This window comes from Mizuhopecten yessoensis, unplaced genomic scaffold (genome assembly GCF_002113885.1).
Source record: "Mizuhopecten yessoensis strain PY_sf001 unplaced genomic scaffold, ASM211388v2 scaffold9969, whole genome shotgun sequence".
NCBI classification, from domain to species: Eukaryota; Metazoa; Mollusca; class Bivalvia; order Pectinida; family Pectinidae; genus Mizuhopecten; species Mizuhopecten yessoensis.
The window spans coordinates 371,734-515,912 of NW_018408313.1; the positions used below are offsets into that span (position 1 = coordinate 371,734).

Consider the following 144,179-nt stretch of genomic DNA (forward strand, 5'->3'; position numbering starts at 1 on the left):
CAAATTCTTACATTGACATGTCAGTATGTAAATCAATCTGTGCTTATTATTTGTATAGATTTGTGAAGAGTTTTGTGTAAATGCATACGACACATGTGAAATGTTTGATTTGATTTCGGATCTAAATAGATGCCTTCACACGGATGGAACGAACGTTTCAGTAATAAATGGGGGTAAGAACAAGGAATGTTTATTTTTTTTAACTTTTTAATTCATCAACAAATACATTTCATCTGTCGTTTCTGTTCTGTTGCCTGCTAACCTTATCAGCGGGATTTGGCTAAGAGGCGAGCTTGACGCCATATTATTTTGGTTTGAAACGGGGCGTGGCTTAAGTGCGATGGGAAGAGCTTGTTCACACGATTGATCATGATTCTATCGCAGATTAGAACATGGTCCGTATCCAATCAAGTCACGCGTTGCAAACGAATCGTGTTAAACTATAGAATAAGGAAATATCTTTATTCTTCATTTCATAATTTAAAGTCAAAATAACAATGGCGCTATGGTTAATTTCGGGGAAACAAACGGGCCATTTCATACGTTACGTTTAACCATATATATTTGGTTCAAAATTGCAAGAAAGTTAAAGCACTAAAATAAAAGGTTGGATTTAACGAAAATACTTTATTTAAAAGTAAACAACTCCTATAGGATGTACCGTTATTTTATTATAGAAAAGGGTATTGCTCAGTTGTGCCCTAAAATGCATTCGGGTTAGGACTAGTTGCCTGAAGTGAACTTCTACCAACCAAAGTAGTAAGAAAAAATCAAGTTGTGCTTAGCATAGTATAGATACTCTACAAATATCCTGATCTTTTATGTAGGTCATCTTAGGCAAACGTAGTAAGTTCTCATTCGTGTCATTTAAGAACAGCTGTACTGATAAGAGTGTAGTTTAAGAAACAAATATAGTGTAATAAAAACCGACATATTATGAGCTAATGACAACATGATAAAAAACCCACCAAAAACATACATTAGATATATGTATGTAAACATAACACAACATAACTTTAATAAATACTGTGTGGCTGTTGCAGAAAAGCGTTTATAAGAGAGACAAACTTGGGACAAGAACATGATATATACAAGTACAAAAAACGGCAAAATATGGTATTAATGTGATTATATACATGAACCATTTTAATTACAAGCAATTATACAATAAGAGTCAAAATTGACAAAACACACAGCCCCAAGAATAAAGTCTACAACGAAACAAAAGGGGAAACCATATGGAACGAGGCTACTCCAAGACAAAGCGCAACACACCATGCTTCTCTATAAAACGGAAAGTTAACAAAAGGAACAGAGGAGGAACCGAGGCTTCTTTGAAACATCAGCATGAACCAAAGCTACCTCGACTCCAAAACGAAAGGCAAGAAGGCAACGGGAACCGACGAGACACCGAGAAAAAAGGAAAACACCGTGATCCTCTTTAGTTTATATGAACCTCTGGAGTCACATGTAAACCGGAACATATCCGGCAATGTCGACCTATAGATCGACCGGTGTGCCACACTGTAAACACGATACCTTATCATAGAATGGATAAGCTTACCATATATATAGAAACTAAGTCAGTGTTGTTAGAGATCTAGGCCGCAATACACATAGTCAACGGTCGAGGTCAGCTTTGTAAAGAAGGTAGGGTCATTTCGGTAAAACATTTTATTTTATTTGATTTTAGCGTTTCTTGTGAATATCTAGAAATACGTCCCAAAAATGAATATGGCATGTGGTTATAAAAACTTTAATGTTGTAGGTATCATAAAAAGTTCAAGTTAGTGCACATGTGGGGCATTATCGGCCTCATCAAAAATAATTTCAGTTATAAACAGCATGTTGATTAATTTGGGACTACGTCTCCTGGTGGATATTTTCCCTTGCGCATGCGTAGATGCCCTACCATATCATGCAATAAAATTGCCTTGTTATACAGAATACCAAACTATGATGTTTTTGGTCTGTTAGCATGCAGAAGTAAAGCCTCCGCACGTGGCAATCAAAATGTCCTTTCTACGAACGAACATGTATAACAATGTTTGGTGCATGGGGAGGCTTTCAAAAATTGAAGAGGGTTAAATTAATTTCCTTCAAGTTGCCAATTTTCAACGTAAATATCACAAATCAGACGATATTCACGCGTTTTACTATGAAAAATGCATGTGTATGCCTCTCTTCTTATGCCATATCTCCTATATCAGTTTCCGGATGAATTAGACATTTCTTATTTGCTTCATTTATTCCAGATTACGAATATAACAAATAATATAAATTCCTGATGAGGCAAGAAATGACCCAAACGCCCCTAGTTCTTTCGAAGTGAAGATTAATATAACACATAAAGGTTGTTTTATTTACTACTTCACTCTTTCAATTCATATTCATTCAGGTACATATTATATATCCGTATATTTGAATTTGCATTGCATATCCAATTTAAGAACCAACCAAATTGAATCTTATCAACATTAATTTGCACGCTAATACTGCCTTGTGAATAGGGTATTATACAAACTGCCAAAATGTAACGCTTGGTAGTCTGCTTATAAAAAACTCTTTGCGAATTTTTAAACAATCACTCAAAAGACTAGGTTGTCAGACTGCAGTTACGTTCATATAATTGTATTGAAAACACATTAAAATATTTTTAAAAGTCAGTTTAATAAATGACCGATACAATTCAAATAATTATATCAGATTACCTTAATAAACAGGTTATAGATAGAAACTCGTTATCGAGTTGTGATATGCTACGTATCTCCTGTATATGGCTGTTACAGTTCTTCTTTCAGAAGAAAACAATTCTATCAAAAATGAAGAGTAAGCAAAGTATGGTGCATATCCATTTGACAGATAAAACGCAAATATTGAGGTTTTAATCAAAGCAAACGAAGACACATCATTAACTTCGAAATCTTCTTAACATTAAAGACAAGTTAGTGTCACTAGCAATATAACTAGAAATGATATATTGTTATACACGCCTCTTAATAGGAACAGTGGAATATCTATCAAATAAGCACCTTTTAACAAAATAAATACTGGTTGTAAATATGACATCTTCTATCAGGTCTTTTTTTTAAATCTAAAAGTGTGTTTGATATAAATTAGTGTGATCTGGGAATAATATTTTATTGCATTAATAGAAATATTACTATGTTGTTTGATTTGTTTCTATAAGGAGATCGCATTCCCACGTAGCGATACCACAGCCTGAAATGACATTAGGTAAGTCTACTCGTATTTTCTCTGAAAAGGCTTTAGGTATGATATTATGAATTTGACCTTTCTAAAGTCTGTTAATTTCTTCATATGTTTAGCATTTTTGATTTTGAAAAATCTATGGTATATTCATTTTAGCAAATATATTTTATTTTATCTCCGGTTTCGACGCCGATCTTTAAAGTTGTTGCCAAACAGTGTCGAACAATACGCCTAATTTTATATATTTTATATAATTTTAATAATGAAGTATATTAAGCCATCTATATGTGTTGCTTTAATTATTGTTACTGTGTCAGGAAATTGATCTTCACTTTATTCGTGAGGTGGTAGTCTGAAAGTGCTGGTATGGGGTATATCACACATTTTCTGTAACAATTTCAGCTGTAGAAACATAGTGGCAATAATCAATAAGAAATTATCGACATGCGTTTTTTTACATAATGCTATTTTTTCCCTTTCTTGAAAGGAGCGTGTTTCTACTTTTTCCTTATTGCAACATGTGCGAGTGATTCTACCAACCATGGTAAGTGTTTGTAATATTTTATCAATACACATATATCCATTGTTTCATGATGTCGGCTCACTTCTATTGTTATCTCCAAATTATATTTTTAATGACTCGGAGGTAAGATTGTCTCTTTGATCCTTTGCTTTTGACGTTCTTGTATTTTTGTTTTCTTTTTTTTGAATTTTGTTTCTATTTATTAATCAATTTCATACAAAACTATCTTATTTTATCATAGATGTTCATGCAAAGTCATCACAGAATGGTTTGGGGAATGTTCACTACGAACACGCGCAGACCCTGACTGGGAACAACGGTCTCTCTTCAGCGTTTATAAGTAGGTCCCAGAACACATGTCACAAACAAGTGTTCAAGGATCCCCAGTGTTATACAGTGACGAGTCACCAAAGTGTCATTGTGATGCAGTGTGGGACAGGGACATATTTCAATAACCAGTCATGTAGCTGTGACCTACGCGTAGACTCACTACCGTACGACCTGGCACCAGGTAGGTTAAACTATGCAAATAAAAAGATTAATGAAATGAATGTATGTATGTATGTATGTATGTATGTAAAGCGAATACCAACTCTCATAACTTAAGATTAACATGATACGTACACCATGGTGTCAAAGAGTTAAACAGAGATAAATGGAAAACGCCTCTATAAAGCATGTATCGTATCAATCGTAAGGAAATTCTGTCGGTATGACGTTAACAACCGTGTTTTATTAATTTCAGTGAACTGCCACAGACTTCACTCCCAGCATCTCACTTTTCACCAGAACACGTTAGCCTGTAATTCTGCATCCTACACATGTATGTCTATAACTCGGTTGCTAATATTTATGATTTGTTTGTTTTGATATTATATTTAAGAACAACAAAAGTTCTGTGACAAAGAACACATGTAAACACATATTACACTAACTATTAAGCTCTACAACTCCCCTTCTGTTACGACAGTGGGTTAGGATAAGTTCGATTACCACTTTTTTGGCTCCTAGCATCCAATATGAGTCCTAAAAGGTCGAAACTGTATCTTGCAGCGAATTCGTTTTAGAAATACTGTATAACATGTTTGTGTGTTTAACGTTTATCTTACCATATTTAACACATCCACATTTAATATTTATCATAGAAAGTATTTAGGATGGACAATATTTAGGATGTACAATATTTAGGGTGTACAATATTTAGGATGTGCAATATTTAGGATGTACAATATTTAGAGGATGTACAATATTTAGGATGTACAATATTTAGGATGTACAATATTTAGAGGATGTACAATATTTAGGATATACAATATTTAGGATGTACAATATTTAGAGGATGTACAATATTTAGGATATACAATATTTAGGATGTACAATATTTAGAGGATGTACAATATTTAGGATATACAGTATTTAGGATGTATAATATTTAGGATTTACAATATTTAGGATTTACAATATTTAGGATGTACAATGTTTAGGATGTACAATTTTTAGGATGAACAATGTTTAGGATGTACAATATTTAGGATGTACAATATTTAGAACGTTTATATTTGCTTGATATTAACAGTTTATTTTCAGATACAATATCATATACTGATATTGCATATGACTTAAGTACGTTGCATTAGTCCTTTACATTATGTTATATTTAAATCTTATTTACAATGACAGACCTTTATCTTTACAGTACCTCACTTTAAGCAGACAATAGACACTTTTCAAACATAGTTATGTGGGATAACTTCCTATAGATAATCTATATCATTTTAACCAATCTGTCTTGTTGAATTGTATTAATATTACATGCGAAAAATCCTTGGAATGCGAATTAAAAACGTGATTTTTTAAATATTGAATTTACAGTTTTGGAAAGTTTAAAAACACAAAACCATTGCTACACGTCCGACGCCAGTAAGTAGATTAATATTTTTTTCGACTTAAGAGACATGCCTGTATTCAAAGTTTACCTAGCGTATTTTGTTGCACTTTTAAGATTTTCCGGTTTCTAATAGACTAATGTCTTTGACTTAAAATTTGTGTTCATGGATATATAATCATTGTTAAATTTACTACAAATATATACCATTCATTTATCAGTGATATAAGTGAAAGTAACATTTGAGAAGAAAATGTGTTCCTAACATTTATTTCCATGAAATTAAATATCTACAACGAAAAAAAAGGTCAGACGACCTCTTTGTTTACATATTTTTCAGCTTTAATCGTGTTTTCTGCACCGGATTTAAAATGTATTGGACACTATTGATATTTAAAGTCACCAATTGGATAATGATTTAAGACTCGATGACTTTGTTTTAGAGGCTTGCTTATTGTAGCTTGAAAATAAAAAGATATTAGCTGGGCAAAATTACAATAAATCTAATAATTGAAGATATATCTTCGTTCTGTCAGAAGTAACAAAAAACTTTTCGTTTTGAAATTACTTTCCTTGCCATGTTTTGTCTTCAGTATGGAGTCACCTGGAAGACATAAAGATCCATACTTCTATTGATTGTGTAAAGAAGATTGTAGCAGAGTTGGACAGTATGTCGACTTCTTGTTTTGCTTATTTGTATAAATACTTGTTAAACTAGATATATAAAGAAAACTTCAAATAAGTATGGTATTTTTATTGAATAAAGATTTGATTTAAACGTGTTGTCCTATTTAGAACTGTGTTCTTTTTTAAACGTTAAGTGTTGCTATTTCAATAAGGCGTTTGATTACGATAAATTTTATACAAATATTGATAAGAAATGTTAATGTGAAGTAATGATATTTTGTCATATCCTCTTAATAAGTGTTATTTTTACTATAACCACATTATTGTAGTCATGTCGTCAGGTCAGTGTTATTACAGTTTAACCTTGAAATACAATGTACTGCGCCTACGCTGCACGATAACCTATTGTTAACATAGTTTGTGTGGACCGGTGCGTTCCTCTGACAATTTTACTCATTGATATATTTCCAGTTATGCATCATTTCACACTTCCGGAATTGAACGATCGTTGTTATAACCTGTTTTGTTTTCTTTCTGTAATTTGTTTTGTCTTCCTCTAGTTTTTGTAACGCGAGCAACTGATTATCAAACTACAATTTTGGTGATTATATTATCATTTACAGGATATTACACATCCTGGAATCACAACAACGGACAAACCGCGTGTACGTGCAATGGCGTAAAGAAGTATATCAGCTGGCCCACAGGTAAATAAACATGGTAGTTTGTTCAGTCCTTTTTGCGTACAAGATGAATGCATCATATTAACAGAGCAACGCGTCAATGAAAAGAATAGAAAACTGATAGCATATGCACAAGGGAACAAGACAATATTGTAAGGCGTGGTTTAGGAGTCACTTTCATTCAAAAGTCATTTAGAGTAGATAAGCTGAATGTTTTATGAAACTATTAAAAGAATAGTTAGTGTTTAATATTACAACGTTTTTACGATGTTTTGTTTCAGAAGATACATCACAGTGTTACTATCATGACACAAATTTCAACCGTGAGTATAGATATTATACAAAATATGTAACCTGTTTATCTGCAAAAATATTCCCATGGAAGATGTGAAATCATGAGTTCAGTCAGAAAACAAATCACCTTGATTATATTTGTGCATATGTTTTGTTTATGAACTCCGATGATTAAGAGGCATTCAGATTGGACGTAAATGTACTCATGACAAAAGATGGCGACTTATTATGTTAACAGTATCAAGGACATTAGCACCTGGTGTAAAGGTGATTTTTTAGAAGCATTCAACAAATTTCATGCATTAATACATATTTAAAGAACGTGTATATTTAACGTTAATTACTAAAATCACGTTAATGTTAGCCGTGTGTCTATGTAAGAAACAATATACAACAGAATAAACGCTATTTTTTATTTTATTTTATCACAAACAGTAATTGAAAACTTATTTTGCGAGCTGCGGTAAACATATGTTTCCTTTGTCAAGCAAATATACTACAAATAGGGAGTCCCCGAGCTCTGTCATCTATTCTGAGTGTTCAGGAGGATCATTATCTTATGTTGACATCACAAGAAAAAGAAATTGTTATACATAACAACGTATGCAAATAGCGGTATATGTAAGTCATTATTGAGAAAACAGTAAAAGAATAGGATTGGAACATTTAAACGTATAATGTGAAGCTGTATAAGGGATTTCTTTTCATTGATTTATATCATCGGGGGCTTGTAACAAACCGAAATGGGGAAATTATTACGAATATATGAAAGAAGCATAAGTTAATCGATCTTTTTCGTTCCAACACAAATCAAAACTCTCATAAACACCTCGACCGCTAACAATGCTGTTAATTACCAACAGTCTGGTGATTTCGTCTCGTGAACTGGAATGTTTGTTATATTACACACACAGGATAAGGTTAGAATGCTTTCTTTTGGCGTAATGTGTCGTGTTATTACCTATATGGGTTAAACAATAAGATTTTTTTTATCAAATACTCTGACTTGTTTTTATTATAAATGCAATGAATCGTCTGTGCAAGGTGTTCCCCTCGTATATTGCTATACGATGACAAATATGAACAAAGTCTCTTTTTTATCCTTTTGACTTCAACATTTTTTTTTTACTGAAATAAAATGAAAAGATGTTGATATATGGTCATCGGAAAATGAATTTAAGTTTTGATAATTCCTTGCAGATATGTACCGGACCGTGTTTGGAAGTAGGGACACACACAATACGAATACTTACGGACGAAGTTGTGCAAGCCAAAATACAAGTAAGTTCATTCCGAATAGAAAATGCATTCATGGATTGTACCTCAAGTATATTAAGCCTATAATGCACTAGTAAACACAACTAGGGATCGTCGTATCTCTCGGTAACTGTTTCCCAGTATGACGGCAGCTTTCAGAATTGAATGAGGTACGTTACCTTCATAAAAATGAAACAGAAAAAACAAATTACAGGGCCCGTATTCGTGAAACCAGTCTCAATCAAACTGCGTTGTCAAGCCAAATTTCTTGTTTCTTGTAAATCAATAAAAAATCACTTTTTCTCTAAGATTTTTGAAAAACAATCAGAGAGACTAAAAGCCGAATACCATTTTTAATATGTACACTTGATCATTTGGCAGTGGCACAATATTTAACCTAGTTACAAGAAAGTTGGTTTGATCACGGAATATCCATGCTTGAGCATTAGAACAGTTTCAAGAATACGGGTCGAGAGTTTTGAGTGTAGATACATACACCAGTTCTAGACCTTAATTTGAACCCGAGAGCTCAGAATACCTCTCGCTATCTGAGCTGCCTGGTCAACAGAAGAATATTAGCCCAGATTCGTTATTGTTAAAGCCGAAATAAAACCAGTGAGCGGTTACAGTATGTAACAAATCAGTGTGTTTTCAGCTTTGATACATTGATCCTTAAGTGTAACATGAGTAAGGTTAACAGGAGGAGGATGGGCAATCATTTTGAATTTGATTCGCTTCAATGAAATAATTTGTCAAGTAGATAAAATGTGTTATCCATTTAAGTAAATACGGTAACTTCGTGTATGGTTTTGTAAACAGTTGTATTAAACTTGGTGGTTCTGTTACTACATTTAAGAGAGACCTGGTTGTTGATTGTTTATGGTTATTATAACTGAAAAATATGTATGAAATAATAGTTAAAACTTACCACTAGACCATTAACAAAAACGTCGGAACAGTTCCGCCCATAAGTTTTGTGAATTTGAATTTGAAAGTAACTAGTGGCATAACAAGAGAAATATGACACATACTATTGAGTTACAGTGTACCACTACGTAAAATATTCACTTGATGTAGTCGGTGAATAGCAAAGTAGTATTGTAGTATCTTAATCAGATGGACACGCCCCTATAGCGGCAAAGTGTTATAAATATCTTTTGAAATACTATTATTATACCGCAACCTGATACATACACCAAAGACATGTGTATCTTCAAACGAAAAATCTGAAAACATGAAACCAGTCCAAACCGAGTCATGTTTTAATTTAAGTCCGTAAATAGCTCTCCAGAATGCGAACATATGGTTACTTTTCATATTCAAGTTCATTGAAACGTCAAATATTACTTATAAAAGAAAAGCAAGCGAATAACGTAGTGTCAACAGACAATAATTGAAATTCAAAATCGGTAAAATAAGGCAAAATATGAACAAAGGAAAAATATACCTGGAGAAAACGTACAAGGAGTATAGGACCAGGGCCTGTATTAAAAAAACGTTCTTATACTCAAGCATGGATTCTGTGCTCAAACCAACTTTCTTGTAACTCGCTTAAATCATGTCAAATGTATATAAACAATAAACAATTACATAACTGTAGCATACTTGGTATATATGAGCATTGCAGATTCACAATGCATTTGCTTCGAAAAAGAAGCGATTTCGTATCAATAATAAAAAAATATCAGTGCGGCTATTTAGCATAATGTCAAGATGTTAACCGTCAACTGTGTACTAAGATAGTGTGCTGTTTTTGTGTTAATTGTTTTCCTTAGATAAAGCTGTTTCATATCCACCTTTTGCACATTGCGATTTTGTTTCTTTATGTTATAATAATTTGATTGTTGAGAGATAATGTTTTCCATCTTTCAGTGTGGGCCTATGTTGATGCAGTCTCAAATGCGCACACATCAAATACTTGCCTGGAAATGTTGTTAAGAATTATGACTCGTACGTATATATTCCCGATATATTACTGTCAGGTATTTTGAAGTTAAAAAAGTTTACTCTAACACCTCATTTCTTAAAATTATGCCTTCAGAATAAACACATGAATAGTAAGAACACAAAGACAGTGTAGAATGCATTCGTGTGATTTCGAATAAGGATTTTATACGACAATGTTATTGTAAAAATCACGCTTTGATCACGGTAGGCTTGCATTTGACAGGTATTTTATTGAACAGACATCTTAGGCATAAGTTTATGTTAATCGAAATAAAATTGAAATAACAACATACACATATACATATGTCTGTTTAAATGATATTTTCCAAAATGTTATATAGTGTTTCCGATTTACCTGAATAAGATGCATCCTGTTTTTTTGTTTTCATTTTTTACAGACGCATTCCAACATGTTGGTACTAGTGGGAGCTGCTCGTGCTCTGTAAACGGTATGGTACAGTAGGTGACGTCATACACTAACAAAGATTTGTTTTGTTGGTTGCGTACAAGATACTAACTTGTTCATGAAGTTCAATTCTTTATGTAAACATTGCCAGAACCAGATAATTACCGAAATCTACTGAATTGTTGTTTCGTTTGTTTCATGAAGCTGTCTGTCATTCGCACTTTATTGAGAGCCCTAGTTGGTTTTATAAATTATTGGCAATACATGAGTTAACAAAATTTTGTTTTGAGTTTATATGTTCTTTGATATACAAGAACAACCACGAAACGAATGATCTCTTTGTGTAGGTTCTTCTGATACATTTTATATATATTTATCATTATGATAAGGAAATATTATAGGTTTTCCATACCTATTTGATGATGCTGTAATAAAACTATACATAATATATAAATTTAATGTAAAGCTCACGTGACGACCACGCACATGCCAGCCCTTCATGCAAACAACGACTACTGCAGGCGCTATTCGTCCTACACAGGTATGAATCTGTTCTCCAACGGATATATCGTTCTCTCACATAATAATTACAATGTGACTATGAAACGCTATTTAAAATCGTTCAGCAAAAGGGTTGTTTTACATGTTACGCTTTGTTGTCCTAGAATTACGCTTACATTTAAATGTTTAATAATTATTTATAGTTCGAATGACTATCAGATTGAACAATATATTACGTACCCGTATTCATTCGACTGAAATTCATACAGCTTTTTGTGTTTGTTGAATTTAGCAATTAAAATAATATGAATACAGATGGTAAAATTTTCAAAACAATATTTCACTGATTTTTAATGTCATTTTTATAACATTTGTATTTTTTCTTTTAGACATACACAATCTTATTGGACATGATCAATGTCTGGTAGACCACACAGGTAATGTTTTCTGTTAGTTTTTTCTCTCATTTTTTTTCTTTTTCCTATTGTTGTAAACACTCTCCTGTCAGATTTAAACTTAGAGTTTAAGAGATATACAGATACCAAAAATTATAATAGAATCGCTCGTCCAAATACTTGTGGAAGTTGCTTCGCTGTCGTTGTATATATTACATGTTTTTAAATTGTCCCACAACATGTTTTATGGATAATGCCAGGGTTTGGGCTCTGATTTCAGTCTTCTTACAATAATTGTCCTCATGAAAAAGGGCTCTCATACACTTATTCATCATTCATTCATTCATTCATTTATTCATTCATTCATTCATTCATTTATTTTTATTCATTTTCATTCACTCATCCATTCATTTTTTATTCATCCATCCTTTTTCATTAATAAATTCATAATTTCAATTATTCATTGATTTGCATCCTTGATTCATTCTGATAATCATTTCACTTTCACAATTGTAGGGGAGCTACTATGTGACGTAGCCCCTGTCACAAAGTACGCGTCCCCAAATGAGTTTTTGCTGTTACAGCGTTTGTACGACTGAGCCAGTTGATATCCGCGGGTACAACAACAGCGAAGTGTGCCGATCGCCTTATTTCTGATATGTACGGTATGTATTAACAAACAGTCTTTTCCTTGCGATTCAAAGCTTTATAACGATATAACACATGCAACAATACAGAATTTGTAGTAGTACCACATGAATCTTGGATAGAGTGTTTTTATTCTCGTTTTTGTGAAAAAGAAATCCTTGTTTCCTGATTTCTTCATCTGCTATATGCCTTCGTTACAAACATACACAATATTTATATAAGATACGCAAGGATATATCTCTAACAATTCTAAAACCTTCTTTGGAATTAACTTAATTTAATATTGCCATATAGAATCTTTCTTAATAATACGTAATGTACTTCCGGTCATGAACAATTTATTCAGCCCCATAACTCGTGACAAGATCAATAGTTTGTGTCAAGCTGCATCAGCTGTGTACCAGTATACACTGTATAAGTTATGTCTCTATCTGGCAGTTGTGTAAACCCCCTTAGATATGTCTAGCTCTCTCAGTTGTGTCAAACGCAAGCAATTATGTGGAACTAGGCCGTTGTCACTTACTCTAGTAGTTGTGTCTAACACTAGAAATTAAGGATGCTACTAGCATAGTGTCTAAGCTAATTCGTTGTGCCTGTTTCTAGCATTTTGCCTATCTTGATCAGTTGTGTCAAACTCTAGCATTCCCAGTCATGTCTAACGATATACGTTGTGTCTGCCTCTAGCATTTCGCCTAACTTGATCAGTTGTGTCTATCTCAAGCATTCCCAGGTCATGTCTAACGATAGACGTTGTGTCTGCCTCTAGCATTTCGCTTAACTTGATCAGGTGTGTCTTTTTCTAGCATTCCCAGTCATGTCTTACGATAGACGTTGTGTCTGTCTCTAGCATTTCGCCTTACTTGAACATTTGTGTCTATCTGTTTTAGCATTATTCCTAACGCTACACGCGTTGTTTTAAATCCAGTAGTGTTTTGCTAACTCTAGTAGTTGTGTTAAGCTTCATCAGTTTAATCCAGCTTTGTAAATTTGTACCATACCCATTAGTTGTGTCGTGCAGAAATGTAAATCTATGCTAGTAGTATCTGAGAACGGTCAGTTGTGGCCACCCCTATGAGGTGTTTACAAATCTGTCAGTTGTGTCTTTTTCTTTCACTTAGAACTTTACACACCAAGTTGTGAAAAATGATGTATCACAAAGAAAAGTAAATGATTAAAATAGGTAAAGAAATAAAAGAATAAAGATGTGCTGGTTGTTTCAAGGTCGGATATTTCATTCAAAGTACAAATGTACTAAGCTTATGAAGAGAATTAAACATTCTTAGGCCCTCGGGCTGATATTGGAGTCTCAGGTTGATACTTGGTGTGATATGGAAAAGGTTATGTTTTATTCTGTTTATAACACAATTACAAATAAAATACAGATATATATACTATCTTATGACAATATTTATTTTGAAGCATTGACAAACGAAAAATTTCATAAGAGTTCCGAATGATGTTGGTGGCGGAAGATCGGACAAATTAGAAGTGTTCCAAAAGGAGTGTAATACGGGTTTTGCGAGCTGATACGGAGAGGGCTGGTACGGGTTTTGGGGTTTGATACGTAGAGAGTTGATATAAGTTACAACAGTTGTGTCGTTTCGCGTATACAAACAACCCATATTTATTAGTAAGTATGTAATAAATGTTATTTCAGTTCAATATAACTGCATAAAAATAGAAGTAATCACACGTCTTTTCTTATATCACATATAGCTGTATATGGAAGAATGACAGACACACCAACGAACTGTTCGTGTTCCGGTACAGACCATTCGTCAAGTAAGTTCAACTTTAGAAGTGTTGAGAAGTTCGATATATTTAGTATTTTAAAACCGCATATTATACATATATACGTATATTTGTTTTTGACACATGCGTTAGGTAACGCAAGTGTCTAGGGGATCGCGCATACTACGAAATTTCCTTAACATGGAACTGCACTATCAATACATGCGCCAGCTATGACTATATGTCTTTCTGTCCTGATATGGCAGCTGATATCTCCTTATATGGATATCATTCGTTCACATTTCATTCATATGCAAATGTTTTTGGCAGCGACCCCTTGCATTTTCATTCAAAACGTAGTGACGTCATTTTGTGGTTCGCCAACTTTATAGGCAGATAAAGTATGTATTTTGTGAGTATATAATTAATAAAAAATATTCTGATTAATTTTCTGACTATGCTGTGCTTGCTGAAACTGTGCTTCCCACACTTTTCCCCGAAGCCGATGGATTCCTCTGACCTACTTACTGTAGTGTTCCTACCTAACTACAGTACACAGTTTCCGTCACAATATTTGGGTCACTAACGTTTTGCTTTATATATGTTACCACTGCAAATAAGCCTGGAATTATACCACTGACCACGTGAATATGACTATTCTTTCCGGCAGAATTAAGAAAACTCTCTCCAACGTGCTCTGTCCATTTCAGTATATAGTCACAGTATAAATCGACATGACCAATACATCAACACTAAAGAACTGTAAAGCTAACCATGCTTTGATAACTTTAGATACTCGTCAAACGTGACCGAAGGTCACCGCCGCGGTTTACCTGTATTTCTGCAAAACCTTATCTCTATTAGAAGAACATTGGACTAATCTGATCAGCCAGATTTCAATGAGGTCGGTCTATTTGTAGGGTCAAGCCATATTTGTGAGTTAGCACAAAGCTTTATCTCCCTCAGATGTAATATTAGACTCACGCAATCAGTCAGATTTTAGATGATTTTGTGCCGCTTTGGTAACACAAGTAAAATTAAAAGAAAAAATAGCAGAGACGTACATATTGTAATATATACGTCTTTGGTAATACCACGGAATTAGATCTAAGTCCATGGTAATACACATAATATTTGATAATAACCATGAATTGTTTACAGACAATGAACGGCAAAAGACGGAGTGCGATGTTTACTCTATCAAACATGAACATAACAAGATATTTTATCAGTACTAATGAAACATGATACGGTGTGTTCAGGAGAGGGATGAAAGACATGTTTGTTACAAACTTGTTACACATTTATTCAATTTAATAACGCAGTGTTTCTATATTTACTGTTTAATGTTGTAGAAATACATCTTTGCTATATTATAGGAGTTTTTTGTACTAGAGTGGAACCTTCTTATTATGATGTAGCTTATTATAATTCTTTTCCCCATGTACCGATTTTATCCCATAACTAAGCAAAACAAATCGTTTATTTTGATATGGTCAAAGGTTGGACCCCGTTATAACAATATGTTTTTCTGCCTTGAATGGATTTTATAAGGTAAAAACTCAGGTAAGTTGTCCGTGTTTGACACCAGGAGATTTGAACAATAGGTCGGGCTAACTGTACATCGTCCGTGGTGATCAACTGTCCACTCCAGGTAAAATTTTCACACCTCGCTCCCCCCCCCCCCCCCCCCCCCCCCCCCCCCTGTTAACCGACATTTTCTGACACAAATTTTGATAAGAAAACGAGCATGCCTTCCATTAATACTAACGGTTGCCTTGACACGTCCTGTGAGGAGAACATGCCGATTCAATGAAAATATTACTCCAGAAGGAAGACGTGTGTTTTTAATCCTTTAAGTAATGGTTTCTCTATTGCATTACAAGGTGATTTCACCGTGTTTACGTTGTAAAGTGTCAAAATCGAAATAGATCCAAAGTAAACGCTATTGTCGTAAACAACTGACGACTACTGCTTTATTTACAAGTTTCGTTGAAAATAATATTTGATTATTGTTAGAAAAGGAATATGTTGTGTTTTTAGTTGTTATTGTTTTTATGCAATTTGATTTAACCGCATGACCTGCGAGGCATGTGGTTGTCACGTAATCGTAATCTACATAGCGCGGCAAAATATTGTGATGCTTATGGGTCAAAATGTAACGCAACTTTTCGGTGCGAAATAGGTATATCATGACTATTTTTATCACTTCTTTCATCTTATTGACTTTTACATTACGATATCGTTAGCTAGGATAAGTATAACGATACATGTAGTTCTTAAAGTTCTTCCTCGAAGTTATTTGAAAGTGATAGTAGAATGTATATACTGATTATTACGACGACAGAATAAAATATTTTTCAACAAGCTGATATTAATGACAACTAACAAATGATTTCAATTATTACTTCATCAATTTGTATTAATAATTTATCAGGTTTCCACATTGATCTATGTCTGATGATTATAGGGCATCTCACTTCCGGTTCAGACAACCTACAAAAGATCGAAAACAGCTTAATACTTTTTTGTAATATATCGTTTATTATATTATTTTTCTCTGGCATATAAAATATCATAATAAGCTGATTCCGCCGTGCTGTTATTATTTATTTCTGACGGAATTCCGGGCTCCTGTGGTGCAATGCAGGACATTGCACTTGCCATATACATTTCAAATGTTGCATGTGGTCAGGTAATGATATGTTTTTAACAGAGGAAATTTGCTGGGCAAAATATATAGAATTGTCGGGGGCTTGACATCCCTGAGCACTTATCCCTTCGATGGCCGATTGGCACTCACTTTACAGTACTATGCCGATTGCATCATCGAGTAACTTTACGTGTGGGCTGAATGCTTTTGTAAAGAGTGTGTTGCAAGGTACGTACTCTGAATCAGTGAATAACGTTAATTTTTGTTCCGACATAGACAGTGTGCAATATAAATGAAACTCCAGAATGATATTATGTACCACCTCCAAGCTTGTATAAAGCCAATATATGGTCCACGTCTCTGACGCACTGTCACCTTAATGTTGAAGTCAATATATCATGTTTTGGGTTCATTGCGTGCGTAGCAAGCTTATCATATTTTAATGTGTACTGATCCTGTAACTGTTTGTGTATTACACTGCCCGCGCAATATCTGTCCCTTATCCTCTAACATTTTTATAAAATCGGTGTTGAACTGTTGACACTTTCCCAGCATTAATTAAATTGGTCAGCGAACCATGATAGAGACGTTCGTACCTGTAAGGTCAGTGGTCCGTAGTGGTAACAGGGTGCAAATGTTAAATTTCAAGTTTTTAATCCGAGAATCTTTTTCTTGCATGATGGATAAACTGGTGGATTTTTTTCTGGTTGGAATTGAAATACATGTTGATAAATTAAAAAAAAAAAAAGTAATATATTCATGATTCATTCCACTCTGGCATTTTACTTTAAAGAATACAAGTTTGGAAAGTACAAGGTGGCTAACCAAGACAGGTATCTAACTTAATTTTGTGCGACACTATATGGTTCAGATTACATGTGCAGCAAAATAAACTGGAATGGTAACACCTGTAGGAAAAAATCTGGATCCGCCCCTGGTTAGTTCTAAATAAAATAAAATAAAACCGTTGGACATGGAAAAAGCATGACTAATAAAAATGTCTGTTAAATATTATAAAAAATAATAGGCTTTGTAACAATAAAAACAACCAAAACATTAAATGATGTATTCTTTCTTGTATTTCAGGCAGCACAGGAAGATTTTGTAGATGTGAATAAATCCAAAGGTAGCAGAGTACATTAGAAATGGCTTGACCCTAAACATAAATGGTGATAAACATGGATAGCGTATTTATCCTGCACAATACACCCACATATATACATATTTTCATAAACTTCATTTTGAATACGCGTTTTTTAGCAGAATGATTTTTTTTCAAAAAGTGATTTCCCCAGATTCGGGACTTATAAAAGTAGTATTTTCTTTCTTAAAACATGTCTTAAATTAAATATCAATTACTCGGTCAGAGATACTCACGTTTTAGCATAGGTCGTCAAACTAGATTTTTCACAATATTTACACATGTGCTGAGTACAAAAATAGACTACATGAAAAGCTAGCTTTTGCGGTGTAGACACAGATTCGTAAATGGCCAACAATGTAGTCTTAGGCCAATTTCGATTTTATTTTTAAATGTGGAGCCCACATAGTCCGATTCATCATGTATATGCCAAATTTAGAGCTGATTATATTTTTTAACCTTTGATACATGTAATATTACAGGGTTATTCATTGTACAAAAATATCATCCGTGACCATCGTACGCTACTGTACACGTCTACCAAAGAGGCTGCAATTAGCAAAAACAACTGGATTGGAACTGAAGATATTAATATCTGCAATAAAGATTTAACACGTGAACATTAAACGGACTGCATGATTGCCAGACATCGTATACATGCTGTGCAGATGTGCCCCAATATGGATTCAAAAGTGTCCAGCAAAGCCATTTTATCACATAATGTTTTTTTAGATACACTGGGAATACTTGGTATCTAATCAAAAACTCAAAAGATTTCTTGATGGAGAACTCCCCTCTAGTTGAGGCCATAGCTCCCTCACATATACTCCCCACTTAGTCACGTTTTTAATTGGTTGGTGCATTTTGCAACAGTTCATGGGGCCCGCTTTCTGGGTATTGAACCTCGTATTAGTATGTCCTGGAATCAGAACTTTACCATTAACATAATCATACGAAGAGGTGTATACTGACATATGACCTATGGCAAAATCCTAGCTTAGACATTTGTGACACACGTGCACTGCTGATGGTCTGTAGGAAATATATGTTGCACTTTCTACCAATAGTCACTAAGGAGATATTGCAACAGTCATATACTTATTCATTCGGAAGTTAACTCTTTATTTATGGGAGAAGCAGAGTCCAAAGCTTCTTGAAGCAGTACTTGTTGTTGTTCCTCGGAGGGAAAATACATTTCAGACTATTGCCAACACAGACATTAGATAAGACTAAATATTAGTTCACATTATTTTAGGAAATTTAAATGGTGTTTATCCTGCATCTCAACTGACTGTTTTGTGTTCGTTTTTCCTAAAATGTTATATACTCGTATATAACGATGGAAATATTGCAACATCAAGCAAGCATTTTTCTGGAATATTTTCAGTACTTTGATTCATTCTGTAAACATAATCAGTTCTTCAGTATTTTCATTAATTTAATGACAAGCTACGTAAGATATATTTAATTCATGGCTATAAAGATAAGTTAATATTCGTTGTACGTATTATTGACTAATGGTTTATCATACTTCCAGGTTTCTCCACACTAGCCCGATGTACACATATCCCTATATATAAAGGTAACCGCTTTCACAACATTTGACATCATCTACTTTAACTATAATAAATATATATCGACCAAACACATTGTCATAAAACATAACTTCATAACGCTAACATATACATAATTTTTAAAGTCAAATATTTAATTCGGATACTATTGATGTAAAATGGAGAATTTAATTCATCGGTGTTTCGTCTACGTTGACTATTTAATTTGTTCAAAAAGCTTAATAACATTCTGAAATAAGCATAATCTTATATTTTATATAACCAAGAAGTACACATGTAATACACATATCAAATTAAAAGCCTTTTTCACAGTATTTCGCATTTTCTACATAACAGTGTTCAATTCTAGATCATAAATGACGGTAATGTCTTCTCTTTTGTTTTCACCAAATCCTGTAATCAGAAGCTTATCAGGTTAAAGTTTAAAAACTCTATTATTTTTGCCTGCCCACAGCTTGTACGGCGTTATCTTATTTTATTTCCAAGAAATTGCTGCAGCCTATGGTGGCACCTCACAAGCATCTTGTCACTCTCATCACAAAAGTAAGTTAATTCTTTTATTGCATATTTTGTATGATGAATTCCACACATTTTATGATACTTTAAGAAATATTTTTCATATTACATTTGCTTACTCCTTTTATCAAGAATGACTTTTTTCGGTTTCAAATATTCATAGTTTATATTTTTTATACCCCACAGATAATATTTAACTTTTAACTAAGCTTCAACAAGCAAAAGCAAATGGAACAAAACAGAAACGTGAACCGAAAGAACTTTCGGGCACATTTCACTAAATAACAATAAATATCATCCTTTTTTTTTTTTTTTTTTTTTGAAGTATTACATTTATATAACGAATAGCACATGCGTTTCACATAACACGCTTATGGTGAATCAGATGAGTGTTTCGATTATAACATTTAAGGTAATGAGCAGGCTTTAATGTCTCTACGGTGTAGATACTCGCTCTAGTACTCGCTCTATTGTTATTCGCACAAACACAGTATCATTGGTCAACGATGCAGTCAGTGTTCATTCTGCCTCCTTTTTATCCCAAGGGTTTGTTGTTTCTAAATATTTATTCCAAACATATTATATATTGTTTTATATGTCCTGATGAAGGAGCCGGTCGTTCCGAAAAAATACAACCTTATAGTTTCTACACTGCAAGAATTACTTCCTTGCCCCATATACCAATTTTAAGTTATTCTTATCCTACAAACGTTTGTGAGGATAAAGGGTTATATGCTATACCGCTAATATCATTTCTCTGACTCATATGTTGTAAGTAAGTTAAAGCTGTGTTGTAATTGCTATAAACATATGTTGTTTTTACCATAAACATGCAGTTATATTCGAATCGTATGATGATATTATTGTTAATACGATATACCTATGTTGTATTCAAGATATATTTATGTGGTTAATACAATATACCTATGTTGTTTTTAAGATATATCTATGTGGTAAATACGATATAGCAATTTTGTAATTGGGACATGGCTATGCTATAGGTGCTATAAATCCGATCGAGTAAGTTTTGGTAAATATAATATAGTCATGTTTTAATGACGATTAAGCTTTGTTGTAATATCGCTTTTACGACATACTACATCTGATTGCCCTAAAATGACGTTATAAATCCAATATACAATGTAGCTATGTTGTATATGCAATATACTTATGTTATTGACGTGAAGGTAAAGAATTTTCACCAAATAATTTTATGATGCTAAATCGTTTGTACGACACACAAAATATAAAAATATATAAATGACATTATCCGGTTTCTTCTGTAGACAAAGGTATTTCAAAAAAGCTTTTCTCAAAATCTTCTCTTCTCTTATCGATTTCGGTGATGAAGGAGTTAATATTTCATTTATAACCAATACTGACTATATATTATTTATATATTCTGTTCTTTTTATATTTTAACATGCATATGGTACAATTAACACTGTTCATGTAGAGATGAATGTATATTTATGTTACTGTTTTATGGCTAGTTAAAATACACTTATAGCGAGGATAAATTACACCTGGTATACAATGTAGTAGTGTATTGCAAAATACATAAGATTAAAACATAAGTTGTGAAATGAATGAAACTATTTTTTGGCAGTATGGAGTTCGCTCAATAGCCTCATGAATACAGATGTATCGTGTCTTTATGATGTCGTCCGGAAAATTGCAAGTAAGTAAAGTGATGCAGTTTTATTTATAAATGGAATATATTCAATAAATAACTGAATGACAAATCATTTCAAATACAGTCACAGTAGTGGAATACGCAACATCATGTCATTTGTTATTTCAATGATGTATAAAACAGCATTTCTATTACATGTAATAATTATAATGAATATGGCCCAGAATCAGAGATGAAGAGGCGCTATGGTAAATACTGTGTCCGATCCCCATCCACACTTTGTTTCTTATAATCAAAAATCACATATTTTCTGAAATGTGACTTGGTGATACACTGTTATACGTAGATGCGCAATAGGCGTAACAAGTTTGAAGGACAAGGTAACTGCTACATGTACATAAAAAGACTATGGGGGTACGGTCCTTATCTAGCAATCGAAACGTTTTATTTATTCTGACATGGTAATAAGTTGCGATATTTAGACATGCAATAGGGGTTTAAATCTTTGTTAGGTCAATGTCGCTGTTAATAACATTAGAACGGTAAGGCAAGTGTCGGGTTCCTTGCTGACCTGTCTGTGCCAATTTAAGATAATTTACAGTTGTTTAGGGCCGGATATAGTTTAAATCAATTGATTTCATAATACTTAAAATGCAATAATATGATTAAACTTCACAAACAGATACCTGTGATTGTCAGCATTGACAATCTAGAAAAATTAGTTTGTTTTTTGTTTATCATAACATCAGCTCCCGTTTGCTGAAACTCTAATGTACTTAATTACTAGTAAATGGTAATTTTCAAAAGCTTTTTTTTTTAGAATTAACCAATAAATCAGTAAATGTATTTGAGTTAGTCAATGTAGAGTATTCTGGATCAATATGCATGTAGATTTTATTATTAAATGATGTTCTGTTTTAGAATAAACTATATAACATACGTTATCTCGTCGTTAAGCTTACCAGGCATTCAACGATTCGTCCACGTGTAGAGACACAGTATTAGAAGGAATATTATCACAAAGTTTATGTTTCATTCAAATCATTGTACCAAAAAACTGCTGTTACTCTACATGCAAGCGGCAGTGATGTTTTTTCTTTACATGTATGTATACTATTGGAGTGTAACGCTACTTGAACCAACGCATTGCTTCTGGTCTTATTGACCGAATCATTTGTACATAGCAGAAAAGACCAATATCATGTCGGTTAATTTAACATACAAGTATCTGATAATTATATCACTTACATTTTGTCTCCATCTGGGCAGCAAGCAGCAGTCGTAATGGATGTTCATGCCATGCAGGTAAGATATATTAGAAACATATAACATTAAGTATAATGAATGTGAAATAAAAAATAAGCATCGATTAAAGAACCGAGGAACATTTAAGATAATATTTCCTTTGAATGATTTATGAAATGAGTGCGCAGTCATCAAATGGTTGCAGTAGTATTCATACACTGTAAAACCCCGGGGGCAGTTTTATACTTTTCAATGACACTACTTATAGAAATGATATAGCATTGCAACGCTAAATGCAACACTAAATGAAAATACAAAAATGTATTGAGTTTCATAAAAAAAAACAATTTTAAATGGCTTGATGTGATTTCATGTCTTTTATTTTTGACATAATCAAAGATGTCAATTATATATATCCGATATTGATAATCATATGCGTATAAGTTTATACACGCTTTTGATTGAATGAACTGCTGATAGAAAATGTGATAGAATTCATATTAGAATATTGTAACAAATGCATAGAAATTTCATATGTATACGTAAACATTAGTTTTGTCGTTTTTTCTTCAGAACATGCTACAACTATCACGGCGGCACCCGTCACTCAGTCACACTCCAGCCAATGTCACGAGTACTCAGGACACCAGGGTAAGTGGTACCCTGCTCCAAACCTGTATCAAAGTCTATAAATATTCACTAACAATGTAAATTAGGAAAGCGCCTATTTTTCTTTCTTTCTCAAGGATGACATGAATAGCACAAACCTTATGATTACTCATGTAGTCATGTTTATGGTTGTATAACTCAGAAGTGGTATTATAGATAACAAAATGAAGTTCAGGTCTTAGTAAGTTCTGATTAGTACGTAGATATAGCAAAAGAGAATATCTGCGATACCGTTCAACTAAAATAGATATAACGAATTCCTTTATTTTGCATCCAAACAATTGTATGTCTTATTCAAAATAGTATTTTCTTAAATAGTTTATGTGTCTTTGAAAAGGTGTTATTTTACAATCTAAGGTACAAGTTTCTGGCTAATTAACTAAAGATTACTTTTTTTTCGTTTAACAGAATTGATGAAAATCATATCAGCAGACAAGTGTGTTAGTTACACGAAAGGTTAGTGCATATTAATTCAAAAGTTGTAATCATTAATGTTATTATACATCACATTGATAGTGATGCATTGTATATGTTTAGAAGTGAATGTATAGTATACAATGGGCATGTATCCTTAAAGATTAGCTTCAGCAAATACATGGAGGATTGGTCTAGTTTGGTTTAGAATTGTTTAACGTTATATCAAGAACTATGGTCATTTAAGGACGGCCTCACCTGTGTGCAAGATGCATGCGTATAGTGTATGCGTGTGTATTTTGGGAGGCTGCGATATGTTCGTGTCTGTCTCCATGTGATAGCGCAGAACTGATGCCGAAACTACCCTTTTTACAGACTCTGGTATGTTGGCCAGGGGACAGAACCCAAAGCCTTCCTCACATGGGCAAACACTCAACTAAATGCCAAAAATAAGGCATTTTCAAGGGAGACATTAGGAAGATGAAAATTGTTTAGAAAGAAGAGAAAAGATAAGATCCCAAAAATCATTACGATCATGTAATGGGGCGGCAGGTACAACAATTCTTACGCCCTATCAGCAGGGACTCGCATGGAGGAGCACACACCAAAATAGGAGATAACTGCCGCTCATATCACTGATATCAGTAGGTTATATTATTAAAGGAGATAATTAAAACCCATGTAGCATACTTTAATTGTGTAAGCTAACATATTTCCTTAAGGTGTAAAACTTTAGTACATGTCGCATGCAACAGGAAAATATTAACATACGAAGTTAATGTTACAACTACTATACATAACAAGATTATGATGTGTTAGGACACGTATTTCGAGAAGAAATACAACTCTTAATCAATATCACGTACATGTACATCATGTGAAAGATAGCACACAATGCAGCTATTCACTTCACTTACTTTGTTCTTGGTTTCGTTTAGTTCAATTAAATGACCCCAAAGCAAGATACGGGTTACGTTCATAAAGTCATAAATACAACCACTTTCATCTAGTGTTGATATTATAACAGATACAATTACATAATTATTTGAATTTAATTAAACTTACTTTAGATAAAAAAGGTTGCTGACTTTATTTTTTTTTCTTTAGTTTGTTGACTGTTGATTATGTTTAGTGATGCCTCACTGACATTATATGATTATCGATACACACACAACATATCTTAGGAGTTTAATATTTCGATTAAATGTTTATGGGGACCGATTAATAATAAAAATTACCGTTCACATGGTTACAAATTATTGATCTGAACATTGTGCCGTAATTTATCATGATAATTATAATGAATAATTCTTGGTGCACAGATCTTTGTTCTTTAGATGTATACACCTCCGCCACTGGTCTCAATCATGCATTCGGGGAAATAATTGGCCAGTTGTAACCTTTGCAGGTCGTAAGAGGCGGCTTTCATAATTAAAACGGGCCCCCTATGGCAAGCCAAGTTAACATTTATTCAAGGAGCAATGTCGATCCTGTATTTCCAAAAAAAATATAAGATATCTTATATAGCATATGAGATATCTTATATACGATATAAGATATCTCATATACTACATAAGATATCTCATATAGTATATAAGATATCCCATATATTATATAAGATATCCCATATATTATATAAGATATCTCATATAGTATATGATATATCTTATATAGTATATGAGATATCTTATATAGAAAATCAAATGAGATATCTTATATGCGATATAAGATATCTTATATAGTATATAAGATATCTTATATCATATATAAGATATCTCATTTAATTTTCTATATGAGATATCTTATATCGTATATAGGATATCTTATATCGTATATAAGATATCTCATATGCTATATAAGATATCTTATATGATATATAAGATATCTTATATCGTATATAAGATATCTCATTTCATTTTCTATATGAGATATCTTATATAATATATAAGATATCTCATATAGCTATTTAAGATATCTTATATTATTAAAGTCTCGTTACTAAATAAGATATCTGAAGTCTCCCCGTCCGGAATATCTCGAGGATCTACGTAGGGACAGTAGGCTTGTTGTAACAACACGTGTTCCTGTCGCCGCCATTATGTCTGAGCCCACTTCAAGAGTGCGGGAAATGGCAGCCTCTGCTTTGGCCGCTATAAGAGAGACAAGGCGAGCTAGGCCTAGGGAAAATACAGCATCCGTACCATCACTCTCCGCCATTGCGCCCAATGCAATCCTGAATGTGCTCCGAATGATTCTCGAGGGAGAAATTAGTTTCTGGTTTTTCTGGTTTTTAATGCCACGAACTCTCATTCTATATCAGTATCTTATATAGTAACGAGATTTCAATTATATAAGATATCTTATATAGCTAATTGAGATATCTTATATATTATATGAGATATCTTATATAGAAAATCAAATGAGATATCTTATATGCGATATAAGATATCTTATATAGTATATATGATATCTTATATACTTATATAAGATATCTCATTTAATTTCTATATGAGATATCTCATATAGGATATAAGATGTCTTACATATTATATAAGATATCTCATATAGTATTTAAGATATCTTATATCGTATATAAGATATCTTATATAATAAATAACAGCTTCGAGGTCTGATGAGCGTAGCCGCTGTACAACCGTTGTTTAACATATTTTTGTTTCAATTTATATCTACTGTCAGTTTTAAGATAATCAATGCTTGTTAAACATGCTAGTAATATAAAATACATGATTAAAAATTTGCATAGTGGTAAATTAATGTTGTTTTTATGACGGTGTTCTGCATTTTTACGTGAAAAAAAGAAATTTTCTCTTAATTTCAAATAATAAAAGTGGATCTAATAGAATGTAAATATAGGGTTTGAAATGCATCTTTTTAACATTTGTGTGGGTATGCAACACAGTTCCGTTCAAACATATTCCATGATGCGCGCATCTTGGAGAATAGATGCATTTCAAACCTTAAATATTAACATGTGCTCTGCATCCCCCCATTGCAATGACTTGGGAAGGCAAATGTTGTTATAAGCTAAAGCAACATTTGCTATTGTAACGTCATCAGTCTCTATTGTAAAGTCAATTGTTGTCAATACTTAATTTGCTGTTCAAAAATAGTTCGAAATAACTTAATGAAGCATTACTACTAAATACTATCAAAATGTCAATATAAGTAATGAATATTTTAGCAAATATTTGTTATGGTCCTATAACAACATTTGCTAAAACATTCATAGCGGAAATAAAATCACTGTCTATAAACTATAACAACTAAAGATAATCATCATTTGTTACCACTTTTATAAACCAACGAAATCTTAATACAAGTATCGATTTGCACAAATAATATTTTCGGTTGGATTCGTCATTTCGTATTCGACCTGATTTCTTTTGTTGTTAGAACAAAACAAAAAATTGCTCAGCTAGTTATTGACAAATTCATTCATTTCCTGATATTCCTTACAAAGAAGTTCCTCCATGTCTCTGACAATGAAATATCAATAACAACATTAGGACACAAACTATTTGTATGTTTCAAGAGAAATCGAGACGGTCCGATTTGATGTCTGCCCTTTTATTTTACAGTATGGGGTCCATTGCAAGTTCTTGGATCCCAAAGGCACGACTGCCTCGTGCAAGCTATAAACCATTTAGCAGGTAAGCAGACATTGTTATCTTACTACTGAGAATATTTCATTCTGCCAGTCTTATAGAATAAAACATTATATTGATATAAAATGATGGACGCATTACACTCTTCTTACAATTCCCTTTTAAGGAGATGTGATATATTGATTTGGCTTTTTGTTGCTATCAAAACGTTCTCAAACCATCTCAAGGTAGAATGTAATTTTGAAAACTAATTAGAAATATTGAATTGCTCATGTGCATCGTACTAATTTAAACTTAATAATATGTTATGCAGACTGCTGATCTAAAAAAAAAACAAGAAAACATAAAAAGAAGATATGGAAAATAGGAAGGGTTTCTTTGTTTGTCCTTTTTTATTTATAAAAATTTTGTATGTCGTCTCATTGCAGCATCGTACAACCATTTTGACAACAGGACATGCTCTTGTTCCCATAGCGGTAGTGATGATTTGGTATTTCAAAACTTCCATGGAGGTATGTTCATGCTAGTAGTATATGTATAGGCGCAGTCGTAACTGTTTATCAATTAATTAGACGGCGGATTTAAAAAGCACCAACTCATTTATCTGTGCAGGTCGGCATGAACCCGATAGTTTAAACCAAAAGATTTGGCCACAGACTTATAAAAAACGGTTGCTATTCGTTTGATTGAAGAAGTAGATATTTGGGTCCCTTCATTTTCATTTTCACAGCAAATGTTGTCATTGTTATTATTTCCGCGGATCTCGACTGCTACTGGAACATATTCATTAGGGTTAAAATCAACGTTGATAGTAAGGATGCTGTCATAAACAACACTCTGTCAGTAGGAAAAAAATCACGTGGTTTTGGTATGTTTCGGTTGGTTTGCTTATTTTGCCTTTTCTTTCTAACCCGTTTTAGGCTAAAGTAAAACTCTGCAATATATGTATTCTATACTGATTTGGTTTATTTTCTAAACAATATTTAGTAAACAGTGCATCATATGTTTTTGCTGAACCAGGTAATAGGTAGTTGTGAAATACATATATACAGTAGCCACAGTTAAAGACAAAATATAAGAGAAGACATAAATCTATTAATGATATCAACTATTTTTACGGATATTACATTTTCAGTAAGTCGGTTATGAGATATCATTTAATATATCATTATACATTAATGCCTTTATCCACAGGCCATTATTCTGACTGTATGAACCACTTCCATACTACATATAAGGGTAAGTGTGTATCTGTTTACCCTGTTCTTATAGAAATGCTACATAAAATTGCAGACAATGACATCAATGTAGAAATGTGATAGTGAAAAATAACGATGTGTTTTTGTGTGTGTGTTTATTCTATGTAAGTTACATTAGTAGAACAGCCCAATGCATTTCAAATGTATTACGTCGTGAATATTAGAATCTGGTTCATTCAAACTTGTATGTATTTTATGGTGAATACGTTAATATTAAACAGTTTACATAAATATGTATAAAGGATTGTAAGTATAACAAAAATATTCAAATATTTTTCGTAAAATACTACCATAGGTTACACCTACCTATGTAGCATTTCTTATTCACAAATCGTGAATTTTATTATAGAAGTCCCTTTTATATATGTTTTGAGTTCGTAAAGGAACTCTTCGGAGTGCAAATCAAAAGCGATATACATGTACCAAAATAAAAATATAACTACTCTTTTATACAGCTATCATGACCAATGTGCTTGGAACCAACGTGGCATCCCGAGGGAGCCAAGGCTACTGCTGGACACACCAAACTTGTCAGTCACACATAATCACGTTAAACACTGTCCAGTTAATGTAACAAAGTATATTACGCATTTATCCTTTTAAGAAATAATCGACGTATGTGCGTGAATTATGGTGGATCATATAACAAGTGAAAGAAAACAACGATTTTTTTTTTATTATTAACGAAGGTTGCTTGCGGCCAGAGTTGATTACTCTCCATTTTTTCCGACACCTGGGTAATATTTGTCCATCATAATAAACAAGCAGTTGTTGATAATACCTTGTCCATCAAGTAAAATGTTATGAAGGTCATTTCGTGTCTGCCTTTGTGTCCATACGCCTGTGATAAGTGACCTCGATAATCTAAATATGAAATTTTTCCCTTATGTAAATATGTTACATGTAAAAGGCTGTATTTTTTTGCGCGCTTACAATTGTCATGTGATGCCTTCAGTTTACAACAATCTGCGCTTTTTTTTATTATTTCTGAACCAGTGGATAGTTGTCCTTCTTTTTTTAACCTGGATATATTTGGGAAGTTTTGTTTATTCAATTGCTACTTGGTCGTCAGAGTCAACAGAAACATGTGAGAATTGAGCTTAATTTGTTGTACCTCTTTGTTCCTAGTATGGTCACAACTGCGTTTGCTGGCTGGTACAAATACTCGGTCCTATTGCCTCACAGACCTTATCAACCATTTAGCTTGTAAGTCATACTTTTCTACAGACTGCGATGGTGACGTGTTTGGAGTAGTTTTTAAACTCTCTGTTTATTAAATACAGGTTAACCATGGTTCATGCATAAAACTGTAAACACTTGGTACCTTCATTAGAATGTATTGCAAATCTTAAATTCACCAGTAGAAAAAACAATAGTAAAACAGATAAAGGTTTAGTAAAATATGTTATATTTACATACATAAAGGTGGTAAATCGTTTGCAAGTTAAAGGGACATACTTACTTAGTTTATATAACGTATCCAATCACGTCTTAACAGTTAACTATTGAATCTCCTTTTTCTGCATATGACGTCTACAAAATTGATTATATTGTGACGTCATCGATACAAGATTTAAAGGGAATCAACACTTCTCATTTACAATGTAGCTGTTACTATCATTATGAAGAAAGATTTTGTTTTTTTATTTTTGTTGTGGTAACAAATAAATTGTTTCATTGTACTTAATATTGACCATTTCCAAAGAGAAATACGAAACTCCCTTTGGACTACCTCCAATAAGTGTTTTTTGATAAATTCCTTTGAAATTGTTTTAGCAATGATTGTATTTTATATCTAAACACCACAGTAAAAGCATGGCATCGGTGCATTTAGTTTATACGAGGTGTTAAAAACACTTTCCGAAACCGTAATATTTTTTCACTCAAAAATATCTGGAACAACCACACCAGTCAAAACAATTGTGTGTCTCACTTGCTGTGATGAAGTGAAAGTGATTTTAAATAAATACGCAATATCAACGAATACTATTTCTCTGAACTAATACCAGTTATAAGTTGATAACGTTGTTAAATCCTATATCTAATGATTCGAAACTAAGCTGTCATTCAATCTTCTGTCGCTTACTTAAACTAATGATTTGTATTTATCTGACACTTTGTCACTTTGTATTGTGTTATCTTCAGCTTTGTTGATGAAACTGAATTCGTCGTAATATGCATATCTACTGCACTTAATTTACTATATCTTATGTGTTTTAATTTACAAGTTGATCTAGATAGGAATACGTTATGTGCAAACAGTTATAGAAGTATTTACTATATTGTATGTTCTGTTTTGTTTGAAAAGTGTCTACTCAGAGACATACCGACACGTGCTCCTGTCATCCAGTATCTGGTAAGTTCAAACGGCGTAATCGTAACGTATGTCAATTGTGTTGTAACGATATATTTGATGCTTGAATTATTCAGTGTTATTATATTTCCCTCGTCTAGTGCAAGGAACGTTAACCTTCGGGCGCCTATACATTTGTTTTTGTTTTGTAATTCGTTACGTTTTTTGTTGTGAATCCCTTACCCTGTTGCTGTTTTCTTTTGTTAAAAGTTAATTGCCTATAACTAATTGATCTTTTTTGCTGTAGAAAACATACATGTTTAATTACCTGGAGCAGTCGGTTATTTGAACACCGAGGTTTGATAATGCTAAAAGGTAAATCAACTTTGAAAGACGTCGAACCATTTAAGTCAAATGTAGACGGTATCAACAAGTTTATATATATTTTTCTGGAGGTTATAATGTTGTCCTTTACTTTTACACTTTAAATCATTTAAACAAACACAAACAAAAATAAAAAATCTGAAATAAAGGGAATACAATATATCCATGTCGTAATACATATAGCCTATTACAAAACAATAAATCAAAACACAAACAAACGATCTTACAATACCATGAACACTAATGACAACAAAGCGAAGGAAAGTGATGTCACCTCAAGCAAACCAAAAAAGTCGATGTTCATGAAACCGTGCCCGTGCTCAGACTCAGGTAATCTGTTTTCTGTGATCTAACACATTTTTAATGGTCCGGTGAAATAACCATATTTGACGTTGACATTTCACATATTTTCAATGATATGAAAAGCGTTCTCCGTGTGAAAATGTGATGTTCTCCGTTTTTGACCTGGATTTACATGGCAGGTATCAACGATGAAGTAGAAGAAGATTACCTGCCGGAAAACCTGGTCTTATTTTCCTTGTACTATTTCAATGTGTCTGTGATTGTTTCTTTCGATCATATTTGCCCTAGGTTTATCAATTTCGAGAGTGAGTTTGACATTTCGGTAATATATTGCTATTTTTCGTATAATGACTGTATCTAACATTTTTTGAGTTTAGTTACTTCAACACCACATACCCAACATCCCGTTACTGTTCAGCCTACATCACATCCTGCCACTGCAAAGTCCCCAATCACAGGTATGTACATGTATCATAGATACAAGTGTCTTTTCTGTTATATATATATATTAAATGTTTTATAGGTGTAATGCATGTACTCACGTCAATAACTACCGTACAGTGATACAAGTACACATCAATGACATTAAAAGAAAGACTGCGTTTATCATGCACATGCGTATGCGATATATATCCGATCAAACTATCCATATCTAATGGCTTATGATACTTTTTATTCTATCAAATTTTAACATTTAACAATAAAATACAAATAACAAATGTCTTGTTAATATATGTACTTAAAGTTCAGCCATGCCAGAAGTTGGAAACCTTGATAGCCCTGGCCCATAATTCCTACCTCGTAGACAATGCTGTCCCGTGTCCTTCCGGTGGTCATTCAAAGGCCGAGGCGACTGTCGTGGACCTATGTCAAGCACCTGCATCTATTTCATGGCGAAAGGGTTATAATGTACGAAGTCCCATATGTCTATTATTGCAGGATAACATATTTAGATTTTGTTATTTGTTTTGTATGAATACATGTATCTGATCTTTTGCCCTGACTGTGATACGAATAATTTAAAAGTCAATTAACATGTTTGATTTTATCGTTGATAAAATACTTCAGTCACTTTTTGGAATATGATTCATTTGTTTTGCACAAATAATTAATGCTATGTTTGTGTTGAACACTGACAGCAATTGAAAACTTATTTTCGAAAACGTGTGTTTCCTTTGTCAAACAAAAAGTGCAAATGCCCGGTGTCTCTACTTTTAACCACTGAAAACAACTCACTAAGCCACAATGTGCCAATGAATCAGCAAATTCAGTTGTCAGAAAATGTAGAGACAATTCGTTGAATAGCACTCTAATACTACCGGCAGTCAGAGGGACTCGTGATATGTTTACGCGGCGAACAGTTAATGTAAACACTTTGTTCTACAGGTATTGCACCACTGTCATGATATACCACAGTACACAGCTGTAGCATCATTTGCTGGAAATCTCTACCATGGTGATGGCGTATCTGGAATTCTCATCTCGTGCAACACTACGTCACTGAGGGTAAACACTTGTCCTATTAAGTCCTGCTAAGAAAGCCAAAACTATGATATTAATGTGTTAAAACATGATGATTTATGTCTTAATTATTTAAGATAATAGACGGGTAAAAATATACATATTCTATTTGTAAAAAAACCTTTTCTTTGTTTTTGAAAAAAGGTTGTTGTAAGATATAATTGTTTATGAGTTTTTGAGTAATAAAGTAAACTTGGAACATATATAAACTAAATACAAGAACAGTCTAAATCACCGTTCCTGGACAGCACAACGATAGCTCTGCTTTGCCCATAGTTGGATGAAAACACTTTTAATATTATAACTTGGGAATAGTAATATCTTATGGTAAGTAATCAGGTAATGATTTATCCCTCATACTGTATAATATTTAATATTCATTATGTATAAGCAATCGTGGTTTCCGTGGTTGCTATAGAGAATAGGTGCAACAACTGTAATTGATATTATTGGTCCGTGTCGTTAAATTGGGTATCGACGAATTTCGTACAACGAAACTATCTACTTCTTTTGTAAATAGCTTCAAACCATGAAGTACCCACGAACAGTTAGTGGTATGCAGAATTGTTTGATTGGTGTTAGAATTGAAGAATTTTATGAGAGGATTAACATGACCTCTTACTTTAATATTCCAGATAGCGACCGAGCGGTGCGATCATCCCATAGAGGTTGTTACTGTCGTGACTGGGGCACGAGACCAGTATACACATATGGCAGATAACTATTACACGATACATTGGTGAATGTGAGAATAAAAACATAACTAATTGCAAGAATACGTTTGGCGTTTCTCCGTATGTTGTTTTCATGTGAAATGGGCATAACTCAATAGTATTATTGCAAAAACATAATAATAATAATAATAATAAAAAATATAATACTTTTTTTACCCAAACGTTAAGGTTTCATAATAACCCATTAAATAGTACTAACTTTGACCATTTAAATTCTACAATCTTTAAAGTATTATTATAAAAGTATCTAGTGAGACGAATAATGGTTTACATCGAAAACAAGTGTTTAATACTCTAACACATTGTAATAATGGTTTGAAAAATGAGTGGATGCATCACAAATAACTCAATAGAAATGACACACAAAATAAATTACATTACATTGTCCAAGAAAACACGTATAACAGATCTAGGCATCAAAATTGAATTAATATATTTAAACGTGTTGTGTTTATGTCCATTTTGTTCAAAAGTCCTCAAATCCTTTAAAGTTACATTTTACAGGACGGAAAATAGAAATATAAGCGATTATTTGCTCTTATAAAGGTTATTGGATTAATGGAGCCTAAAGTTCCATATGTTTAAGATGCCCTAGTTTGAAAATTGATAAGGAAACCCGTGTGGGGGATTGAATTAACTGATTTTCCCCCTCCCCCTCCCCCTCCCCCCCAGAATGATTGTCATTTAGGAGCATAGTACAAATGATCAATAACTTTTGACTTATTCAATTTTAAAACCTTTTACTGATTAGGTTTATAAATATTGTGTTAAATCCTGCTATCGACTGAATCGATGTTATAAAACATGAACAAATGACCGGTACCAAAGAGTATGTATCATTGCAATTGTAGTCTTATTTCTTTTATATGAGTTATTCCCCTTTCATGTTTTATGTGTGTGTGTGTGTGTGTGTGTGAGGGGGGGGTATTAGTCAGCGTGTGATATTTTGATGGTTTAACACGTGTTATATTACTACCAGGAAACCGGTTAGATAATGGGAGATATATGCATGTGACAATTGTCCTAATTCTAAACATGTTTTTACATACAAATGTATCCCGATTATCAATAAAATATGACTTGCTGTATTTATTTTACCAAGTACAATTTACATATTAATGTGAGGTTTCAAAAAAGGCCAAGGGGGCCTAAGTGTCAGAGGCTACTGTCATTGCAAGCTGTATTGAGAGCACCAAGCTATCTTTACTAACATCAATGAACCCATCATACTCGAATTTCCAGAATTTACGCTCACTTCCGCTATCAGTAGCCCGGCAATATGTCTTGACATTATTGCTGGCATGCAGTGTTTAGTTTGGTTGGTGTCAGGTAAATAAACATGACCATTACCTGTCCTTTGACGGTTACAGAGAAGCTACACCCAACTTTAAAGTGAGTCAATTGTATCATTATACTGCCCTGCGACTCATTCGATATTAATCAAAGGATATATCTAGACTACTTGTATCATCAATAAGGTAGCGCACACTCAATTTTGAACTTATCAGGACATATTCAAAGGAGTACAGAGAGAGCAAGGTTTCGTAAGCACAGGAGTGTTTAAGACGGCCATCCGTCTATTATTACCAAAGCTATCAACGGCATTGCACAAGTGAATGAAGAGTTGTAAGATACTAAGCTGTCAAAACTAAGTTCACAAAAACAATGCATTCATTATTACCCTGTGCTTAAATCTGAATATTTAATGGTAATAATTCACGTTGAAATATAAATAAAAAAAGTAAAATATGGTTAAAATATGGTTGGCCCGATAACACTGAAGAAGGATTCCTATCTTCACATTTTTCGTATTTCAAAAAAAATTAAAACGAGTAAAAAGCATGCAAACTGACATGCTTACTACATAAGACATAAGGCTTGTCATTTATGTACGGATAATTTATATGTTCTTCAGGGTGACATTTTCCCGATTAGTTTTAAAAGAAAATAGACACATAATTGCAACGCCGGAAACCGAGATTACCAGTTTCATGAATTGGTTTTTTCAATACGTTGGTCATTCGTTACCGCAACTATTAATATCCTTCCATTCTACCTGTGCACAAAACAAAAAATATTGTAAGCAAAGAAAGTCACTCTTTAAGATAAAAAACAACATGTGATCTTATCTCGTTTACCTAGTAAACCAAAGAGCCGTTGCCCATGCCGACCACCCGTACAGGCCATCGTTCCAAAAGAATTCGTCGTCGACACCTAAACGGGATGAATTGCCACCGGGCCACAATCGACTGTTGGGGTTGCAATTGGTGCAATCATTGAACCACCATCCTGCGCTGTGGACTGCTGCGCAATTTCCGATAGATTGATCATTGTCCTGGTCATAGGTGCTAAACGGTGCTCCGTTGGAGAGTGTCATGCTGCCATTCATAGAGAGAGTGATAATCTGGTCTAAAGGGACAATGTAAACGGAGGAATACGACATGGCGAATTTGTTAGACTCTTTTTGTACAACAAAGTTCTTGTACACAATATTTCCTACATCGGTATAATCTTGTCCAGCCACCTGAACGACAAGATTATACGATTTACTGTTCGTCAAATAGTACGCATTGTCGATCCCCCACCAAAAGTCTATATCGATTGATTTGTAGATATCGCCGAACCGATCCCTATACGACGTCCAGTTCCTGTTGAAGGATATACCGCTGACGTAATGGCGACTCTGTAGGTAGGTGCGCTTGTCGTACTCCATCCAGCACACCGTAGTGATAGGGGCTGGGGCGAGTGTAGGGTGGATGAGGAACGTGCCAAACTGTGCAACGTAGTATTGATAACCCTCAGTGCAGTCTAAAGGACAAACAAACTCAACGATAAAACACAAATTTTTCCAAATGTGAATTATTATACAAGTCTGTGCGATGTTTTAACCCTTTGCATCGAGCATATCTCAGAAATCTGAACATCTTTTTTTCAAATATCTTTAATCTCAACATGTGTTCATTATGATTTTTAAGAATGGAATGAAGTGTGATTTCATTTTTTCTATTCTTAAATTGCGACTTGCAACGATCCTTGTAACAAGCTTTTTGTCCATAAAAATGGTAAGACTCCGTCTTTGAATTTTTTTTTATGGTTGATGTTTATATTTATTCAGAATACCCGCTGATGGTAATCATCATGACGTAAGGTCATCAGGGAAAGGGAGACAAATAGTGAGTCCCGATTACAACAGTTTTGTGAACTAAACTTATCTTATGAAAAAAATAGAAATAGAATAAAACTTTGGATATATATTACTTTAAAATACCTTCCATAAGTCGTTCGCAGATGGCGCCTATATATCCGTCTACACATTGACAATTGTCGTTCACCAAAACACCTCAATTCAGGCACACTTTTGGCGCGGTGTTGTTCTAAAATACACACGTAAAATATGATGCAATAACTATAGATATACTCTGTAAATAGATACTCATGATATATTAAATATATTTCGTCCATTTATAACGCATTAGTGTTAATTAAACTATTACATCACATTCAGAACTGAATGAGGGAGTTCACTTCAAATTAGAAAATAGGTTACAAATGCTGAAAAATATTGTTTTGGAAGCAAGGGAGAATCATCCCCTTAACCAACGAGATAATATTATCAATAATAATAATTGGAGGTTCTTATATACCGCTTTATCACTACCTAGTTCGTAGGTCGTTTCAAAGAGGTTCACAAATTGTAATCCGTGGTTATAGAGCCTTTGCAACCAGCCAATATCTTTCTTAACTCCCAAGGGAGTATACAGCCGGTGCTGCCATTTCGGCGCTTACAGCTAGTATTCAACAATGTCAGCACTGCCAAACCACGTACTCATTTACAGCTGAGTAGACTTGAACAAGCGGAGTAAAGTATCTTGCTCAAAGATACAACTTAGTGTCGTGCCGTGACTCGAACCCGCAACCCTTCGGTCACGAGGCCGGCGTCCTACAACTAGATTACCGTGCCTGCATTATTAATTGTCTATTACTCGGCTTGAGGAAATCCTCGGCTTAGAAAATCAAGAATATCTCTCCTAAGATTGAGGTTTATCTAGCATGCCCTCAGGGTAATCTATAACTCTATAATACGTTAACTAATAAATCTATATAGATCTAATATTTTAGAGATCCGCATTATCTGCCCACATGGAGTAGCATATAATAATGGCTTAACATTATAACAGCTAACATCTAAAATTTGTTCTTTACATCAATAAATACTTTATTTCAATTTAAAAAAAGATATGTCAGAAAAAAATCTATTTTGATGTACATGTAGTTCTGTTGATTGGTATTGCGACCTCATACCCAAGTTACACAGCCAATCATGTCACATTGCATACAGCTACACAGCAAGAATGTATTACATGTACTCATATATATACAACGAGGTAGGTTTACAAATGCGTTTGGAAGATAAAGAACGTTCTGTAATAGAAAAATAATAGTCTTAAAGCTACCTAAATAGTAGAGTAGTGTTTATCTGTCCAAACCAGGGATCGAAGAAACGACTCCCGAACTGAAAAGGGCTCAGCATTTTCGCGCTACCCAAAGAGAAATTCTCTTAAGATAGAAGCTAGAAGGCTGCTGTGCTACGCAATTAAAAGCTATCATAATTCGGTCAGTCGTACAAGACACGGGATTTATTCATATCAAAATATTTACAATTGCCACTGTTTCTGATTCGATAACCTAAGTGTCAGCAAGTCTGTTTATTTCTCAATAACTAGAACGTGACCCAGTTTACCGCGTATGAATATATGTAAATATTGGCGGACTTCTTTCCGCAAACCTCATGTCATTGTTTACAAACAAACGCTAGCATTAAGACTACCGTACGTTCGAGACACCAAATTATGTCGGGTTCGAGACAAGACAGATCATGTTCATGACTGGTCATAAAAATAAGCTAGTGTCAGAAGCTAAAGTCGCGATTGTTCGTCGATACAAAAACGCTCCACCAGCTCCACTCTCTCATCTACGAGTGTCGGCCGCCATGACAGACACGATGGCTATCGTTCCTAGAAATGTTGGTCAAATTTCTCGTCTCCCAAATGTTACATCAACAGTCACTCGGCCGGCAAACGACTTATTCACATTATACAGTGTACATGTCATCTGTACAAACATCCGGTTTGCTTACATTCAACTTCCACCAGGCTTTTGCTAGTCACTATCGCTCGACGACATAGTAGCACTTTCTATTTCCCGCCTTTGAACGCATCACTTTTAAACGATGGACGTCCGTGGTCATTAGTATTTTCTACTAAGTATTTTGCCCCAGTACCTCAATTTCATACAAATATAAAATTAGTTATACCATTACCTTTTAATACAATTATGAAGATAGTGTATGAAGTAAAATATGGATATTTTATGTGAATAAAAATATTGAAGTGGAGGAACTTTTTTTCATTTGTGGTCACGGATAAAGTGGGCGGGGTTAAGCTTTCTGTCAACGGCTTTTGCAAATGTCTGTTTCGCACGGATTAACATCACGTCAAAATAATTTTGAACGTAGATTACACAAGGTAAATGCTTGTATCCGACTCTTTTAATGGCGTTATTATTAAAAGGAAATGTTGTAAATATAAGGATTAATCTTTTATTTTGTTTAGTTTATGAGATAATAAATCCAATGGAGCAGTCGAAAAATTGTTCGTAAACTCTTCGCGTTTACGCAATTTACCTCGTGCTCCATTGGATTTATTATCTCATAAACAAAACAAAATAAATGGTTAATCCTTAAATGGAACAACGAGAATTAAAAAAAAAAAAAAACGAGAATTTCCAAAAAAAAACCCGTAAGCACGCATTTTTTTAATTGATATCATGTACAACAAAATATCATCATACAGCTGCTGCCTCCTTTTCCGACCCATCGATGACGTAAAAGGTAAAAATCAAAATGTGTCTGAACTATTGATGAAACAGAGATGTTGTTGCATCGAAAAACCCTTGATTTAAGGAATTTCAAAATGATGAGGGTTGTGATTAAATTCAGAGTACGTAATGGGTAAAGTGTGTATATTATAGACCGGACCTCTACTCAAAAGGGACAGCTATAGTTATCAATATTATGGTAAACCTTGGGAACTCTTTGAATCGCTGTGCCGGGAGCTTTTATAATTCTACGGCGATTGTTATAGCGCCCAAGATTCTCTTGTTGCCAATATACAAATAGGGTTTATAAATGGTATGACCTTATGTCATATCTGTTAATTTGAAAGATTGAATGTTTGATGTTTTATATTAAGATAGACATGCTTTTAATGAGTGTAAAGCACGGTGGATGATATGAAAACTATCTGCCATACGAGTGAAATATACATGTTTACAATATTAAACGTAAATTAATAGCAAACTGATTACATATTGAAAAAGGAAAAAAGAAAAAGAGTCTCAAATGTCCTTTAGAAATTATGAAATATTTGATTTGACCTCACAAGTCGACAATTTATTATGTACAAACACATGACATTAATTGAATGTGATTTTAAATAATATGACAAGATGAATGGTTATGCGGCAAGTAAATAAAATAAAAGATAGAAACGCCGAATTGTTGAAGCATAAAGAAGAGAGTAAAAATATGCGGAAACTTTGTGTTTAAAAAAAAAAGACTACATGCCGTCATTATGTTTCCCGTATAACTACCATTTGCTATCTGGTAATATTGTCCGTGCATATTTTATTGTCCATTTGAACATACGGCGTCCAGTTCCCACCAGCTCATTTGACAGGTGCTTGGTACCAGGTAGTTGAACGATACACACAGGTGTTCTCTCTGACATTGCCTTGCACAGGAAATACCATCGTTTGCTTCAATGGTTTTGGAAATCAAATTGTCTCCTAACACAGTTGTAGGGCACTCGTCTCGCATTTTGTATGTTATCGTGCCGGCTATAGTAGCAGAGATAACATTTGTCACTATAAGCATGACCATAAACATCGCTATTACCGATATGTGCTTCAGTAATAAAGTGTTATTAGTAAATGAGTATAGCCGGAATGCGACCTTAGACATATGGCACCACAGCAAATCTGATCAGAAAATCGTTTCTATATCTTTTATAATGATGGAATATTGAATAGATAAAATGTTACACAGCGTTTCAACAGTTCAGAAACAACCGTAGTTTTTTTTTAAACAGGAAATAAATACATTTGCTCTGCATACTTCCATTGCAATGCACTGAAAAAGCAAATGTTGTTATGAGACTATAACAACAGTTGTTATTGTGACGTCATCAATTAAATGACTAAATAAAGCATATATATTAAAATGTAAATATAAGGAATGAATATTTTAGCAAATATTGTTATTGAAGACGAACTTACATAAAGCCCTACCTGGCTTTATTAAGTTTGTGATTAATAGCAATGTGTGTTATTTGACCATAACAACATTTGCTGAAGCATTCATTGCTTAAATAAGTACACACATAAACGTTCAAGAAATAAAATACGAACATTGACTGTAGAATAACTACCAATGTGTATAACTTATTCAACAATACTGTTTCTGTGGTATGATATTCAAACCCGAAACCTATTTCATTTCACATATGTTTAAGTTAAACATAGGTTTGGTTTGTTGATGTTTTGGTTTGGGTTGTTGTTCAAACACAAGAGCAATACTTATCTAACACGAAAGGTAGATACACCAGGGATGTATATGCCCCATTAGGAGGAAGTAAGCTTGAAGCAATATACCGGCTTAACCATTAACACAGGTGTGCATACTGCTATCACTTTACATAGTGGTATATACATTATAACAAAAGCGTACGGGCTATGAAGGTCCTTATTTTATTTGGTATACAACAAGTATACACATATAACTTCTACAACATAAACAGTTCAATATCATACACATGTAATATTATCGTTTATAAAGTCAGGTAGTATCACAAGCCAGGTGCACTGACGTTTCAACGGAAATAAATGCATTTGATTTTATGCAAACAGAGTCTTTATCATCTTCATCACGAGGGAAAAATAATCCGTTACATCAGGTATTTGTTTGCGGGTTTATAATTTTCATAATATTCAGGGGATGATGAATTCGTCAGAAACGAAAAGTGGCTAGTCGTTTTATCAAATATAGAAAAATACGAAAAAAACCCTAAATTTTGCACAGATTTGTATTGCGAGTAAATAACCTGATATACGATATTTGTTATATTTGTAAATAACAGAATATTAACATGTAAACTTACACTTGATCAGAATATCATACACAGCGTTACACAGGAAACATACATAAAGTACATGTTATGTTTCGTGAGGTATATATATATATTTACTTTTATATACTTGTTTTTAATACTTAACTTTGATTGGAGAAGCGACATCGTGCAAACAAGCATGTAATTTTGCTAAAGAACAAATTCTAAGAATAGCAAAAAGTGTAATATATCGTTACTAAAAACAAGTATTTCGAGTTACCACCTGTATTTTCTTTTCAACAATCTCTCGGCGAAATGAGTTGATTTAATGACATACAAGAGAACACCACCACGTTTCATTCTATGATTTGCGGATCCGGTCATTACACTATCTGGCTTCGATGAAAATTTCTCAGACAAGGCCACCAAATCGTGGACTGAGTCCCGACTGACATCATCTGAACCATAAAAGTCGACTGACCTGATCTTAACTCAATAATTGTTATTGAAATTAAAATGAGAGTTTGTAACAGATTAAAAAACACTTACATACAGAAATACATTTAATCAATGAGTATATAACTGGCCATAATATCAAGAGGCATTCTTTGTCTTCAGTCTAAATTTTATATTATTTATAATATTTATGAAATCTTTTCAATGCTCAAGATCATTCTTTTTTTAAGTCCATCTTATCCTCCTTTTACAAAGAAATCGCTTTCATAAACTTCCTCAAGTTTGAAAGACGGTTAGGCGTTTGGAGCGCAATACCATTTCTTTGACGCATAATTTTATTGAATTAATAGACAGTTCGTTCGCCTAGTGTTGTTCTTTACGCAAAGTTAAGCAATTAAAAAAACCGTTCGAAGAACGATCACGAAATTAAATATTAGCAAATTATTTATGATTCGCGAAAAATTTACGACATAAACGAAACATAACATGGTTCATAGTAAACCCTTACAATACGTGTACAGTTACAGCGAAACAGTGTATGCTTTACACCTTATACGAAACAGCGTATGTTTTATACAGCTCACTCCAAACGATACATCGTTCACAGTTATAACGTACCAATGCAGTCTAATTGATTTGTACATAACAGAATAATCGTAAAAATTCAATCTTGTATATATACACAAACACGACTTGGACATTCCTAACATTCATATTCCTCTATAAGTAGCTTACACGTCACCAAAGTAACTAAGCATGTAGAGAGATTCGTTACAAGTATATGTATTAATTTATAATAATAAGCACTTTTATTGTATGAACATAGACCAGATCGACGCTTTAAAGAACACAAGAACGATTAAATATAAAACAGACATAAAATAACATAGGAATCATTGACATATAATTATATCTTAACTCATAATTATAAATATAATATTTGAATATGCTTAGGCTTTCTAATTGACCAATAACATCATGTTTAACTCCATATGTGGAGCCCCAGTCTTTGAGTATTAAAATAATGGATACATTGTAACATTAAATAAGACGGTAATATATACAACATATCAATTGTTACGCCATCTAAAACGTCTTCTTTGTTCGTACACAGTTTCTTCATAAACTGCATTGTCCATAAATAGTTTCTCGATAGTCATTCGCATGTACGTGTCATGTCGTATCGATAATCATCCATATATGTTTGTCCGGAAATAAGGGAGACATATTTAAGCTTTCTCAAAGCTTAATATATATCTTGTTGAAAAACATTGAACAGAATCGTACTTTTTATTTATATTCTTGTGTCAGGGACAACCAATGACCCATTAGCCTCACTTTGATATTGCACTTAAAGGTGTGTGATCACCGGTGTCAAAAGTCCAAGTTCATCGATATTGAAATATATTCGCTAGCGTCATTCAAGGTTACACAAACACACTATGAGTACACTTTCCCTTTCTTTACATCTGTTCCGTGTGTCTATATTTGTATCCTATATTTATCAGGATCCTCGCACCATGGTCTCGTTCTGGTTACCTACGAGGTTATGTGCTTAACAAAACATCCACTGAAATGTTTGGTTTGATCTTTTGTAATCATATCATCATTTGTGTATATGGAATGTCGCCTTGTCCTCAGGAGATGATTTGTATCATTCACCTTTTGATACAGAGAGCATACAACGTGAACGTCTATATATCTGATCAACAAAGATTTGAAATTTAAACTAAATTTAAGTTAAGCTTACATCTTCTTGAACACGTATTGCACGAGAACAATGTGTTATGACTGAGGTAGGATATGATACAAAGACACGGTGTCCTCCACTGTTAATGCCAATGACGTAGTATGTCAAATATCAATGACAGCAGTTTCTAAGTAATATCAACTCCTTAAGAACAGAGATTCCGCAACAAATCGAACGACCAAAAGGCCATGTCGTTCGTTACAACAACGCCATGAGTTTAAAGTTTCTTGGAAACAAAAGATACAAAATCTCGTCATCTGTACAAAATCTCGCCATCTGTTTGATCATTTCACTGATTTCTAATCAGTTTACGTCTGTGTCCTCTTCGGACCTGTAAACACAGAGATCAAATTATTTTTGATAAAACAAAGCTACTCATATATAACCCATACAAATTAAATCTATTGATTTTACATTAGATATGATAAATTGTTAACACAAAAGGGTTAAGGGTACAACTAAAACGGCACGTGACTAGTCTAAATAACTACCCCATTACTAGATATATCTGATCATGCGATATAAAAACACTCTAGACAGATGTCAGAAATAATAAAGGAATTATAGTAACAAAGAGTTAGATTGTATACATCAGTCCGCGAAGCGGTTGATATCATAAATCAAAAATATTGTTTCGGTATATACCATATTACATTTTTTTTTACATCCACATAAAATGAATATCAATGGTAGTTCTGGTATACCATTTCACCACTTTAGTTATTCAGCTTCAGCATGTTAGCCTGAACATTTTTCATTTAACATGCCACTTTCAGAATCTCATGCGGTATTCATATTAATCCTCATTCACGTATTGTTATATTCTACATGTCATTATAATGCTGGTATTCGGACACTGTTTATATAACGCAGAAAACCTGCCTTTCATTTGAGTTACAATGAATCATTGTAGGAAAATGGTATTACGTGTTTCATATTGCAAATGTATATAATACAGAAAAGACATTTCAATGTTGTGTATATATGTATACGTACGCCTTAGTTACCAGAAAACTGCTGATAAATTAATGGTCGGGTTAAGAGAGATCTAATTTATTAATCATTTAGTTGATCTCAATCAAGTGGAGTATTTTATTTATCTTTAGATATATTATGATCCTTACTTTATTGTTATAACCCAATCATCGACAACTGATCATCTGTTAAGCTTCAGTCTATAGCTTAGCCTCCGTGTCACTTTAGGGTGGTTCTGTAGCTGTTGGTATCGTGCTGAGTATAACATGTACGTCCGGGCTGTGCACTGGGGACAACATGCGACACACATAAAAGGTAAGACAATACGCAGACATATCTGAACATACAGTAAAACCTCGCTAGAATGCCATCACGTGATCACAGAAGGTTTGTTTCAGTTGTTAATATAACGATGACAGTGATTTATAAGAGGAATTGGGGGAAACAATGTCCATCGATTCATTTTCGGTACAAAGTACAAACGAAAGGTTAACATGAAGCGAAAGGCGTTTTATCGAGGTATTACTTCACAAATAACTAATCGATCGATCCAATCGACCGATCAACATATCGTTATCATAATCATCGTATACAATTTACAAATATCATGCATTTACTGGAGTCTAACGTTAACATGTAACTAAATTATAAACATATACCATTCTGCAATGGATAAATAAAAAACTATGATGGCGGGAATTTATTAAAGATAAGTATAACATTATAAATACATGTATTTCTCTTATTTTTTTTTTTAAAGTAATAGACACTCTTGCAGTCAAATATATATGCAAGGCAGCCGATTTATCTTTGGCTGCTTTAAACGGGAACCGACCTCATAACGGTAACACATGTAATAACATACACCTTGTAAAATTTGGCATTTTGAAACAAATAACATGCACAACAAAGATATATACACATTTTCTGAGGACACGTTTTGTTATCAAAATTATGTATGATTGATCTTTATTTAATACATATCGCAATATCTCTCTACTGACATTTTTAGTGGTCTCTTAAAGTTCCAGCAATATTATTTGACAATTAACATTATGACCTGCTCCTTTATTGACAACAATAACATTACTACAAATAGAGATGTCAGTAATCTGTCAAATGATGTAGGCTGAGTAGTTGGAAAAATAAATAAAGAACAGATACACCTGCTTTTGAGAAATACTGACTATGATACGTAATTGTCGAGGACAATGTTATCTGGACACAGACGTGGTCGCTAAACCAAACGCAAGGTGAAATCTGGACAGGTACATTCTATTTCATGACGCAAGAATACAAGTGAAATAAAACGCCACATAAATAAACAGAAATAAGAGATTCTTTGTAAGGTAAATATCGTTATTATCGCAAAGTGTAAAGTCTCCTTAACATATGATGCATACTGATACCTTCACAATTAGCACGGTGACCAATAAATATATTTTTACCAATTAGCACGGTGACCAATAAATATATTTTTACCAATTAGCACGGTAACCAATAAATACATTTTTACCTATTAGCACGGTGACCCATTGCATTACTTCTAGAACTGGCACGTATACCAGTAAAGATATTTGTACAATTAGTACAAGAACAATAACTATAAATTAAGCGATTAATTTAATGACACAAACAAACATTATTTTGATTATCAATGTGACAATAGTGATACTTTCACAATAATTGCGGTAGCCTACAAGGATACAAAGATAAACACGGCAAATCATGGTACCTCTTTCCTAATGATCGCGCTGATTATCCTGATACTTTCAATATAAGCATGATGAATTATGGTGTTACTGTTACTAAATATTTCTTCCCTAAAATGATTAATAGAGTAAAACAATGTCTCTACCCTGAAATGATTCACAGAGCACAACAAGGTTTCTACCCCAAGATGATTCAAAGAGTAAAACAATGTTTCTACCCCAAGATGATTCAAAGAGTAAAACAATGTCTTTACCCTGAAATGATTCACAGAGTACAACAATGTTTCTAGCCTAAAATGATTCACAGAGTACAACAATGTTTCTACCCTAATATGATTAACAGAGTACAACAATGTTTCTACCCTAATATGATTAACAGAGTACAACAATGTTTCTACCCTAAAATGATTCACAGAGTACAACAATGTTTCTACCCTAAAATGATTCACAGAGTACAACAATGTTTCTACCCTAAAATGATTAACAGAGTACAACAATGTTTCTACCCTAAAATGATTCACAGAGTAAAACAATGTTTCTACCCTAATATGATTCACAGAGTACAACAATGTTTCTACCCCAAGATGATTCAAAGAGTAAAACAATGTTTCTACCCTAATATGATTAACAGAGTACAACAATGTTTCTACCCTAAAATGATTCACAGAGTAAAACAATGTTTCTACCCTAAAATGACTTACAGAGTAGAACAATGTTTCTTCCCGAAAATGATTTACAGAGTAAAACAATGTTTCTACCCTATCATTTTCTATCCTAAAATGATTCACAGAGTAAAAATACACGAAGGATTGACACGGTAATAGAACTGTAACGACGAGGAAAGCAATACATAGATTTCACAATAGTGAAGAAAAAAACCCCAGTGAGAACAAAATTCCGGTTGACGTGCATGCCATCATTTTTATATGTTATCCAATTCTATTCTATTTCCAACAAAAAGAACAAATATGTGTTTTAACTAAAATTTAAAAATAACGATAATAGAGCCTTAGATGACGAAGTGTTGTCAGACAATCTGTTAAGGAGTGGTTTACCTGACAGACGTGCCCGTTGGTCGTCCGGCGACACCGACACACGCTGGAGCTGGGACATCTCTGGCCCTCGGGACATTTCGGCCAGCACGAGGCTGAAACAAATATACATGTACTTTACATTGAAACAAGCTACTGCAAACCAAATGCAAATTGATTGGCTTTCCGCATCGATCTACTATGAACATAACTCACTGTGGATATAATCGTTGGTAGACACACAAGTTAATGAGAAATTTATAAGATAAAAATAACGATAAATTAGAGAATATTACCTATAACAGGCATTTATAAAAAAGGTTCAACAGCTAGTGTACAAAAGACAGCACTGATTTTCAGACTAAACACTGTATAAATGTTATGAATGATAAAAATATAAGCGGTTTATTTATTCAATTTTCATGAACTTTCGAACAGATATTGGCAATATTAAACGACATTTTGTCAGTCTAAACTCTTTTATTCACAATTGACATTTTTGAAACATTAGAACTTGTCTTTATAATGTAAGATACCATGATACTCATCATAGTATCTAATTATGTATTTCGTCTCAATAAAATACCCCGCTTATCTAAATGGTTCCTTAATAAAAAGGGCTGTAGTGTACCGTACATAATATATTACCATATTGACAGTTTGGTCCGTAATATCCCCTTCTGCATGTACATTTGTCATGTGTCCGGCAGTATCCTCGCCCATTACAGTTTCGTGTGCACTTCACTATATCAACATATGACGGTACAGACATTTTTGCTCTTGTTTTGACATTGAATTATAACTTCCGGTGATTTTAACTTTTTTTCACATTGAATTATTAACTTAAATGATTTTAACTTGTATCGACATTGAATTACTAATCTTAGGTGATTTAGCGTAACAAAATCAAAATGATGTATTGTTAATCGAAGATAGCATAATGTATCATTTCTGACTATAATACTGGGTACCCAGTAGGCCATTATATTCGTTTCGTTAACAATTATTGTAAGGGGTGTTAAAACCTAACGCCTACTAATGTTTGGTTGCTATTCTACTGTATCAAAGGCCATCAGTTTTGTTATTCCAAATATCATTACTGAATAGGACAATGAGCATATAACATTAACATTTTTTTTATAATAATAGATATTTGTATATTACATAAATTTCAAATCAGGAAGGAAGGTAACAGTAACTGTTTATATCTGAATCAAGAATAATGCTATAAGCAAAGGAATGGGAAACTATTAATTTGGTTTACATTGCTTCCCGTAGTATTTTATACATATACATATATTGAAAGATATTCACAGATAAATTAAAATTGAATTTCATTGCACAACAAAACGATAACATGTTCTCAGTGAATTTAGATGATGTTACGATGACTCCGTTTAATTCGTTAAATCTCGATTAATAAATTCTCTTGTTATTCTTAGATAATTCGCTCTGGTAAGGATGATTTATATATATAATTTAAAAGCCGAATCGGATTGATTATCCAAGCAATGACAATGTGCTAACACCATTATGTAACCTATAAGCTTTTGGCAATAGAAATGGTGTCCAAAGCAAATCCAGCTATGTAAAAGCAAGAGTTAAGCATTTGTTTGAATATTTTTTTGTATGGAAACCACTTGTAATTAACGGTCGAAAGAACCCTTTCACGGGCATTGAATACATATATTTAATACCAAACAACATAACATTTTGTTAGGACCATGAATGACACCAAACATTCGGAACATAAAACCGATAATAAGAGCAGTACATACAATATATGCTTACGTAATAATGTATAAAATCAATTGATTTAGCAAGTAATGCCAACTATCATAATACCAATACCTATATCAACAAATTAACTACCTATGTTTATATATCTGTTTCAGCAACAGTACTTATCAAGATAACATAAATGTCTTTAAGTTCTGAAGTAGCATACAATGCGAGATAAAATTAGTTTCAGGAAATAAGATTAACCCTTTAAGTACCTCTGTGACAGAAACGTCCCGTGTAACCATGGATACACGTGCAGTGATTGACGCCCACACAACGGCCCCCGTGCAAGCATACTCGGCGACAGTGCGCTGTGAGGAAAGCTGGTATTGTTAGTGAATGCTGTCACGAAATCATTTGTCTGACATATATCGTTCAATAGAACGTTAATACAACCGTGCGATTACCACGACGCTATTTCAAACGAATACAACAAGTATTGGTACATTTGTTTTCAATTCCTGTCAAATATTAAGTCAGAGATGCATCTGTTATACAGATAATTATTTTTTTAACTACGAACTAAAATAGTGCTTGTATTTAATAGATGGTCATAAAACTTCGTGTCTTTTCTGTCAATTATCTTTGAATATCTATGTTGATGGTATATTTCTTTTAATGTTTAAATTGTTAGGACGATAATGTGATTTTGTACGATTTGTGGAATGCTAGTCGACATAAGCATGCATAACACTGATGAAATGAAGCTGATGATGGCAACTGTTCTGTGAATATTAAATTAATAGTGAAAGGTGAAATGTTAAGCAAGCTTTGTGTGAGCACAGGTTACTCGTATCTTACATGTACTCCTAAAAATGACATTAGACAATATCAAACTAATAAAATAGACGATATTTAATACAAGAAGTTGTGTCGGTACGACATACAATACTTACTAAAGTAACATGTAGTGACTTAAAATGTGTAACAAGACCCGTTAACAGAAGTATTACAGATACAAACAAAACCCCATGCATGCATTTTTTATTCTTACCGAACTGGCATCTACGACCGTGAAACCCGTGGGGACATTTACATCGATTATTTACGGAACAGACCCCACCATTTTGACATTGGAAACGGCATACGGCTGTGGAATAGAATACAAGGTTAACTAATTAGTATATACGCAGGTAACATATTTTCCTATCTCCATATGCTACATAAATATCTACTTGCATAAAACCTAAATATTTATCTTTTTCAAACTGCAAAAATTAAATCGAGGAAAAAAAAAACTTAAACCGCTGTTTTTGCCATTCAGTGGCAGATTATCACGTTCGCATATTTACGGCGCTTCATTTGTTATATTCATTATGATATATACAGTAGTTAAATGGATAAGTGTTTTCTTAGCAATGTAGCAAAAATTGTACTTTACTCTTCTGCACATGACATGAATTACCTTTTGCATATCAAACAAAACCCGTGGCATTTACTGAAGCATCATATGGATGACAATTGTAGAAGAGTAAAAGCAGTTGTCAAGACCGTATCAAACTATATTAATAATATAAAGCAAGGCAGAAAATCTTAAATTGACATTATTTTCTTTCGAAAGAGAGTTTGACTGTTCTAGTGTTATTGCTTTTGTTTTTATTTTCGTAACGTCCGTTATCATCTTTACTGTCCCAATTGATCGTCAAACATCAAACATACAATGCAATACTTATTAATCAACTACTTGATTTAACGTTAATTTTCCGAGTCATGTTGTGCAAATTGTGTTCCCAATAGTTGCAACCACGAAGTTCTACCTTTAGTTCGAACGATAAAAAATCATACCTTTCTCACATCGAGGGCCTCCGTGTCGAGCTCGACATCTGCACACTCCAGGTCTTACACACTTTCCACCATTTTGACACATCGGATTACATTTGGGTTTTGCACATACTTTGCCCTTGTAGTTCGGAGTACATCGGCACTGATTGCCCGGAAGGCATGCACCGCCATTCTGACATGGTGGATTACATACGGCTTCAAACAAAGAAAACACTTCAATTCTACAAATGTTGATTACAACGTGATGACAGAGTGTTTACTACATTCGGGGGCAGACATAAAATAGCAGGGTACAAATGTTTAATATCAAGATTATTCGTGACAGCGTTTCAACACCATCTCAATACACTAGAACTGCTAATATGAAATATGATTATAATCAAAACGCATAAACAAGTATCTCGTAAAAAACGTGAAGTTAAATCAAACGATTGTATGAATAATTATATATGATAATATTTTGACAGACAAGATAAATTATAACTATTTTGTCAGTTTATTTCACAAGAGATCTACTTCCGGGTTGCATATTGATAGTTAATAATCGATATCATTTCTTACGTATTTCACATCGATGACCTTCATAGCCGCCGAGACATCTGCATTTATTGTATCTGACACATTGACCGTTATTTCTACAAGCCGGTTTGCAGTATGCTGTAAATATAGTATACACATATACAATCAGAAACAAACTACCCATAGCACAAATCATTATAAAATGAACATTGCTGATTTGCTTTAGTTTTGTTTAAATTACAAAAGTTTCGTGCAACAAGGGCTAAGAATATGAGGGCATTGTATTAATAATTTTCTTAACAAAATGTGTAAATAATCCGCCTAGTAAGGTATATGTTAAACCTGTATTACATCGAAATTAATTCCGAAATAAAAATCTACAATTTTTAAACAAATTGGATTTTTTTTTCGTGTTTTGAACAAAAAAAGAGCGCACTATGAATGAATGAATGGATGTGAAATGAATGAAGAAGTGGCTCAGTTGACACAGTTGTAATGCGTAACTATGACGATAGCATGCAGTTAGGTCTAAAAGGTTTAATAACTAAATACAGGTTCTTTTAGAATTAGATGAACATTTAAGACATTCGATTTTACAGATATGCATATGCTTTTATAGATTCATTAGTATACCAATCACCTTCACTTATTCAAGTACATGCCATGAGAATTAGGTAAAAATCATGAAGGGGACTCTAGATATGGAACATTAAATAAAAATGGAAAAAGATTACAGGAATATCACCTTTAATGCAAATAGTTATCAATGTATCAATGTTCTGAGATGTGGCCAGATTAAATTTATTGAGGCCGACATGATACCTTTATTCCCTATCGAGGTACGTTCCTATTTTCATGATTCAGGAAGCAATGGTATATGGTTGTTTTGAAATTTGTAACAAATCTGAAATCAGTGACCTTATAAGTGAGTACGTGTCTTTCGTTTGATCAAAAAAAAAATCTTCATAAAAGCATGTCATATCTTGAATGGCACGACGCTAGGCTTATGAAGAAATACAAAACAATCTGACAATATTCTGAAAGATGGCCTGACAATGTAACGCCGATGAATGCTGCGCTGTTGAATAAGCTCACCGGAGCTTGTTGTCGGTTTAGCTTAAAATGCACTGCAAACAAGCTTTTTTTACAGCACGTGTTTTATTTAACGTAATGATATTATATCGTGAACATTAATTTTGATATGAAGAATGTACGTCTTCGGTATATCACCAAAACTATGTGACATTCATACAAAGACCAACCGATCCTTTTATTATGTTAAAAATCATGAGAACTTAATACTGTATAACATAAAATAAACAGCAAGAACATAATGGTGTATTATATGATAATGTAGGATACAACAATAACAATTGCTACCAAAGCAGTAACGTTATTGACCATTACATGAATCATTTACGTCAAACACCATAAGGTGGTACGTAAGTCTCAAACACTGTTCAGGGCATTCAACAATTCAGAATCTTAACGTTCAAGTCTACTATTTATCTATTATTTGCACCTGGTGACATCTACACGTTCAACTCTACTTTTGATCCATTGTTTGTGCCTTGAGTTAATGAATATTTACAAATTCTGCTCCATTTTTATTCTGTTATTTGTACTTGGGGATTAAATTAATACAAACGTTCTACTCTACTTTGTTTAACTATTACTTATACCTGTTTCGCACCTTGGTCCAGTATAGCCCGGTCTACATAGACATTTATTTACACTTTGGCAAAAACCCATATTCTGGCAATGCGGCTTACAAACAGCTGTAAAAAAGTATAATATATACGCAAAATAAAAGTACACAGTGTTTTTGTTAATAGTTAGTTTAAACCGAATGCTGTTATCAATAAAGAAAATTCCATGTTGCAAATGATAATGCTTGAATTAATATTGGTGTGTTCATTGCTTAAGGATGCAGGAGTATATCGATATTAATTTATTTTCAAGAAAGCTGATTCAAAACATTAAAGAGTGATTTTTCACAAGATAGTTACGTTGTGTTTCGTAACATGATACTTGATACAATATATGTGGCGTATTGATATTAAATAATTTTCAGTATATTCTTTCTACAAACAAGGTTTGTTTGTTAGCGTAAGCATGCCGTTGAACCAATGAGATCCCAGTGATCTTGAATGTAGTTAAATCAGTGCAAGCAAGCTGAGAAATATGCCTAACGGTAAAAAAAAAGAATGTTACTCCTTATTACAAGTGTGGTAGAGACCAAAATAACACCATGTAGAGTACAAAAATATCTAATTTAGATAAGCACATTGCTGGCAGGGGAAACCAATATATTTTGGTAGATAAACTGAAGTGTCCGTATCCCTATGTTACTGATTTCGTTATCTATTGTAGAGCGGGTATGGACGCTAGAAATGTATGAAAAAGTACATTTTTAAATCTAATACGCGGACTTTCAATATTACCTAAAAAAATAAGGAAAAAACATTTAAAACTGCATGATGTGATTATTTCAAACTAACAGGCCAAAACAAAATATAAAACTAAATGATAACTTTATTGGAAAGACATTCTTGTTATCAATGTTTTCCCCCAAACATTACTGGCTGTTAATTTTTTTTGCATTCATGTAGCAGTTATAATTGCGTGAACATTTGTATTATGACTGAGAAATATAGAAAATAGTGTGAATTTACTACTTGTGAGGCAAATACATGTATATGACTTACGTCTGTGACATATAAATGAGTATGAATTACGTCTGTGACATATAAATTAGAGTGATTTACGTTTTTGACATATAAATGTATGAGACTTACGTCTGTGACATAAAAATTCGTATAACTTACGTCTATGACTTATAAATGCGTGTAACCTATGTCTGTGACATATAAATGCGTGTAACTTACGTATGTGACATATAAATGTTTGTGATTTACGTCTGTGACATATACATGTGTGTGACTTACGTCTATTATATGTATATGTATGTGAATTACGTCTGTGACATATACATGTGTGTGACTTACGTATGTGACATATAAATGAGTGTTACTTACGTATGTGTCATATAAATGTATGTGACTTACGTCTGTGACATATACATGTGTGTGACTTACGTCTGTGACATATACATGAGTGTTACTTACGTCTGTGACATATAAATTAGAGTGATTTACGTCTTTGACATATACATGTGTGTGACTTACGTCTGTGACATATAAATCCAGTGTAGCCTTCTCGACAGGCACACACTCCAGGGGAGACACATATACGATTCCGGGGGCAGTACTGCTTACAAGCATTTGCTGGCAGGAGAAGGGAAGTAAGGTTGTTATGGCAACAGTTTATATCATATCATATGCAATGGTACCAAGCTAATCCAAAACCACGAAGACTCACGGGAGCAGTTGTTTATTGCATAGGTTGCTTCAAAAATCGTAAACCTGAATTTTCAAAAAAAAAATGCAATTCTTGTTTCAAACAATCAGTTTGAATCTCTTTACAACAAAATTATTTTATTTCCTAAATAGTAATTAAATAAATTATCGCTAACTTAATCGGACTTCGAACATTTGAACCCTGAAGTAATTTTATAACAGACATAAGCTCGAGGTCGTTTTTGTTTTTCTGTTTGAATCATGGCGTGATTATTTACTCCTCGGTACATGTTGTAGTGGCATCAACGTTAAATCTTCATTTAGAACTAAAGTATTATGTTTTGATAAATTTAGCTCATATTTATATACTGTATCTGAAACACAAGTGCTTAAGGATTTACGAGGTACCATGGACACAGAGCACAACACTATAAACCCGAAACCAGCAATAGCTACAGCGGAAAACGGTTTGGAAGAAAAAGTAACCGCACCCAATAAAGGAAAAGAGATACTCGTTGAAAACAAAATGATACATGATATAAATTTAAACAAAAATAAGTCATGTGAAATAAGTTGTCTAGTAATGTATGGGAGTCATACCTGTACATGTTGTACCGTTGCCAAGGTAACCATTTGGACACGCTCCACACCTGTAATACGGATATCGTCTGGTCTCCCGACAGGCCACGAGAGCTGAACACACGTTTCTCTCACACATGTTGGCTCCTATAGTAACAGTAGAAAGAAAAAAGTGGAGTTAAAAGCTGCCGAAATGAATTGACAACAGCGGGACAACACGAGTAGACAGCATTAACGCATACGGGAAATTCAAAGGAAGACGCGTGGCCATCTACTCAGTTCAATTATTTGAAATATACACACAGAAAATATCACACAAATATCACACAATTGAAAAACGTAACCTAATAACAATAGATTATAAACAAAAGGAAAAAATATTATAGCGAAATCGGAGAGGCATTTTAATTTCATCAGTTTCTTCCATTGATACAATTTATCGAATATTATCACCCATGGCACAGTAGTAGCAAAATGTATACCAGTTATGCCATTTGGACCAATGGAAATAATTAATGAAAAATCTAAATGATGCAGTTAAGATCAAGTTGAGCTTACCATCTCCCGCGCTTTTCACCCGACTCAGTTTTGAAAATGTTCATGTTTAATTATGCTAAGAGCCAAATAATTTGGAAGTTATTTTAAAACGTAGGTATGTACTTTGAGCTTTACACCTGCGCCCGTCGCCGAGGTAATTGGTTGGACACTGTCCACATGCGTAGGCATTCTGGGTATTGGCGGGGTCAGACATCGCAAGGTCTGTACATCGTACGCCTGGGAAACATGGGTTGGATTCACATGTCCTGGTACCTTATGGTTAACACAAACAAAATATTATTCCTTGGAAGAAAATACAAATAATTTTAAGTTACCTTGGCAACGTTTAACTACACAGCATTAAGGCTAAATTTTGTTTGACGTACTGTAGTCTGAATGAACAAATACAAAAGACAACAGCAACTAATCACGTATTTTGAAACTGTTGAACAACATTTCGATTAAATCACGTAGGGCATGTAAGCCGTTTTTTTTAATCTTGAATGCAATGTACATGACATCAGTAAACAATAAATGTTTCTTCATTTGTCGCATGCTGCTAAACAAATAGTAAAAGAAATACATTATAAAGTCGCGTCATTTCAATTCAAACGGAGTGACATGTTGCGGTCACCTACACGTGATTCCATTTCCCGTCATGCCCGTTGGACATTGGCCACACCTAAACCCGTCTCCTACGTCAACGCACGTATGTCTATGGTAACAAGGATTACTCCGACAAGCGCTTGCCCGTGATTCACATCGAGCACCTAAACCAAACAGATATGAATTAAGGTAAAGCAAGATATTGTTAAGTCCGTTTTGCTAAACAAACTCGAAAAGAAGGTTCTAAATGTAACAGAATCGTAACAGAAAGGTTTACGAAAACAAAATGCATTTGAATAAAGGAACAAACTGGTACGAAGCAGATAGATAATTTTGGAAAAACTAATTAATGAACCATATATAGTAAATTCATATTGTGAAATACAATTTTCTTTTATATTTTGGGACTTTTTTCATTTTTTTCAATGTATTGGTTCATTATCTGAAACAGCTTTTGTACACTGAATTAAATCAATCAGTGAAGCTTGAATAAAACTTTAGTCCACTTTTTATCTTTTATTTGCGTTCCTCGATATATTTGTGAACGATCTGCCAACTTACCAGTGTAACTAGTGGGACAGTTACATTCGTAGCCATTGGCTGTTCTGTTGTAACTAACGGTACGACTGACACATTCACCGTTGTTCTTACATCCACACTGGTACAATACCACCTAGAGAACAATATATGGATACAGCTGATTACTCATTAATCGCCCTTGAGAGGATGTTATTTCAATATTAACATTAATTATCTATCAGACCTAAATATGCTGAGGCTCAAATGGGCCTCTTAATATCTTCTGAATAAAATTAAGTTGATTTACCTACATGAAGATGATGAATATATAAAGAAGTAATCAGCTAAAGGGGGAAATATATCGGATCACCGCATGAGCAAACACGTAGCTCAAAGTTAAGCTAAAATAAAGATAAATGAACGATAACACATTGAAATCAAAGGAATCTATCATGAACACAATAAAAAATGAGTCATAAGTATGCGCTTATCACAGTGGTCAAAAGAATTGTCGTACTAAAAACAAGTCGTGTACATCATTTACCATTAACACATTCATTTAGTCAAGACTTGACATCAAAAAATAACTAACCCATCTTCGTATCTTTTTTGATCGTTTAGAATGAAAGAACATTAGTGTAGACTTGACATGGTGAATACAGCGTTTGACAGCTTGTGAACTCCACTGTGCTAGTACACAGGGTTCTAACTACTACTTGTGTCGGGACAGTTATTGGGTAAAGTATCAAGTATCCCCTGATTATTTCATTATCTCAGAGATACATGTTTGTACAAAAGGTGAAAATAATATACCGAGGAAGTTTAAACAAGTTTTTACAAAGGTTATATAAATATGTGTTATCATTGACCCAAATACCTGATACTGATCTTTTCTAATCGACGTCTACAGTGTAGTTACAGATATATTCCTGTGTGTCAATGTTATGGATTACGTAACGGAGGTCAACCATATAAACTATATGTAGACGATTTCGTGGTTGAAAACAAACTGTACAAAGTTACATTGCTGTTAAAGGGTAGATAATAGCTATGATAGGTTTTGTCGATCGCTTCCGTGTCAATACAACAAATGCATATTAGCTTTAATAGGGACAAGGTCTACTTGCTTTTTTAAACAACGATATGACATGTTTGCACTAGCTTTCAAATTTCTTATTCACCTGCTTACAAAAGGTTCTTTGATAACCTTTTAAGTCATCTTTCAATGATTAACACAAGCCATGTGCTATTATGAAGACTTACAAGTAGCACTATTGTCCGCTTCCCGTCACATTTATCTGTTATTGACACTCGGAAAACCTCGGAACTTCCATTTCTCCTCAACGACCTCACATTTGATTTCCATTTAAACGTCCCTTGTCGGCTAACGTACGCATCTGATCTATCGACGCTGAAATTCAATGAAGATCCTTCCGGGTCTGAAGCGTTAATACGTGTGAATATGGTGTCACCTTGTATGATAGAGAAAGCGGTCTGTTTTATCCTTACTATTGGGGGACGATTATCTAAAAATAAAAATAGAAAATGTTAATTAATAAACATTCCTATTGTCACTCATGCAAAATTTAAATCGCCCTCTAATATTTGTTTGTTACTTTTATTTTTGAAACGACATTTTTGTTTAAATTAATTCTGCATATACCAGATACAGCTTGATGTTAGAGATGTAATATTCTCGCACCTCAGACAGAGATATCCTACGTCATACCCCATGCTAAATAGTTGTATCTCGTCCGATCTGTCTTGTACCTTTACGTGACATTTCGCGGAATTTTTACACTACGATGCATTCATCCGCGCGTTAACTGCTTGAAATTGACAATTTGCATTATTTGATGTTGTAGATAAAATATAATGAACACTGTGAAATACGGTGTAATCTACGTATGGGCGGACTACTTTTTACGCGGAAGCATTCAAATGTAGATTATGTAGTGAAGTGGTCATTATCATTTGAGACCCATGGCGGGATACTTGTCGTTTTTAGCAAAATTGAATCGTTTTCTTCGAACTAAAAGGTGCAAGAAAAAAATCAATTACCTGTAACTGAGCAAGATCGGGTTATCTCAGTCTCGGGCTACGATTCTGTAACATCCAAACCTTGGCTTACGCCTCGGTTGGGATTTTGTAACAGAATCTTTACCCTCGACCGAGATAACCCGATCTTGCTCAGTTACAGGTAATAGATTTTATTAATATCCACTGTGACGTCAGAAAAAGACAATATGTATGACTGAATGCCATTGTGACGTCACAATGAAGATTATGTACTTAAAGCTAGGTATGATTGCACGACATCGTGACGTCAAGTCCAGGTACTTAAAGCTAGGTATGATTGCACGACATTGTGACATCAAGTTTAGGTATTTTAAGCTAGTTATGACAGCACGACATTGTGACGTCAAGTTTAGGTACTTAAAGCTAGGTATGATTGCACGACAGTGTGACGTCAAGTTTAGGTACTTAAAGCTAAGTATGATTGCACAACATTGTGACGTCAAGTTAAGGTACTTAAAGCTAGGTATGATTGCACGACAGTGTGACGTCAAGTTTAGGTACTTAAAGCTACGTATGATTACACGACGTTGTGACGTCAAGTCTAGGTACTTAAAGCTCGGTATGATTGCACGACATTGTGACGTCAAGTCTAGGTACTTAAAGCTCGGTATGATTGCACGACATTGTGACGTCAAGTCTAGGTACTTAAAGCTAGATATGATTGCACGACATTGTGACGTCAAGTTTAGGTACTTAAAACTAGGTATGATTACACGACATTGTGACGTCAAGTTTAGGTACTTAATGGTAGTATGCTTGCACGACATTGTGACGTGAAGTTTAGGTACTTAAAACTAGGTATGATTGCACGACATTGTGACGTCAAGTTTAAGTACTTAAAGCTAGATATGATTGCACGACATTGTGACGTCAAGTTTAGGTACTTAAAGCTAGGCATGATTGCACGACATTGTGACATCAAGTTTAGGTACTTAAAGCTAGGTATGATTGCACGACATCGTGACATCAAGTTTAGGTACTTACAGCTAGGTATGATTGCACGACATTGTGACATCAAGTTTAGATACTTAAAGCTAGGTATGCTTGCACGACATTGTGACGTCAAGTTTAAGTACTTAAAGCTAGGTATGCTTGCACGACATTGTGACGTCAAGTTTAAGTACTTAAAACTAGGTATGATTGCACGACATTGTGACATCAAGTTTAGATACTTAAAGCTAGGTATGCTTGCACGACGTTGTGACGTCAAATTTAGGTACTTAAAGCTAGGTATGATTACACGACATGGTGACGTCAAGTCTAGGTACTTAACGCTAGATATGATTGCACGACATCGTGACGTCAAGTTTAGGTACTTAAAGCTAGGAATGATTGCACGACATTGTGACGCCATGAAGATTTGGGTCTGAGTTGCAGGGATATCTGAACTAAATCACGCAGCATAAACGTGATAAGTACTTAAAACTAGGTATGATTGCACGACATTGTGACGTGAAGTTTAGTTACTTAAAACTAGGTATGATTGCACGACATTGTGACGTCAAGTTAAGGTACTTAAAACTAGGTATGATTGCACGACATCGTGACGTCAAGTTTAAGTACTTAAAACTAGGTATGATTGCACGACATCGTGAAATCAAGTTTAGGTTCTTAAAGCTAAGTATGATTGCACAACATTGTGACGTCAAGTTTAGGTACTTAAAACTAGGTATGATTGCACGACATCGTGACGTCAAGTTTAGGTACTTAAACTTAATGGTAGTATGCTTGCACGACATTGTGACGTGAAGTTTAGGTACTTAAAGCTAGGTATGCTTGCACGACATTGTGACGTCAAGTTTAGGTACTTTAAGCTAGGTATGATTACACGACATTGTGACGGCAAGTCTAGGTACTTAAAGCTAGGTATGATTGCACGACATTGTTACGTCAAGTTTAGGTACTTAAAGCTAGGTATGATTACACGACATTGTGACGGCAAGTCTAGGTACTTAAAGCTAGGTATGATTGCACGACATTGTTACGTCAAGTTTAGGTACTTAAAGCTAGGTATGATTGCACGACATCGTTACGTCAAGTTTAGGTACTTAAAGCTAGGTATGCTTGCACGACATTGTGACGTCAAGTTTAGGTACTTAATGGTAGTATGCTTGCACGACATTGTGACGGGAAGTTTAGGTACTTAAAACTAGGTATGATTACACGACATTGTGACGTCAAGTCTAGGTACTTAAAGCTAGGTATGATTGCACGACATCGTTACGTCAAGTTTAGGTACTTAAAGCTAGGTATGATCGCACGACATTGTGACGTCAAGTTTAGGTACTTTAAGCTAGGTATGATTACACGACATTGTGACGTCAAGTTTAGGAACTTAAAGCTAGGTATGATTGCAAGACATTGTGACGCCATGAAGATTTGGTTCTGAGTTGCAGCGATATCTGAACTAAATCACGCAGCATAAACGTGATAAGTACTTAAAACTAGGTATGATTGCACGACATCGTGACATCAAGTTGAAGTACTTAAAACTGGGTATGATTGCACGACATTGTGACGTCAAGTCTAGGTACTTAAAGCTAGGTATGATTGCACGACATCGTTACGTCAAGTTTAGGTACTTAAAGCTAGGTATGCTTGCACGACATTGTGACGTCAAGTTTAAGTACTTAAAACTAGGTATGATTGCACGACATTGTGACATCAAGTTTAGATACTTAAAGCTAGGTATGATTACACGACATTGTGACGTCAAGTTTAGGAACTTAAAGCTAGGTATGATTGCAAGACATTGTGACGCCATGAAGATTTGGTTCTGAGTTGCAGCGATATCTGAACTAAATCACGCAGCATAAACGTGATAAGTACTTAAAACTAGGTATGATTGCACGACATCGTGACATCAAGTTTAGGTACTTAAAGCTAGGTATGATCGCACGACATCGTGAAATCAAGTTTAGGTACTTAAAGCTAAGTATGATTGCACAACATTGTGACGTCAAGTTAAGGTACTTAAAACTAGGTATGATTGCACGATATCGTGACATCAAGTTTAAGTACTTAAAACTAGGTATGCTTGCACGACATCGTGAAATCAAGTTTAGGTACTTAAAGCTAAGTATGATTGCACGACATTGTGACGTGAAGTTTAGGTACTTAAAACTAGGTATGATTACACGACATTGTGACGTCAAGTTTAGGAACTTAAAGCTAGGTATGATTGCACGACATCGTTACGTCAAGTTTAGGTACTTAAAGCTAGGTATGCTTGCACGACATTGTGACGTCAAGTTTAGATACTTAAAGCTAGGTATGATTGCACGACATTGTGACGCCATGAAGATTTGGGTCTGAGTTGCAGGGATATCTGAACTAAATCACGCAGCATAAACGTGATAAGTACTTAAAACTAGGTATGATTGCACGACATTGTGACGTCAAGTTTAGGTACTTAAAGCTAGGTATGCTTGCACGACATTGTGATGTCAAGTTTAAGTACTTAAAGCTAGGTATGATTGCACGACATTGTGACGTCAAGTTTAGGTACTTAAAGCTAGGTATGATTGCACGACATTGTGACGCCATGAAGATTTGGTTCTGAGTTGCAGGGATATCTGAACTAAATCACGCAGCATAAACGTGATAGCTTATATTGTAACCATTTACTAGTATGAAGACTTGCCTTCTCGTGGTGACCATGTCCTCATACTCCGTCCGGGTAAACACTTCTGACAATGGTTGTTTGGATTCGTGTAACCTCTGATATAACATGTCCTATTGATATAACACGTGTTGTTCTGTAGATAGATAAAGTCATAATAACAGGTACAATGTAATGCCATTAACAGCAATTCGCAAATATCATACCGTGTTTCAAATTATCTTTCTCATTTAAATATTTTCCACGAACTTTGACTCTTTTTCTTCCCCGATACATCTCTTTAAGATGTTTACTACAAATTTTGACCCCTATTGTACCTTGACCGACCTTTTACCAACTTTAACCTATATGTTTGGTTCGGTTAATGTACCAATACCACGTGACCACTTTTATTTTGAACCTGTGCTTTCACTCTTCGATTATTCATTCCAAAATTTTGTAATTTACACAATCTCTTATAACAAATTGTCTTGGGTTTCATCCTTTATAATACCATAACACTAATATGAAAAAAAGGCAATATAATATATATGTATGTTTTGTTCCAATAAAAGCGTACCAAGAAGCTGCAGCCCGTTTCCGTTGAGCAGGTCTGACAAACACTGTCTACAGAGGATACCATACGGGATAACATGTTCCCGTCGGAGTCAAATACCTACAACAGAAGGCAAGCTTATTAATGTGTGTGATTGGTGTGATCTAAAAGTGCGTGGCACAACCTTGGCACCAACCCAATGGACATACAATGCTGACAAATGATGTGTGATTGGTGTGATCTTAAAGTGCGTTTCTCACCCTTGCCACCAACCCAATGGACATACAATGCTGAAAAATGATGTGTGATTGGTGTGATCAAAAAGTGCGTGGCACACCCTTGACACCAACCCAATGGACATACAATGCTGAAAAATGATGTGTGATTGGAGTGATCTTAAAGTGCGTGGCACACCCTTGACACCAACCCAATGGAAATACAATGCTGACAAATGATGTGTTTTTACGGTTCCCCATCTTCTAACTTTTCATTTGGCTTCATGAACGGTAAAAATATTCCAGAAAATCATTTGTAGTGTTTTGTGATGATTAACGCCGTTTAAACCCAGAACAATTAAGTGCTTTTAAGCATCTGTTACATTATGATTAACAGAACAATAAAGGAATGAGGTTAAGAATATTTATTTAAGAAAAAGATAAATAACTGAAAGAAAATTAATTGTTTATGAACTTTTCTATCTAGCGACTTTACCAAATGTTCTATCTGTAACCCTTAACAATCATAACGTTTAAGCCTAAGCACAGTAGTTATGGTTCAAGTGGCATTGTTCTATTCACAATGGAATGACGGACACTTAATGTCTTCATACAGGTTGTTAGAAATAATAACATGGGCATTTTGATGAAGGACGACGTTCAATCTGGCCATTGGTAATGAAAAGATTAATGGTTCCATTTTAAAAACTTATCGATGCAAAAACATAAATAATGATGTTCAACCTCGCCGAATATTAACCAAGGTTTTTGTTGGAAGGACATATTAATAGTCCAGGGGAAAACCGTTTTCTACTTTATATGGTCTTCTGATATTAGTACAAGAAACATGAATATCGATAATAGTACGACAGCTTTCATCTAACATTATGTTTGTTAAGATATTATAACCTTCATATCTGCTTGACTATCAATCAGAAAATATGTATCACGTGTATTTCGCTCTTAAATAGAGAATTCCGAACGGATTCTATTTGTGAAAAATGTTAAATAGCCCTGGGACAGCGGAGGTTACACAAGACACAGAGAGGAGGTTACACAAGACACAGAGAAGAGGTTACACAAGACACAGAGAGGAGGTTACACAAGACACATAGAGGAGGTTACACAAGGCACAGAGAGGAGATTACACAAGACACAGAGAGGAGGTTACACAGGACACAGAGAGGAGGTTACACAAGACACAGAGATGGGGTTAGACAAGACACAGAGAGGGGATTACACAAGACACAGAGAGGAGGTTACACAAGACACAGAGAGGAGGTTACACAGGACACAGAGGAGAGGAGGTTACACAAGACACAGAGAGGAGGTTACCCAAGACACAGAGGAGAGGAGGTAACACAAGACAGAGAGAAGAGGTTACACAAGACACACAGAGAGGAGGTTACACAAGAGGCAGGGAGGCGGCTACACAAGACACAGAGAGGAGGTGACACAAGACACAGAGAGGAGGTGACACAAGACACAGAGAGGAGGCTACACAAGACACAGAGAGGAGATTAGACAAGACACAGGGAGGAGGTTACACAAGACAGAGGAGAGGAGGTTACACAAGCCACAGAGAGGAGGTTATACAAAACACAGAGAGGAGGTTACACAGGACACAGAGAGGAGGTTACACAAGGCACAGAGAGGAGGTTACACAAGACACAGAGAGGAGGTTACACAAGACACAGAGAAGGAGTTTACACAAGACACAGAGAGAAGGAGGTTACACAAGACACAGAGAGAAGGAGGTTACACAAGACACAGAGAGAAGGAGGTTACACAAGACACAGAGAGGAGGTTACACAAGGCACAGAGAGGAGGTTACACAAGACACATAGAGGAGGTTACACAAGACACAGAGAGGAGGTTACACAAGACACAGAGAGGAGGTTACACAAGACAGAGAGAAGAGGTTACACAAGACACAGAGAGGAGGTTGGACAAGACACAGAGAGAAGGTTACGCAAGGCACAAAGAGGAGGTTATACAAGACACAGAGAGGAGGTTACACAAGACAGAGGAGAGGAGGTTACACAAGACACAGAGAGGAAATTACACAAGACACAGAAAGGAGATTACACAAAACACAGAGAGGAGGTTACACAAGACACAGAGAGGAGGTTACACAAGACAAAGAGAGGAAATTACACAAGACACAGAGAGCAATGCCCGTCATGTTACCATTTGTTAAAGTCACCGTCGTTGTAATGGTATTTGCTGAACATTTTTTTCGAATCTTCATTATCAACTTACTTGCAAAATTCAAATGAGACAATATTAACGAAATGTGAACATACACCATTAATATCTGAGTTGATCTACTGTCCAAGCATATACCGTTCCGCCTTTGAATCAGGACGAAACCCATGTGTATTATAAGCAGATACTACCTTAATAGAATACAGCACAATGAGGGGATATAGGGTAAACACTGAATAATACCGTATTGTATGACTTTGCTTTATAAGTACATTTGTAAGGCCTAAATGCTGCTAACTTATCTTGAAAACACACAGTGAAAACAAATATTGACCATGAGGTTTGTTTGAAAGACAAATACATGTCAAGGGATAAACCATTAGCTACATTGTACCCTCTGTGGTCTTCCGATATAAGTACAAGAAACATTCATATCGATTATTTACTTGTTTTTGTTGGGTCAGATATTATAACTTTCAAAACTGTTTCTTTTTTATTCTAATATACCACCATTTTATTCTAATATATTTTGACATCCTGTTTACTTACATGATCATTGTGAAGCCCTGCCCTATGAACACGTGCAGACATAAAATCGATCCGAAGCTGAGAGACTTTGTTGACTATCAATCAGATAATATGTACTAAATATTTCACACTTAAATAGTTGATCCTGAGCAACTTCCAATCAACAAAACATAAGCAAAATATACAAAACTGAGTGTTCCTTTTATTAAAACGCCAGGGAAATTACCATAGAGACAACGTTCACTTGTTTTCATTGGCGTTGTTTTAGTAGTATGAGTGTTATATTATTATTTTGTCGTCACTAGGGGGATATCACTTGTTACGCAGCAAAAAAAGATTCGTAACGGGACAAAATACTCTATTTTTGCACCAGATATAGGTTACTGAAAAGATCACTTCTGTTGAGGACAACTGTACAAAAGAAGCAGAAAGACAATAACGAGGTCATACCAAGAAGGACAAAACTAAGCAAAATAGGAAAAAATGGAAATATGTATGTGGAGACCTTTGAAAAAATAAAAGAATGAGACCATGTGTTTCAGAAGGGCGAGCGCCTTTGCTTTACCGATTACACCTGCCATGAAAAACTAGGTCAACATCAAGTAACGTGGTGTCCCTACATCGAGCTCAGGTAGCACACTAATAAGTATAAGGTTCCGGTGGTAAAAATCTGATAAGCTCAAAGAGTCAATAAAGTTAAATTTCAAAATGCCACTTTTTGAAAAATGAAATCAAGTTGATAAATATTTATTTTATTTTATTTACTTAGGTATATCATATTTTGATCCCTATACATGAAAAATGTCAGATATTGTTTCTATTTCAATGTTTTTTAAAAAATTGCATTTAGAAATTTCGTGTTAGCTAGACGCTATGTTACGCTTTGATAAGTGGACCAAGGACTAGGTTACACTGTTACGTTTGTTTGACTAGTTCCTTTTTAGTTCTCAGAAAAAGACTAAGAACATTTACACTAAAACAGCCCACATTGGCCGTATTTTGCAGCAGTTCCTTTTATTATCACAAAAAACGCCAACCCTGCAGCACCGGTTATATATGTATCCTTGTCGTGTTTAAGGTTTCACAGGAGATTGTGCATGGTATAAAAGATATAAGGCACATGTTGAAAAGTAGACCCCGATAACATAACGCAGCTGGCCTGGTCTTGCGACATATCATGACTTAAATCCACATAGGCCTGGTATTCTGACATAAGCTCACACAGGGTAGTTTGTTTCGCGACATACACTTGTATGAGTCTAACGTACTGTTCGACATACTTACATAGGCCTGATATGTTGTGAAGTCTGTCCTCCGCGACTGCTGGGGAAGTAAGCAGTCCACTGCCTCTATGTTTATATACCTCATGATTGCCCGTTCCATGTTACTACTGGGCACCCACACACCGTTCTTAAACTGTAAACAAAATTACGTTTGAACAACCTGTATTCGTGACAACATTACTATGTTATGAAACTCAATCTTTCTCCAAACTAATCTTAAGGCTTAAAAGTAAAACTGTAATAACTAAGAAAATATAACACGACTTTGTTTTCGGCTTTTGCAAGACACAGGTTATTAACCAATAATCGCTTCATCTATTTGCAGAATTTTACTTCACGGAAATGTTGTTGCCATGAATATCCTCAGACCTGTATCTTTCGGACGGCACAGCCTCCACTGAAGTTTTTCAGAGGTCGCCTCAGGTACATACGGACGCTGCCACATCCGTCTGTTCGTCTGTCGCATGATGTGAACGGTATCCGGATGACCGGGCGTGGTGTTGTGGCAAGTGTTGTTGTTGTCAGCTCGGTAGTAGTTATAGAAGGTGTAGAAGTTGGAGTTGATGTGGATGTTTTAGTGGTAGCGGTAGATGTTGGAGTAGTTGTTGTGGTTGGAGTGGAGGTTGTAGTTGTTCTTGGAGAAGTCGTTGTGGTGGTTGGAATTGGAGTTGTTGGAATGGTAGTTGTTGTAGTCAGAGTGGTAGTTGTTGTAGTTGTTGGGGTGGTAGTTGTAGTTGTTGGGGTGGTAGTTGTTGTGGTTGGAGTGGTAGTTGTTGGCGTTGTAGTTGGAGTGGTAATTGTTGTTGTTGTTGGAGTTGTAGTTGAAGGTGTTGTAGTTGTGGTCGGAGTGGTAGTTGTAGTTGTAGGTGTTGTAGTTGTGGTTGTAGGTGTTGTAGTTGTGGTTGTAGGTGTTGTAGTTGTGGTTGGAGTGGTAGTTGTAGTTGTGGTTAGAGTGGTAGTTGTAGTTGTTGGAGTGGTAGTTGTAGTTGTTGGTGTGGTAGTTGTAGTTGTTGGAGTGGTAGTTGTTGGAATGGTAGTTGTAGTTGTTGGAGTGGTAGTTGTAGTTGTCGGAGTGGTAGTTGTAGTTGTCGGAGTGGTAGTTGTTGTAGTCGGAGTGGTAGTTGTTGGAGTGGTAGTTGTTGTAGTTTGAGTGGTCGTTGTGGTTGGAGTGGTAGTTGTAGGTGTTGTTGTTGTGGTTGGAGTGGTAGTTGTAGTTGTTGGAGTGGTAGTTGTTGTGGTTGGAGTGGTAGTTGTTGTAGTTGGAGTGGGAGTTGTTGGTATGGCAGTTGTCGTAGTTGGAGTTGTAGTTGTCGTGGTTGGTATGGTAGTTGTTGTAGTTGGAGTGGTAGTTGTTGTGGTTGGAGGGGTAGTTGTTGTAGTTGGAGTGGTAGTTATCGGTGTGGTAGTTGTTGGGATGGTAGTTGTTGTAGTTGGAGTGGTAGTTGTTGGTATGGCAGTTGTCGTAGTTGGAGTTGTAGTTGTTGTGGTTGGTATGGTAGTTGTTGTAGTTGGAGTGGTAGTTGTAGTAGTCGTTGATACTGAAATAAACACTGGAATTAAAGAAGCTATTCCATTGTGGATAGGAATAACAATTTTCCTTTATGTTTATTATAGAACTGCAGAATATACCAGTGATAACATACAGTATTCCCGATCCATGTGGATCCAAGTAGAATCAGGTGATTTTTTAACAAAACAGGAAAAAATTGAGATGCTTAATTTTACACACCTTTCAAAGGTTTCGTTCTGTTTGGCCTTAATATGAACAAAACATAACGAAACAAATAAATATTTGTATTGTTTGATAAATAATTAGAAATAAATTTTCAAATGCAGTGAACCGAATTCAGTATAAACCCGTAAGTAATTAACGATTACCTGACGTTTGAAGACACTCCACTCCTTGGTAGCCATAATAACATATACATCCGCCATCACTACAGAAACCGTTTTTGTAACAATTACCCGGACAACGTGTCACATTGATAAAACTATCACGTGACATGTTCGTTTCCATATCAACCGGTTTTGAGACCAGAGTAGATTCACATATACTTTCTGTAAGTCTTAAGATATTTGGCTTCCAGGAGGATTCCTGTTGACCCATTGCCATTGATATGCACAGTTCTATAATAAACTGCATTTTTTCGTTGATGAAATCTGTACATGCTTCTGCTATATTCGATGCAAATACGAATTCGCCACATCTTTCACTTGCGCTTTCTTCGTTTATTATTTCTGTGGTCTCACTAATATCAGTGACATCTTTGTCACCAGCAAATCTGTAATCTGGTGGTTCAATAATTTTATTCCACAAATCATATGTAACATCCTTGAATCTTATAAACGGATGTGACGTCAAAAATGGTTTAACTTCCGGACATGGATTACCCACGGTTGCCAAGGAACAGTCACACATATTATCAAATTGGTTGTTTTCAGCTGGCATCGGGGATCGGTCGAAATAACTTCGTCCAGGAGCAAATCTAGATAAATAAAAGGAAATTGACATGTATGTGGCCTATTGTTGTCCTTCAATACATATTCTAGGCATGAAATCTACATCATCACAGACCCCGTCATTTTTAGAGGGCTTACAAAATCGTCGTTTCATGTCAACAATTATAGTTTTCCTCCAACTAATGCAGCATAAATAGTGAATATAGTTCGAAAATAAAAAATGAAAACAAAATCACAAACTCCGAATATAAAATATACCTCCATGAATTGGTACCAGATGGGGGCGCTGGCAGTCTGTTTACTTCCGGCCCGGTTGATGATAAGTCAACCGATGTGATTGGTCCACATAGTCCTTCCACTTTTCCCGTATAGTAACCGGAAACGTGAACGGCGACGCCCATTTGTCCGGAATGTATGTCCACTCGCAGGCGAGCCTCTGAACTCAGTAAAATCTAGATAAAAAATACGTATAGAGTAACGATAAAATACCTTAGAGTTCAACAAGCCCCTAAAATGATATAGTCACCTCATCTTTTAACACCCTGGCAAGACTTATTTGAAAATGCCAATTAACCATCGAAAATCGTATATGCAGTTTGGATATATTGAACTTGTATTTAAATCATTTAAATGAAATGTAGCAAAAAAGGCTTAATAAAAAAAACGGTAGTTCATCGGCATTATGATATGTCATTCTCTCTTGAGAGCCAACTAACTGCATGCAACGTAATAGCATGTTATCTGAACTTTATTTGTATAAACATCGTAGCTAGGTAATGGAGTGCTTAGTTTCTCTTTTACAAGATGTTGAAAACCACGCCGAAGTTGGCGTTAACGTTGTAGCTACAATTTATTATAGCACGGTTTACATGAATAAACTTTTCTTTGCTTGTCTTTTTGCATTGGCTTAACGCATTTTTAAATATGTGTTACATTCACTTAATATATCAAGTGATTCTTCGCATAACGTACGTGAATAAGTCGATTGTTTCTTCCCTCCAAAACCTTCATATTGGAAACGATGGGCCCACTGCCGCCATAGGACAGTAACCGGAAGTCTACTTCATCATCGTCATTATCATTTCCGGTATTTTGCCGACACATGTCAATGACGACAACATTGTCTCTATATCTCGCTACCAGGCCGCATATACACAGACCGCTCTCACCAAAACAATGTCGAACTCTCGTATGTATCTGGGGGAAAAACAAGAGAGAATACAGAAGTGTTACAAAACTATAATTCGAAAACAAAATGTATAAAACAAGGGCAAAATAGAAACAAGGGAATATGTACATGGCGAGTCTTGAATAAAGTACAGGGGAAATTAGACAAGTGGTTCCCGAAGGGTAAGCGTCTTCTGCTTCTACGTCAATGCCACGTCCTCACATCGAGAATTAAGATGTCATCGAAGATTCCTGCATGATCAATATTTATTTATCTACTGTCCTCCTATTAATACAACTCGGTTGTCAACTTTATAACGACAGACGTTTTAGTTCAAAGATAATGAATTTTTATTCGTTTCTTATAAGAAAGAAGTTACACGAAACTTAATGCGTTGTAATTTAGTCGCCAAGCAATTTCAACCAATCAGAGGTTAGAATAACAAGTACCGCGTCAAACTTTCCCGTATAAAACGTCATCATTTTTGTGTTATATTCTTAAAACTGAAATAACTGATGTAATGATAGGTTGTTTAAATGAAAGGACGTTAGTGCAAAGAGCTACCACTGGCAGCAAACCCAAGGAAAACATGTCTAAAGCGGTAATTAACTTTTTTATTTTCTTTGTCGTAGTGTCAATATTAATTAATACAGTGTATGATAAATAAAACATGTTGCTTATATTAAATCTACACATCCATGTTATGGAATGCTTACTGAAAACTTAATATGATATAATATATATAATGATTATCGTTCTGATTAAGTGTCATCCTGACACCTGTCAGTAGAAATGCTTGTTATATGTCAATCAATGTTATTTTCCATTGATACTAAACTTAGTCTAAACAAATCTTTGTTTTATATTAAAAAAATGGACACCTGTTACATTGTGTATAACAACTTATATCATACTTACCTCTATATTCTTGTCAAAACTTTGAAATAAAATGTAGGTACCTCGCCGCCTTATTCGCTCTTTTCTACAATGAGGAGATAGAAAAAGTAACTTATTATATCATATTTAATAAATACAAACAGGATATCAAAATAAAGGTTATGGAATAAAACCCATGCATAAAGATTTTTTTATAATAAATTAGTATGAAGCAATTAAGTCTACTTGTGTTTTCCAATTATCATACTTACAAAGCCAAATAGTATAAATACAAGGTTCTTTCTAATGGATAAGACTTATTTTATTTTTTTATTTAGTGCGAAACAAATAGAAATGTATGCATGTGGTTCTTACCGTGAACTGAATGTTAAAATTTGGACTCCTGACACAGCAAAGCACGTAGCCGACGGAAGATCATACACCGTTATCTACAATGAAAATAGGTCCAAAAGACAATTCCATAGTTTTCCAATAAAAACTTAAATCAAACAAAAATTTAGACATTCCCAAATGAATTAGCTACTTTTTGGCAATGATAGAGTGATTTTGTCTAGAAAAAAATCTTTGTAAATCTTTTTTAAAACTTATATGTGCAATGCTAAAACAAAAGATCTTGTCAAATCAGATGGCGGCATCTATATTGTAAATGATGCATAAACAAATATAATCACCTGTCAGTAAATATTTTTTTACCTGTTGTAGTATGTCTGAACTTAAAAGAAAAATATTTGGTTGATTGGCCATCATAATTCATACGTGCACTGCACATTACTATATTTAAGATATTTTTATTGTGTTATATATATATAGGTATAGTGGTCGGTTAGAAAAATTGGGTTAACTTGGCGACGATTTTATAAAATCTGATCGACTTACATAGGTCTTTGACAGAGTGCCCTCCCATAGTCTCCCGTCGTGGAAGTAGATGTCGCCACTTATATCGTACTCTTCCGGTTCCAGGTTAAAGAGGTTCCTGGCGACGACCACTTGTAGTTGATCCAGTGCACAAATATTACGTGGACAACGTTTGATTCTCCGTAGGGCTATCTTACACGTAGAAAATAGTAGCGTCGAGTAGTCACTTCCTGAAATTAGATATATGCCAGTTCATAAAACTGAATAACACATCTCTGTTCGACAAATGTACACTATGATCTTTTCTTGTTATTTTCGTAAATTTAATGTCATTGTTTAATTAGCCACTACTCAAGTAACCTAACTCTTTATATAGATATTATATAATGAAAGTGATGTGAAATTTAATGAACCTGCCTTGGAAAAGAATTAATGGTGATGTAATTAATGTAATTAATTAATGTAATATTAATATAAACTGTATATAAATTGAATTCGAAGAGTAACGCTAATATACTAAATAATTGAAATTGAAGAAAATAACATCACAAAATATGTATTATGGCATTGGGTTTCGGTTTTATTATTGTTTAACCTGTCAACAGCTAAGGTCATTTAAGGTAATGATATAATAACGTTAACTTTATAACCATACAATTGAACTTATGCCTTGTATCATTGATTCAGTGTAACAATGACCGTCATACCTCCGGACGAGCTGAGTCTGAAAATGAGATTGGCCCCACACGAGTTAGCTCGCCTTCGTCTACGTTTGTTACATACGATTGGCAGTCGTGACACCCAGGTAAGGTTCTGTGCCGGGCCGTCCTCTGTCAGCGTCACATTTCCGTCCTGTATCTGTTTGTACAACAAAACTCCATATACCGAAACATCCAATATATATATTTATACGAATTCGTACAGTATACCATTATAAATAAAATACTAGATTGCTAAGCGTCAGCTAAACTAACAGGCAAGCCCCTTTCGTTCATATAACTATAACAAATACTTCGCTAAAACAATAAAGTACTCGATTGGATAATAAAAACAATTTGATAGCATTTTAAAATACTTTAAAATAGTATTTAAAGAATAATAACAAAGGAATATTGTCACTAACTTAGCTTGATAACTAAGCTCGAATAAAATAAAAAACAAATATCACAATAAATACAACCGATGTTAAATGCACATCCAACGTCCTTGTGATGGTTTAACATATAAAAAATGATAGAAGAGTTGTTTAAGTACATTCCTAGTACGTTTATCTCTCTAGGGGTTCATCTGAGAAAAACCTTAGGGATTTCCCCCTGATGAACCTCTAAAGAGGTGGAGGTACTAGGGAAGTACTTAGAAACTATCTAATGTCAATTAGCTCTGCATCAAAACATATAAGGATGTGCTCTATTTGTATTAAGGTTAAAAATAACAGAAAACCAAAGATTGAAAGTGAAACATGTCATTTATTTAATAGAATAAATGACGGTATAAAATATCATCTTTTTACTTATTGTACACACTTGTACAAAGGTTTCTGTTACACAAGATTAAACAAAATAATTAGACCCCATTTATACAAAGATGGGGATCAACTTGCGCCACAATATAATCAGACAGTTTGGACATAACTCCGAAATATCTGGCTATATCCCCATGTCCGTCTAATACAATAAACATGATGTCTTTTCTACTAAAATAACACGTGATTTTCTCTATAATACAAAGACACGCGATGCCCTTTCTAATGCTATCACACATGGTATCATTTTGATACCAAATACACGTACAATATATTAATAACTACGATGTTATTTCTGATACAAAGAAAAATCGTTGTGTTTTTGAAATCTAACAGTCTACATAGGCCCACTGTTAGAATATTGTGACCGGATGGAATACCATGCCATCATTTCCAGGTAATGGCATTTCAGTGAGACAAAACTATAGGTTCTGGATTGTCAAATTATCTATGGTAGCATTAACGAACCTGTGTATTATAGCTACTTGAATGGTTGATATTTTGGTAGGGCTTTTTGCTCAAATCCCTATTTACGTGACAATACTGGATTCAAAATTAAGAGATCTCATTTAACTTGTGTCAGTAATCCTCAAAAATCCAGACGAAATGGAACAGTGTACGACCCACCTCACCCTTACCACTGTAGTGTGCCAATATGTTGGGATTGTCCACATTAGTGTTAGTTTGAAAAAATTAGTAATTTAAACACAGTAATTCATGAAATTAATATAGTTGCTCCTGTTTTCACATATTGGCAGGCTACATACCGCGCCTTTAACAGCGACCTACCGCAAAGCCATATTAAACATATCCATGTAGTAATACTAGTAGTAATCATATCTATATTATAAAGAATAACATCAAAGACATCTGTTTATATGTAATTTGTATACCACTGAATACAGGTTTATTGCAGATATACATAAAACAGGATCCTACCTTAACGCCCAAGAAATACGGGTCACTGGTGATCTCTCCCGAGGGTGTTCCAGATACCGGCTGCACTGCGCATGTTATCTGTGAGATTAGATAATAACGGTCAATGCCCCAATTAGGTTTAATTAAGATGTTGGTGATTGCATGCGCGAGTAGTTTATCAGATGTGAGACTACAGCAAACACGTGCGGACAAATCTTCACTATCTACATTCTGTAGGTGTGGGCGATAAAACTCGCATCAAATTCTCACGGCATTCATTGTGTTACACAGACCAACCTAGCTACAGAGATGAAAAACACGTGCATTGTTAAACAAGAATGTTTTAACCATTCTTAAAATTTTCGGAGAAACAAAAGAGATACATTACGCGGCTGAGGTCACTAGCTTATAGACATAGAATGTAAGCGATTACACCGAGCCAGTAAATATCCTTATATAAGCATACAGCCTTTGTTTTGACCACATACGTTTACTACGTAGACATCGCATTTTCAGGCCAAAACATCGAGTTTTATAATAAACAACATGTATAAAGGCAAATTGCGTTTTCTGATCGTAATGACAACACAAAAATTAAATTGGTTAGTCCAAAAATTACTAAAATTTAGATATACAGTGCTTATTTGATCAAAATGACAAGACAGCTATAAATCTGTTACTGCCAAAACTCTGTTTGATCGTAGTGACATTACATCAATTACATTATATATCTGAAACGAGGCAGTAATTGTCACTAGTTAAGACATGGGGACAGAAAGTGAATGTCACTCATTAGGAGGAGTATTCAAGAATATGTCTGATTTCTACTCCTGAAACTTTCGTCTTAATGTTCCTACTAGTCTCGAAATTCGACAAACGTTTTATTCACCCCTGGATAATGGCATTACGAAATCGAACGTTCACGCTAAGCTATTGGATTGGTTTCAGGTATAACAAAACTGAGAAATCACAAGGCTGATACATGTCCTTTAGAGATTAAAGAGAATGACACCCGACTTCAAAGCCGGTTCAAACCAATATACTTGTTGTTTCCTTCAATTTTTGTCAAAACATGTAAACTTGAGAGTATCTCTTGGAATATATAATAAAAAAGGAAAAGAATAGATGTCCACTTACTGATCTGCCCGCGTACACGTCACTTCCTACTCTAATTGTATCACTGGTTTCCGTTCGGAATGTTTTGCGAATTATCGACGACAATCCTCTCTCTCCTTTATACCAAACGACATGGAATGTAGGTGACGTGGAAGCAATGACGTCATTAGGAATGTGGAAAGAACAGTTTAATGATATGGTACTACCTTTCACCCTGACACGTATAACAGGTTTTGTGATTTCTACGATGTGATCTGAAATGAAACAAAACTAACATTTAATGTTCAGATATATTAAAATATTATAACATTTATATTGAGCATACTTATGTATTATATGAATTCCTTGTCAAGAAGAAACCTTATTAAACATACTGACCATAAGTTTGAGAGAATGCAGAATTATTACAGTAAAATCATCTAAATGTAACATGTGCAGCACAGTATATTCATCAATGAAACACAAAATAATTTCTTGCAGATTCGAAGAAAACGAGATGCATGATCTTGTGAAGCGACTAGTTAAGCTCTCCTAAACAACCGGCTATTCACTTCACGTTTGTTGTCAATGTCACGTGAAAAAAGTTATTTCAAAGACGGCCTTTCATTCTTTTTATTGAAACATGTGTGTAGATGAGCCGTAAAAATGAATAAAACAAACACAACAGCTGAACCCTAATGAAAACCCAGGGAAACACTCCCGAAACGAAGGGGAATCAGCAGATCAATGTTAGCTTCTTCAATGTCCCCTTAGCAAAATATACAGAGGTAAACATGTTAATTCTGCTTCCAAAGGGCCACATTATTCGTAATGTTTGTAATGTCCCTTCAGCATGAAGCACTGATGAAAACAATCGAAACTGCAAGGGGAGGCAGCACATTAGTCGCCTCATACGAGTAATAGATCCTATCACTCGTATGTCACAGTTGCTCTGTGTACACATCATCATCTCAGTGTGGGAGATCTAAACTGGCAAAAACTTACTCAATCATCCTTTTTAAAATTTACTGATTTCAAGTATTTCACGGAAGTTTATCCTTTACATTCAGCTTTATATATGAACTCCTGTAGATAAGATACAAATCTAACAACTTTTTGTACATCTTTACTGATTCCTATAATAGTGTGGGGACGTTTTATACATGTTACGTCACCATAAACCGTAACATACGAAATGACCTTTAAACGGGTCAGGAATGTCCACTGTGCACTGTATCATGTGTTATCTAACTGCAGAAGGCGACGCATGGCCGACCTGATGACATAAATTGCAGCTCCTGTGTTTATTCAGTTGTATAAACACCTCATCAATCACGCAATGTTCTGAAGAGCTATTAAAGATACATCTTTGTTGACCCAAATACTCTTTTGTATTATCAGAAGATATTTGTTAAATGTGGGATGGACATAAATCGATGAACAATTTATGTTCATCTTACTGTGATTATAGTGCTAAAAGTTATTAAATAACCTATGAGGATTAAAGCCAGAATTCGACGTAGTGGATGTTTTGGAAAGGTAATAATGCGGTGACAGTGACTCTTGAACTCCATTTTGAATTTCATTGTGACCCAAAACATGCTTTCTTGTACCTGACTTTGTAAAGTTCTACTGATGCTGTGTCACAATGTTCACGAACTAATGAATGTACCACCTGTAACTCTAATTATCAAACTATGTATGGTTGCTATAATGCACAAAGTCGTTTTTGTTCAGCTGATTTGACTACAGCGGAGATTGATGTCTATTACATTGCTGTAACATTTTAACTTTCTTTCTGTAAAATCATGCTTCGAAGCGATTATTGTTGAAAGTTGTTTGTGTTAGGAACATACATTTATAATTTGGTTAAAGGGGTGAAATTTACTGCAGGAACAAAACAGAAATGGTACCATATGATACGGGCCCGACTTACCCACACAGCTATGTAAATGACGTATATAGATTTGTCCCTGTGAACATGTCGTCATGGGAGCTGGAATCAAAAAATAGTTTGATAAATCTCATATCTTTTTTTTTAATTATTGGACTGATTCATCGATATATGTGGTTATTCAGGTAAATGTGCAAACGATTCATTCGTTGCATTAACTTTTGTTTTATCTCTTTTCCTTGAACCAAGATAATGCACCATTACATAATCAATAAGACTTCTTTAGTTCATCGTTTCTGAACAATCTTCATGTGATGCATTTCTTTAATATTCCTTGATAAAATTTATAGCCAACACCTACACAGGGGATCTAATTTCTTTCTTTTTTTGCAGTAGCGAAAAATCTCTATCAAAATCGATATACGAAGACTTACTATAAGCACAGTAGGCGACTGGACAGCCGTATATCCAGTCTAATTTATATATAAAGAAGTCTCTACAGTTTCTTATTACTACTGGGAAGGAAAAGGCACAGCAGCCCTCATAATTAGCACATCCTTCTCCAGTTGTTGTCTCTCCCGGAAGTGGTAAACCTTTTGCCGGAAGTCGTAACCATACTGGAGCGAAAGTGCCACAGCTTTTACTCTGAAAGAAAATATAGTGGTAATATAATGTAAGAAATTTTGAAAAGTTACTTTTTGCGATTATTCTGAATTTCATTCTCTAATGCCAAACATCAGTATTCCAAATATTTCTACACGTTACTGGGACTATTTTTTGCCTAGAGCTGCAGCAGTTTAAATCAAATTCCAGTCCGGTATAGGATGTTTGATGGCAACTCAAGATCCTTCCGCGTCACTGCAATAATTCTGTATCACTTCGTACTAACTGTCTTTATTGGACTTTCCTCCTACTTTTAACGCTAATGACATCGCAGATCACAGAAACTTCATAGATCGGTGACAAATCGGAGATATTAACGGACGATGATTGACGTGGCAGTCGGTGTATCAGTTATTTCTATCTCAGATCGCAGAGGACTAGGAAAACAAGCTAAATGATACGGGAGTGGTTAAAAAATATCAAAAACACTATACTGTACAAGAGTTCTAGATGTCCACGATACCAAGCCATTTTGAGTCATAAACAAATCTGTTATTTATAAAATAAGATTTAAAAACAAGCTTTTGAATGTTAAAATCAACAGGATTCTGCAATCGACGTTCAAAATTGTTGATGTAGGGGACAGTTTTTATGAAGGCTCTTTTATAAAACACAATTTGAGGAAAATATACCACAGCATCAATACACAACGCTAAAATCCAAATTCAACGGGAGTAAAAAATGACAAACAAAAGAAACTTATGAGTCACTTAAACATTTCACCACTGTTGATCATAATAGACTCATCCAGATCAATGCATGGTCAAGTTAACTAAAGTTACATAGGGGTGAAATTATTAAAGGACATGTCCTGAAGGATACACAATTTCTGTAGCACACAATATATACTCGTCAAGTCCAGGGAAGAATGTAGGTCTCTATCGATGCAAGACTTTAAAAGTAATGTAGGTCACTATCGATGCAAGATTTTAAAATGTATGTAGGTCACTATCGATGCAAGACTTTAAAATGAATGTTTACATCGTAGGAGAAACCCTTACTTTATCTCTGTTTTAATTTATGATCAATATGTTTATTAACCTCTAATGTAAGCCCACGCAACTATTGTAATCTCAGTACATATGTTTTTGTTTATTTGATACAGAACTACTGTTTTTAACAATCATTACGATAATCTACACTGAAGACAATTATAGGGAGTGGATGACAGCACCCCTAAGAAATCATACTCGTAAGGAATCGAATTTCGACCATCTTGTATTTAGAGTCAATACGTCAAAGTATAACAAAACACGTGTGTTCGATTCAGTAGACTTATGATCGAGTTCCAAGCAAAGGGACATGACTCTTACAAAACTATCGTTCTTTCTTACAAATGAATGAATCGTGAAAAATACAAGACATTGGGATGTGGAGAGACTTTTCCAATCTTAAGAATATTGAACTATTTACAAAATAAAAACCCTCTAATAATTTCGATCATTTTTTTGTCTGATTCTAGACACTTTTTTTATACAAGGGGAGATAATCTAGCAATAATATGCAGTTGGAAAATTCTTCATAAAAACTGAGAGGCTGATAACCAATCTAAGATGTGGAATTAATGGCAAATATACAATTATTACCTCAACACATGCGGTGGGGATCTCCGCGTCTGTGCCGTTGAGTAGAAATCTGTACCATCCGGGAGATAACCTGTCATCACACAACTGACCGGGATTATAAATAGGCCGACGTCTGACGTCATCAATTACTACGTACTGACCTTCCACACACGGATCTGTAAAAAAGAAAACGAATCTCATATGTAACTCAATATAATGGGAAATAGAAAGATTGCTTGTTAAGCTATTTATGATCTCGGTGTTACTTCGATCGGATGACACTGATGTTTATAGACAGTGGGTCGCGGAAGTGTGTTGCCATTACGTGAATGCAGTAGGGTAAAGGTATGCTACTCCAGTCTCATGCTGAAAATATAAATACAAATGAGACACCATCTCAGAATTTAAAAAAAAAACATTAATTATACAAAGAATGTATTAAATAAAAATAAAAGAAATACATTATCATAAAAAAACACCAAGAGAATGCCATTTTTTTTAAATAAAACACAAGTTTCATATAAAAAAAAACTGGCATTGCGTCGACCTGTGTGCCGATGGAAAACGACAAAAAGAGGAAAAACATAAAATGTGCATTGAGTCATATCAGATAAAATACCTTATTACCAATAGGGTTAAGTCATGTGATAAAAGCAAAACCACACATATGTGTTGATCTGAGTATTCAATACAGATGTTGTAACACTGTATCACCAGTCCCAGCTGTTCTAGGTCTGAGAGATCTGTTGTGTTCAGGTCCTCACTGGTCAGATGCATTCTAAATTAAGTCTGAGGGTCAACGTGTTCAGATATATTTTATACCATTATTTGTGATATAATAATAAAGAAAATTTTAGTTTTGGTTTGTTTTTATTTTGTTGGACGTCCTATGATCAACTGAAGTCATTTGAGACCATTATTATAGAAATACAATTGCAATATAAATATACAGACGTCCAAGATTTCACATTGCAATTTAATTTCCTTAGTTATACCTATATAATTTAATTTTGCCTATCTCCCCCATAATATTTTGTTTTGGTATATATCGTATATACCAAAACAAAATCCTGGTCATTCCTTAAATACATTGTACACATAAATAGTAACACCCATCATATTCAAATACATGTAAATGTTGCCGAGTATCTAATAACTGTAGAAGCAACGTATTACACGTGAATATTTGTTGCAATTTGTGAAACTCTTTTTACAAGGAGATGATACGCCTTTAACACATGGATTGGTACGAACGTTGTAATGCCAAACACATTATGAGATCAAAGAGTTAGATTAAAAAGAACCCAAAACTCGTTTATTTCCATGCACGATTTATGCTTACACGGTCAAGTTGTGTGGGTGTGTCTCTATTTATTGAACTGTCCAGTGTCCCGGTCACGTACACTGACCTTAGTCCGCGGTCAATAGTTTAGCTGACCGTCTGGCTGGACGTCAAAGACAATATCTCAGATTTACCGTAGTCCGCCGTACACGTATGTGGAGCGGTACGTCCACTTGAAACACGCGATAGGTAACACGTTCAACTTGAAGTTTGCATGTTAGCAAGTAGCATGGCATACCCACATTGAAAAATACAATAAAGAATCCATTTAAAACATTTCTATTAATTTGCAGATAATCGTTGCAGTAAGTAAAACAATGTTAGCTACATATCGTTTATCAATTTTAGTGTTTCCGAAAATCCGAAATCGTTCAAGAAAATGGGTCATTCGAAGTACAAACTACTGTGAGCCGAAACTATTTTTAGTCATTTTGGGCATCCTTGAACCTTTCATAACATATATTTCTTTTTGTGTTGATGCTGTGGTGTATTTGTCTTGCGCGTTGACGCTGTGGTGTATTTGCTGTGGTGTTTTTGTCTTGCGCGTTGACGCTGTGGTGTATTTGTCTTGCGCGTTGACGCTGTGGTGTATTTGTCTTGCGCGTTGACGCTGTGATATTTGGCCTTATATGTTTATGCCATGTTATATTTTACTGTAGTAAATAGTACGAAACTGTTACAATATAATTTTAATTTCAGGACCTATTTATCAATTAAACCTAAAATTACTTTAAAGTAGCGATGTTATCAACATCTTGTCGCGGAAATATGTAAGATCATTTGCTATTTCTGTTAACTATGTATTTAGAAATAAGATAGTTTGAGCCAGGTGCCGGATGCACCAGGTGCTAGATCTCTGTTGCAGACACAGCTGTCTTTGGTAAAACATACTATTTGGTTATCTTTATTTTGAATGAGTTAATATCATGTATATTTGTCATATCTCGATGTGTTTTTCTGTAATAAGATACGTTATATGTAAGATGTATTTGGGCAGTGTGTACCGATGTTAACTCCGTAACACGTCTTGTCTATTTCATACCCACATACCCACACGTTTATTTAATCACAAAAAACTAACACGGCTCCGTGGCTGTACTTCCTTTCATAAATAAAATAACTCAAATAGTTTCTTATTGGACATTAGACGTAACTGTGTCTATTTAAATATTACCTACTGTTTCGTGCTGTTTGTTTTGTAACGATTAAACACATTAACTTAAATCAGTGGTAATCATGACATTATAGAGTTTCTTCTCAATCTTATTTCGTCTATTTGGACAGAATTTGAGTAGGCCGAGATCTGTATACTGAGGACGTATTAATCAGTCTAATACTCTCATTACCACTACTCGTGTGTACGTAACTATTGTACCGGGGCAGATAAAACATTACTGGCAGGGAGGCTGTTTGTTTTACCTCAAAGTGGGCGACCTTGGAAGCAAAGGGGTCCGTTTTGAGTTTTATCGCTCATAACTAGGATAGCATTTTTATTGTGGATCATTACTTTTGCATTTTGTTTAAACCGTCTTAGATTATACATATTTTGATACAATTATAAACGATTGATATTATCAATTGTCTTTATCTTCGTATATCTCATTAACAACAGTCTCCGATCTCAAATGGGTTCCGATCATCTATTCTGCGCCCTTGGATTATTTCATGATATAATCATAGTCCCTGTATGCGTCACCTTGCGGAGAATACGGAGTTGACAAATCATGAAACCACTAACGGCATTCTGTATAAATGTAGTCTAAGAGGAATGTTTTGATTACAGATGGTAGTGAATCGCACGACAAAAGTAACTGTAAATTGTATTAAAAGTACAGGTAATATTGGCTTTCAGCCTTGCGATTGGTTCTTTTTTTCATCATTTGAACTAATCAAATAACTAACCGTATGTCTTCATTTTGTCATGAGAAAATCCACGGATGCAGATCTAGCATTAACAGTGAATATCATTGTCGTCTACAAGTAATGAAATTATCGCACTTATTGTTGGCACTTATGTCGTTAAAATTGTTTCTTTTGAATTTTAAATTCCAAAATTAAAGATAATTCATTGTATTCAATTTCATTTCAGAAATAATTTTTACGAAAATCGATAGTTTTATATCAAAATCGATAGGTTTACATTTAATTTGGACTGAATGGCATTTTTTATTTTACATTGTTCATACTGGAATGAACATTAAAAATGCTGTTCAATACATATATTTACATTTTTATTTAAAGTTACATGTATTATTTATCTAAATATAGTTAAATGTATTCCCTTCTATTTTTGTATGCTGAAATGTTTGTACTGTCAGTGCAAACGGAATTCATGGAACATCATAATCATAACATCAACAGTTTGCTTCTAACGGTGGTTATGTTAGGTAGGAGGGGAAACATCGAAATGACGCAGGTCGAATTGCGCTCATTGACCTATGAACGCATTCTTTTGGTTATGTTGTTAGATGAACTTTTAGTGGAAATGCAAGTTTAATAAGATTAAAACAATAAAATCAAAAGATTATTTATAAATCATCACGTTACAGTAAATTAAAATATTTTGGCTAAAATAAACACGTGTGTTCACAGAAGGATGAGTCATTTCCTATGAGAAATGTATAGGTACGTTCTATAACAGTCTGCGGTGACCGACTTTTAAACAAAAGTTTGGCCAACAGATTTTTTTAAAATAAACTGAGGCCACTTAAGTTTCTTTTTATTATCAATTTGAAAGACAAAGCGGAAACAAAAAAGTGCAGGTCTGCACATTCCACGTGGGCAATTACAACACCTTGGGGAAAGATAAATCCTGAAATAGATTTAACGCTCGTTAGTGTGTCAACCACGATGTATGTACAGGTAGGAGCTAGGTTTTAGTATACAGTGTTTTAATTCCTTCCTGTCTCCAAGTAACGAGGAAGATTATTTGTTCTGTTCAGAAGACGTTTGGAATCGACATACCTAAAACAGACTGTAACCAGAATAACTTTATAGTCTGGGTTTTACTGTTACTGGGACCACAACACCATTATAGTTATTATAGTTTTCCAATACTTCTTTGACGAAAAATGTTCTTTTACTTTCGGCATAGTATTTCATATGTATATTTTTAGAAAGGCTATAGTTTCGCTACATCTTTGTGCTTTATACCTACAAACAATTTTCAAGTGTGAAAACCAATAATGAAATAAAAAGGAGACTGCAGGGAGTCATGCAAAATGAACACCGCTTATTTCACTAAAATGACATTCTCGTGTTCTCCAGCTTAGAGCACGATACAGCGTCGACAACAATAAAGTAAGCGTTGATCATAGATCAATTATCGAGCTTAACTCCATTGCTCGTAACAATCAGCTGTACGCTAAACACACATCTAATGCGAGTGTGGTAGAAGGAACCAGATCTAGAGTACGTGTGTCGTAAGGTAGACAGACTACATACCACTAAGTCTCTCTATAGAATGATCAAGCTGTACCTTCTACAAGATAATCTCCCACTCCAGCTTGAACCTAATGTCAGACATCCAAGACATCAAAACCGTTAAGTTCTCACGTTTTTTCTTCATAAAATGAAAATTGTAGAAGGCGAACTTATCAGATGGGAGAAGCAATGAGCTGTTTTCACGACATTATACAAGTACATATAGTTTCATATATTTGAAAAGACTTCGCCTACATGTAAATGTCCCTTTGATATATGTGCTTGAAACATTAGACGTAATGTTTACATTATATTTTTAACAGGTTTGACGATACTTCTAGACAAGTATTACACACCAGGTCACCAATTATACCGAGAGAAATCACAGATGTTTCCTGAATCAAAACAACAATTAATACGTTCAATACAAGATTTTCAATTATTTTTTTGTTTAGGTAGTGCTTTCTCTCTCCACCACTGCAGTGTTAGAGAAATGTGCGAGTCAACACGATCACCGCCTGTAACTAGGTTACGTGTGTTTGTACACAGATTTTGTGTAATCTTCAGTTTAGACAGAATAAAGTTTAGACAGAATAAAGTTTAGATAGAATAAAGTTTAGACAGAATAAAGTATTAGACAGAATAAAGTATTAGACAGAATAAAGTTTAGACAGAATAAAGTATTAGACAGAATAAAGTTTAGACAGAATAAAGTTTTGACAGAATAAAGAATCATCAATACCTCACCGAGGAAGATTGGATTAAAGAAAAAGGCCCGATGTTTCAAGTTCTGAAAGAAAATTGTGCCAGGTACTATCAAACTGTGTAACTTGAGGAAGAGCTATACTTGAATCCATGAATGTAAGTTTTTAACCCTTTTTAAATTAATTTCTGAAAAAAAACTTGCAGGTTCGAGAAAAGAATAGGCCTGCTGTGTCGTATTGTATATTATATCAAGGGGCTACTAATGTCGGCCCTTATTGGTCATGAATTGGAGGTTTTTCTGTTTTCTAAACATTGTTTTTTTCTCTTACCGACAAGAGACAGTTTTAGTTTTACATTGACAGGTTATTGTTTTTTACACATATTAAATATTCGCCATAACAACGCCAAATGCAGTCTTAACAATTCATACCAATATAAATCATTATAACATCAAGTTCCAGGTGTCATTACTTTTTCAAAGTTAAACTTTTCACCACTGTAGACCATAATGGACTCATCCAGATCAGTGCATGGTAGAGTCTACTAAAGTTACATAGGGGTGAAAGGGTTAATCGCTAAATATGTATCCGCTTAGAACTAAATACTTATTCACTCTTACTTACCAAAACATATACATGTTAACACTCGACCCCAAAATACCCCCAAAAGGTCACTTGACCTGCCCACTCTCGTCCTAGGTCAGAGCCCCGTTAAAAGGGGATTGTTATAGTCGGGGAGTGCAGTAATTGCCTTATTAATTTCCTCAATCGAGAAAACCAAAATAACATTCATTCATCTCGACAAATACGAGGTGTATTTACATTTCATTAACGAGTGTTTAACAGGAATCAGCCGTGCTGGGATCTTAGCGCCTCTGTAAGGTGAGTAGTGGGGAGATCTTAGGCTGGCTATGTACTGCCGTATACTTGATATTGTTTCCGGTGATTAGTTTGTTTACGTCTACAGAATTTAAGTTCTGTTAATGAAATTTAAAACGACTGGATCAGTAATCATCATTCAAAAGTGAAGGGTACGATCACGCCTCGACTGTATCGCGGATCATATCATCCTACACATGCATATCTACACGTGTACTTACAATGTCAGCCTGACTGTACTGGTCATAAAGAGGAATGAATTACATGTAACGAATTCTAAAAATGTCACGTGAGTGAATGAATGAATGAATGAAAGCGTCAATAAAAAATAAATTTGTTAATACAGCGTGTACGACAAATGAATAAGTAGTAATTTGATAAAATCAATGGCATATTTTGAATTTTAATGAAATACCATACAATGTTACTACATTATATATGATTTTCACGAGGACTAAATTGATTACGAAATTCACTTTGAATGAATGAATGTGAATGAAAGAATGAATGAATGAAATTCACTATTTTTTTTAATATTATCTGAATGAATGAATGAATAAATGAATAAATTAATTATATTGAGTGAATAACTAAATTAATGAATGAATATGAATGAATGGATGAATTGATGAATGAATGAATAAATAAGAATGAATGAATGATTGTACAGTCAGTAACACGCCTTCTAAATTGACTCACTGACAAAGTGCAGTTGAGATCAGAGCCTACATCTTCTACATCAGACGGTTGGAGATGATAAAGAGGAGGATTGCCGTCACCACATACCAAGGGTCAAGGTTCCCCTACATCGTTACATGTCCCTCGCTTGATCTTTTAATTGACAGAAATGTATTTGAAACAAATATCATCACAACTTATCATTTCCGCAATTAGCACGGTAATTTCAAGTATTTATACCATAACATGTAACGCTATAGCGAATCAAAGTTGTTATTATTGATGTTTATTTTTTCACTAATGACTCTACACAGTGGTATGTTGTATGGGGAGGGTTACTCCTAAAAATAATTCCATTGGAAGCGCCATAAAGATTACGTAGAAGCAGTAAAACGTATCACACCCCGCGTAGAGTTTCAGCTTATCACACTCGCGTAACTAAGATGATTTCTTGTATAGATGAATGCGGCTCCACATTAAAAGTATATCAGTAACAGTTACAACATATGAAGATATTTTATGTATGTTGATGACATTGGTATTGGAGATTAGATAATTAAATGTGACCATGTCATAGAAAAAACTCCATCTTTTAAGACTGGCATTTTAAAATTTGACACATATATTTAGCTATTTTTACACGCAGGTCAACGATATCATAATGAATGAAAGATGAATGTTGAATGAAAGTCCTCCTGCTACTTGAAGGCAATATAGTGTTAAGGAACCCAGTGCTTCACAACCAGGGTAGCCACCTTATTATTCCGGGAGAAAATAGTACTGTTTTAGCACGCGAGTTCTTTTGAAATTAAAGACCGGTCCGGTGATAATTTCAAGAATCAGTGTTTCCTAAAACTAATGTCCAGAATCGTCTTTACATAATTATATACCTGTAAATAATTCTACATTAAGACATAATGTGTGTGTCTTCAAACATCTTAAAATTTCCCTAAAACCGCAAAAGCGAGTAATATACATTGTTTATGAAAACAAGTTTTAATATAGGAATCGTAAGGAGTTTACACCCTAGTACAGGTACTTGTATTCTATAACAGTTAAGGAGGCACATAACCTACTCGACCCATGATAAATGTATGACTACACGAAGATATGTCTTCGAATATCTTATAATATTTCGTGAAAAATACCTAAAAGTCAGCAATGGAAAACTCAAGTACGGGGAATTTAAATAAATTCAAGAAGATAACAGCTTTAATACGTGTATTCTATAACAGCTAAGGAGACATATAACCTACTAGACCCGGGTCAGAACTCCTACAAATTATACCTGACATGTCTCCCGTGATAAACCCGCTAACATTACGTATTTAATGACTTACGATCGAGAAAAAATCCTGTTCTGTAACAATATATGAACTACACAATATACAAACACATCTTCAAAGTGTTTTCTGACACATCTTAAGCCCCGGACTCCGCCCTATCACGAACTTTGGTCGTAACTTGTCGCGGTAATCCTCGGGCGATATCGGTACCCACACCCTACAAACAACGTATAACCTCAGATCTATCACAGATTATCGTTAGGACATGTTGAGGATTTCACGGGACTATAAGTATCCGGAGCTGTGTCAGCTTCACATCACACTGATGCTAAGTTTGTTTACCTTGTCTATATTGTATCGTAGCGGAAGTGGATTTGCCCAACTTTTCAATGTGTCAAAAATTATAAAACTAAAGCAAGTGAAGAAACGAAACGAAACAACACATCCGGGAGAGGGCCTGGTTGTAAGAACTTGATATTAATCAGTTAAGTACGTTTTAGTGAAACAAAACGAAATCAAACGAAACATGGTTGCTATACACGTTCGTCCAGAACTCGAGGGTCTGGTGTGCAGCTATTGCATTTTTGTAGTTACGGTTCTATCGTTGAGGTATAAGAGGTTGTTTACCGATTGTGAATTTAAACCCTTAAAAATTCAAATACTACTCCCCACACATCAGGATAGGCAAACATACATTCTCCAGTTTGTTCTTGGGTCCATGTGATTGCAATGGGTAGAAACCGAGCACCTTGCTAATTAGTGTGTATCCGTATATATGTCCAACATCGTTTGGTTTGGTTTAATTTGTTTAACGTCCTATTAACAGCTTAGATCATTTAAGGACATGCCTCCAAGTGTGTAGTGTATGCGTGCTTGTGTGTGTGTGGGCGTGTTTGCTGTGCGTGTTTGTGTGCAGGAGGCAGGGTATGTTGTGTATTTGCCTTCTTGTGATAGCGCGGATCTGATGTCGACTTTAAAGTGCTATCTCACTTAAATACCATGCCGAAGGCACCCAGCACAGCATTCCACCCGGTCACATTATACTTCCAACGGGTGAACCAGTTGTTGCCATTCCCATAAATGATGAACGTTAAGCAGGGAATAACAACTACCATTTTAAGGACTTCGGTATGTCCCAGCCTGGGGACAGAACCCATTGCCTTCCTCACCTGGGCGAACGCTCAACATTAAAACCAAAGGTGAGGTGTTCCAAGCAAGGCGCTAGGAAATAGTTAGAAGTAGAAAGAAAGATAAAGATTCCAAATATTGCAATGGTGCAGCAGATTTATTTTGGTCGCTTTTGTCCCCAACTAGAGGACACCAAAGCAAATCCACAATTCTGCAGGGGGTTAACACATTAGTCGCCTTCTACGATACTTCTTTTCCCGATCCCCCGCTTGCAGGGGTGTGCATTGTGAACAGAATCTTAGATTCCTGTTTACGAAAGATCACTTTAAAAGTTGATATCCAATGCACCCCAGTACATATCTACTGAAAGTTACCGTGTCTTTTTTTGGCAGTCATTTGAGAGATGTATATAAATGTAATTTATTGAAATAATACTTAAATATAACATTTAAAACATTTTCCGGAATCTCCCGTAAAAGGATAACACGATTGAGGACTATTAACATTTATTTTAGTGAACAGCTCTCACTTTAACTGCGTATTAAGCTAACTAATGTTGAGACATCAAAGCGTTCACGCTGCTGTCGGTTTCATTCTAAAGTCTCTATCAAACATACGCTTGATTTACAGCCTGAGTCAGTAGAATTCCGTGAGGATCTCTCGTTGTCTAAGTACGCGCAACACCGGTCATTTGATACGTCATTTTTTTTTTTTTTATTTAATTCTCAAAATGAGAAAGTGAAATAAATCTGTTTTGTGGGAGTGTCTGTGTGTCGCCTTCAATGACTGGGATTTTGGGGGCTTGGACGGCAATACAATATGAATTAAAGGCCGACCTAGGAAATGGAGCAGCCTTCGAATAAAATCATGAATTATCTTATTTCTCTGTTTCTAAAGTTTAGTAACGTTTCAATTAATACAAACAACTCATTATTGAACAAATGTTGGATGAGAGTAACCGGGGTTTCTGTGACATCCAACTTGTCACCTGTAAGATATTTAAAGTCCGAATATACGCTTTCGATATCACATGTATCTCCTCTGCACCCTTAGCTTTTGTAATGATAGAATGGAAGTATTAGTGTGTGCTATCTTGCAGACGATACAAATACCCTAATATTTCGTGCTTATGATATTGGACCCTAACCCTAACCCCTAATCGCACGGCACGGTAATGGTGAAATAGACGGACTTTCATCCCGGACTAGGTCTTTGATAATATTCATATTTTTTTTTTTGGTTCAAATTGTTTTATTCCCCCAGCGTCTTTGGGAGGGATGCCAGGATTGGGGTGCCCCGGGATCATCCCTCTTACATAATATAGCCTCATGCACAAGGCCTCTTTCTCTTCATTCTCTCTTTCTTTTTCATTCATTCTTTCATACTCAAACTCAAAATCATTCATTGAAATAACGATAATATTTATTTTGATTAAATTGATATATTAAATTACATCAACCATTCCTTCTTTATATATATATAAATTCATTTACATTCAAGCACGGGGACAGTACTACTGTGTGAACGATTGGCCAGATGTTCCTGTCCGGAACCAATCAAATGGCTACCTACTGTCTTTAGTCTACCTAGATGTCTATTAATTCTGTACCTGTATTACACTTCTGAGAACTTATGTAATGTACAATATCGGCGCGTATTTTCTAAATCACTTCCAATCTACCCACTATGAAATGATACCACTCTCAGACTAAGTTTAAACATGTACATGTACACAAATCTCAGATTAAAATCAAAAATTACTGTAGGCCAAAAATAATCAATTAAATGTTAAATGCCACTAACATATATGTATACATTTGATTACGGACATAAGTACATTGTCTAGACAGAGTATTGAAAGTTAATTAAAATTTCTAAAATAGTTGTATACGTAAGGTCGGTAAAATAATGCAGTTTTTATTATTATCACAGTTTATTTAAGCGGACGATTTGTTCTCAGTGGGCCGTCACATTCGCCCGAGTTATTGGGTGCATTGCTGAGAGACTGGACGGCTCCGGAGGCTGACTGACGGATTGTCCGCCAAAACTGCTTCATCAGCAAGAAATCGTATCTCGTTTGTCGTACAAACATCTTCACTCTTAATTCCCTGGTAATTGTCTTATCACATGTAATACACTTGACATACATTTTTCGGAATTATTGTGTATGTACATTTCTATTCATAAACTGTACTGTTTTTTTTATTTCCCCAACATGCATTGCATATCTACTTTTGAAATAGTACGTTGTCCAGTTTTTAACATTTCTTTATTTTTTTTATCATTTTTATTTCATATGTAATCTCAATAAATGTGAGAGTGTCGTTTTAATATTTTTTTCTCATTGGTTGAGTACAACGAAAATAACGTTTGGAACACGTCTTTTTCAGATGCAATGTAAACATTTTAGTATCTCTAATACATGTATACCCTTTTTGATATCTAAAATCACGAGTAAATTTCATTTATACGCTTATTTACGATCTTGAATTCAGTTGTATACTGTAAAACTGTATACATGTACTGTGAATGGACTGCTACAAGTAATCTATATTATACAATACCTTTATTCTGTCGATGAACTAAATATCATAAACATAAACTCCATTGTAAATAAACTGCATTACTATATTGTATAAATACATATGTAAAAATCTCCCACCGTACGTCCAAAATTATAACAAAAGCAAAGTTTGAAAGGCGAACTATCCTGACTATTGCCGTCCGGATTGAAACTTTTTTCTTGGATAGGTGCATTGAGAACTAAATTACAATTTTGATCAATTCGCACAATTAATCATAACAAGTTACAATTGTACATGTAACATCATGTTTAGGATATTGACGTCTGCATATCATACCAACAACAACCTCGCCAATCCGAAAAATCTTGTCAGAAAGCAAAGTGTCCGATATACCAAGGTTCCTCGTGAACTCTCACTTAACCGTAACTTGTGCGCCGCTCGTGCCAGACATTCTGGACAATTGGACTCGGCAGATGAGATGAACCGATAGCCAGGCTGGTATATTAATTTCAATCATCCTTGACCACTTGTTCAAATTATAGGGCCAGACCCTTTCTGCCCCCGTTTTCTTATCTCCTGGCCTAAATTGTAAGGTGTCGGCCTAACTCGGGCGTTAAGTGATCGTCAAATGGGGTTAATTGTGTAGGCGATTAAATCTACCGTTAGGCCAGAACTTCCGATAACCTCACAGGCTAAAAACGCATGTAGTAGGTATAACCGACCATAACCTCATAGCTCCGGGGTCGAACATTAGTTATGCAAAGTCATTAAGGCCATCCATTTCTTGTCAAAACTTCCATTCAAGCAAAAAATGTTATGGTATAGTGTTACAAATTTTATCAAAGCATTAAGTCAGTTTTTGTGGCATGTACCTGGTCAGTGTTTTAGGGCCATCCATCATTGCTTACCTGTTCAGGTAAAAGGTCAACAGGTAAAAACATGAAATCTGAGTTTAACGAATCTCGTGAGAGAATAAGAAAAAAAAGTAACTTTAATTCAGAACATGTTGATTTGACAATGGCAGTAACAGTTTACAGGTATAAACACGTGTGATAATTAAACACCAGGACAGAGGGAAGCCACTAGGTTAAAACACAAAGTTAGGAGAGAGAGCATGAAACATGTTAGACTAATACACTTTAAGTAATTATAAATGTTGCTTGAACAAAAGACCCGTCGTACGTGAAAACTGTTCCTACAATCCGGGGTACAGGAAAGACAGAAGATAACAAGATAAATAGATACAACGTGTTTGTGTCATATCCATTACGTCATTTTGGTCTCAATAGAAAGCTAGAATAAAGTACCAGTGCTTTGTACTGTATCTGCTCTTGGCTCTTACTTTAGCAAATACTTATACACAAAAGAAACATGTCTTTAACGCGGACAATATCTGTTTAATAAAAAGTATCTCCGTCATAGGTATTTGATCTGTGGTCCTGCAGTGTGCTGCTGGTCATGATAGCTGATACTTTTCTGTAGCTTTTCCATAGGAAATTTCACATATTTTTACCCCTGACAAAGGCCCACAAAACCTATTTCTGTAATAGATTGGCACACGTGTTCCCATATGTTAATGTTAAACAAACCTTAGCGATTTTCATAAGTTCAAATGAAATGGAGAAACGTTTGAGATTCTTTTTATCAAATACTTAACCAAAGTACTTCGAGTAAAACGTTATATTGGACAACACAACTAGTCCTCCTACATCCTCAGTAGTAAGATCAGCATCATATGGAGCTCGGGGATCTGTAACATTGCCTAAGTTATTATTTCTAGAAACAGCAGAACATCCCTTTTGAATGTAACTTCACATTGCTTTCTGCCAAATGACATCATTGTAACGTTACAGTTGACGTAACGTGATCAAGGGACTATTACATTGCTGTTTCATAAATACATGTTGTAGTATCGAGTTATTAAACTGAGTATGATAACGGTTTTGTGAATATGGACCTAGATCTTGGCGAGTCAGAATTCAGGAAATACGGACCGTATAAACTACATACATATCAATCTGATGTTATTACATTACATTGAACTCGGACTATATAATAACCTGTTTTGCACAGAGAGATTTAATTCGGTAATATTCACTGAAATACACGTTTTTAATTGTTTTATTAGGAAGCTAAATAATGTTTTAATCACTTAACAAGATGGAGAGTAGGAAAAGGCAAAGAACAAATGTAACGTTAAAATTGGAATGACGTCAGAAAGTTGATATTGTAACACGAGTCAATATAACAAATCGCCGACCTCCACGTGACACTGATCCAACCACTGAGGATGCCGGAACAAATTGTGCCGTCTTATGTAAATGTTAGTGACTTTTTCCAGTATTATCAGAATCTCGATGAACAACTTTTTGCTGAAGTTTAGCAGACTAAACGCTTACACGATCACAAGGACATGAGAGAGATTTACACGTGAGACCCCTATAATACGATACTGGCGAGGACAGGAACAAGTCTACAACTACAACAGGCGAAGACCATGGATAATTAAAACGTAAAAACTTAAAAGTGAATATCAAATTTTGCGAAGGAAATATTTTAGGTTTGGCTCTTGATGTCAACTTCAAACCAATATCGCCCCGTGCTTTAGATCATCTGGACATGTTGCCTTTATCCCGCCCAATGGCCAATAGAAAATTGGCATTTGTAACATTAGTGTTGTGTCAGTCATTCAAAAGTGACTTAATCCCCCGTAAACCCCGTGGTATCATTATTTTCTAATAACGTCTCTATCGGCCCGTCGTGTGTTACCGATATGGCCGCCACTGAATGACCTTAGCTGGGGTCACGCGCCGGGGTCGGGGGTTCGGCCATTGTCCAGATCAGCAGATTCAATCTAAACTCGATGAAGGGTGATTATTTTCCGATTGATTGTTAGACATGATAGGATCAGTAAAGTGCAATGGACCCAGGCCCCTCAATATTGATTTCACTACATTACAGGAACTTTTAAATCTTCAATCTGTACCTGCAGGTAACACATTGAAGATGTAGTCATTGCTACCAAGATTCATAACCTTACAACCTATTAATGTACAGTTTAAATCTTGGATACTTTCATAATTATTAAAACTTAGTTCCATACACTCTGAGATTTCAAATTGAGCAACTGAGCTTAAGGAAGCACTTTAAATCTCGGATATATATTAGGTCTACTGTCCAGTTCAACATCGTACAGATATCCGGAAACTATGTCACTTAGATATGCGATATCGGTGATCCCAAGTTCGGGAACTACTTTGTAAAATCCTCAATAGGGAAAGCATAAGAACAAATGTTTAAGAACAGTGCAGAATCATATCGACTGACGTTCTGAAACGTGACGCCAATTCAATGAGATACATGCAGTCATAAATCGACATTTTGATCAGCGAAAGAATCTTCTCCACCAAAACGTAGATGGCATCTTATATCGCTTTACGGAAAGAAATAATTAGTAAAAAATCAGTAAATATTTCAAAGTATACATTGTGTATTATATATACAATCATTATATTCCTGCATCTTTGAAAAACGTGCTTTATTTATTTGTACATTGTAGTTCATGTAGAAACTATGTTATATTTATTGTAGTGTCATTGTTAGAAGACTAAGAGTCGATCATGATGGAGATACGGGGGGTAGGGACAATCTACCATTAGCAAGGCCTAGGTGCCCATCTAATTCTACACCTTCGTGGAGAATTTACCTACATTGTACCTACATATGATATACTATTTAAGTAACAACTGTATCGTGGGAATGTCTACATGCTAACTTCTGTCACTTAAACATCTGGTCGTCAATAAGAAATAATGATTGGTGTGCTAACATTATATCTGTAGTATTGATTCATGTGCTTATGAATAAAATACAAACTGTTTATGTTACAGATTTTTTGTCCTAGCATTAATACAGTGGGACATTTTTGTACTATACAGAGCCTAAGTATGCTAGACAAAAGATACAATATTGTGTTGAAGTAGCTACAATTCACTCATCAGGCGCTGTTTTTTTAACAATTGGTAGCGTATCAACGTGATTGTACCATTCCTGTGGCGGCTTCGTCTCATCTGTCCGGTAAAGTTTTGTACTTGATCATTTGGCCATTAAGTTTCTAACACAAATATACTCTATCATGCCAGCTTAGCTATTCATCATTTACTTATACTAAAATAAAAAATGTCTATATAACAGAAGTAGTTAACTTTGCCATAGATAAAATAATTATTGATTAGTCAATATATTAGTTTTTGTTTAGTTTTGGATGTCTCAAGCTCTACTACATGTAAGATTAAATTACATGTAACTAAAGCAGGAAATGTTTCGCCCCCTTGAAATCATATAATTATAATGCCGTTGGGTCAAGAATGTTACGTCGATGACTATGGTTCTTGTTTGTCAAAGTTCGAATCGAAACAAAGGAGATGGTAGCATTTTTAACTGTGAGTCCCAAATGTTGATCCTCGTCTGTCCGAAGCATGTCCTCTTTTGTTACAGGTTACGGAGAGAGGACGGACACCTTGACAAGACAATTAACGCTCCAGTATTTTATGCAAAAGGCCATGGCTATTGCAAACCAAGTTATCGTACATGTATATACAATGGGAGTCGGGCCAACCAAGTAAAAAATGGAAGCAGTATGTTAAAATATGACGTGCTGTGAAATGGCTCTATCGCGTTTGTGACCAAATTGATGCCGTGGACACAGATTTGTCGATTTCTATTCAGCTTATCGACGTCTCCATGAACGTGCTTCAAGCCGAGTATACGGTCGAAACTTATTCTTTTCTTGCCGTCGCCCGTCGTACAATTAATTCGGTTATTGAAGAGAAACTGAGTTATGTAATGTACATACTTAGTGTTAAATACACTGACCACTGGTCAAACACACAGATTTTATGTAAATACACACGCCTGTTGTGTTCCCTCCTTACCCAGCCACGGTCAGCGTTAATCAGAACTATTTGTCAACATCGCGTATAAAAGCGAGTCACCTCCGGTAACTGTGTGATCCACTTCCGGTATAAAGAGGCTATATTGATCGCAGTGGGTGGGCTTGTAGTAAGTTTTATTATCGACTGGACAGGAAATGACACAAACGTTACACATGCTCGAACGCCTCGTTCTCGAAAATGGTAGCAAAGTGGAAATCTACGATTACAATGATAATTTTGCAATATATTAGGTATCCAATTTTAGATAAATTCGATTTTCAGTGAGTATAATTTTTGACCCCAAGTATTGTGTTTATTACCGATAATTGTCTTTTGTCTTTTTAGTTATCAGGACATTTTGTGGGCAAAATGTCACAATTTAAATCTGACTGTAAATGATATGACGTCCTGTGGTCACGTTTTGACTACAATATGGAAGACAAGATTGAAAAGGAGGCATGGGAACAGTCACCCATGATCTTATAGGGGTAACATTGGCACTCCCTGGACCTCTGAAACTGTACCGTCACATGTTGGGCTGTTTCTAAACATCGATGGCTTACAAATGTATATAGGGAGGTACCTTACAAGACCACCTCGGAAAGAAAAAGAAGGCAGGGGAGGAAAACAAGGGGTGGAGATTCAAAATGTCGCAATGAGGGTAACAAATCAAGCTCTATCTTTCTATTTCACATACACAGAAGACACAGAAGACGGTCACGTGCGAATGCTACGAATCCTATACCAATGCTGAAGAAAACTTACCAATACATTCTTAAACTCATTGAATCGGTTTTGATTATATCTGGATTGTTTAAGACTCCATAAACTGATCACAATTCAGAAAGGATTTTTTTTTTCTTATACGCACTTTTTTAACGGACATATTCCATTTGTCATTTATTTTGTTCGAAATAGATATGAATGAATTGTATACAATATATGCAGAATGATTGAATGTATGAAGTCAAAGTATTTGCAGTTCTGTATCAACACATCCTTTATCGGTCTAGGTGATGATACATCAGGAAACACTGACAAGGACTCCTTCCGTTTGTGTTCCTCTGTTATAATACACATGGTTTTATTGGCAACAGAGATGGCAGAGAGTGAAAGGCGTGCTTAATCACAGTTAACATTATACCATTAACTGTCTGTTAATCTTACCCTATTATCTACCCTCTACATAAACGTCACAATGCAAACCAATTAAACCAACAAACACATGCTTTGCATTATATTTGTAAAATCTAAACGTTATGGTCGGTGGGAGTCATTGACCGTGTCTTGTTATTCACGCTTGTTTCGTCCAATAAAGGTTAAAGAAACACAGACAACATACTTAATATGGGTAAAAAGCTTGAATCTATCTTTCGGCCATTATCTGTCGACATCTGTTTTCATTCCTTGCCTATCGTGTCCTATCATCAGCCCTGCAGTATGTATTGTGTCTGCGCGCGCCATTACATCACTCTGACATCTCGTGAAATAACGTGAGATTGAAAGGTGATTTGTCCGCAGTTTCGCATTAGCCTAACATTTCACCTTTACCTCCCACTAAACATATATAAGTTTGTCTCAAGTATTCGCCTGTCAACTTATTGGAATCGTTTCCTTTTGAAACGTTGACATTTACACAAACATCAGCTCTCCTCCATCTCTATTTATTTATTATTCAGGGTAGTTTCATAGTTAAAAAAATGCGAAATCGATGTATCTGAGAAACCTTCTCCGGTTTTTACAGACACATATTTCAGGAATTTGGAATGTTTTTATCAAGAAAGAACTTTTAGCATGATAAGTACACAGGACCTACGAAACTATGGCTCGGGTTTTACCGACAACAACAGTACATCTGTAACGACATGCATCTGTCGTTATCAGATAAATGGCGATAGTACAGTTTTAAAAAGTGATGAATTCATTTTCATTTCATAAGTCAGTAATGTAAATTAAGTATACAGAGCGAATGTTTAGTTGACAATACTAGACGTTATCAGTAAGTTTGAATAGTACATTAGCTAAAAACACAATCAAGATTACAGTTCGAATTCTAGTTCTACTAAATGTGATACAGGTAGCTGTCGTCTAGTCCTCTGCACAAAAGTTAAGTAAATACCGAGTCAAACCAAACAGACGAGTTGGGTTCGCGCTGGTCTCATTGATGTCCGTTACAGTCCAGATGTAGAAATAATTGGATGCAACAAAACTTGAAACGCATATTGCTAGTTAAAAGGGAGAATATGTTTCGTTATGAAAATATACCCGTAATAGTTTTCCTTTTATACACGATTTTGTGATTTCCCTAAACAGAATAAGTAAAAAAGCATATTATAACGCGAAACATATTGATATCAAGTGACCGACGACGACGAGGAGGATGAGTAGTAGTAGTAGTAGGAGGAGGAGGAGGAGGAGGAGGAGGAGGGGGGAGGAGCAGCAGCAGCAGCAGCTGGACTTTGCTTTGTAAAATGTCTCAAAATGCTCTGGTCAGATTAATGATGCTGTCTACAGCACACAGTGTCAAACTAATAAAGCTTTCACAGGACATAGACCATGTCCAGACTGACCAGTAATATGCGTGTAATTAGGTCAGGTCACTATCGCCGCGTTAATTGCTTAATAAGTTGCTGTCAGCATCAGTCATCGGCAAACTAAAATGGTTGCGATAGCGTCAGATGTAACCTGGATAACCCACAATTATCGATCAGTATTATTATGTCTAGAAACGGTGATTAATAGAATATCTCTTCTTAGTGTTTGTCACATAAAAATACCGCTTGTGATAAATCAGTAGCGTTGAGGCGAGAAATGAATCGTTTATAAATTAGTTCACGAGCAGGACGGTAAAATATTCCAGGTCCAGAGGACACTCGGGCTAGACCGTAAAAGTGAGTGTGATGTCAAGATGGAGGCAATATGACGTCAGACATGCTCTTTAAATGATATGACATCATTCTATACTCTGGCCGCTGCCATGAGGATGAATATTTACTCAACATTTGGGCTGATCTCTACTTTTTCCTTTTCAAAATTTAGACAATTCAAATATCGGTCGTCACCATTGTATCAATGAGATGCATGTACAAATGTACAGTGTACTCTGATATTTTTTCCAAAGATTTCATAATTGCCTCCTTTCTGGAAATATATGAATGTAAATATCCGTCTACACCAAGTTTTACAATAACTATACACTTTACATTTTAGTAATGCTGATAGTAGTGAAATAGCAATGCCAATGAAATAATGTGTATTTTAGATTATTTACGGTTTTTGAATTTCTTATTTTTATCGTTCGGCTATCGTAGGGTTCCCTTTAGAATATTGACGGCTTTGTTTACTTTCACTTTGACAGTACTACCCCGATATCTCAGGGTACATCCGTCTTTTGTTCCAGACGGGGTCGAGTGGTCAGAGACAACACTTACCTGCCATCACAAGTAGGTGACAGATAAACACGTTCACGCATGCGCAGTGGTCACTGGTTTGGAAGCTATTCATTTTATAGCTTCAATGTGTCTTCCTTTTTCCGCATTTGCGGTTATAGTAATCTGTTTTCATGTGTTGGGAAATATTCGAGAAATTTTCATTCACGTGAAAACCGTATCAATGTAATTGTGTGACTGTTTTAAAACAAACAAACACCTGTCCAGATCCGGCGTTAATGTTTATGGTCGTAACAGGGTCCTCGGTGTGTAAACAAGTCAGGTCAATAAGTTTACATATGTTTCCACTTATAGTGATGACAGGTCACGTCACAAAGCATAGGCACATTCCAAAAGGCAAGAACATTGTACGTACACCCATTGTAAAGCGGTTATACCCGTAGATTCTGGGACATCAGAATCGTCATATTTTATACCATTGCATTGAGTTTCTGCACAATAAACCGAAGGATGTATATAAAGATTTATAATAGGAATCACAGGAAACATAAAATAAACCAAAATTAAGATTGTTCCTATTAAAGCATTTTCATTTCCTAACAACACTCCCTTTGCGGTGACTAAAGCAATGCATTTCTGGTAAGACCATTATCAAAACAACATGAGTGATCGAGGTTTGTAATTATGATTGGACCATTTTTAGAAATAAGTGATAGTGTGACCGAGGTTATATGGTTTCCTGTCCTAGATGGTGACATTTTTAAGTCAGTAGAGTGGCATCATTATCTGACGTCATCGTCTTAAAGCTGATAATGACTTCCCCTATTTGTAGGACGTAAAACCACAAACAAACAAACACATGGTCCGATAAAAATAGGTACTAAATCAATTCCGTGACACTTACATTCGGAACATCAAAATACGCTATAGAATATACAAGCGTTATTAAAGTATACTCTCTGTTTTTAACAAAATAGTCTGTCCCCTTTCAGTTGAAAAATGGCAACATCACGCCAAACGGAGTAAACAACAGCAAACAAGATCAAACCAAATGTAGGGGAAACAACAGGAAACATAGAAACATACAACCAGGGGAGGGGGATTAGAGGTACTGTACTGTACAATGTAACAACAAACCAGACAGGAACCACGGAAATAACAATTTATAGAGAGAACAATGGAAACCAAGGTGTACCAACCTACATAGGGAGCAATACGGGAACCAATTAACACTAAATTAAAGGGGAACCACAAGTATCAGGAAACACCAAACTATATGTGGAACAAAAGAACCCTAGTAACAGTAGCCATAACGAAAACAATATGAAGCAAGGCATCATTAACATACATTGGAAACAAGTGGAAACAAGGAAATACCAAAATATAAAGGAAACAATAGGAACCAAGGCAACGCTTACCTGCTGGAGAAACAAGAGAAACCACGGTAACAGCAACACTTACCTAATGGAGAAACAAGAGAAACCACGGTAAAAGCAACACTTACCTACTGGAGAAACAAGAGAAACCACGGTTATACCAAACTATAACGGAAACAATAAGAACCACGATAACACCAACTTTTATGGGAAACACGTGGAAACAACAATCTATAGCGGAAACTAGGAACCAAGGCAACGCTAACCAACAGGGCAAACAAGTAAATACCTGACTGTAACTGTTGTGTGTGTTGTTTTTGCTTTGTGCCTCACACACATGATATATTGATTCTATCTTTTGTGTAAACATCTCGTCTCTATCTTAGAAGTATGTGATACTGAGGCAGTTCAATTGCTGTCAGTGTTGTAGGACGAGGAAAAGTGAGAAAGATAATGCCGTCGCTGGGGCTCGAACCCGCGACCCTTGGCTCTCCAGCCCGATGCTCTATCACCGAGCTAAAGGGAATTCTCGACAGCTGACGCTTGTAACGCAACCTAATCAATGCACATCTTTTACATCAGCATACACCATACGTAAGTACATTGTATACGTATATCATAATCATTGAACTACCTTCTCATCTCCAAACCGTGTGTTATATCAAAGGAATTTCTATCCATTCAGCAAATACTTCTCGTAAAGTTATGTAAACTACTTTAACTATCTTTCCTTTGAAACATGAGTTATGTAAATACAATTTAAATCTTTGTGTTTTCTTTTCGTCGTAGAAAACAACGTCCCGTCAGAGGCGGGTAATTTGACGTGAGTTCGCGAGATTTTAAGCGACAGCCGCCATTGTTGGAGATCTGAGACCCGACAGTAGGGTCACCACAGGTCATTCGATAGCGAGCCGGATAAAAGATTCTGTAAAAGATGCTAAAGTGTAATATAATAATTACCAAAATTTTCCGACGGAGTATTGTATGGCTGTCAAGTGTTGTACCGGGGCAGAGGCGACAATTGACGACCCCTTATTAACTTTTGATCGCGAACAAATACTGATGTCAAACGCACACATGTATCAGTTTCGATTAGGACGGTCCTTGTCAGTCAGGTGCTTGATTATGAATGACTGGTTATTCACGTACTTGAGAGGACTTTGGAAAGTCGTACAATGCTATTTAATTATGGAAAGCGTATAATACCCGTATCACTGTTGATCGTCCTTAGAGAAGTATAACGTGGGGTAAACACTGTAGATATGTGATTACCGTGACCTGCTCTTTGTTGTACATGAATCGGTATGTATTCTACAAATTCACACAAATATGAACGATAGATTTCGCTATTTTCACACGTTTGTCCTATAGAATAATAATAATACACACTTTTCAGGTCACGGAACCTACGATACAACATGTGGTGTGGGCTTTACATACTGATCTCGACAACACTGACAATACACGTTGGGCCAGTGGTAGTGGCAATTCGGAAGAAAAAAATCACAATTGTACGAGAAACAGGACAAAACATTTCAATAGGGTCAGCACGGGATTCGAATCTGGGACCGCCAAACTTCACAAAGACGCTCTTACGCGTTCTGGTCGTCCGGCCCAGTTCTGCTGTAACGAGTTGGCATTGTAACATCTATTTTCTGATGTGACATGACACTTCTTTGGTAATTGATGTGACGTCACAATACCGATGTCAAACTGCTGGTTATATTTTTGATTGCATATAAATGATCTAAAACAATCGGAGGTATTGCAAAGGAGAAAAAATGGCAATGCACTAAATAGAGGCTATCACACAAGTTCCCGTTACGTTTAATTTCATGACACAGGGTTTAGAGAGTTTCATAAAAAATCAGATGTAAGGGGAATCCATTTTAGATTCTTTTCATCATACACTCAACCAAATCATGCTACCTGACAACTTTTTGACCACACAGCCGGTTTTGCCTTTGTCGTAATGTTTTGACGTCATCGAATGACGGGTTTGCAGATCCCAAAGACTACACAGGGACAAATCGGCTAAAACATGATACATTCGATATTATTTTGTAAATTTTCTTGCCAGAAAATGTTCACGTTTTCTTCTCCAGCTCTCAATCATATCCATTGTTGGCTTGGCACCCTTTTCTTCTCTATACATTTGACTTGCGGTATTATTGGCAATGCGCTAACTGACGACTAGGATTAGTGCACAGGGCCATGCAACTACTAATAATATTAATCTTGTTAGAATTTCACTCGCTGGATAAGTATCCAGTGAATGAAAGTCTAAAAATATCGATATTAGTAGTAGTCGCGTGCCCCTGTGATTAGTGGGAGGCGGTCCCTTGCAGTTTTGTTTTGAACTTACAAAACTCAGAAATAATTATACCTCTATGGAATGTATGTCTTCCTTTGCAATTTAGTGATTAAGTACTTTAAAGTTTCAGTCGTATACAATTTTAGTGAAATAGCACTTTACACTTTCCTTAGTTGCACTCCATAAAATATATGTAGTTTGCCGGATACTCTGTGTTGAAATGACACTATCTAGATAACAAAAATATGTCGAAATATAGGTAATACACTCCAGATAAGGTTAGTATTTGAAGTAAGCTTCACCAGGTGGTTCTTTCCACTGGTGGGCCACCTTCAGGTGTAAATTATATCACCTATCTTACGGTACAACAGACAAGTGTCAACGGCCTCACCTGAGAGCGACAGATTTTAATAAACATACGGTATTTATGCAATAAATGATAACATTCTGGGGTTGTAATTCCGGGAGGGGATTCCACTTTTTTACGTAGCTGTACACGAAACAAATATCCATAATATCACACTCGATTACGTTACAGTTAAAGGTTTGGCGACCTGGCTGTCTCTGATTGTAAGAATATATCTAACGATAAGCTTGAATTTCATAAAACATTCAGAAAAGCAGAGTAAAGGTTCCTTGAGGCGGATACATGTGTTTTTATATGTATAATATATAGGATTACTTCTTTGTGTGGCACGAAACAAAATTTCACCTAAAAATTTAAGACATTTAAAATATTTTCTGTAGTAAAAAAATTCCACCCAAGGATACAGATTGTTTTAAACATTTTTTTAGACATTCAGACTAAAGATTTGCTTAATTAAAAAACCATAGTTATTCAAATATAAGAAATTCTCATAATAAAGAAAAATTTAAACATATTTTCTTTTACAAATATACGAATGGATATGACAGCAAGTTATTACAACTTAATATAGTCCGCTCCTCAATACATATGGTAAAAATAGTGTAATAAAGAAAAGCTCATCAGTTTAAAAACTACCTTTAGTTCAAACGATCTACTAGAACGTTACCCGCCAGTAAAAAGGATGGTAGACTTGTGTTATTCTTTACTGGTGCTATTAAGACAAATATTGATTCACTGTCTAATCCTACGTGGGCAAGTCGCCAGTCCCTGGTCGCCGATCGGCGGTTTTTCTCCGGGTGCTCCGGTTTCCCTCTACCATCAAAATCTGACTGTCCTTAAATGAGCGATAGCTGTAAATAGGATGTAAAGCTCAAACAAATCAGACCAAATCAATGTTGAATTCTCAAGTCCACTGTAATCTGCAGTGCTAAGTTGGAAAAAGTGAAATCCAAAAACATTGTAAGGTCACCCTCCACTTAATTAATTTTAATGTGTATACATAATCTCTTGTACATGCACTACATGACGTATTTTTTTATATTTAAACTGTGACTCGGATGGCTCTTGGAAATAAAGAAACTGAAAACTAAGACTGACAACTGTATTGACAAGTTTCCGTGGTAAGTATCTGTTTCTCCACGTTTTGCACAGTACTCCCCCTACACACAGCACTGACCCGTATGTCTATAGTATCAGCCCGCCAGCGAGCACTGAGAGCCAGATCTATTTACTCTAGGTATTACGCTGGAGTTTACTTTATAACCTTTTCAGTCGGGAACATTATATTGATATTCACATCAAATGTTGACGAGTTATGACTGCAATTGTAAATTTCCTTAATCTGCCTACACACACTATTTGACGTTTATACTAAATCACCAACATATTTAATGAGATCTAAATACTTCTGGCATGTACGTACACTTTCGCTGGAGATATAATCTGTACGTATTTTCATAGTTTATGAGTAATGTGTTTCGTGCTGTATAATATTGCGATACACATGATCCATTTTGCACGCAAGCTATATTTGTGTCTCAATCTAAAATGCACTTTAAAATTTAAACCCGGATAAAATCGTGATGCAATTCAAAGTTTCGATAAATATCTTTTTTTTTTCAAATCGTTTACAGAAAAATCAAAAGTATGTGTCATAAAATCTGAAACACGTGCTCGTGTTGTGGCAGTAGTACATAGGGGCTTCGGGCAACAGTTTCGAAAGATGACAAGACTTGTTTGATGTAACTTTCGCGAGCGGCAGAGGTCATTTCGCTTGACGAATAAAAGAAGGTATTATTTAAAATTCTTGTTTACTTATGAAATCTGACGTTTTTATTCGATATCAGAACACGTACTCTACACATCATGTTTTAGTTCACATCCGAGATAGCCTCCCGCTATTTTTCCTTTTCAAGTAGATTCAATATCACGCAATCTCATACAGTTTTATTATATATATAACATAATTTCCCATAATGCTCGTGAATTCCATCGTCTGTATAAATCTACCGGTGTCTATTTACTTTCTATCAATATATAACAGTGCCGGTTTGTGTGTGTATGACACTGAGAAGAATGAGTCCTAGACGTTACACGAACCCTTTTATATATCTAAAATCCACAACCTTTGCCCCATTAAAAATTCTCAAATTTGACTTCTAATTAATCCTTCATATACAGGTTTATTCCCTATACTTGTACTTCTAGGTTTGTACAACTGCCTAAAAGCAACACAGCCTTGTTCCGGGTCTTGTATCCTGATTCCTACGACCACCCCACATATCTTCCGTGTGGACCTCTACTCTGTTCTGCTCAGCATATAAACTACTCCATCCTGAAAGCACTTAACCCTTCACTACTAACAAACAGTTTAACTACCACAATCCACTACCCTGAAATCCTTAAAATCTGCATTATCCACAAACCATCACCCTTAAACCACTTAACCATACTTACCGCCAAACCACCACCATGACACCACTAAAGCATGTCTTATCCACAAACCACTACCATAAAAATCTGCCTTATCCACAAACACCCACCCCGAAACCACGAAACCATACCTTACTTCCAATCATCACCCTGAAACTTCTTAACCATACTTACCGCCAAACCACAACCATGAAACCACTAAACCATACTTACCGCCAAACCATCACCATGAAACCACTAAAGCATGTCTTATTCACAAACCACTACCATAAAAATCTGCCTTATCCACAAACATCCACCCCGAAACCACGAAACTATATCTTACTTCCAACCATCACCCTGAAACTTCATAACCATATCTTACCGCCAAACCACCACCCTGAAACCACAAAACCATACCTTACCTCAAACCATCACCCTGAAACCACTTAACTATACTTACCGCCAAACCATGTCTTATCCCCAAACCACTACCATGAAAATCTGTCTTATCCACAAACACCCACCCAGAAACCACGAAACCATACCTTACCTCCAACCACCGCCATGAAACCACTAAAGCATGTCTTATCCACAAACTAACATCCTGCACCACATCTTTAACCATCTACCCATTAACCACTAGCCCCGCATTACCTGCACACCATTAAACCCTTACACTAACTGCAACCCACTAACCATAGCTTATCAAGACACTATTACCCATAAATCACCCACTCCCATCCACTAGAGAACCCTGACTACCCAGTCTCTTGTCCATATCTACATCTCTTTTCATCATGTTCCTTTAAACAGTATATACTGTGACGCACATTTACATAAATTTTCAGTTATATAGTATGTATGGTATACGTCCCTGTGACAGTAACCAATAATGTCACCCCCTTACCCGCATGTTTACGTAAACATCTAAACAGAATCACAAGAAATAAGACATTATCTATCAAAAGATATCTTTTAAATCAACATGCACTAACGTTGTACCAGACGGTAGGAATGTCTCACGGAATTCGTGTGCGCTCTATACAAAACGGAACACGGACTAGCTTCGTATCCATTCCCACTAAGTGATCAAGCACGCGCCGATTGATGTTTGATTAGCATGCACTTTCTCAATGAAGCGCTTAATTGAAGCATTCAGGTAAAAACTTATCAATTAGGCCGGTAAGATAAGGGCTAAAGGGTTTCCCACTAATACACACACAGGTATGTATAGGAGGGCTCAACAGGTTACTTCCGGGACATACACACTGCGGTGAAAATTATACAGAGGACCGATTTCATTCAGCGTCATAGCATTGTTTAAATATAATATAATTATCTTCGGGTAATAATAAAATTCCTTTGAAGTGTATCGATTACGTTTCGAATTGTTCTGAAGATGACTGATAGAATGAATCTAAGCTTAATGAATCGATCCTATTTTTGTAAGGATCAAGATGTCAGTGAAATTATAAACACAATTTGTTATAATAAGATTAAACGGATGCCTCTAGAATTAATATATAAATCTTATTTTCCTAAAGATCAATGTGTCAATCAAACATTTAAAAGGACATTTATTCACATAATCCTGTTACTATTTCGGGATTGGTGTAAATCCTACAGTTGTTCGCTGTTAGCATTGATGATAGACCCGTCGTCTTACACCAGTTAACCATGTGTTAAAAATATCAGTACGGAATTCCGCCTGGAATTTGTTGAGTACATGTTAAATAAATACCTATACAGTCCATCAATCTGTCGTAGCAGATGAAATATGCTTGAATGTACATTAATGAAAAAATGAAACGTTTGTAAAATCACAATACTTTCTGAACAAATGATATGGAGTTTTTAATCAATTCGTTTTTCTACTATGTAAACAGTATCACATGATAAATAAACACATGTTAACGATTCGATTCGATTTATTTATATCCTGTCGAGTATATTTTTGAACTCAATATAACCACTGTATGATCCGGATCGTTTAATGGAGTATCACATTGTCAAACGGGATTGTAGTTGCAGCAAAGACATTTTTTATCATTTGCTAAAAAAATGTTTTAAGTTACTGTATCGTTATATTTGTAACTTAAATGACATAGACTAATTCATCTGGCGTTTGCTTTGATTTATTTTCTTCCGAAAATAAATTAATAAAAAAAAAAGGAATCTTACCTGCCTGTGCATACGTAAATCCCAACAGGTGAACATGAAGAATACACATGTATGTGACCAGTATGAAGCACACAGCCATCTCAGACAACACAATACCAGCGTCACTACATATAAACACATGTATTTATATAATCCCCTTACTGTTGTCTTTAACAGATCGCGAACGACCTGAGAGTGAATTGGCGTGTACCGAACACGCCCGCCATCACCTCGGGTCAGCCTACTCGAACGGACCCGAAATATATACTGCAGTGTTCCCTTTAGCGTGATACCTTTACGCTCGCAACGACTTCTAACTCTCGCGTTGTGTCGGATATAGATTCTGTCATCCTCCGTATCTAAATATAAATTATCAACCCAATCCCATTTAAGTAATTAGTAGGAGTAAGGAGTAGACCCGGATCCCTTGAGCGTCAGACGAACACAGATGCCGTCTACGATAGTTTGACACCGTTTTGGTTTTTAAATGTCCACGTTATGTGAATAGCTTGTGGCCACTTGAAAAGCGTTGTAAATCAGAACTCCAACATGTAGGTAAGTACGGAGTGGGTCCCCGTGTTATCTTGGTACCCTGTACAGGCACAACATGGATTTTATATAAGGCCTGGCATCAAAGTGAAAGTTGAAGTATTAGTTATGCATTGATGTGTGAGAATGTAGACGATGCGCATGCTCAATGCGATGTTGCAGTAGTACACATGTCGGTGTTGACAAGTTAAAAGTGATAAAAGAAACATGAAATAAAGTTTCTTGTCTCTAAAAAAATAAGTTTACCTGTCTATACCAAACAAAGACATATCTTCAACTATTCAAATTTCTGTAGAAAACGAACCTACTAATCAGAATACTTATATGAATGGTGATGTTTTGAGATTGGTTTTCATTTCACGGTATCACCTGCCTAAACCGGCCATGCATTAAATGTGAATACGTTTAATCAGCACTTAAGTTATCACATGTCCGACAGTTCTTGCAATTATAACGAAAACCTGTATAATCTGACATGTCCGGTGTCGAACGAGGCGCGTTTGATCAGCTGTGTAAAGTAACCCGAACTTACTAATAAGCAAAGTCCATTGTATTAGTAGCGGTCGGCTGACACAAGTCCCACTACCTGTGCTAGCTGAACCCTTGAGTAGTTTCAATGGTTCGCTAAGACAGATTTTATCAATTCCGTTAGCTGATCGCCTGTAACGTTCGTTATTCACAAACTGTTGCTGATAGTAAAGTGTCATTCTCTGTATGGGATAAACACCTGTCTAGTTCGGTATATATAGTGGTCGTCCAAAACAGGTTTTGGAACCTGAGTTAAATACCTGCTAGTTCGGTATATAAGTGTGAGGTAGTGGTCGGATAAGGCAGGATTCAGTAACTATGTAAGTTGAACACTGAAAGGTCGACCCCTCTCTGCGAAATTTCTGAGACAGGTTCTACAATTTATCTAAGCTCAACGTCACTTCAGCTCGTTATTTTTGTAGCATAATCTGCTTAGCCAGTTTTAAAAAGCAAAATTGTTTATTTCATGCGTATCCCTAATAAGAACGGTTTAACTTCTCAAAACAAAGCCTGTTAATTAGTACCTTGAGCGCGTTTAAGTATGTCACAAGCATCAAACAGATCAGACACAACTACACTTCCGTTGCTCATCAGCCGATCGTGCGTCTAAAGAATTTTGAAATGTCGTTGAAAATACCAATGCTCTTAGAACGATCTCGGAACACTACATGCATTGTAGACACAACACCGTGCAGTCAACAAACATGATGAAAACCAACAATCACACTCTTATTTAATTGGTAGTTTTCGATTGATACTAATGCCTGTGTAACAGTGAATAAGAGTTGTTCAATAGGACCGAGATACGAACGGCGCCATTGTAAGGAGGCGGAGTTATGACGTTTGTATTGGTCCATTGTCAGGAACGACAACTCTGGGTCGAGATTGGGTCCATTGATGTCAGGCTTTGACGGTACACCAATACAAGTACATAATGTGCCGGTATATCGTACAGGGTCAGACGATAAATACTGGTCGTATGCACGGTCTTGTGTCAGAGGGAGACAAAGAGGAACAAAAAGGAAGAGAGGAAGAAAAATAAAGATAAAAGATCCTAACTTGATCCGACGTTTAGGCCATAAACAGTCTATTGGTTGCAGTGCTATGTGTTATAGCTCCCTTGGGAGTAGACTAGGAGGAAATCTGTTTCCTCTACTCCAAAACACAGGTATGATTCACCGTAACACTAGATACCAAAGTTACATAATGGTTCAGTGTTACAAGGATTCCCAAAGTATACATATCTCGTTACAGAAGTCACCCACACCAGTTCACCTATTATTTCATTTCTAAAGGTCAGCGTAAAGTTACCCCTAATCAACTGGTCTCCCGAACACGATCTTTAATCAGTCGAGAAATATTAAAAAACGGAAATTGTACAATTGAGAGTAGGTCAATATTTATTTCAGAAGAGTCCGTAAGAGATACAGACAGACACACAGACGGGTATGAATAGATACACACCAGACCACCCATTCTTGTTCCAAATGGCCAATTAGGGTTCCGAATGGAAGATCACAATGAGCAGGTGTAACCCTTTGATGCTGTTCATGTCCGTCGTCACACTAAAGGATACTATACCGATAAGTAATGGCAGAGTGAGCTCGAACGTCTGACGGTGTTTTTATGTTAATTCCCGGTTAAGTAGGGACTTTAAAGGATCTTTCCCTTGAGAAAATGACTAACATTTAACACTCCTGTGTGGGTGGACATAGATAGCTCAACCCGAGGGTAAGAGTTTTGAGGTTTGTCACAAGTTTTTCCAAATGCTGAATTTCGAAGAACTTATCCTGAGAGATAAGATTTTCCAGTCTGCTTTGTACAGGAGAGACAGGTTATGGTTTTCCATACATTATTTTATGTAACAACAAGTTTCATCATCACATGTCCATAGTCGAGATAAACGCTTTCTAATGTAAACAGTTATGATCAATGAGGTTTCACTAAACACAGTCCGGATAAACGAGGTTCTTCCAACACAGGCCGATTAACCAAGTTCTACTAAACATAATCTGGTTTAACGAGGGTTTATACAAACTCCAGATAATATATAAGTATTATACACAGTTCGTTTAAAAGAGGTTTTACTATACATATTCCGTACTAATAAGACTTGAATATAAAGCTTGTGGATTAACGAGATTTTATTCCACACAGTTCGGAATAACGATGTTCTACTATACGAAATCTAAATTTTAAAGGTTCGAATGTACACCGCCAATATAGACGAGGTTTCACTTTACACGCTCCGGATTAACGGCATTCTCGAAACACATGTAGGGCGTGGAGTATGAAATTTTATCACATACCTATGTCATCTTACAATAGTAGTACAACAATTTTCTGTTGATGTTTTCTGTCGGTTTTTATTACATATGTGTGATACAAGATGTTGTATCACCATACTAGCCGGAACCACTTTTTAGGGGAATTCCCTTGTTATTGCAAAAAAAAAAAAAATCAAAGTTTATGAAATCTTTGTATCGATTTCTACCAAATACGGAAGGTATGTGATAAAAGCAATACCACACACTTGTGCTTTTCTAACGGACCAGAAAGCACTGATTTATTGCGCGGACGTATATATTCACCCGTGCGCTCCGTGCACTCGTGAATATATTCGTCCGCGCAATAAAAACACAAGTTTGTGGTCTTGCATATTTATTTATCGAAATCAAGGAAAACGTCTAATAAGGAGACACGAAAATGCATCGACAGGATCAGAAAATGTTTCGAAAGCGACAAGCATTCATAAAACATTAATTATCTGTAAAAAAAAAAAGGAAGAGGATTCAGTTTTGACTAGTATTCTTGAATAACAGGTCCAAATTACACGTCTGATTTGACTCACTTATAGGAAAGGTGGGAACGACCGTCGAGGGATCATTGGTTAAAGCAACAAGAGCGAGTCGTGAATGTCAATGTAATCAAATTACGTGTTCTTTGTTACATGTACCACAATATAGAGGGCGCTGTGTCGCGGGGCTGTGGGACCAGCTGAGCTGTGACGTAACGAGGAAATACTGTGTTACCTGTCAGCACTTAGAGTTGTTACTTAGGTGTCGGTCATAACGGATTAAGGTCCATCTTTTCACTAACATTTCACCCACACACAGGGAGGGCAAAACACAACGGAGACCATGCAACATGTGTGGGGACCACAATTTCTTCGGATATTACTTTTCTAATGCACCACTGGACGACACTGTTGTAAGAACCACGACCTTAGATCACGGACTAATTCCGTGTAAGTATTAAAGGAATTTGAAAGCAAAATACGATTAAAAGGTCGGATATGGATGATATTTGCTTCAACCAGAGATTTCCGGAAACTCCCGAGCGGTTTCCGAATGTCTCTAAATTGTCTGATAATAACATTCAAGCGTACACACAAACAGCATGCATTCGCAAATGGTGTCTGAGCTAATGTGAGATAACTATGAGGTTAGCTAGGGTTAACACCAGTATTAGTTAACTGGCAGGAATTTAATGATCGAGGGGTACAGGCGTGTTACGTCATTAGGTGTCAATTAACGACATCCAGGTGAGAATTCCAGGTGGGACGTTGTGTAATGGCGCTAAGATAGAGTGCGAACGGCTGTATATTACGATAACTAAAGGTAAAGAGCTGTATACAGAACCACTGGCGTGAGACATTGTGTGTTGACTGTTAGAAAATTATGTCTGAATCAAATTCAAAATAGAATACAGGCAAATCAATTATTTTTGGTAAAGAAGTTATTATTTGACTCGTACTGTACATGTTCACACCAAATGGTGGATGCTGGTTAAGAATGCGGTTTATATAAAATGCGAACTAGATATTTGATACGAGATGGGAGCATTGATCATTTTCCTTTTAACATTTTAAATAATGCTTCCTTCGAACAATTGAACTTAAGTGTTAGAACACATGAAGTTACTGAAAGACGTTTTTGTGGCATGCATATCAGTATAAAAAATATAGGCATTGACAAGAGAACAGATATTTGAACAATTATTTCGACCTCAAGCCAACCTTCTATGCGTTAACGGACCTAATGAATCATTTCCTCAGATACAGAGACTTTTTCCTTTTTTAAAAATTCTTGATTCCCCGATGAAGTGTTTTATGTTTTCTAAACACACACACTAATAGTTATGTGTTGTTGCCACACAAGTATGTCAGTGCTATGATTTTGTTTCCAGCAGATGCTGTGCATCCAGTTGTAAAGGATCGAAAACCTTAAGCTGTGTTTTGTAACTAATTGTACACATTGGGGCGGCTATATTTGAAAGAAAATATACTAAAATGTCATTACTTATCTTATCGTCAGTATAATCTTCGGCTTTGTAAAGGGTCAGCAAACTTAAATCGTTAAAACATTGTTACCTGGAATGGACAGAAAACAGCGTATCGAATGACGCGGTACCACTGCCAAAACTAATTAAAGTCTAATTTGGAAACTGTTACCGGCATCACGTACCATGTCTTTTATAACTTCTGTCTGAAAATAAACCCATACCTTATGGAAATAATAGACAAAAGATGCATTTGTATCAAAAACAGTTTTCTGTTTTAACGTGGCCAGCCCGTGATTCGAACCCCGGTTCCCCAGCTGTCACTCTGATTACCAGTGCTACCTGGTCAGCCATATATTGAAGTCTCCATACCCATTCTTACTACCGTTGCAACTGCATGTATAAAGAAGTTATGGGAGGTTTTCTGAATATATGAACGTTTCTTCGTTCCGAACAGCTCCGTGTTATGTTGATTTCCTTGTATGCGTCACCACACAGTTTTAATTCTCTGGTTTGTTTAACAGTTCCGACATGTAGCACGTGGCTTTGTGAAACTGTTAAAATTCTAATGTACAAAAGTATGTTAATTGTTTTTCTCAAAATGATAAAGTAATATCGCCCTTTATACAGTTAACCATGATAGAAACAACAGTACGTTTGGTGTCTCGGATGTTTGCCAATAATTGTCAATGTATATGTTACGCGGTGTTGTGTTTCATTTCTTTTCTAAAATTGGTAGTGTTAACTTGCTCCGATCACAGGTTTCAATCTGTCATGGTGTATTTCCGAAATCCGGGGGCTCCGTACGCCACATGTTTCCAACACAGCGCGTCGAACAGATTTGTACACTATGTACACGTATATCGAAAGAGGAAACCTAGATTATCTTGGTGTCGACATTTTTGTGAAATGGTAAACACGACTCGTTATATTTATATAGAACGACAATTTTGAATTCCGAAGTTCATATTTTTCATTTTTGTTTTACAATTATTAGCATTTTCAACAATCTAATTAAAATCATATCTTCACATCGCTCCCGTTTACTGATATGTCGCGTTGAAGATCTAACAACATCCCATAGAGGGTCACGTCAGAGGTTAGCATGAATGCATTATCGCATTTATAACAAGCCAATCAAAACGCGACATAACTCTTTCATTCAACCAATCAGAAAGCAGGACCTGTAGCATTTAATGCACACACCTGGTAGCCCAAAATCCATTTTTTCGTCTGGTCCAGTGATAGTTTGAATATTGCGAAGCCTGTCATTGGTTAATTTTAGCTACAGGTTGTTGCACCTTTTAACGACAACATCACCAGAAGAGGAAGTCTCTCTTATTTCAAAGCAAAATCCACAAATTGTACAGACGTTGTCTTGTAGATAGACACGGCGTGGTGTCATGGGCGCCGCCATTTTCGATGCTCATTTGACACCTCTCGGTCATTTATGATAGCAAGTGTGTTCGGAAATCATTACATCATCACTTACAGAAATGCGTAAGCTCTCATCTGATTGGTTAATGCAAAGGTCGCCTGAACATGACCCTCTACGGGATGTTGTTAGATCTTCAACGCGACATATCAGTAAACGGGAGCGATGTGAAGATATAATTTTAATCAGTAAACGGGAGCGATGTGAAGATATAATTTTAATTAGATTGCATTTTCAATGTCTATAGTTCTGTGTGGAACAAACCAGTTAGTAACAAGAAAGTTGATTTGTGCCCAGAATGTGTGTTTGAACACCAGTAATAATTCGGTATTCTCGAATGTATTCCCATGTAGTTCTGGGGTCCGGCGAGGCGATAATTTCCCCCGTTTATATTTTCGCTTTTCCTTAATGACTTAGAAGATTGTATGAAATCTCGTGACTGTAAAGGTCTATCTAATATAAACGACCAGCTAGAGGAGGATGTACATGTATACATGAAGCTTTATGTTATGCTTTACGCTGATGACACTATACTACTATCAGACACGGCAGGGATTTGCAAATTCCATCCTATGGCACCTTTAGGTCAATATCAGTAAAACCAAAAATCATGGTATTTGGTAGAAAAAGAATTCCTGATGACCTTAAATTTGCATACAACAGTACTGTTATAGGAATAGCTAAGGATTTTAAATACCTTGGGGTTTATTTTACTAAAACTGGTTTGACACAGTTCAATATTAAACAACTGTATTGTAAAGGTTTACAAGCAATGTATGGTGCTATTTCCAAATGTAGGGATCATAATTTGTCAATAGATTGTCAACTTGATATATTAGACAAAGCCATCAAACCTATTGTTTTATACGGATGTGAAGTTTGGTATTTTCTGTAACTATAAACTTATCGAACGTTTACATCTAAAAATTTGCAAACACATTCTTAATGTTAAAACGTCTACACCGAACTTTATGATATACGCAGAACTAGGAAGGTTTCCACTAGATATTAATGTCAAAGTAAGAATGGTCGGATTTTGGGCTAAATTGATAAAATAACAACCAGAATAAATTAAGTAATAAACTGTTAGCAATTTTATCAAATTATGAATTATCCTGACTAAAATATGTGAAAAGTACTTTTGAAGAATGCAGTCAGATACATATATTCAAATGTCAAGATTTTCCAAGTATACATTGGATAAAGAGTACCATCTTTTATAAACTAAAAGGAAAATTTATATTAAACTGAAGAAATGAAATGTATACCTTTCCGTAAGGAATCAATTATAGAATATATAAATATATAAGTAAGAACTTTGTTTAGAAAAATACATACTAGAATTCCCTCCGAAACTAGCCAAAGCGTATTGTAAGTTTATAACATGTAATACTAAGTTACCAATTGAAAGTAGTAGGTGGTTCAATATACCACGTGAAAATAGATTATGTAGTTTATGTTATTTAAGAGAAATTGGCGACGAATTTCATTATCTGTTTGCATGTACACATCAACCAATACTCAATAGTAGGCGAAAACATATGTCCAGATATTATTATGAAACACCAAACACATTTAAATATCATACATTATTCAATTATGGAACAGAACATGAATTGACATCATTGGCTAAATTTATTACCGATATCAATGACATAATTAGTTTACAATATTAATGTCCATCCTGTTCCACCATGTATTATTGTCACCCATTTGTATACATGTTTTCTCTACACGGTACTGTTAATGAGAATAAAACAATTGTCATTGTCATTGGCGATTTCTGTTATCATAACCTTGTACACATGAAACATTGAAACACATCCGTCATTGTCATTGGTCCGATTTCTTTCGTATTTACAAAAATATCATAATCCCACACACAGACACAGATGTTTGGTCGAGCGTATATCTGTTTCCAAGATCAGACAGTGTTTGTCAATTTAAGTCATCTGTATTCAGGTCTGCCCAAAAGTGCACTAAGCAATGCTAATACCGTAAACTCAAATAGGTGTCACATGACCATTCGACAGGTATATCTCCAGGTGTCAGCGAGTGATGGCCCACTAACCACCAAACACGATAACAAACTGGAGTCAATTAAATTCACCGTATCACCATAAATTGTCTTATAACTAGACTATGCCCGAGAAGTCCTGATAATTTAAATCTTGTATCGAAATTTTCCAGTCAAGTGTGCATTGTACACAGACCAGATGTACGAGCAAGTCCGAGTCAACTCGACCTCACAGACGATCTGCAGCGATTGAACATCACCTACGACCTGAGACTTGGGTTGACCTTAGGTGACCTTGCGTAGCCCCTATTGACTTCAAATGAACAATGGTACATAGTTATTAAGTACAGAAAAGATGCTAGAACGAACACTGCCCGTTCTCTTTGCTTACTTGCATGTGCAACGCATATTCAGTGAATACAGGACCGAGCAAATTAAACCCTGCCTACGTAGCCCGGCCTACAGGATAGAGTATACGCTTTGTGTGGCCCCTGTGTTACACAAAGAGATGAGTGGATTAATGGATATAATCAACTAAATACCATATCTTCTAACTGATATCTAGGCTCGATTATCATCGAGATCCTTGGTCTGTGACAATTAAACAAATAGAAAATTATCGCTATTGGATTCCCTTATGCACATTTACGCTTAAGATGGATTTTTTCTCTTCACAATACCCCAATCAAAACTATATAATGATTTGTTTATGACCGATTATTTTCTTAGGCGGAACACCTTTAATTTGTGTGGTTACTATTTCCGGTTCAGGACGTCACCTGGCGCGAGCAGACGTGAGAAATTCTGTTCCAAAATGAGAAAATATCCATTCGCAAGTTGTTCGCAAGTCGTTCTCCAATTCTTCTTCAGTATTTTCACACTGACAACCCATGCCAATGAATTAATTGTGCTGCATATACCGGTAGGTGGATTAAGTAGAATAGTACAGATCACGTGACAATTTAACTTAATGGGATGCTTTCCTATCGTTTTGCTACATGTATCTTCCTATATAAAAACGCTTACGATTGTTAACTTACCCTCCATCAGAAGTAACACATCGGCCTACCCCTGGACGCGCCATTCCAGAGCCTGTCAAAGTCAGAGGACTGTCTAGACGGCAGAGTGATACTTAAAGTATAATCAAAACGTGTCGACAGTGTACATTTTGGAATACATTTTGTATATAACGAGAGTGGGACCAATCTTAATAATTTTTGTACCAGCATTTTCTCATGCGAGTTATTCAATAACATTTATACTGGTTCTGCCATATCAAAATGTAATTGAATGGTACCACAACGTGACATATAATAACATCAAGCTATTCGTTTGCATCTACAAACATTTTACACGTGATGCATAATTTGCATTTCACTAATAAGCTCTATGTCATAATTTCTAGACATATTGTGCTAGTTTTGGATGTATTTGGAAACGTTTACATTCATGCGTGTACCCTCACTCAACAACACTTATTCGTCCATAACAAATTGTCTAGTTCACTTGTTTACCCTCGCAATAGGAAATGTTTTTGAAAGTGCGTTGCACGTGCATGCTTTTTTAAAAATAATGCCTTAGCTTCTCTCTTAGCTTAAGCAATGCATTACTCGTGGGACATGGTCAAGAAGATAGGGACTGTTATGAAATATTTATTTTTTGGTCATTTACGTAAGATGTTGTCCATGTGAACAGGAGCTACAGTTGTTCAAATTTTTTGTTTTTTAGAAAAAGGAAATTCTTCCGGTGTCCAAGTTGAGACCTGCCTAATTTCAAATCCTAAGTTGCTATCCGAGAAATTGACAATTACCCAATTAAAATGAATAAATAAATAGATCCTATGTGACGAACATTTTCTACTCAGTTAATGTCTGGTGCAGTTGTATTCTCTCCTTTAAGATATTTCGTAATCGTAACTACAAAAGTGAAATATGTTAAATAGGGGAGTTATTTAGTTAGCTCGTTAACACGCTGCAGCTATAGTTTTATAGTTAGGTAGACTCTTAATGGAAGGACGAAGAAAAAGTCATCAATGACCAAACAGCTCGGTAACTAACTTAAAATCAAAATTCATGAAATAATAACACCTGACGAACCTCACTCCCTTATACATGTGTTTTACGGTACATGTACAGGTACCAGCCAGCAGAGAAGACAGAGTCTCGCCCCAAAATACAAGATTTCGGCCATGTGTCTGCAGTGATAGGTGGAACGCTAGGTACAAATAGATACCTTTAACAACCTTTTGTTGTGTGTAGTGTAAGATCAGAGGGCCGCCGTGTAATTTGGTGGGTCGTAATGAGTGAGATTTAATCACTAATACACGGAGATGTTCCGTCGGCACACTAAAGCGTTAAGTAGACGATGTAAGTAAAATGTCCGGTTATCACGACATAGAGATCGGATTCCAGCTTGAAAGACACGATCATTTCAGGAGTCAATTCTTTTGAAAAGGAATGTGACTGTCAGGTTAAATGATATTCGGAAATAACAAAAAAGGCATGGATTATATTTCACGCGTATCTTTTTCTGTTTAGCTTAAGCACGAAAGGTCTGTACAACACGAAAGACAACTATTTATGAGATACCGAACATGATGGACAAACTTGTATTTATTTATGCAAACATAAATAAATATGCATTTATTTCTTCATTTATTTATTTATTTATGTATTACTATATTTAACTTCTGCTGTGTTCGCGTGTTATCTCGCAATCTCTCGTTCAGTGTGAAATACATCTAGAAACAGAGTCATGTACCTTACGTTATCTCGGGATCTCTCGTTCAAATGCGATATCTGCAACGGACACAACCATCTGCATAGGTTTGTGTTTCTATATGCAGAAAAAGCGGTGTTTGTTGAGTTCTTAAGTGTTGACAGAAACATTCCTGCAGATGCACATGCATGATATAATCAGTTTCAGTACGAGCGCCGTCATTAGTTTGTATACAACTGTTATATACACGTGTAAGTCTGGGAAATTCTCTCAACTTAACACTTGTAAGAAGAAAGCGGTGAAGGAAATCAGACCATTTGTAATGCATAGCTTTGTCTTAACTTTGAAACTATTTAGATATTCTGACTTTGATAAAATGTTAACATGTGTTTCTGTACTAAGTGTAATTCTTTTAAGCATTCCGCTCAAAGTGCGCACGCGCGTGTGTTTGTGTGTGTACCAATTATGCATTTTTCATATTTGAAGTAAAAATACATACTGTCAATAATTGATAGATATTGTTGAAATGGCGTGAGGTGGTCATCTTGAAAACTGGAGATGACTCTTTATACATGTGTTTTAAATGCCTGCCTCCATATCTAACACTTCTAATGTAATTTGTTTGACCAAATCTGATGCTTTTATTAGAAAGTCCAGTTTCCCCCCTTACCCGCTGTGCTATACGTACCTTGGCATACTTATATACATCGATTACCATTGTGGCGGGGAAACAGGATTATTTGTTTACCCGAGATGAATCGTGTTTTGTTTGGTTTGTTTATAATCATGAGTCCCTATTATGTGAACCATGGTAATAAATATCTTACATACAATGACAGAACAAAACAGAACGGTAATGATTGTCAGGCTGCTTGCAGTCGTAATTTCTTGTTTGGGATACATTAGGTCTTATTTATCTATAAAGAATAGGCTATGATGAAATGAAAAATGGAGACTCAATCACATGAGGAGACTCGGTGTTTTGTTTTCCGGTGATTTTTTAACAGATACAACACGGTATGACATGGATGGGGTGTAAAACGATCTTTCAGAGAAATGTCAAGTCACGTTCTATGTTCCGTCCTTCCTTGTCATATACTATTTAGTGTAAAGTAGGTATACCTAGACTACCATATTTAGAGTTGGACTGATAATTTGAAGCTGTTCCCACTTTTGTATGCCATTATAACAGTTCATTCATTCATTGCTTTATTCCTCCAAAATTGGAGAATCACATAAATGTACATACAAAACAAAACCAAGCCATACATAATACAAAAGTTATTTAGTTTATTTTGGTTTAATTTTGTTTAACGTCCTAATAACAGCTACATGTATGGTCATTTAAGGACGTGCCTCATTGTTTGTAGTGTATGTGTGCTTGCATGTGTGTATTCAGGAGACAGGGCATGTTGGTGTCCTTGCCTCCTTGTGATAGCGCAGATCTGATGCCGACTTTATAGTGCCATCTCACTGAAATACCATGACGAAGGCATCCAGCACAGCATACCGCAAAAAGTTATATAGCATGAAGAGAGTTAATGAAAGAGTGAAAAATATAAACCAGTATAAATTACGTTATAGGGTAATAGAAAAAGATACTTTGGATCACTATGCCATGCAAACAGTGGGAGTGGCATTTTGACGAGGTGTTGACCTAAACTTTAGCACGTGAAAATTTACTCTCTGCCAGGGGCGTAACAAACGGGTTTTCAATGTGTAAGCCCAATGATGAAATGTGCTGCCGAAGGCAACACACCGAAGCGCGTAGTGCGCGAAGGGGGAGGGTATGGGAGGCGCGTAGCTGGGCTTTTTCAATATGCGAATGCGAGCGCCGAAGGCGCCAAGCCATTCTAGGGGGGAACGGTGGCATGCCCCCCGGATTTATTTATTTTTTATATCTAGAAGCTCTGTTGTGCCATCTGGTGGCTTTTTGGAACATTTTTGAGTGTTTTAACTTATTTTACAGACAATATTTTTTGGTTGATTCATTCACTTTGTTATTGGAAAGCATCGCAAAAATTCAAATGTATTTCAAATGCGAAAGACAGCTCTCCTTTTTTTTTCTCCGACAAAAATGTGTCGATTGTTGGAATTCTTCGAAAATATCCGTTGCGTCATAGCTCTTTCCTGATGAATCTAAATTAACTAGATATTTAAAATGTCGGAGCCAATATGGATAGAATAATTTCAGATTTTTTGCTGTTGTGTCCAACAAACCCTTTTTATATCATCAACATTTCTCAGAACTTAAGATGACGGTAGCTCCTATATCGATGTTTAGATATATGTATAGATCTACATATATATCCAGGAGCCCTACTGAAGATAGACCTAGGACATATTTTATAAGTTCATGACGGGGGAAAATTAATGTATCTAACTACGTGTATCTATGATGTGAAATTCTTAATAGACCTTTATAATGTCACAGATTAGCAAAAGCTAGTGGGGTCTTACCCCTTCCCATCGATGTGGGTCTGGGGGTCTCCCCCAGGAGAATTTTGTTTTCTGGAACGCATGAGACGCGTTCTCCCGTGTTCTTGCGTCATTTTCAATGGCCATTTTAAAGCAAGAATATATCATTTTCCCCTATTATTTTACAAATATTTAGCTTTTTAATATTTTGTATCATATTGTCTTTGTCGCTTTTTTATTATTAAAATGATGTGTAAGCCCGGGCTTTTTTTGCTACGTAGGTTGTTACGCGCCTGTCTGCGCATCGGAAAGACCAAACATACATGCATGTATTTTAACAAATGTCACTGCCTTAAGCTTGTGGTACATGTAACTTGAATGGTACGTATATAGGAACATTCCCACATTATCACGTGACATTGTATACCATAGAAACGGTGTATCATTTCAATCATCACTGGAGCTAACTAATTACCCGATTAATGCCAGTATCATTAAAATGAATACCAACACGCCCCAGAAATGATCAGCTCGTGTATCTTCCTTCAATATCATTTGAAAAAAGAAGATGAGTCAAAATTGTTCAAGCTGTCAGATTTTGTGTTTGAGTACAATAGTAGGCGGTCACGGCCAGACGGCCAGACTTATTGTCATTTATGGAGAGATGAATGTCCATATGATATCGTGGCCCTGGATATCGATCCTGTCTGACCGGACATCAGGAATGTGACCGGTTCATCGTTTGTTTCGGACGCAGAGGTACGCTATTAGCTGTCTAATGGGTTGTTCACAATACAAAAGAGATACTGTATGATTTAAATTATTTTTGTAATACATGTATGATATTACTTTAAATAGTCATACAATTGAAGACACTCCGATTTAATAAAAACAGTCATATCATTTTTTTAAGAATCCATAAATAATTCGATCAAACGCTCATAGATCGGATATCATTATTTTCGGAACAGTTAAACATCCATTTAGAATTTGCTCTTTTCCACATGAAAAGGCCCTACGAACAGACCATATCTTTATAATACATTCCTGGAAAGAGACTCCAAGCTTCCTAAACAGAAACACCCTTCCTAGAATCAAACGCTTATAAAATACACCCTCTGAAGATATACTGTACAGGTTCCGCTCAAGAAATACACTCATGTGCGAATCTCTCCTGGAAACAGACACATTCCTTCTAGACGCTGATACGTCCCGACAGCCACAACTTCCAAGAAGTGGATACGTCCCTAGATACTGGAACTGTCCCCTAGCAGCAGATACATGCTCCAAGAAAGAGACATTTCCTTAAGGAAACCCATGTACGTTCTTAGAAAGAAATACACGCTCCGAGAGGCAGATACACCAGAAAAGAGAGACACACACCTTTTTACTTGCATTGCTTTACTGGAAACTGACCCATAGAAACAGACAATATTCATTGCTTTCAGGATTTGGTGTGAGATAAAGGACAAGAAAAAAAATTCTCACCACAAGCGCGGATATAATCGAGAAACCACTACAAATGGACCTGGTGATTATAACATTCTCACCTCAGCGCGGATGTAATCAAGAAACCGCTACAGATGGACTCGGTGATTATACCACTCTCATCACCAGCGCGGATATAATCGAGAAACTGCTACTAATGGACCCGGTGATTATAACATTCTCATCACCAGCGCGGATATAATCGAGAAACTGGTACTAATGGACCCGGTGATTATAACATTCTCACCTCAGCGCGGATGTAATCGAAAAACCGCTACAAATGGACCCGGTGATTATAACATTCTCACCACCAGCGCGGATATAATCGAGAAACTGCTACAAGTGGACCCGGTGATTATAACATTCTCACCACAAGCGCGGATATAATCGAGAAACTGCTACAAATGGACCCGGTGATTATAACATTCTCACCACAAGCGCGGATATAATCGAGAAACTGCTACAAATGGACCCGGTGATTATAACATTCTCACCACAAGCGCGGATATAATCGAGAAACTGCTACAAATGGACCCGGTGATTATAACATTCTCACCACAAGCGCGGATATAATCGAGAAACTGCTACAAATGGACCCGGTGATTATAACATTCTCACCACAAGCGCGGATATAATCGAAAAACCGCTACTAATGGACCCGGTGATTATAACATTCTCATCACCAGCGCGGATATAATCGAGAAACTGCTACTAATGGACCCGGTGATTATAACATTCTCACCTCAGCGCGGATGTAATCGAAAAACCGCTACAAATGGACCCGGTGATTATAACATTCTCACCACCAGCGCGGATATAATCGAGAAACCACTACAAATGGACCCAGTGATTATAACATTCTCACCACCAGCGCGGATATAATCGAGAAACCACTACATATATGGACTCGGTGATTATAACATTCTCACCACCAGCGCGGAGATAATCGAGTAAAGACTACAAATGCACTCGGTGATTATAACATTTTTTTTCCAAAAACCTGATGATCTTCACTCGCCAATCATTAATTAAAAGTCAAGTAAGTAAGATCACGGACTTTGATAACTAATCTAATTCCGTGGTAAGATGGAACCTTCAAACCAATGTTTTACAGCATCGTCAAGATCAACAGTCGGAGACATATAAGAACAAATACAAGCTCGGACGGAGCTTTACTATATACTGTTACAATGGGAGAAATAAGAAGAAATTAAAAAAAAAAAAAAATGCTTCAGGATCTAGGTTTTCTTTAAGCCAACACGAATTATTCCCCTTGAACTACACACGCTCATATATTTTTAGAATCCTCAGTTTGTCTTAATGCATAAGGAGTTATTCCCCCTGAACAAAAAGTCTCACTCGATTACGCTCCGATAACACATTTTCTCAGTCAGGATTGATTTGTTAACCTTTTTAGAGACATCTAATTAACACGTGTTTTAGTTCTCTTGTGATATAAAATATACCCAGTTGTAGTTTTGCAAATTATGTGTAAATCAAATAAAAAATAATCTCAATCTTAACATATTATTCCAACTCCATATTTCACGAGAAAGCGTAAAAAATCACTTCCAGAATATTGTAACATGTTTACATTTATCTTACAGCAAGGACAGTCCAATTAGCTAGTAAATAATATCATGGTTACCAGGACGAACTAATGGTAGTAACAACATGTATTTCGTAAAATATTCATATTTATTGATTAAAATAGTCATGTATTTGCTATCTGATTTTTATATAAGTTTATGTATTTGATAAGTATTACATTTATATTTTACCACCTAATAGTTTCCCAGCGTATATACATTTCCGGATTTATGATACCCGTTCCAGTTTATAGTTGTCCAGTTCCATGCGCTGACCTACTTCCGGTGTTATGGTGAATAGTCGTTCTGGACCACAAAAGACCATCATTCTTTCTTTCTTGGAACAGATTCAGGTAATTCATACACAAATCGGCACTAATACAGGTCAAGTCATTGTTAGTTTTGTATACATGTTGCTTTGTGAATTTAATTATAAGCCTAGTTTGAACAAACAACTTAATATTTCCACCCCATGACACTTTCGTCACAGGCAACTTTGAAATGACTTATAGTGTTAGCGACATAATTTGAACACAGGGGTTACTAATAAATGTCTAAAATACACATGTTATTCTGATCTGGGTCACAGCACACATAAACATACACTCAATATCAGTAAAACATATGCACATGTACCTGTGGGTACCTATGTGCATTTTAGACATTTGTAAAGAACCCATCGCCTGTGATAGGAAGTTGGAAAGATAAATTTGATGGTATTATCAAAATGTAGAACTATATGCCTGGTTATCTAACTACAAGTTGCAACCATATATAGATTATTATCATTAGTGGAACATGTATGTTATTCGTTTATAAATCTGTAATTAGAGAGGAACAATACACCGCCAGACCGGGGTTCGAACCCGGGACCATCCGAACTCTAGACGGATGCTCTACCAATTGAGCTATTTAGTCGCCAACGATCGACCCAGTCTAGTTCTGCTACATTCCTCCCTCCTTTAACAAAGTCTTCGACCCAGAAGACACACAAGACCCTTATACCGCCTTCTGTGGGTATATTTTGCTGGGTGCCAAATGTAACAGGAGAGCAAAAATGCACGGCCAGACCGGGGTTCGAACCCGGGACCCTCCGAACTCTAGACGGATGCTCTACAACTTGAGTTATCTTGTCGCCGACAATCGACCCAGTCAAGTTCCGCTATAAAATCAATAAATAAACAATCTTTATTTAACGTTGTGTACATTGTCAACCACAAACATAAGCTCTGTAGAACTTTAATTACAACACTGCTAAGGGAACAGATGTTGTTTTTGTGACGGAGGAAAATCAGCGTGCCAATGGAGTGATAACAACTATCAGACATCACTCTCTTTTTTCACCACCACTGGAGTTTAAACCAAAACTCTAGGGAGGGTGAGAGGTCTGAAGCCCACATTTGATTGCACACAGTAGTTATGACTGTGCATTAGTGCTCACGGTTACCGATGATGTTGTTGATTTTGTCTGAGATGTGACATTTGAACACAGGATTTTTATGCGCACACAGCTTTGTAGACAATAATAATGCAAAAGTATTATACCAATACTAGCCAACTTTTTCATGGGGGAGATTATGTATGCTGAGACAGTAACTAAATTAGGAATATATAAAATTTAGCAAATTCACTGGTTGAAAATGCTCAATTTTAGTGTCCAAAATCGGGAGTCTCCCTCCTAAATATGCTCTTGTGATCTGACTTGCCCTGCCTGCCCAGCCTTGTTTGTTTACTTATGGTATGTCCAGTGTAATTTTCGTGTCATTATTCTTGTAATTTGAAGCATTTTCTTATAGTTCTTTGATAGTTGTGACTACATAGACACTTCAGGAATATGTGTATAGGTATTTTTTCCCCTTATTTTTAATATTCAAGGATGTGTGTGTGAGCACAAAATGTCTGTTTAAATGTCACTTTTCAGCAGAAAACAGCAGAATTTAGAAAAAAACAACTTTTATGATCATAGTTTACGTTTCACTTCATACACGGTAACCAAATTGCTTACATCCTTTTTTTAATTATTTTAAGGAAAATAATGAGCCTGTAGCAAATTTTACACATTGACATGATCCCGAATACAATTCCTTAAGGTGATGCACTAAAGGATGTATCAAACCTGTTTATTCTCAGATACATGTTTGTGTGAGTGAGTGATGAATACATGTTGAAAGAAGCAAATTGATCTACTATAGTAGATTTAGGTCTACACGCTAAGTAATTCAAATTATGTGTTAAGAACATGGAAAAAAAATGTAAAATAACATGGATTAGAAAATTTATCATTTGGGATATTAAGAGTACTGTGCAAGGTTAAACTGAACTAAGAAATATTGAACGTTATAACCCGAGCTGAAAAATGCCTAACTCACATGCGAATCATTCTCCTTAGCAGAATTTCCTGTGAGCATGTACACTACAAGAATAAGCTTGAGAGACCATTACTGCTAATCAATTTAATTAGTTTCAAAATTGTTCACTTATTTTGAAAGGAAATGTGAAGAGTGTAAAGTAAAAGAAAGTGTTGCATGATATTTTCAGGTCACTAAACTGATTCAAACAGATGGTATATATTCTATCTTTGGCTTGAATTAAGTGAATGAAATAATGAATCGCTAAAATGTGAGCAGAAATGGCAGGGCATTTTATTTTATGATTTACAAATGATTTACAAAGAAATCAAACCAATAAGATACCATTATATATATGGCACAAATCTGAAGGATCTCCCAAATATACATTTCTACTTGTGTTTGAACTGATGATACTTGTGATGAGTTTTGATATATGACTCAATTATATATATATATCAAATTGAAATACAACTTCATTACATATATATGACAAAATTTCAATCACAAGATGGTTTCTTTAAGTAAATTCAAGTCAGGTAATATGGTCATCATTCATCAATATAGAAACTCTTCCCAATTTTAATTTTGGCTTGTGATTCAATACAGTTCACTTGGTCTGACTAACTGATCATTTATATAGAACTGTCGGATTAACTTCTGCAACTACATCTAGGCGTGTTGTAGACTAGAGTATGATTATGAAAGAATGGACGGAGTCGACACATCATCTGGAATAATTACAGCGGACCATTTCAAAAATAAGAATTTATACTCAAGATGGTGCTGACCATCCTAGGGGGGCGGGCTAAAAGGGGTCACAGAGTGCAAAACCTTCAGACTACGTCTATACAGTAAATTACTGTGGGTTTTCATAGAAGATAGTAAGTATATATAAATACAGCCTATACAACAAATAAAGCCCCCCCCCCCTCCACACCGCCCCAGATAGCTGGTCATGAAGTGATCAGGGGGTGCAGTGGACAATGCACTCGCCTTTCATCAAGGCAGCCGGCTCCAATTCCTATAAGTTACTATTGACTCAAGAGACCAACATTTCCTAAAATTCAAACACTGTCTCCTCTGAAAGTAGCTTGTAGATTGGTTGAACACTTTATGAACTGATCCTATAACAATGAGGACTATAATCTCTGCTCAATTAAAATAAAGGGCTGACTCCTCTCTCCAGGTGAATGAGGGGCATGGCAATTAAGGGTTACAGATNTGTGAAAATATTATTGCTCATTCTGTCTCTCATTAGAAACCGAGGAATGCTTATATGTTAATTAATTATCCCAGTTATCTTTGGTTCGTTAAAGCTAAATCTAATTATATTCATCATTTTTATTTTCACTCAAAAGAGACCGGTGACCATAAAGGCCCATGCATGGATTTCAGGGCCCCAATGTTAATCCTCACACTCTCATGAACTTTATTTAGTTGATGAGGAAGTTGAAAGGGGATGATCATGATGATGAATGTTGAGAGTTGATTGAGGAGGGTCATGATGTGATCAATGATTGATATTGATGTGAATGATGAAGGTTATATGACATGGATGAGGAGGAGGATGATAATGAGGATGACGATGGTTTTATGATAAGAAATATGAAAATATATATATATATCAATCCTCTGTCTATAAGACAGAGTATAGTATATAAATACTTCATAATGGTATGAAGTGAAACGTAAACTATGATCATAAAAGTTGTTTTTTCTAAATTCTGCTGTTTTCTGCTGAAAAGTGACATTTAAACAGACATTTTGTGCTCACACACACATCCTTGAATATTAAAAATAATGAAAATAAAATACCTATACACATATTCCTGAAGTGTCTATGTCTCAGACATGTAAAGTTTTATGTAAAATTGAGCCTGAGTCTCCTCTGGCCCTAATAAATAAACATCAATCCGCCTGAAGAAGCCCTAGAAGGCAGAAAGGCCTAGCGGACGATCTGAAAAATTTGTTTTTATTCTCTCTATATATATATAGAGATGCTAATGAAATAGATGCCATTATAATGCAAAGACAATAAGATGAAGTTATGCATTGGCAAGTTCATGTCATTTAAATTATAATATATTTTGTTGAATTTTATTTTCAAATTAAAGTATATGTTTACACTTATCAATGTGTTACTTGCAATTTTCAGTAATACTACAAGGATAAATAAGAGTTTTATGGACTCTTTACAGTGGTATAGATAATCAATGCAATATGAGTGAAGTTGATATTTTGTCACAAAATTGCCGCTGCACATCTCAATCAAATAAATTGGTAAGCTGTGTGAGCAATGCAGGGTGGGTATTTCAGTCAGACACGGGATGGAGCCACGGGATATTTCAGTCAGACACATGGTGGAGCCACGGGATATTTCAGTCAGACACGTTGTGGAGCCAAGGGATATTTCAGTCAGACACGTGGTGGAGCCACAGGATATTTCAGTCAGACACGTGGTGGAGCCACGGGATATTTCAGTCAGACACGTGGTGGAGCCATGGGATATTTCAGTCAGACACGTGGTGGAGCCACGGGATATTTTAGTCAGACACGTTGTGGAGCCAAGGGATATTTCAGTCAGACACGTGGTGGAGCCACAGGATATTTCAGTCAGACACGTGGTGGAGCCACAGGATATTTTAGTCAGACACGTGGTGGAGCCACGGGATATTTCAGTCAGACACGTGGTAGAGCCACGGGATATTTCAGTCAGACACATGGTGGAGCCACAGGATATTTCAGTCAGACACGTTGTGGTGCCACATAATCAGTTGACTGTCATAGTTTTGAATGCCCTGAATTAATATATGAATTCTTATTTAAGTGATTGAAACTGTAGTATTTCAATTTATTTATGATCTAAACTCATACTAATCAAATAAATCTATGTCCATGATAGGCTGAGTCTCCTCTGGCCCTGATTCCAGACTTGCAATCCTGAGTCTCCTCTGGCCTTGAGTCCAGACTTAGACATATTGTAACCCTGAGTCTCCTCTGGCCCTGATTCCAGACTTAGACATTTTGATAGCCTGAGTCTCCTCTGGCTCTGACTTCATGCTTGATAGCCTGAGTCCCCTCTGGCCCTGATTCAAAACTTAAACATTTTGATAGCCTGAGTCTCCTCTGGCCCTGATTCATTACTTAGACATTTTGATAGCCTGAGTCTCCTCTGGCTCTGACTTCAGACTTGATAGCCTGAGTCTCCTCTGGCCCTGATTCCAGACTTGATAGCCTGAGTCTCCTCTGGCCCTGATTCAAGACTTAAACATTTTGATAGCCTGAGTCTCCTCAGGCTCTGACTTCAGACTTGATAGCCTGAGTCTCCTCTGGCCCAGATTCCAGACTTGATAGCCTGAGTCTCCTCTGGCCCTGACTTCAGACTTAGACAGCCTGAGTCTCCTCTGGCCTTGAGCCAGACTTAGACATTTTGATAGCCTGAGTCTCCTCTGGCTCTGACTTCAGACTTGATAGCCTGAGTCTCCTTGGCTCTGATTCCAGACTTGATGGCCTGAGTCTCCTCTGGCCCTGACTTCAGACTTAGACATTTTGATAGCCTGAGTCTCCTCTGGCCCTGATTCCAGACTTGATAGCCTGGGTCTCCTCTGGCCCTGACTTCAAACTTAGACATTTTGATAGCCGTAGTCTCCTCTGGCCCTGAGCCAGATTTAGACATTTTGATAGGATGAGTCTCCTCTGGCCCTGACTTCAGACTTACACATTTTGACAGATAGATGTAGATGTCTGGTGTAGGCCACTGTCAAAATGTCTAAGTCTGGAGTCAGGGCCAGAGGAGACTCGGGCTATGTTCATGATAGTTAGGTCCCATATATACAAACGGAGGCTTACATAGACTAATCGCTATTGTGTTTGTTGATGTTGACTTGATTTATTGGTATATTGTACATAATGTAAATAAATAAGGAAAGAAACTCAGTTATTTAGGAAAACAACATAAGATTGAGATCTTGTTTGCTTGAAAATGTTCTCTTACACTGAGTCAGCCATGCTAATACTAGTATTAAAAGATATTTTTGTTGCCAGATCCTTAATTGCCTGAGGATTATTGTATGTTTTAGTTTAAACCCCACTTTTTATTGGTGTTATGAAAAAGTCATAATACTTACTTTATGATATCTTTTTTTATTATAGGTTTCATCTTGGAAAGCAGTAAAGATGTTGGAGCGGCTCCCATTTCTTCTGGAAAATGGCAGCATTAAATAGGAATGGTTTACAGATGAAGCTTTCCAGTATCAGCAATGAGACAGCTATGGGAGACGAAGGGCAGTTGCTTATGGACAGGATTGAAGGGAGTGAAAAGGAACTGCCACCAACTGTAGGGGCAGATACGGAAGTGGTGGCAGAAAAAGGGAGGCAAAAAGAACTGTTTTGTCATTATTGTAACAAAGTATTCTACAAGCAGAAGAATCTTAAAGTTCACTTGTGTATTCACACAGGGGAGAAGAAGCTACAGTGCAACACGTGCGGCAAGTGTTTTATTCAGAGTTGTCACCTGAAGAGACATTTACGAAGTCACTCTGGTGAGAAGCCCTACTCTTGTGACATATGTGGAAACCAGTTTTCACAGAATGGGCATCTCAGAGTACATCTTAAGTCTCACTTCGGCAACAAGAACTACAAGTGTGAATACTGCCCAATGGCCTTTGTGCAGAACAGTCACCTTAAGAGACACATGCGGTCCCACATGACCATACGTCCGTACAAATGTGACATGTGTGACAAAACCTATAAGTTTAGTGACCATCTGTATATCCATCTACGCCGACACACAGGGGAGACCCCTTATCACTGTACATTTTGTGACAAAGCCTTCCACACTAGCGCTAATCTTAACGCCCATGTCAAGATCCACAATAAGTATGTCGACCGCAAGTTCAAATGTCAGGTCTGTGTGAAAAAGTTTCACACAAACTATGCTTTGATGAAGCATATGGCCGTGCACACCTCAGATACACCATTTTCCTGCCGTCTTTGTCCCAAGAGCTTCAAGTACAAAGGAAACTTAAAGCATCATTTTGATGTGCATAGTAATGACGAAGCTATGAAATTGCTCAAGTGTGTTATTTGTGTGAAGCGTTGTTCATCATTCCAAAGTCTTAAGGATCATATGTTGTCTCACTATGAAGAAAACTGCAAGACACCCAAGTGTGAGATATGTAACAAAACGTTCCGGATTAAAAGTAGCCTTCAGATGCATTATTCCTTACACACTGGACAGAAACTAGCCTATAGGTGTTTAGAGGTGCCTTGTCAGTTTGAATCCAGAACAATTGACGAAATGAAAGATCATGGCACTTCTTTGCATAGCGTTAAAGAGGACGATGGATCAGAAGAACACACGTTAACTGATGATCACATGACTAGCTGTAATGAAATGGAAGACCATGTTTCTGGCACGGGAAGGAAGTTCAAGTGCCCAATGGGATGTTCACACAGTTTTGACAATATCACTGATCTTGTTAGTCACCTGAAATGTCACATAAAACTTGAAAAGAACCGGAAGTCAGTCGACCACCGTTCTGGACCTTCATCTGTTGCCAGGGTTAACGAATCTGGCACTAAAGGCACTGGGATTGGAATTTTTGGGAATGCCAGCGATATCCATTCATTTCAAGTCAAAAACGGCAAGCAGGACAAACCAGTATCGCCGTTAGATCCAGTAAGTATGTTGATTGAAACAGCAGAACAAGTATTACCCAATTTTTATCATCAATCATGCACTGGTGGTCAAATTCAAGAGGAATCTAACGAGAAAATGGCTGAAGGACTACTGCAGTTACATCACAAACCTGTAGAAAAACGTCAAATATTGATCGAGGATCATTCTAACTACCTGCAGAGAGCTGGTACAAGCCCCGAAGGAGGATTTGTGGTGAGTGACAGACAGTTCTCTAACAGTCCTTCAGAAAAGGAAACCATTTCATTTTCTATCATAGTGCCTGAAAAGACTGTTCCAGAAATGTCAAAACCGTCTAAACGTCCGGCTCTTCAGAACCCTATCCTAGTTCGGACTCTTTCTGGTCCATCATCTGAAAGAAATACTCAACCAGCTTCAACCATGGCACAGCCGTTCAAAAGCTTAGGGTCTACTGTTGGAGAACAACATAGCAACGTTACTATCAGTTCAATGGAAATAAGCGGAAACAGCTGCCAGACACAGGAAGTAGGAGACATTTGCGCAAATAATGTAGTAAGAGAAAGCAATGCATTGTGGATAGATAGTGCTGAAACCAATCATTCATTCATCATAGAAGGAAATGACAGCTGTCAGTCTTTGGTGATCGGGGGCCATGTGATCAAAATGCTTGACAATTCCCGTGTAAATGTTTCTACCAAAAGCGTACAGGAACAGGGTGAAAACATTCAGGAAATTGTGGTTGACGAGAGAACAATGCATGAACTTGTGATTGGGACATCAGAGGTGCCATTTTCTGTTGGTGTTGATGCTAGATTTCACCAACCTGAGCATGGCACCAACTACCATCAACTGAGTGTTGACGAGGTGGAAGAGGTTATCATCCAGACAAAACCAAAAGAGGCCACCACTAAGCATGTCTTTTATAGCAGTCAGAGCGTACCAAGTGTGTTAGAAAGAACTCTGAACAAGGAAATGGGTAATTCAGATTCTAGCATGGAGTCCCGTGTAGGGACCAAAGATGAAGATATAACAGTTGCATCTAGTATCCAGCAGAAGTTTGTGTCCAACACAAATGTACAGGAAACCAACGAAGCCAAATTACAATACGTGCCTTACAGTAGCGAGAATAATGTCTTTATCGATAGTATTGGAGACCACGGGTATGTGTTGAGTCACGGAGAAAATTCTGTTGTGAGTTGTGAAAATACAATAACTGAAGGACAGGAACGGGTTTTAGAAGAGATCAGTGGAACTCCAGACATTACAAAATATACTGGTTACCCATCAAACTTGTCAAGAGACGCAGAGCTGGACATTCTTGACGCACAGGACGTTGGTGTGTTGCGGTGTCCATTCTGTAATGAACATTTTCAGGATGATAGTGTCTTAAAAGTTCATTTACAAAGTCACATGAACCCAGAGAAAATTGTAGTCAACGTTGTTATGTACATGTGTCATTTGTGTAATGCCGAGTTTAACAGTAGGGAGAGTTTGAAGGCACATTTACAAACACACGTGTAGGTGTTACCAAACTAGAGTTGCTGTATACCGAACATTTCAATCTCAAATACGCTCATTTTTCATGTCAACTAGGGTTGCTGTCATCCTCGATATCCCCTCTAGGTAGGGTTACGCTCACTTTCGCGCTCTGCACCTCTGGAATATGTCTTGGCACAATTGAAGGCTCAGTGTGTACCACATTGTTGATGAGACAAAGAAAACTAGTTCGATCCTTTGATGTACATCAGAAGAAGCTTGCAGTTACGTAACGGTAACAATGATAGGCTTTGAAGTCGAGTGTCGCTCCTTTGTAATATTCAAAGGACAGGTATCAGCGTAACAATTCCAGGGGAGCAGGGAGCGCAAGTGAGCGAAACCCCTGGATATCGAGGATGGGTTGCTGTATTCCGAACATTTCAATCTCAAATAGGCTTATTTCTCGTCATAATATCTTGTTTTATTAAAATAACAGTTTCTCTCTTTTGGTATAAGGTTTGCCGTTTTATAAACTAAACAGAGTACTGTATACGTTGACATTTTTCTGGATCTTGTTAGAAATATATAATTTATTTTTCCTCTCACTGACTATGTAGCAAGTTTTCAGTTTTCATGAGGGACCTTGATACCTTACCCAGACTAACGGTTAGGACTGGGTTTGTAGAGAAAAGCCAGGCCGAACAAAGCTAAGGATTTCAATGGTACTTATGAAAAATATCAACAGCATGGCCTCGGATATGTTTCGAAGAGAAACCCATTCAGTCTTTACAATGTATAATGGCAAATCTAAAACATTAATAAGAAAGCAGCGTATTGACCCTGAACGTTTGATTTAAAACGGACATTATCTGTCCAGGGTTACATAGACCATGGCCTTCAGACATCTTTTGACATTTGTTTATGAATCACTTCTGTTTCTCATGCTAAGTTACTATCGGGGATACCCACTGATGTAAATGTTATGTTTATTACATTCTTGATCAGTTCCTTGGCATTCAGTTCTCTGCTAGATGTTTGCCTGCATGCTAAATACAAATTGTGTACTATTGTCGTATTTATGTTGATAAATACATATTAACAGTGTTAGTAGTTCTGTAGAATTGCTTAATTATTTATTCAAAATAGCAAAGTAAACAAAAATAAACCCAAAAAGTAATGGAAGCAAAAAGACGAGGAGACCCTGTTCGGTAGCTCGAGCTCGCCCGGTTCTGCTGTCAAGACCCATGTTATGTTTCTATTTTTGCCATTAATGCCCTTTTTTTCAATTGAGATGATAATTTTGGCACAAAAAGTTTCGTTATTAAAATAAGTTTTGCTTAGAACCTATATGAGCTGATTGTTTAAGGCCAGTTTGAAATGATTCGCTCAGTGTCATAAACCTATACTGTACCTAATTATACGAGTACATATATGTACCTGTTACTGACGGTTTTGATTTGTGTATTTGGATATTTTGCAGGAGATATATTGGATGTGTAAAGAAATAAAGTTAGTAAATATTTCACACTTCCATGCATTTGTTTCTCACGTTCACTTACAGTGTTTAAACATTTATTTTTCAAACTTTTGGAGTGTTTATGATATCTGTGACTAGGTGGATTTTGGTCTTTGAATATGAAATAAAGTTACTATGCACCACTATTTGTTTTGCGTTGACCGTCTCCTAATGTTGACACCGATTAAATTGAAGAAACCTAGCATTGTATACATCCTCGAAACTGGAGGGGTTTCGCTCATTTGTCATAGCAAACTCTAAGGCTCCCTGTGTACCACCCTGTGAATGAAACGGAAAGACTCGTTTGATCCTTTGATGTAAATCAAAAGAATTTCTCGGTCGCGTTGCTGTAAAGTTTACTGGTTTTGAAGTCGCGTTTCGCTCCTCTCTAATCTTCAAAGGACAAAGCCAAAATGAGTCAAAATTGCCGTATAATTATGTCTTTATTTATATCCTGTCTACAAATGTCGATAGCCATCACCCTCATGTTCTCTCATTTGATCTTAACTGTTTCACTACGCAACATAACACTGTTATTTAAAAGTTATGTCGAAGTTAAGGCAGAGACGTTACACTGATTTGACTCAAGTGTGCAAAAAGGTACAATGTAGAATTAGACGTCTGAAGGTTTAGACCAACATTAAACAAAATATCAATCTAATATTGATGATGTATAGTTAAGACCATAAAAGAGACTGCGTTTCGTATGAAATTCACGAAACAAGAGTAAGACATTTTCATTTCGGCATGCTTATTATGCAACGAGCTTTATCAATCTCCTATAAAATAGAAAACTTAAAACTATATTTCCATCACCTCGCATTTGTATTCATCAAATGGTTCAGATGGAACAAATTGGCATGTTGCAATTTCAGGATTCAACTTTGGTAAAATGTCACATTGTACCCGTGGTTGATTTATTCTTAACTTTGTATGCATGAAATACCTGATATTAGTTTTATTAGGGGATGCTATTATATTGAGTTGCCTCCCTTTAGCCATTTTCACCGCTCGTGTAACTTGCATGGATTGTAGTTATTAGGCCAGATTATATTTTATCGCACGTTGCACGTCTATATAAAACGAGATTCAATTGAAAGTCTAGTTATCAATACATGCTTGTGGAATATTATATATATAAAGATATAGGTCACGTAAGTAATGACGACAGTTTGATCTAATATTGGCACCGGATCCAAACAAACAAGTGTTGGTTGAATGCGTATTACTTAAATAGATATATGAGCAAAGAAGAAATAACGACATTGTGGATAAGGAAATTTGTCAAATGTACAGGGAAATCCACCGCTTTATGAAGACAGAAACTTGAAAACTTTTATGTCACAATATATATCAGAGATAAACAGTCACTATTAAACAATAATACAGCATAAAACTTAAAAACCCCAGTGGTATAATAAAATATGCTGTTGAAATCGCATATACCTTCGGCCTGCTTGTAACAACACGAATAACTAAGAATAATATTTTCTCATTATATTTATTAAGTTTTTAGCTCACCTGGTCCGAATCCTAATTTAGTCTGGAGTATCCTTGGGCCAAGGAGACTCAATTTTGTATAAACGGTGGGTGTGCNTTAAAACCTTTAAAATCCTTCTTCTATCGTAGGAATAAAGGAATTTTATCCTTATTTAGTCTGGAGCAACCTTTTGCCAAGGGGACTTAATTTTGTATAAACAGTGGGTTTGGCGGCCCTGGGGCCTGATGGGCGGGGCCCAATAGTAGAATTAGTGGTAAACCTTAAAAATCCTTCTTCTACCATAGGAATTAAGGGATTTTATCCCAATTTGGTCTGGAGCATCCTTGGGCAAAAGGGACTCAATTTTGTATAAACAGTGAGTGTGGCCTCCCTGGGGACAGAGGGGCGTGGCCCCATAGGGGAAACAAAGCAAATTCTTCAAAGTCCTTCTTTTTCTGTAGGAATGAAAGGATTTTGCTCATATTTGGTTTAAAGCATCCTTTGGTGAAGGGGAACCATTTTTTTTAAACGATGGGTCTGACCCCCCTGAGGGTAGAGAGGCGGGGCCCAATGAGGGTATTGATGAATAGCTTTAATATCCTTCTTCTGCCCTTGGAATGAAGGTAATTTGACCAATTTGAACAGTAGCATCCTCTTTGGAAGGAAAATACATTTTGTATAAATGGTGGATTTGAACCCCTTGGGAGCAGAGGGGCGGGGCTAATAGGGAAAGTAGAAAAATAGCTTTTAAATCCTTCTTCTGTAGGAATGACAGGATTCTGTCCATATTTGGTCTGAATCATCCTTGGGTTAAGGTTAATTTGTTAATTTGGTATCAACAGTGGTTCTGACCCACCTCGGGGCAGAGGGGCGGGGCCCAATAATGGAAACATAGCAAATTCTTCAAAATCCTCCTTTTCCTGTAGGAATGAAAGGATTTTGTCCAGTTGCATATAAATATAACCACAGACTAACCATGTAATACATGTACACTACCAGAACATCTGGCTATTTTCAGTTTGTTAACATTTCCAGGTGAGCGATACATGCCCTCTGGGCCTCTTGTTTCCTATTAATTTACTTGACTTCCGGTTTTATACCATAATTAGCCTGCGGTTGTTACAAACTCACCAAAATGATTTGCGATTACATCATATTTCATTTAAGTGACTTCTTTTTTTATTTGTGTATTTTTGTTGTTGTATGATTGTTTTATAGTGACTGTTTCTCTCACCTTTATGTTGTGATATGTTAGTGTTGATGTTTCTGTCTTCGAAAAGGGGCAATCCCATGTCCTTAATTACGAAACATCTGGCTTCTCTTCCAGAAAAGCGTTCCAGTGGTTGTAACTGATTGCTGATGTTTTCGAGTTCCTGTTGTTTCCCCTGTACGTCTTGTAAGTTCCTTTGGAAATCTCATTAGTTCCTGTTGTTTCCCCTGTACGTCTTGTAAGTTCCCTTGGAAATCTCATTAGTTCCTGTTGTTTCCCCTGTACGACTTGTTAGTTCCCTTGAAAATCTCATTAGTTCCTGTTGTTTACTGAGTTCCTAGTGTCTCTGCAGTTCCAGTTGAATTTTCGCCAATTGCTGTTGTTGTCTCTTCAGTTACTGCTGTTGTCGATTTTTGTTTTGTTTTATTCTTGTTGATTGTGTTATATACAGCGATTCAGACGATGGTTTAATTCTTATTATAACAGGATATTTCCGCGGGGAGGATATTTTTGCGGTCTCACGGGTCAATATTGTGATTGCGAATATATGATAATGAAACAGTGCACACGTGGCTATTACGATTCTTATACAAGAACGACTGGTCTGTTCTCTTTGATTTTCTATTCAAGGGTGTTCATATGATCATCTCCTTTGTTCCTATTTTGCCCGTGTTGTTTCGATTTGGACTTGTTGACAGTTCGTAATTCTATTGTTGCTTTTGCACATGGCGTTGGCCATATTGATAAAACATTATGTTTGTTCAGTGAACATTCTAAGTCATTGCAATGTGACTATCATAATATTGGGATTTCTATAGGTGTCGAATTTGCTGAACTATTTGTTAGAGTAATGTTTTAAAAAAAATGTATGAGTTTTAACTAGTTTCCTGTGTGATTCTTTGAATATATAAAATTGTATTCCGTTTAGGGCTCTTTAATACCGAGACACGTTGGAAAAGATGCTTCTGAGCGCGCTCCGATCAAAGTGATGATGAGGGATTAATAAGTATGTGAGGCGATCAAAGAGATTTTGGGGGATGGCGTATAATCTGATCCGATCATAGTACTTCAGGTGTAGAATTACATTGAAGAACTTGTTCTAATCATGTTGATGTCGGGGGATACTTTAGAACTTGATTTGATCATAGTTATTTTTGAAAGGTTCACAACCGGGTCACATCATATTGATGTTCTGGGGCTTCTTGAGAATTTTACCCGACATGGTGACTTTTTGGTTGCTTTAAACGTGATCCGATTAAACTGACACACTCAGTGGATTCGTATACGGGTATAGTGGTGTTTTGAGATGGATTGTAATCAGAGTTGATCTTCGCGGGGTTTGGTGATGCGTTTGTGATTCACCGGATCTTAAAGGCATGTCGGTGAACAAAAACTGCGCGGCATAAACATCTGACGTCAATGCTGTTCCACTAACGGCGTTCACAGCGTGCCGTACATAACCGTACATAATACTAGCAATGCTCTCACCGCGGTTAACGTTCCTGCTGATTGATAAGTGACTTATATATATATATATTATCAGAGAGCAGCAGTTATAAACATAATGTCCAGCTATTTAATAGTACACAAGTTTCAATATACTTTCACATGTTTTCCTGTTCGTTGCGCGAAAACATCTGACATAATCTGTTATAAAACTTTGCATTCGAGTGCTTACATTTCATTTTATCACATCCCTGTACATGTAACTGATCATTTTACTATATCATATGACCATGTCACAAATATGTCAATATACATGAGTAATAAAGCAAAAAGTGGCTGCGATTGGTCAACACCATGGTAACGTATTCCTACGCGACTACAATTTGTCCATGTCATGTTGAATATATTAAACTCGTTCAATAATTTAATATGATAATCGCCTAAAGGCTCGTGTCATATCAAATTATTGATCTCATTTTATAAATTCTGTGTAATATGTAATGTCCTATATGTAATGACCTCCCTGGATCTGAAACCAACGGTGTTGAGATATCGTAATATATTCGATATTCAATAGCTTGCTGAGAAAATCGTGATTTCCGTAATCGGTGTTGTCTGCTGACGGACAAACACAGTAGATGCTGTTTGATTTACTGTCGTCATTTTGATCCAATTAGGAACCAGTTTATATAATGTTGTGATATGAAAGTTTATGATGCTGTAATGCTCCTAGGTTGCCTTTTTGTTCTGATGCTACTGCTCCTTGTGTTCGGTTCTAGGGCATGCTGTTGAAACTTGAGTTTTACATAGAGCTACATGCTGTTGTCGATGTAGCAGAAGGTGCTAATACTTTTGGAACACCTGGTCTTGTTTTCATAATTCTTCTCCAAGAGTGTTATTGTATTTTTTCTTTGTTTCTATCTCGTGCTTATTTTACGGATTTTAAGTTGGAAGTACTGTTTTGTTAACATTTCGAGGAATTTCTCTCAGTTTATTTCATGCTTTTTACTCTACATACATGTATTGGCTCGACAGCAATTCCAACATGTTTGATAAAACTAATCACCATTTAATGCGAGTATAGTACGAGTATAGTAACCACAGTATGATGAACCTTTCTCAGATTGATGGGATCATTTTTTTCAATTACATACATATTCACTTCACTACACAATCTGCACAAGAATGCCCTCCCTTCAGAGAACACTTATTTTCGACCCTGGGAATGTCCATTCTTGGAAATTCTTTCAGATTGCTATTATATATTCTCTCTCCCTCTTGTTGTCTGTTCGTAATATCGACACTGAGTCGGCGTTTCGTTCGTCTATGGTGACTTTATTAAAAAAAAATGTTTATTGGTGGTGGTAACCATCCTTTAACAGAATTCGGAACTTGTTAATTAATTCGGTTTAACACCCGATATACTGCATTTGTACAAATTATCTACATTTAACGAATTCTCAAGGTTTTCAAAGATGTAGTATTATTGCATCGTCAAATGTCTCAAAGTACGTTTGCTGTTTTCTGAAATGAAGTCAATCAACATATGTGGCTTGGCGTTACACATGCGCAGTGTTTCCCTCCGTATGTAACAGGTGTTGTGTAATGGTTAAGTGATAAGTGTGACACGAACCACAATTAGTGCAAAACGTTAAGAAGTGTTCTGTGATGCGTACACGTCAGTGTTAACACTTCTCTAACGTTAAGAAGTGTTCTGTGATGCGTACACGTCAGTATTAAC

The 144,179-nt window shown here is 35.7% G+C and overlaps 5 protein-coding genes and 3 long non-coding RNA genes across 8 annotated transcripts; 6 read left to right on the forward strand and 2 right to left on the reverse strand.

Moving 5' to 3' along the window:
• The first annotated feature begins 1,590 nt into the window (after positions 1-1,590).
• Positions 1,591-4,067, forward strand: LOC110459113. Its single transcript, XR_002463860.1, has 4 exons — positions 1,591-1,650; positions 3,191-3,237; positions 3,701-3,757; positions 3,978-4,067. It is a non-coding gene; the product is annotated as an uncharacterized LOC110459113 (long non-coding RNA).
• A 2,155-nt stretch (positions 4,068-6,222) lies between these two features.
• Positions 6,223-12,330, forward strand: LOC110459105. Its single transcript, XM_021511201.1, has 9 exons — positions 6,223-6,289; positions 6,872-6,955; positions 7,213-7,254; positions 8,426-8,506; positions 10,355-10,432; positions 10,828-10,878; positions 11,302-11,376; positions 11,726-11,773; positions 12,248-12,330. Exons 4-9 carry the CDS (start codon positions 8,428-8,430, stop codon positions 12,328-12,330), a joined length of 414 nt encoding a protein of 137 aa, XP_021366876.1. The 5' UTR covers positions 6,223-6,289; positions 6,872-6,955; positions 7,213-7,254; positions 8,426-8,427.
• A 10,566-nt stretch (positions 12,331-22,896) lies between these two features.
• Positions 22,897-24,000, forward strand: LOC110459114. Its single transcript, XR_002463861.1, has 3 exons — positions 22,897-22,935; positions 23,449-23,526; positions 23,953-24,000. It is a non-coding gene; the product is annotated as an uncharacterized LOC110459114 (long non-coding RNA).
• Positions 24,001-26,973: 2,973 nt separating this feature from the next.
• Positions 26,974-29,417, forward strand: LOC110459106. The gene is made up of 5 exons (XM_021511202.1): positions 26,974-26,986; positions 27,558-27,629; positions 28,013-28,096; positions 28,779-28,823; positions 29,299-29,417. The coding sequence occupies exons 1-5, from the start codon at positions 26,974-26,976 to the stop codon at positions 29,415-29,417; spliced, it is 333 nt and encodes a 110-aa protein (XP_021366877.1).
• Positions 29,418-32,199: 2,782 nt separating this feature from the next.
• Positions 32,200-34,080, forward strand: LOC110459104. Its single transcript, XR_002463859.1, has 4 exons — positions 32,200-32,281; positions 32,569-32,732; positions 33,210-33,329; positions 33,980-34,080. It is a non-coding gene; the product is annotated as an uncharacterized LOC110459104 (long non-coding RNA).
• Positions 34,081-36,212: 2,132 nt separating this feature from the next.
• LOC110459107 (angiopoietin-related protein 1-like) lies at positions 36,213-36,791 on the reverse strand. Its single transcript, XM_021511203.1, has one exon. The coding sequence runs from the start codon at positions 36,789-36,791 to the stop codon at positions 36,213-36,215; it is 579 nt and encodes a 192-aa protein (XP_021366878.1).
• Positions 36,792-44,635: 7,844 nt separating this feature from the next.
• On the reverse strand, positions 44,636-110,896 carry LOC110459108. The gene is made up of 33 exons (XM_021511204.1): positions 110,299-110,896; positions 81,379-81,533; positions 79,564-79,774; positions 79,172-79,231; positions 77,278-77,510; positions 76,162-76,239; positions 74,408-74,558; positions 73,722-73,930; positions 73,200-73,273; positions 72,867-72,930; positions 71,753-71,977; positions 71,039-71,232; positions 70,199-70,806; positions 69,605-69,858; positions 68,690-69,085; positions 68,322-68,453; positions 64,111-64,206; positions 63,573-63,687; positions 59,114-59,376; positions 57,893-58,004; positions 57,364-57,495; positions 56,849-56,998; positions 56,210-56,335; positions 55,439-55,537; positions 53,933-54,028; positions 52,293-52,388; positions 51,735-51,926; positions 50,944-51,039; positions 50,165-50,260; positions 48,816-48,911; positions 48,192-48,283; positions 45,574-45,710; positions 44,636-44,780 (listed from the first exon to the last, which is right to left on the reverse strand). The coding sequence occupies exons 1-32, from the start codon at positions 110,375-110,377 to the stop codon at positions 45,606-45,608; spliced, it is 5,085 nt and encodes a 1,694-aa protein (XP_021366879.1). The 5' UTR covers positions 110,378-110,896; the 3' UTR covers positions 44,636-44,780; positions 45,574-45,605.
• Positions 110,897-127,567: 16,671 nt separating this feature from the next.
• On the forward strand, positions 127,568-138,446 carry LOC110459115. Its single transcript, XM_021511209.1, has 2 exons — positions 127,568-127,653; positions 133,804-138,446. The coding sequence occupies exon 2, from the start codon at positions 133,859-133,861 to the stop codon at positions 136,829-136,831; it is 2,973 nt and encodes a 990-aa protein (XP_021366884.1). The 5' UTR covers positions 127,568-127,653; positions 133,804-133,858; the 3' UTR covers positions 136,832-138,446.
• Positions 138,447-144,179: the final 5,733 nt, after the last annotated feature.

What these genes read in the sequence shown, in the direction of transcription:
- LOC110459106 (XM_021511202.1), top strand. An exon ending in AGCTATAAACCATTTAGCAG is followed by an intron (nt 27,630 to 28,012) that starts GTAAGCAGACAT and finishes GTCTCATTGCAG; the next exon opens with CATCGTACAACCATTTTGAC. An exon ending in ATTTCAAAACTTCCATGGAG is followed by an intron (nt 28,097 to 28,778) that starts GTATGTTCATGC and finishes CTTTATCCACAG; the next exon opens with GCCATTATTCTGACTGTATG.
- LOC110459108 (XM_021511204.1), bottom strand. Translation starts at nt 110,377, where the DNA reads ATGGCTGTGTGCTTCATACTGGTCACATACATGTGTATTCTTCATGTT. An exon ending in GCACTCTGTCAAAGACCTAT is followed by an intron (nt 73,274 to 73,721) that starts GTAAGTCGATCA and finishes TTTTCATTGTAG; the next exon opens with ATAACGGTGTATGATCTTCC. An exon ending in GTTTTGACAAGAATATAGAG is followed by an intron (nt 71,978 to 72,866) that starts GTAAGTATGATA and finishes TTTTTCCCCCAG; the next exon opens with ATACATACGAGAGTTCGACA.
- LOC110459115 (XM_021511209.1), top strand. Translation starts at nt 133,859, where the DNA reads ATGGCAGCATTAAATAGGAATGGTTTACAGATGAAGCTTTCCAGTATC.
- LOC110459107 (XM_021511203.1), bottom strand. Translation starts at nt 36,791, where the DNA reads ATGGAGTACGACAAGCGCACCTACCTACAGAGTCGCCATTACGTCAGC.
- LOC110459105 (XM_021511201.1), top strand. Translation starts at nt 8,428, where the DNA reads ATGTACCGGACCGTGTTTGGAAGTAGGGACACACACAATACGAATACT. An exon ending in TTGTGCAAGCCAAAATACAA is followed by an intron (nt 8,507 to 10,354) that starts GTAAGTTCATTC and finishes TCCATCTTTCAG; the next exon opens with TGTGGGCCTATGTTGATGCA. An exon ending in CTGCTCGTGCTCTGTAAACG is followed by an intron (nt 10,879 to 11,301) that starts GTATGGTACAGT and finishes TTTAATGTAAAG; the next exon opens with CTCACGTGACGACCACGCAC.